The sequence below is a fragment of the Xenopus laevis genome, chromosome 8L (assembly GCF_017654675.1).
Source record: "Xenopus laevis strain J_2021 chromosome 8L, Xenopus_laevis_v10.1, whole genome shotgun sequence".
In the NCBI taxonomy this organism is placed as follows: Eukaryota; Metazoa; Chordata; class Amphibia; order Anura; family Pipidae; genus Xenopus; species Xenopus laevis.
The window spans coordinates 25,620,369-25,761,430 of record NC_054385.1 but is presented as its reverse complement, the minus strand read 5'-3'; the positions used below and the strand labels follow the sequence as shown (position 1 = coordinate 25,761,430).

General features: G+C 41.6%; 5 protein-coding genes and 2 non-coding genes across 10 annotated transcripts; 1 reads left to right on the top strand and 6 right to left on the bottom strand.

Annotated features, from left to right (window-relative positions):
• Nucleotides 1-3,471: 3,471 nt before the first annotated feature.
• Nucleotides 3,472-49,702, bottom strand: arhgap36.L (Rho GTPase activating protein 36 L homeolog; the record flags this gene model as incomplete). The annotated part of the gene is given in 12 exon segments (NM_001127736.1): nt 3,472-3,893; nt 3,986-4,113; nt 10,207-10,304; nt 10,735-10,899; nt 15,050-15,198; nt 16,355-16,505; nt 21,508-21,563; nt 26,207-26,399; nt 40,517-40,743; nt 41,007-41,054; nt 48,028-48,158; nt 49,493-49,702. Coding segments are annotated over 11 exon segments (1,599 nt in total). The 3' UTR covers nt 3,472-3,639.
• Nucleotides 49,703-73,624: 23,922 nt separating this feature from the next.
• On the bottom strand, nt 73,625-89,294 carry brcc3.L (BRCA1/BRCA2-containing complex subunit 3 L homeolog). Its single transcript, NM_001094358.1, is given in 8 exon segments — nt 73,625-73,833; nt 75,049-75,092; nt 75,488-75,619; nt 76,740-76,795; nt 84,148-84,236; nt 84,344-84,431; nt 88,581-88,700; nt 89,156-89,294. Coding segments are annotated over 8 exon segments (786 nt in total). The 5' UTR covers nt 89,261-89,294; the 3' UTR covers nt 73,625-73,681.
• Nucleotides 89,295-89,393: 99 nt separating this feature from the next.
• Nucleotides 89,394-104,981, top strand: rbmx2.L (RNA binding motif protein X-linked 2 L homeolog). Of its 2 annotated transcripts, none has more exon segments than NM_001086444.1 (6): nt 89,394-89,425; nt 90,006-90,121; nt 91,618-91,669; nt 93,988-94,117; nt 103,094-103,268; nt 103,968-104,981. In NM_001086444.1, coding segments are annotated over 6 exon segments (819 nt in total). In that variant the 5' UTR covers nt 89,394-89,420; the 3' UTR covers nt 104,309-104,981.
• A 13,932-nt stretch (nt 104,982-118,913) lies between these two features.
• dkc1.L (dyskeratosis congenita 1, dyskerin L homeolog) lies at nt 118,914-128,326 on the bottom strand. 2 transcript variants are annotated; one of them, XM_018229647.2, is made up of 18 exons: nt 128,198-128,325; nt 128,015-128,073; nt 126,202-126,288; nt 125,808-125,899; nt 125,506-125,690; nt 125,092-125,156; nt 124,830-124,956; nt 123,643-123,773; nt 123,250-123,393; nt 123,043-123,163; nt 122,128-122,246; nt 121,802-121,905; nt 121,564-121,603; nt 120,871-120,933; nt 120,092-120,154; nt 119,408-119,461; nt 119,229-119,333; nt 118,914-119,143 (listed from the first exon to the last, which is right to left on the bottom strand). In XM_018229647.2, the coding sequence occupies exons 1-18, from the start codon at nt 128,211-128,213 to the stop codon at nt 119,090-119,092; spliced, it is 1,629 nt and encodes a 542-aa protein (XP_018085136.1). In that variant the 5' UTR covers nt 128,214-128,325; the 3' UTR covers nt 118,914-119,089. The 2 variants fall into 2 exon arrangements, with proteins under 2 accessions (XP_018085136.1, XP_041428482.1); XM_041572548.1 differs by lacking the exon at nt 119,408-119,461 and having other exon boundaries at nt 128,198-128,326.
• Nucleotides 121,989-122,066, bottom strand: LOC121397447. Its single transcript, XR_005963672.1, has one exon. It is a non-coding gene; the product is annotated as a small nucleolar RNA SNORD83 (small nucleolar RNA).
• On the bottom strand, nt 123,469-123,587 carry LOC121397461. Its single transcript, XR_005963686.1, has one exon. It is a non-coding gene; the product is annotated as a small nucleolar RNA SNORA36 family (small nucleolar RNA).
• Nucleotides 128,327-131,683: 3,357 nt separating the features above from the next.
• On the bottom strand, nt 131,684-140,507 carry mtcp1.L (mature T cell proliferation 1 L homeolog). Of its 2 annotated transcripts, XM_018229651.2 has the most exons (3): nt 138,966-139,159; nt 132,297-132,364; nt 131,684-131,906 (listed from the first exon to the last, which is right to left on the bottom strand). In XM_018229651.2, the coding sequence occupies exons 2-3, from the start codon at nt 132,355-132,357 to the stop codon at nt 131,716-131,718; spliced, it is 252 nt and encodes an 83-aa protein (XP_018085140.1). In that variant the 5' UTR covers nt 132,358-132,364; nt 138,966-139,159; the 3' UTR covers nt 131,684-131,715. The 2 variants fall into 2 exon arrangements, with proteins under 2 accessions (XP_018085140.1, XP_018085139.1); XM_018229650.2 differs by lacking the exons at nt 131,684-131,906; nt 132,297-132,364 and adding an exon at nt 132,400-132,545 and having other exon boundaries at nt 138,966-140,507.
• Nucleotides 140,508-141,062: the final 555 nt, after the last annotated feature.

Here is a 141,062-nt window from a genome sequence, read left to right as displayed (position 1 = left end):
ATCAGTGTTTTAATTTGCAGCCACGTCATGTTATATGCAGTAGCATGTGAGCAAATTATAGTCTGTCAGAGACATACGTTCTTTGCCAAGTGAGGCATTTCAATTATTTCACATTACTTGCTGCACCCATAGGTTTGAGCTTCCAACTCAAACACACAACTAATGTGTTACAGACAGTTCCATAATTAACAAAAAAAGTTTCAGCCCTGGGACAGCCAGGTTCCTACCAATGTAAGATGGAGGGCACTAACTAGAGGTGTTGTTTGCAAATGCAAATGCTTTGTGCAAAGTGCCATGTTTTTACCCATAATGCTGTTTCCCTGAAAGGGGTGGTTCACCTTTAAAGGGCAACTAAAGTCTGAAATAGAATAATGTTAGAAATGCTGTATTTTGTATACTAAATATAAACTTGTTGCACCAGAAGCCTAATTAAATTGATTTATGCTTTCAAAGTTGGCACAGGGGGCTGTCATCTTGTAACTTTATTTAAGATCTTTGAAATCCCAAGACTACGCACATGCTCAGTGTGGTCTGGGCTTCAGTTGGGAGGTTAAGTTTAGGGATTATTATAAATGATCAAAACAGCACAAGTCAAATAATATCTGCCATAGAAGCCGATACAGCAGGACTGATTAATAATCAAAATATACAGACTGCACTGGGTTGGAGGATACAAATCTACACAGTTGTTACAAGGAAACAAACAAAGCTGCTCAAGTTCTGGGAAGTAATGTGGGGGTTCCCCCTGTCGTTTGAAAGTATGATCGTTTCCCTGCAGAGCAGTTAGGGACCGTCTGAAGTTTCCTAACTGCAGCTCTCAGAGCAAGTAAAGTTAGGGGGGAATTTCAGGTCAGGTTTAATAAAAAAATGTGTACCGTTTTTATAAGAAAGTATATTGGAGATAGATTTCTTTTTCATTAAAGAACGTAAAATGGGATTTTATTTTTTTGCCTTTGCATCCCCTTTAAGTTAACTTTTAGTTTGTTATAGAATGGCTAATTCTACCAACTTTTCAATTGGCATTCATTTTTTTCTTTAATAGTTTTTTAATTATTTGCCTTCTTCTTCTGACTCTTTTCAGCTTTCAAATTGGGGTCACTGACCCCATCTAAAAACAAGTGCTTTGTAAGGCTACAACTGTATTATTGCTACTTTTTATTACTCATCTTTCCTTTTCAGGCCCTCTCCTATTCATAGTCCAGTCTCTTTTTCAAATCAGTACATGGTTGCTGGGGTAATTTGGACCCTATCAACCAAATAATAAAAACCAACTGCACATTGTTTCAGAATATTACTCAATACAGCATACTAAAAGTTAATTTAAAGGTGATCATCCCCTTTTAATTCCAGCATATATATCTAGCATTTTCAGAGTGGATATTGGGTAACTTATTGAGCACCAAAATGTTGTTTGCATCCGATTCAATGGTTCCCTGTAGCTAGTGAAAGAAGCTGTTGAAACCATGGCATGGTTGCGCATCATTCGTCACAGGCAAGATGGAAATGACGTATTATGACTTTTCTAATGTTGATATTGAGAATGTTATTCAAGAGCCTAGAAAAGTAAAGAAAATTCAAAAGCATAAAAAACCCATTTCAATAGCAGCCCTGCACTAGCATCCTCTAGTAAGATCTACTGGTGAGCTTCCCCTTGTAAGTACATTTACAGTGTAATTGTATAACTTATTATGTGCAAAATTTCCAGTGTAAATGTACAAAACATGCCCAACTTAATGGGGATTGTTCACTTTTGAGTTAACTTTTAGGGGCCGATTCACTAAGGGTCGAATTTTGAAGTAAAAAATACTTCGAAATTCGACCCTCGAATTGAAATCCTTCGACTTCGAATATCGAAGTCGAAGGATTTAGCGCTAAACGTTCGTTCGATCGATCGAAGGATTATCCTTCGAATCGAACAATTCGAAGGATTTTAATCCAACGATCGAAGGAAAATCCTTCGATCAAAAAATGTTTAGCAAGCCTATGGGGACCTTCCCCATAGGCTAACATTGACTTCGGTAGGTTTTATCTGCCGAAGTAGGGGGTCGAAGTTTTTTTTAAAGGGAAAGTACTTCGACTATCGAATGGTCGAATAGTCGAACGATTTTTACTTCGAATCGTTCGATTTCGATCGAATCTAACCAATTCGATGGTCGAAGTACCCAAAAAATACTTATAGTCGAACGATTTTTACTTCGAATCGTTCGATTTCGATCGAATTTAACCAATTCGATGGTCGAAGTACCCAAAAAATACTTTGAAATTCGAAGTGTTTTTCATTCGAATCCTTCACTCGAGCTTAGTGAATCGGCCCCTTAGTATGAGATAGAGAGTGATATTCTGAGCCAATGTGCAAATGGTTTTAATTTTTTATTATTTGTGTAATTTAGTTTTTTATTCAGCAGCTCTCCAGTTTGCAATTTCAGCAATCTTGTTGCTAGGGTCCAAATTACCCTAGCAACCGTGCATTGATTTGAATAAGAGACTGGAGAGTAATAAAAAGTAGCAATAACAATAAAGGCATATTTGTTTTTTTAAATTGGTTCAGTGGCCCCTATTATATATATATATAGATATATAGATATATATATATATATATACATATATATGAAAGCAAAGTGTACAGAACTACCTGTTTAATATGTAAATAGTGTTTAATGTGTTTTGCTTTACCATGGTGAAAAGCTGAATAATATAAACAAATTAGAACAGGATTTTATTCAACAACAGAAATATTCTTATCAAAAGCAATTGCTTACTGCCCTGTAATGCCAAAATAAACTGAAAGCGATATTGACACCTCTGCTTGAAAATTCTTACTGCTGCATTAGACTGTTGCAAAAACCACTGCATTTTTGGAAATAGTGCAACAATTCACTGAATACATGAAGTCATAATTCTCTTTGGGAGCTGAGTAAAAAGAGTAAGGTCTGATTTTTCAGGCTGCTCTAACTTTGGTGCCATCCTTAAGAAATTAGGTTCTGATGACGGCTCATGGGAGCTTAGTGAAGAGTAAGGTCTGATTTTTCAGGCTGCTCTAACTTTGGTGCCATCCTTAAGAAATTAGGTTCTGATGACGGCTCATGGGAGCTTAGTGAAGAGTCAGGTCTGAATTTTCAGGCTGCGCTAACTCTGGTGGTGGAACTACCGGGGGAGCAGGGGGTGCACCCCCTCAGGGCCCCCTGGCAGCTCGCGCGCCACTGAAATCCCGGCCAAAAATCACGTATGGGGGGGGGCCCGGCTGAGTGTCCCGCCCCCCTCTAGTTACGTTACTGCTAACTCTGGTGCCGTTCCCTAAGAAATCAGGTTCTGATGACGGCATCTCTGTATTAGTTACAATTTTGTGAGCAAAGGTGTGAGCAAACAGTTTATAATTCCATTGCTGCAGAAGCAAAAAGGGAATGAACCTAATGGGAGAACAATAATGTCACCGTAGGTAACATATTAAGATAACTTAATGGGATGAGGCAGTTGGCAACATAAAGTGATTATATTATAATTTCAGTCAAAGCATAACAGTGAGAAAGTACTCAAGCAGCCAATGTCATAGTCAACCAATGGTCTAGACTGGTTGCTTTGGGGACACAGTGCAGCAGTGATAAAGCTAGTCAGCTAATGTGCAAAGAATAGATATTCAGGTTATACAGCTGTTTTGCCAAATCCTAAAGTCTTTGTGATTTCTTCTGTGACAATCTGCAATTTGGATGGAGACAATACAGGCGAAGATGTGTCCAAACTATGTGGTCGGGGAGATGTTGTTGCTCTGGAGAACAGGGGCAAGAAACGTGGGCGAGAAGGAATGACAGTTCTTGTAGGCGGTTCTGAAGGGCAAACTGTCAGATCCTCCTGAGAACGAGACGGCCGCCGTCTTGATAGACGAGAATCCAGGAAATCTGACAGGATATAAAAACAAAGACATGATCAGAAAAGGCAAATAAACAATAAAGTTACACCTCTTTCTACTGCCTCAAATTCAGTGACTTACCAGACTTGACTCCTATACTCAGCACTTCCATAAGTGTCTGCAGAGGCCTATGAGGCAAAAGCGAAGACCTCATGTCTTTTTTCAGTTGTTGCATATCAAGGGTAGTTTGAGCAGCCCCATCCAATATCCTAGAAGCAAAGATTGGTGTAATTTATTTACAACAAATTAAAACATTACCATTTCAGTGACTGATGGTGGTGGTTATATGGACATTTACTGTATTACTAACATTACGTTGAGCCCACGAGTATGTTGTCTGACGTTAAAGGAGAAGGAAAGTTATAATCACTGGGGTTGCCAAAATGTTAGGCACCCCCCAGTGTTCCTGTTTGATGAAAACTGTCCTTTTGTAAGAGCACCCCATCGCCATCTTCTTTCTCTTCTTTTCTTCTGTCTCAGTACCCAAAGCCAGTGCAATTTTCAGCAAACAGGGGCACTGGTAAGTGATTAAATCACTGGGGGGTACCAAACATTTTGGCACGTCCCAGTATTTATACCTTTACTTTTTTCTTTAAAGTACAGCTACAACTATACACAGGTGTAGGTCAGCTCTCAGATCCAACAAGAGAGGAAGAGGAGGGGGGCTACCCTTAAGGGTAATCAATAAAATCAACATAAAAACTATAGGAAAAACAGGAGCTTCACCATTCCCTTATGTTTTTGTACATCTTAGACTATACCATCTGTGTGTACTGACTTATCTAATAACTCTGCTTGCAGGTGCTCTGTGTGATTGCTACACTCCTATACTGCTGCTCTGTCTAACAGATTTGTAATTGCTTTAAATGCTTTCCATACAATTTATTATTGGATCATATATACATTTTATGTTCATTAATTAGACATTGGCATTTATATGTTGGCCAATAAACAGGTTTACAGCTGCTGCTTTTAACATGGAAATTAGTCTATTAAGCCCCAACTGGGAACTAAGCATGACATCAGCTTCAATGTTTTTCTGCAGTTTATATTTTCTTTGTTGTGTATGCAGGCATAGTCGTCCCACGTAATTATGTTTGGATGGAGAAATAAGTATTTCACTTTAAATTCAATGTGGTATATAGAATTTTGTTCAACTTCCACCCCAGCCTTTCCTTTCATTTACATGTGAGATTATACAAAAGCAACTAGGTCACTGGTTTTTAGCTTTGTCCTCATGCCATCCACAGCAATGCCCAGGATATCCTCAGAGATGCACAGATGGAGAGGTCAGAGGGGTGAGGGATATATGTGCACAACTTCACAAGCTATTTGTAGGAATGTGAATTGCATTTTTCCGCTTTTGTGTAATAACTGATATGCCCGTCATTTTTTAAAGTTTTTTTTGCATATTTAAACTTTAAAAATGGAAAAAAGGAAACTAGAGGATAAGCAGGTTGCCATTGGAGCCAGTTCAGTGCATATCCATTTATGCTACATGTTAGGGTCAGGTGGGGTGGATATGTTCAATTTTTATTTAAATCATTTATTTTCTAATTTAAAAGAACCATAAAATCAAATGTTGAGGCCAAGACTGCAACTGGAGGCCATGGAACGTGTGAAAAAAAGGGGGGGTGGGCAAAATAAGGCTAAGGTACTAACTTTAAATAATGAACATAATGGAACTAAGGTCGTTAGTTATATAAGCAATAATATCATTATTATTTACCTTTATTTAGATAGCAGTGACATATTCCACAGTGCTGTACAGACATTATACAGGTACGGGACCTGTTATCCAGAATGCTCAGGAGTTGAGGTTGCTCAATATCGGTAATTTGGATGTTCAAACCTTAAGTCTACTAGAAAATCATGTAAAAATTAAATAAACCCAATAGTCTGGTTTTGCTTCCAATAAGGATTTATAATATTTTAGTTTGGATCAAGTACAAGCTAATGTTGTATTATTACAGAGAAAAAGGAAATAATTTTTAAAAAATTTGGATTATTTGGATATAATGGAGTCTATAGGAGACAGCATTTCTGTAATTTGGAGCATTCTTGATAACAGGTTTCAGGATAACAGATGTACATTTTTTTTTAAAGCAAGGCAGAGCATGACACACACCGGGAGCATAGAGCAGGCAGAGCATGGCACACACAGGGGAGCATAGGGCAGGCAGAGCATGGCACACACAGGGAGCAGAGGGCAGACATCATGGCACACACAGAGAGCATTGGGCAGGCAGAGCATGGCACACACAGGGAGCATAGGACAGGCAGAGCATAGCACACACAGGGAGCATAGGGCAGGCAGAGCATGGCACACACAGGGAGCATAGGGCAGAACAGAGTATGACACACACAGGGAGCATAGGGCAGAACAGAGCAGGAGACAGGGAAACCCATCAGGACCCTAAAATGTACTGCATACAGTGACACATTGCAGGTGCTCCATTAGCATTTTGAATAAATCTGGGTCTCAGGTGTGAACAGTACAGGGTTTTAGGATGTGAACAATAGAGGTGTCACAAGTGTGAACAATGCGGGGGGGGATTACATGTGAGAACAATACAGGGGATTAGAGTCTGAATTTGAGGTTTAAACAATGCAGGGGCCAGTTAATCTCTGTAGTGATACCTATTAAATCTTACACATGGTAAGCAGACAGAGCAGGCAGACTTTCATGTGGAGGGCCACACAAGGGGGGCTGCCAGTTGGGACAGCCCTGCTCTACACAATTAAAGGACCAGTAGCATCAAAATTTTTTTTTAAAAAAATCGTTAGTATACTACGAAAAAAACCCACCAACACATATTGAACTCTATGGACATGTGTCTTTTTTCAACCTTACTTACTATGGTACTATGTTACTATGTATATTAAACTTTAAAATTTGCAAAGTCTTTATTAAGATATAACTTAACCAAACTCCGCTTGTGCTTTTCTTCAGAAAAGGTGATCGGGTGATCCATCGTGCAGCGCTCAATTTTTCCTCCCTGCCTTCCTTATAGGAGATAGCCAGGGAGGAGAAATCGAGCACCCTACGATGGACCGTCTACTTTAATGAAGTGTAGAGCAAGCAGAGTTTTGGTTAGTTATTTCTTAAATTTAATATGTGTTGGTGTTTTTTTTCTTAGTATACTAACAATTTTTTTTAAAAAAAAAATATTGATGTTACTGGTCCTTTAACAGTGGGGGCCTAGCATTCCCTAACTTATTGAAGTATAGGTATGGGACCTGGATAAGGGATCTTTCCATAATTTGTGACAACATACCTTTAAGTCTACTTTAAAAAAATAATTACAATTTTAATGATACCCAATAGTATTGTTTTGCCTCCAATAAGGATATATTATATCTTAGTTGGGATCAAGTACAATGAATTGTTTTATTACTACAAAGAAAAAGGATATTTTTAAAAATTAGAGTAATTTAATTTGAAAATGGAGTCTATGGGAGATGGGCATCCAGTTCCGGAAATCAGGTTTCCAGATAACGGATTCCATACCTATATTATCAAGCATCATACCTCCCAACATCTTGGAAATAGAAAGAGGGACAAAAAGATTTTGTTCATAGTACAGCAAAATTTTTGACCATGCCCATTTTTTTAGCCACATCCCCTAATTACAATTGTTTCTTTGCTTATCTCAAAAGTATCTAAGTGCACCTTCTGAGTGTTCTGGGCTCCCTGCCAAAAGCCAATTAAGTTGTAGAAACTTTGTATCTTTTCTGGCTGTTCAGTGCAAGAGAAAGTCGGGACATTTCAGTAACAATCCGGGACTGTGGGTTGAGCTGTCAAAATTGGGACTGTCCCCCAAAAAATGGGACAGTTGGAAGGTATGAAGCATCTAAGTAAGCCCCTATTGCCAAATTGTACTTTTCTTCCCTTCCAATTTGGGTTCAAACTGAAAATTTATTAATGTACCTAGTGAATCTGGCTTCTCTTCTCTGGCTTGCAGTTGGTCACGTCCAAAGTCAATGTCTGTGTTTATGTTCATAGCTCCACATAAACCAGCTACCCCACTTTGGGGCAATTCAGAATTTACTCCTGGACTAAACATTACCCCCTTCAAGTGGTGACATGATAAGCATATCAATTATGTTGGTGATCTTTATAGGGCCTTAGGTAGGTCTACCTAGGAAGCCTTTGACCAAAAGTTTCTTCCTCCCATCAATGAAAAATTTCACTTTTGTCAGTTCATTTGGTACAGAACAAGCCTCCGTTCCCATTTGGCAGCCAAGCAACTTATCACCAAATTCTGGCTCACACCTTTTCTCTCAATTCCCCAAAAGCACACGTAACCAATACACTCGTTAACAAAAAATTTACATCTTTGCTGTCTGGTACCTATGCAACCTTATTCGGACTGGCACCGTCTTTCCTTTATGCATAATTTTGATCGTATAGATCTATATCCAATTAATAGTAACATATTTATATTGTTTCGACACTTGGTATGCTTTTTTGTTGCACTTCTTTCTCCAATATTAATGTTACAGAACAAAATAGTAAGGCAGCAAATGAATTGAAACTTCTTTATTCTGTATTTTTTTTCCAAGAAGGTACAAAACTGCTGTCACTTATGGTTTTTATTGGATATTTCCTGTGATGGTTACGGTATTTCTTTTTTTTCCTTTTTTTTCTTTTTAAGTGTACATTGTACTGCTCTATGCTCCATGTGTGTCATGCTCTGCCTGCCATATTGTCTTTTTTTTTATAGGTTTTATTTTGCATTTTACAAACAGAAAACAAAACAACAACAAAAACAATAATGATAGAATAACAATCACTTCTGGCACTTGCAAAGAAGACTGGGTGCAGTTGTTACATATACTCAATGACTTTCATATCATATTAGGAGGCACAAGGCCAGTAATCATTGCATTGTACCTAGATTATACTATACTTTATACTTAGGGTTTAGTCAACTGGTAGCAATACCTGGGGGTTGGCATCCAGCTATGGGTCCCATATTTTCCCAAACTTCTGGGGTGTTACCCGAACATTATAGCTCAGCTTGATCAGAGGCAAGGTAACATTTATTAAATCAATCCACTGTTGGAGTGTATGGGAAATGGGCTCATCAATTTCATAATTGCAACCTTTTTTGCGTAATACATTATGGAGCGTAATTGTGTTCTAGTTATTTGAAGGGGCACCAAGTCATCTATTACTCCCAATAACCATGTTTCAGGAGATCTAACTCCAGGGAGAGACTGACATTCGTTGCTATATTGTATTACTTCAATCCAACACGGTGCTACTCTAGGAACTCCCATATTAGGTGTAAGAACCCCGCCTCCCCTGCACCGCATTTTACACAGTTTGCCCCTTTCTGTTCTTCCCATGGTTTTGAGCCTTCCAGGAGTGATGTACGGTATATTTGGTGGATCATTTTAAATTGAATCGTTTTGTCCCTTAGGAATAATAGGAAGGGGTATAAGTTTTCTGTGGCTTCTTTCCACTGTTCATCATCTAGTGAGGGGAGCATTGTCAACCAATTCTGTTTGGCTTTGTCGAATGGCACAGGCTGAAAGGCCTGGATTATACCATTTAATTGAGATAGCAGCCAAGATGGGTTCAAGAGTCTGGCCTCCCATGTCAGCTGTGTTGGTGTAAGCTGATAGGATTGGAATTGAGCATGAAATGCTTAACTGGAAGTAGCGGAACAGTTGTATGTCCTGGAGGCTGAGTTTGGTTTTAAGCTGTTCTAGGGAAGCGAAACAGCCCTCAACTAGTAGGTCATCCAGGTGCCTGATTCTCAGGAGTGGCCAGTAATGGAAGTCTGCTAGTTGTGCCAGATTGGAGTTTCTCCACAGAGGCATTTTACCTGATATTTTAGGATATGGAGTGCCTACTTAGTTCATAACTTTGCCCATACTTTAATGGGAGTAGTAATTACCTCTGGTAATGGGGGAAGGTCTCTCATCCGCCTATTGGGAGATTACGCATAGCTTCTAGGGAGCCTGCAAGTGTTGCATTTAAATAAATTAGGGAATTACTGTAATCCAGATTAAAACAGTTATGTATGTTGGATAACTGGGATGCAAAGTAGAAATTTTCGGGTGTGCCATACTCTGTCTGTGTGTGCCATACTCTGCCTTCCCTATGCTCCCTGTGTATGCCCTGCTCTGCCTGTGAAACATAAGCCTGGTATTTGTTCTGGGGGTTTGTAAGCATTTGAAAATTACTGTTAGGGGCCCCTAGAGTAGGAGGTATATGGATTTAAGGACATATCTTAATATGACTTAACTTTTTTCACATCTGTATAAAGAAGGAATAATATAACACTTACTGCACAACAGAGAATTTCCTACGTAACAAAAAGTCTATGACTTCTGGATCAGAGTGCAGCAAACTTATCAGAATATCACCATGTATATGAGAAGGAACCTGCAGGAAAGCATACAGTGAAACAATCAGTAGACAGTATTGGTTATGTGATAAAAGTTTGCCTAGGAGCAGTTAAAATTGATTGTACCTGTTTAAAAGCAACATCTTATTGGTTGCTTATAGGAGGATAGCTCTGATATATCTGAGTGTAAAATACTTATCTTAAAAAAAAGATAAATGAAACTAGCATTAAGTGCTACCATATATTACACAGCATTCAACACAAATATTTATGCCATAAATTCATTGTTGCTGAAATTTGTCCTCTTGACTTGGTGTAAGACAATGCCCTAAAATGTTTGCAAGGTACAAACCCTGCCTGATGCTAATTCACAAGTAAGGGCAACAATATTTTACATGTTTTTTTGTCATGAAATATTACATGCTTTTATTTAAATTCTATTTGTGATTAAGATAAAACTGTGCCCACCGTGTATAAGTCTTGATAATGCTGAATGAGGGTTTCCGTCACTCTGATCTGTGCTGAGCTGTCCTGGAAACTCTGCATTTCTGAGTCTGGAGTTTTCACATTTTGTAGCAGGTTTGGTCCAAACACAGTGGCAAGGTTGGTGACTGACATTTTATTACCTAGTACCTGTGGGAAGAGGACGCTGTAATTATTCTCTAAAAAAACACTCTCTCTTTGCAAAATAAACACACAAAGCCAATGCTTTGATTTCACACGCTGCCATAATTCTCTTCTTTGCAAGGTATTCTGAAAGACAGGTTACAAGCAAAGACACCCAAACTGTGTTGTCTGGCATTCTGGGTGGATAATTCCCACATGTGAGATGGGGCCGACCATGAAATCAGTAGGCAAAATACACAAAGAATTAGGTGTTTTGAAGCAGAGATTTCATTGTTACAAAAGTTAGTGGCAGTGTCCCTTCTACACTTTCTGCCTATAGCACATGCTACTGTTGGATTCCTCTCAAAGGAACATTATCACCAAAAAATTAAAGTGTTTTAAATTAATGAAAATATAATGTTCTGTTGTGCTGCAATCATAAAACTTCAAAAACTCTACAACAGTTTATATAAACAAGCTGCTGTGTAGCCATGGGGGTAGCCATTCAATCACAGGATGTATAGATTGTAGTACTTCTCCATACAATCTATACATCACTATACTGTACATTTCCATACCAGTCTTTATATATATATACCCTATGGGGGGCTAATTTCATAAAGAGGGCAACATTTGTACAGCTCTAGTAATCTGTAGCAGTAAAACAGATGTTTGCTTACACACACAGTTGACTAGTAAATGCTATCTGCTTATAGGTTGCTATGACATTCTAGACCTGTATATTTTAGCACATATAGTTCTGTATGGCACCATGATTTTCTATACATTTACACATAAACATCTTTGTATACTTCTGTATTCCCCGCTAATATCAGTACTTCCACATAAATCATTATACATTGTCTATAAAATAATAAATTACCAAATATATACAAAAATTTCTCTGTATTTTCCCATACATGTATGACAATTTAGTTTTTGTCATTTGTTGCTTTTCTGTATGCATTAACCCTTTATTGCAATAGTACTGACGCTGTGGATTCTACAGTTCTTTTTGACCTGGGCCATGTTTACAGGCAACATGTGGTGCCAAAAGTTCAAAGTGAAGTGTCGCTTAAAGGATTAACTAGTTTTATACCCAAGCAACCAAATTATTTACTCAAAATAAAAGCTTATATATTTGTGTCATTGTCCACCTCCCATGTATCAGCATGTGCTATTTGGCTCGGTGTGAGAGATCATCTTCAGGTATCACACAACACATTCTCTGGCTTTTTCTATGTAAGGCTAACTTTAAGAGGGTTATTTACTAAACTTTTTTTTTTTTAATAGTAAATAACCCTCCGTATGTGGCATTTTTTTTATATATATATAGTCATTGCTTTTATAACAAAATTAAACAATAAACAATAAAGAAAGAATAATATAAGGCATTAAAATAAAATTGGTGGGTATTCATACAGTCTCATCATTGTCTGTTAATTGAAAATTTTGTGTCAGTATAGTCCATGTCCTGCCTGGCACATACATCAAGGTGCATACACAGTGTTGTAAACTTACAGACTTCGGTGAGTCCAGCCAGGGATGACATATTAGTTCCAATTTGTCCATATTACCCCTCTGTAAATACACCAAGCGGGCTATAGTGATGTGCTCCCTTAGTAAACTTTTCCATACATCCATTTCAGAGCCACACATTTTCATACCAAAAACATTGCTTCTCTAATCAGTACAAGAATATAGTGTGATTTAGAGATCGGTGTTACCACACCTAACAAACATGCCTTAGGGGAAGCAGTAACCTGCAGCAAAGTGACTCTGGTAAGCACCTAACAAACCTTTGCCCAGAATGTTGCAACTGTAGAATATGACCACATTAAATGAAAGAAGTCTACACAGGACGCTCAACATTTCGGGCAACAGTCATCAGGCTTTAATTTGGCCTTGTGCATTCGGATAGGCGTAATGTAAGCTTGGTGTAGTATAAACATTTGTAAAAATCTGCTCCTGACATTGAAGGACACTGGGCTAGGGGCTTGGAGGGCCTCCTCCCACTCCTCATCTTCCAAGTCTGGACGTTAAGCTCTCACTTACCTCTGACATTTCCAATAACCTGCTTCCTATTTTTAAGCAAAATAGAGATCCATGACAAAGGATGAGCGCTACATATATTTACCAGATAAGCTAGTATATTTTCCACTGGTGATTTGGCATTTGGAACAGAAAGCGTTGGCCATTGCACGTTTGACGCTTTTTTAAGTTGGTAATAGTGCAGCCACGCATTGGCATTTTCCCACAGAGTGGTGTTGGGTGAGGTTCCCCGATACTGGATAAACACTGATGTAGCGTTCCATACCTTCAATAAGGTTTTAATAATAGGAAGCAGTAGCAAATTTCCTATTGCTTCCAAAAATATCAGAGGGGTTATAGTCTCCCTGTCCCAGCAAGTACTGAGTATATTGTAGAAAGCGTCACCCCTAATCCATGGCAGAAGATGTTGCAGTTGTGAAGCCAAATATTATGACCACTCAGGGAGAGCCAGTCCCCCTTGTTATGTTGGGAGCTGCAATACTGAGTATGCCAAGTTGCTGCGTATTCCTGCCCAAATAACGTTTTGGTGTCCGAATCTGGGTGAGTAAATACTTTTTAGGGTATATAAATTGGGGAATTTGTAAATACATACAATATTTGTGGCAAGAAAATCATTTTGCAAATAGTCACTCTACCTGGTGGTGTCAGAGTGATAGTTCTCCATACCTTCATTTGATTGCTTATTTTAGAAAGTATAGGGTCTAAGTCAGCTTTCAAATAATAACAGGGCTTCCTAGTAAAGCATATCCTCAGGTACTGGAAATGGTCTACCCACTGCAAAGGCTGGTTGAGCATTTAGTAATGGGGAGCTGAAATGTCCAGAGGGTATATAAGAGATTTTCCCCAATTTATCAACAGCCCAGAGAATCTACCAAATGCAGTGTCAGACTGTCCCCTACTGTGGCATGCCAAGCGGCTCCTTCATGCTCATTTAAACCGCTCCATGCGCAAATGGCAAGCATGCTCAGATGCGGTGCGCGGCGCAGAAGATTTTTTTTTTTCATCCTGAATATCGGGAGAGGGGGGTCTGGCCCTGCGGGGCCCATGAAGGTCATGGCCCACCAGGTTTTTTCCTGGTGTCCGGGCCAGTCCGACACTCAGCAAATGTGTTTACTGTGTGAAGAATCTGTGTTAGCGAGTCTGCTGGGTCTGCCAAAAATAACATGTCGTCAGCGTATAACACAATTTTTTCTGCCACACCGTCATATTTGCAGTCCACTATCCTCTCATCTGCCCTAATTATAATGGCCAGCACTTCCATGGCTAGAGCAAATAGTCCAGGGAACATCAGGCAGCCCTGCCTAGTGCCTCGTTCAATTAAGAATGGTTTGATTACTAAGGCGTTTGCCCATGTGGCGATTTTATTACGCAGTCTGCAAATATGACAATACCAGGCATGCCTGATGCAGCTGACTAAGATGGCATACACCTGGTTCTTTACAAATGGGGAGGATTTTGACCTGAAAATTTGCACCTGACCATTTTATTGCCCAAATTTTGCTCTGTGTCAGCACCAAATAACTGTGCTTAAATACCAACTCTCAAAACATATTACTAATAATATTGACAATAAAGCAGATCACTTTGATTTCATACAGGACATCCAATAACATCTTTGCTCTTTCTTGTGAGCTGACATTTGGACTGTAATCCTTCATTCAGCCCTTTGGGATATGTGGGCTTTGTGAAAATTACCCCCAAATCCCAACAGGACCTTTACCTATACTACTGGATACAGATTTATGGCTGACATCAAATAATGGTTTGAAAGCAACCATTATGATTCCAGCTTCACTTCTACAACCCCCTATGCCGCTATAAATATAATTGCCTGGCATCAGACAATGCAATTACATCCAAACCCAAACAAAACCCAGGGGACATAGCTACAGGGGATGAAACCCCATTGGTTAAAATCCAACATGAAAGAGGCAAGGCATTTATGTTCACAATGGGAGAAATGTTAAGAAACGGGTGTATTGGTGATGGAGGGAAATACGGAGGAGCTCAGCAGCCCTATTTATAACAAAACACACCACATAGTATATGTGGGTTCTGAACAAACACACTACAGGGCAAATGACATATGTTTCACAATACACCTACACATTCCCCAGTTTCTTACCTGCTCTCCTGTGGAACTGGTTGTGTCCAGCTCGTGTAAAGCCACATTATGTAGAAGCTGCAGAATGCGGAGCAATGTATCTGCATTGCACATGGGCAGAGCAAAAATCAGTAGCTGCAGAGTGTTTAGCCGCTCCCTCTTACCCAGGCCTGTAAATAAAATAGTCACATAAACACTGTGTATATAATACCAAACTGTAAATTCTTTGCACTTTCTAAAAAAGCATGAGGCTTATTTACTAAGCCCTAACTTCAATATATTCTTTGAAGGTGACACCTTTCTGGGAGTCACAGAGTATACGTCAATGACTTTGTATGTATGCATGTAAAACTTTATTCATAAAGTGCTGTAAGGATATGCAGTGCTGTAAATTTTACAATATATAAAAGTACACAAAGGGAGGACAAGTAAAATAATAAACACGATAAATATACAAGTACACAAAGCCATCTGTTAAGAAAGACGGTAGGACGGATGGTCCCTGCTCCGTAGCGCCTAGTCTAAATGCTTATTTGAGTGCTAAAAATATAACTAGGGATTTTCCACCTTGGCTGCTTCCTTCCCCAGTTTAGTTCAGTCACTTCTTTTTGATTCATACTCATGCCCAGAAAGAAACCCTTGAAAGGTGTTTTCAGCCTTTTTCTATAAACCCAGAGTAATATTTTCATCTCTTTCATCTGAAACTCTCTTTAAGGGGACTACCTACGTGGAACCATAGTGCTTAGGGGCATAATTATTAAAAGGTGCAAACAAAATTAACCACAGTTTGCCTGAGGGGAACTCTACAGTTCTCCATTTTCATGGCAAATTAGAGGGTGAAAATAGAGTTCACATTTGGTAAACATGTCCCTAACAATCCTATTGTGAACTCTGCTTTTACCCTTTGAAACATTCTGCTTCCCCATTCTGTTTCTGAAATCTTCCAACATTTACTTGGCCAAGTTTCCATATATCTTTGTAAACACAATAATTTGCAAACACAGGTAGGTAACTGGTCTACAAATTAGGCAGACTTTGTTTATGCATATGGTCCATTCCCTTTAATGGGAAAATTGTTGGCTGTGTGTTCTACATGACTTAAATTTGTACTTATTAGATATTAAAGTAATCTGTACTTATTAGATATTAAAGTCTGCCATTTACATTGGGTTTAGGTGGGTGATTTTATGGGTGATTAACTCCACCAGGCAAGGTTTTAGGGATTGGGCTGCATTTTTATCCCTGTAGTAACAGCTGCCCAGTGTAACGTGTTTGTTTCTGTGCAAAGTATTATAAGCGATGTGTACAATAAGTTTTACCATTTACCTGCAGTATGTATAAATGCAGAGTAGAGTTCTCTTGGCAGGACAGGGTCTGGAAGGTCCCGCAGGAATGCTTTGAGCAGAGCAGACACATCATGCACACATGTGTCCTCCCCTAGGAGCACATCACCAGATACAGCAAATTCTTCCCGCAGCTGGTTAGAAAGACTATGTATTAGAAAACTGGCTTAAATTCAGCAAGCTTCACACTTTTAGTTATCCAACTGAGTTGACAGATAAGAGCTAATAGCCGACTGGTTAGTATAGGGCATAGCACATTTTTACAATTATACCTGTCTCCAGTATTAAGGGTAAGGGCACACCTTGAAAGTCGGGGAGATTTAGTCGCCTGGCGACTAATCGCCTCTTCTTTGGGGCGACTAATCTCCCTGAATTGCTTCCCTGTGTCTTCCGTCTGCTTCAATGAAAAACGCCTGCGCCAATGCACTCGCAGCGCTTAGATTTCTGAAGTCGCCCGAAGTTTACTCGTGAGGAAACAGTTCGGGACGATTAGTCACCCCAAAGAAGAGGCGATTAGTCGCCTCTCCCCGAATCTCCAGGTATGCCCTTACCCTTATAAATGTGCAGATTGGGTAGCTCTACATTACACAGTGAATACAAACAAAATAAATACAGATATGGGATCTGTTATTCCGAATGCTCGGGATGTGGGGTTTTCCGGATAAAGGATCTCTCTGTAATTTAGATCTCTATACCATAAGTCTACTAAGATTTAGTTTAAAGTCCAATTGGCTGGTTTTGCTTCCAATAAGAAATAATTATTAGGGATGCACCGAATCCACTTTTTTGGATTCGGCTGAAGCCCCGAATCCTTTGCGAAAGATTTGGCCCAATACCGAACCGAATTTGCATATGCAAATTAGGGGTGGGAAGTGGCAAAATTTTTTACTTCCTTGTTTTCTGACAAAAAGACACGCAATTTCCCTCCCCACCCCTAACTTGCATATGCAAATTAGGATTCGGTTCGGCCAGGCAGAAGGATTCGGCCGAATCCTACTGAAAAAGGCCGAATCCTGGCCGAATCCCGAACCTTAGTTGGGATCAAGTACAAGTTACTGTTTTATTATCACAGAGAAAAAAAAAAATTTTAAAAAAAAATTATTAACATGTATTCTTTCATACCCCAAGCGCTGTTGAATAAATTGATTTTGTGTACGTAAAGAACATACAAAATTACCTACATAGTGACTAGTAAATTATACAAAAGGCAAAGAGGGTCCTGCCCAAAATACGTAAATATTTATACTGAAAATAGAGCATATGGGAGAAGGCCTTTTTGTAATTCTGAACTTTCTAGAGGAGTTTATGGGATCCATTATCCAGAAATCCGTTATTCAGAAAGTTCCAAATTATGGAAAGGATGTCTCTCATAGATTCCATTTTATCCAAATTTTTAAAAATGATTTCCTTTTTCTCTGTAATAATACTGGTAATGTACTTGAGCCGAACGATAATTCCCTGTTGGGTTTATTTAATGTTCACATGATTCTCTAGTAGACTTAAAATGTGAAGATTCAATTTATGGAAAGATCCATAACTCTGAAAATCCCAGGTGCTGAGCATTCTGGATAACAGATTCCATGCCTGTACCTGTATTTACATTATTGCAAAAAGTAAAATTTACCAAAAACCAGATGCAAATGTAAAAACATTTTCAGCACTAGCAATAAAGGCCCAGAGAGCTTGTTATTTTATTCGCAAAGGTAACCACTAACAAAACATTCTGAAAATAAAATCCAAAGATAATAACTCTATCCAAAGTAATGGAATAAAGTCCTTATGTCTGCATGATAAAATCACAACAACACTCCCAGCGATTTTACTTCTGCTGCAGAGCAGGAAACTGTCATTTCTAGAATGAATCTGTTTATGAAATGGAGCCTTAATGCTTTTAGAAAAGTATTTCACGCTACATTCTTGCACAGTTTGTTCTCTTTAGAGCTCTTGAGGAGACTGCAGCTGAACTCTGTGTAATGCTACACAGAGAAATCAGGCAAGTTATGTTTAGGAGGCATGAAAGAAACTAAAAAGCTCCTGCTATTTAATAAATACAGCAAAAGCATACTTTTACATGACTCACAATATACGCATGAAATTACAAGTAAGAAACAAGAGACATGAAAATCGCTCCTTACAGGCTCCGCTGTTAATATATAATAAAGTATATAATATATGTAATATATACTTAGTGGAACTGGTTATTTAAGCCACACTCATTGCTGATGTCAGTGTATAGTTAGGCACATAGCCATGCATGCCTGTCCTTCCTACTTTGTGGCAATTGTATGGGGAGAACCCTTTCCAGTTTCAGCACAATAATGCCCCCATGCACAAAACCAGGTCTGTACAGGATTGGTTTGCAGAGATAGGAGTGAAAAAACTTGACTGGCCTGCATAAAGCCCTGACCTCAAACTAAATAAACATCTGTGAGCAGGGCTGTATTTATATATAGGCACCCAAGGGCATATGCCTTGGGTGGCAGATTTAGAGGTGCGACCCTGGGGTGCCTATATAGCAAATTCTATTTTTTTTGGAAAAAATAAAAAAAATCTTCCCAGCCACTGGAGACTTGGTTAGGTTAGGAGTGCAATTTTTGTGCGTCACCAGTGGAAATGATGTAATAAATGAGTGTGATGTCACTTCCACAAAAATGGGGGGCACTGACATACAGGGTCTAGAGTGCCACTGAACTAGGGTTGCCTTCTGTCTGGTTTTGACCTGGACAGCACGGTTTTGACCCGGACAGCTGTTTTTTTGAAGGGCTGCCCGGGTCAAAACTGACTGCCTGTTTTTCCAAATTAGGAAAGCCAGGCAGGATTCCCTATGATTGCTGCGGCGATTGGTCCGATCGGCGCGGCAATCATAGGGAATCCTGCCTGTCTTTCCTAATTTGCCCTGACCTCACAACACGCCCCCTGCTGCATCACAGCCTCACCCCCACTGCGTCACGGCCCCATCCCCTGCCAAGATTTAACTGGGTCAAAAGGTGGCAACCCTAAAACTGAACCTAAATATAGCCCTGTCTGTGAGATAAATTGTAGAACACACTGCGAGCCAGACCTGATCCCCAACATTAGTACCTAACCTTAGTAATGCTTTTGTGGCTGAATGGCAGTAAATTCCACCATTTGTTTCAATATATTTTGGAAAGCCTTCCCAGAAGAGTAGAGGCTGTTATAGCAGCAAATAGAGGACCCTTGGTTTAGAGCTTGTTAATTAGTAATAGGATGATTATCATGGTGGTTTATGGCAATAATCAGTTGAAGCAAATGGCTGTCAATGGGTTAAGTGCCTGCAATGATTCTTTCTCCCACAAACCTATATTTCTTAAATCTCTTAAATCTAAGGACCATTTTGCTTATTGTAATTCCTAAAATAATGGACCACCAAAAATCAGTAATCACGTGGCTTGTTTATTTTTCTATGACTCGCTGTTAACATTTAGCAGCTGTAAGGCTTTTCATAGGAACAGTAATCCTGTACTTTCACATTCTTTATGGGTGCACTGCTCACATTTACCCAGGGAAATCTAATGCACCTTTTATGGGATTTGCTAGGCATAGAAGCTAATATGTTACTGGGATTGAATTAGCTCACAAAATTATATTTGTAAGTAATATATACTTTTGATTCTTTAAAGGGGACCTGTCACCTAAAAAAAATATTCCAAATCCTATTTCATCATGTTAGTCAAGCAAAATGAATTTTTTATTTTTCAATTCAGTTAGCTTTTATTGGCAAATTCCAAAGTAGACAATGACACGAATGACATTTTAGACTGCACAACAGCAGAAAAAAGTGTTTTGTATTTAGTATTACATATGTTTACAATCATATAAAACACAAAATGATATTCAATATTAAATATGCTCCTGTTGCACACCTTTGTTGTTAAGAGCAATGCACTGCACACCCAACAGAATACCCACCACTAACATCCTATTCATATAACAATAAAAGACTTAATAAAATAGTGGAATTATTCACTAAGCATTAACAGTTTGGATTTGGGGAAATTTATCAACCCATTTATCCCAGATTTTATGGAACTTATGGAACTTATCTGGGCGAAGAGTTTCCAATGGGTCGTCATTACTAGCCTGCAATAACACTGCATATAAACTGGAAATTAAGCCCCTAGTGGATGATCTATTTAAATAGGTGAGCAGCTTATTCTCATGGACCAGTATAGCCTTTAAATGATGCGTAGCCATAAGGGCTTGGCGCACTCCCAAATATTGAAGCCACAGATTACCTGGCAATCCGGTAGACTGTTGCAAGTCCCTAAATGTAGAGATGCCCCGTTCAGACCATATTTCCCCTATTGTAACAATGCCTTTATCAGACCAGACTTTCATATTACCTATTTGGGCCACTTTGCAAAAGTATAAATTATTCCATAATGGAGTGCGGGGATCTGTATGTTGCTCTTTAGTAATTTGCAGTGCCATTAACCATATCCGAGACATATAACGAAGCATGGGAACAACCAACATATAGGCTGGTCCTCCTTACCAGTTAGTGATGCCCATATATCTTTTAGAGTTTGGTGACAAATAATAATAAAACAGATATCCCGGCATTGGTCTTAGATCTCATTAAAGTTACTAATTTCAATCTACACCTAGAATTAGCCCATAACAGTTGTCTGAATTTGGAGTTAATTTGTGTAAAAATAGCCTTAAATTAAATAAATATCTATAATATGGTACCAGAATTTGGCTAGTGCTGAAGGTTAATGTTTAAAACATAATAAATATCTATAATATGAATATAGGATATTGGAATAATATTAACAGGTTGCAGCACTTAATGCCAGACAGTGGCTGTAAATGCTAACAGAATCATCAAAAGGATGCAAACATAATTTTTTTCTTTGTATGAATAATGTTAGATTGCATCCTCAATATTGATATATCTGTTGTCACACTCACCTACACAGACATAGAATGACAAAATAGTTTACACGTTTTGAAAATGGCTTGACATACCGCAGCTGAAACTTTACTTTAGGTCGTCTTTCTATGGTATTGGCACTTACTTTGCTTCCACGGGGGAATTTATTTCCTGGTACTCACCTAAAAATTTATATATTAGAGGTTTAACCACATCATAAAGACGCATACAACACTCACTTGTTCAACTCTTTTCTTTGAGCTCCCGATTCTGAAAATTCCAACAGTATGCAGACCTATAACATAAAAGTCATTAAAACTATATTCATTTCATATTACTTTGTCATTGTTTGATTTATGTGTCTTGAAATGTTACTTATCTATCAGATTTACTGTCTTTCACCTAACTTAATAGTTATGGGATGCAACAGTGTTTGACTGATTCTAATTCTGGCATTAGGACCCTGGTACAATGCACTGATCAATAGTAATAAGATGGGTCCAAGGCTACAGTGCTCTAAGCATGGGTGTCATTTTAAAAAGCTCAACCAGAAGGATTTTAGCTTCCATTACTGGGCAGTGGTTTGAAAGAGAGACAGGAATCTGAATGGAGGAGGGTCTTAAAGGGGTGGTTCGCCTTCAGGTTAACTTTTTGTATGTTATAGAATGGCCAATTCTAAACAACTTTTCAATTGGTCTTCATTACATTTTTTTTTATAGTTTTTTAAAGTGGACCTGTCACCTACACATAAAAAGCTGTATAACATAAGTTGTTTGCAAATTAAACATGGAACCCAAATAGTTTTTTTCATTAAGGCATCCATACCTGTTATATAGGCGTTTAAATATCTGAGCTGTCAATCAAACATTACCGGCCCCGCAGTCAATTACTTTCACTTTCCATTCAGCCCTTCCTAGATGTCACTGCACTTCTCACATTCCCCCTCCCTCTTTACACTCTATTGTTGTGTAGGGCAATGTGTATGGGCATTAGGTCCCCCAATTGGGCACATACACAAGATTTTGGGGTGATACACAACTTGTCTTAATAGCATTGTCCACAAAATGGCTCCTGCCTGCTTTCTGTGATTGTGTAATTCCATGACTGAAGGAAACAAAATTTAAATAATAAATGAAGTAAGTTTTATTTTGCTCAACTAACATGATAAAAAATTATTTGGAATTATTTCTTAGGGTGACGGGTCCCCTTTAAATTATTTGCCTTCACCTTCTGACTCTTTTCAGCTTTCAAATGGGGGTCACTGACCCCATCTAAAATACAAATGCTCTGTAAGACTATAGACTTATTGTTACTGCTACTTTTTATTGCTTATCTTTCTATTCAGGCCTCACCTATTCATATTCAATAAAAATCCAAATACAGTAGAACCCCCATTTTACAGGGGATCAGAAAAATGGTGTAAAATCCAGAAAATTTGAAATCAGGGAAATGTATTATGCATAATATATAGGTGGGGCCACAAAACAACAATGTAAAATAAGGGAAATGAGATGTAAAATGGGGGTTCTACTGTGACTCAAAAACCGCAAATAAAAAATGAAAACCTAGCGGGAGCATAGGGAGAAATTTGTGTAGGGAGGAGGGTTTTGGGTTTTTGGAGAACTGGGCTGATTTCTCAGTCGGCTACAGGCTCTTTGCTAGGGATGGGCAGCACCTCAATGATGATGGTGCAGCTGTTTTGGGAGAGAAGATGGTTAGACGGTTGGAGGAGATTTTAAACTAGGCGTGGGGGGGAGGGTTCAGTAAAAGATTCAATGGAAAACAGGTTAGATGAGATAGTGGGCAAAGAAAGGGAAGATGGGGGAAGAGATATGGCTGGGGGTACTATTAAGGAAAGGGAGGACCACATGTCATATGTTTAATATTGTACCAGTATTGAATGTATGTTTGCAAATGGAGCAACAGTACTGCCAGATCAGTTAATGGGAACAAGTTTATAAACTTGTTGAATGAAAATTTTATGGCACAGGTTGTTCAGGAGTCAACCAGAAAAAATGATATTCTGGATTTAGTGATCTCAAATGACCCAGAACTTATAGCAAATGTGCAAGTCATTGAACCCCTGGGTAATAGTGACCATAATGTTATATCATTTAATGTCTGGTGCAAAAAACAAATATATACTGGGGCAACAAAAAACATGAATTTTGGAAAAGCTAATGTTAGTGCCTTGAGGGCTGCCTTACAGAGTATTGATTGGGGCAGTACGTTTTCCGCTAAAAACACAGAACAGGAATGGTTGTCAATTAAAATATTAAATTACTGTTCTCAATTTATTCCCTTAAGGAATAAGTGTAGAAGCTCTAAGAATCATCCTATGTGGCTTAAAACAGAAGGAAAGAAGCTAATAGGAAAGAAGAGAAAGGCATTTAAAAACTACAAATCTGCAGAAATCTACAGAAGCTGCATTTAATGAATATAAACACTGTAACAAATGTTGTAAATCAGCAATCCGGAAGGCAAAGAAAGGAAATTAAGAGTTAATTGCGGTGGAGGTGAAAACTAACCCTAAAAAGATGCAGGTTGAGAGTGTTGCTCCATTAAATAATGGTACCAGTATGGTTGTAACAGATCCAGAAAAGGCAAATGTGCTAAATCAGTTCTTTTCTACAGTGTAAACAAAAGAGGAGTCTGAGTTCCCAGGCTCACTTTATAGCTGCACTAATGGCTCAGCTCAAGCTAGTCAGTGGCTGACTCAGGATATAATTCATAAAGCTTTAATAAAAATTAATGTAAACAAGGCTCCAGGGCCTGATGGCATACACCCCCTGGTTCTAAGAGAGCTAAGTTCAGCCCCTATTTCTGATTTTCTCAGATTCACTTTCATCTGGTATGGTGCCTAGGGATTAGAGAAAAGATGATGTTATTCCAATATTTAAAAAGGGATTACGATCTCAGACTGGCAATTACAGGCCAGTAAGTATGCAAATGAAAGTTCAATTAGGGGATTAGGTAGAGGTCCTGGCCTAGCCACTCGCCAGTAATATACAATTTGAAAAAGATTGACGCCAATACCTTGTCTGCTGCAAATGGGGGGTTCCCAATCTTTATTCCATGATGCTCATGACGCTTCACAGTGATCAAACGTTTCTGGACCGCATGGCCCCATCGTAATTGAGGAAGGGCCATGCGGTCCCGAAACGTTTGATCACTGTGAAGTGTCATGAGCACCATGGAATAAAGATTGGGAACCCCCATTTGCAGCAGACAAGGTATTGGCGTCAATCTTTTTCAAAAGGCCAGTAAGTTTGACATCTGTGGTGGGCAAATAATTTGAAGGCTTGTTAAGGAATCACATTCAAAATTTTGTCCTAAGGAATGGCATTATGAGCAGCAATCAGCATGGCTTTATGAAGGATAGGTCATGTCAGACAAATTTGATTGCTTTTTATGATGAGGTAAGTAAGATGCTGGACAGTGGGGGGGCAGTAGATGTGATCTATTTGGATTTTGCCCCACAATCGACTGCTTTCTAAACTAAGGTCTGTTGGGCTTAATGAAATAGTTTGCACGTGAATAGGAAACTGGCTGCAGGATCGGGTACAAAGGGTGGTTGTTAATGGTACATTCTCTACTTAGAGTAAGGTTCTTAGTGGGGTCCCTCAGGGCTCGGTATTGCCGGGTCCACTTTTATTTAACTTGTTCATTAATGACTTAGGGGAGGGTGTTGTAAGTAATGTATCAGTGTTTGCAGATGACACAAAACTATCCAGCCCAACTAATTACATCCAGGATGTGGCATCCTTGCAACATGATCTTGACAAACTGGCAATCTGAGCAGCTAAGTGTCAAATGAGATTCAATGTTGATAAATGTAAACTCATGCACCTGGGATGTGAAAATATCCAAACCACGTATACCCTTAATGGGACTGCACTAGGCAAATCCATTATGGAAAAGGACCTTGGAGTCCTTGTAGATGATAAACTTGGCTGTAGCAAGCAATGCCAGTCAGCAGCATCAAGGGCAAATAAGGTCTTGAGCTGTATTAAAAGGGGCATAGAGTCACGGGAGGAGGGGGTCATTCTTCCACTGTATAGATCACATGTAAGGCCCCATCTAGAAAATGCAGAATAGTTTTGGTCTCCATCACTCAAACAGGACATTATTGTATTAGAGAGGGCACAGAGAAGGGCAACTTAGCTGGTAAAAGGTATGGAAAATCTTAGCTATGAGCAAAGACTGGCCAAATTGGGGATGTTCACGCTTTAGAAGAGGCACTTAAGGGGAGATATGATAACTATGTATAAATATATAAGGGGATCATATAATAATCTCTCTAATGCTTTATTTTCCAGCTGACACAAGGTCACCCATTCCGATTAGAAGAAAAGAGGTTCCGCCTAAATATTCGGAAGGGGTTTCTTGCAGTGAGAGCTGTGAAGATGTGGAATTTTCTCCCTGAATCAGTTGTACAGGCTGATACATTAGATAGCTTTAAGAAGGAGTTGGATTGCTTTTTAGTAAGTGAGGGTATACGGAGATTGCCATTTTGGAGTCAGGAAGGAATGTACAAGTTGATCCAGGGACTAGTCTGATTGCCATTTTGGAGTCAGGAAGGATTTTTTTCCACCTCTGAGGCAAATTGGAGAGGCTTCAGATGGTTTTTTTAAAAAAAAAAACAAAAAAAAAACTAAAAGGTTGAACTTAATGGACGTGTGTCTTTTTTCAACCTTACTTACTATGTAAATTGTCTCAGAATATCACTCTCAACGTCATATTACAATTTAACTCAAAAGTGAACAACCCCTTTAATAAAAAGAGAAGCAATAAAAAATTAACATGCTTGCTGGGAGAGACCTGCAAGGGATTTCAGAGACCTTCTCTTATTATTGGGAAGTAAACAAGTAGATTTTTGGAAAGCGCAGCAGATTTAGGTGCATTATGCATGACCTGTTCTTTCAGTCAAATACTTACCGTAGCTCTCTAAGTGAGAGCAGCACCTCTCCACAATTCTTGGAACTTGCTTATAAACGGGGTTCATGCTTAAGCGCTGGCTGTGTTCCTTTCTTTGGTCCTGGAGTTCATTCGAATGTGACAACTGCAGAGCCTCCAACAGACGAGCATCTCCATTATCCAGTTCTGTAATGGAATCCACTGAAAGAGCCCCCTGGGTAGTTGGAAACAAAGCCATTGATATAATTTACATTTGAAATAGCTGTCACGGTGAAAGATGGAAAAGAGTATTGTATTTTTCTATGTAAGCAATGTGTTTATACTAAATTGAAATGGAATGTAAAATGCATAAAGTAGGGGCAAACCCCATTTTTTGCACAAAATGCAAAACTTTTGACTTCACCTTTTATTGTTTGTGCTAGCAGCTTCAAGGTGCATATCTTTGTGCCCCATTCTGGAAAGTCAAAATATTTGTGGCTGAAAGTGAAGCTGGGCTACACGGGGCTGTTTCTCCGCCTGTGTATAAACGCAGGCTGAAAAACAGCTCGTCCACTTCTGCTCTCTCTTGTTTTTGCACCCCGAGGTACTCTTTCAGCTTGGGTGCAGACACATGGAACAGATTTCAGTGTGAAAATAGACTCTGGGTGTAGCTCTGTGTGACTGCACCCAGAATGACCCATTGCCTCTCAGTGCAGACAAAGAAGAGGGGCAGATGTTGATGTTGATCAGCTGATAAACGAAGGTTCAAAATTAGCCCCGTGTGGAAGTAAGTATAAACTGGAAGTGGGTGTCCCCGTCACGTGTGAGAACAAGGTACTTACCACCTTCTGAAACCAGCCATTAAGCAAAGGGCTCACAATTGCACTAACTCATGGAACTCTTTTGCACAACTGGTACAAGGGTGCACACCTGCACTGCAGCAGGGTATGGCTGAATTGTGATGCTGAGGCACTCCCATCCACTTCTTTCTGTATCTGCAGGGGCATCGGCTTGTATGCAGGCATACGGAATGGATATGGGCATAAAGTGTAAAAGTATGTATTTTCATACCATTATTTACTTTGTGTTTCTGCACACACTGCAGTGCCATCAGTGCAGATACAGGAAGGAGCAGATGGGTCTTTTCTTGGTCTTTGGAGAAATTGCACGCAGAGAAAAGTCAATATACATTCCTGTGTGCCATTAATAGACCAATGACACCAAGAATTTGTTTGCACTGACAGATGAGTTATTTGTCTCCTGTACATGTAAAACTATATTAAGTAAAGCAGAAGTTTAGCATTGCATTTGTTATCAGAACTCTGGTCCTGTTCCCACTGACTATTTTGTCCCATGGAATGTTACTAGATACACGCTCATATATGGTGTCAGAAACCCCTGCAAAGCAAAACCAAAAGTAAAAAAAAATAAAAATGTAATGCTTTTAGATACAGAAAGTGCAGACTCAGTGGTATATTTAAATAGACCTTTAATTTCCTTACTGGCCCTTTAATAATTTTCCTTTCCTCTATCAGTACTTCCTGGTTATCAGCTTTACCCTATGTGTTTTGTCAGTATTTTCCTTACTATCTGTTCTTGTTATCCACAGCTCCCCAGCGGTCACTGCCTTTTATCCCCCTCTGCATCCTCCCTGCTGTTTCTGTCGCTTATTTAATGAGTTCCACCCACTGTGCATATGCCGTAATCAAACCAAATGTAATAGTAACAGGTTTCGCCAACGTAAGACTACTGTTTTTGAAGCTTTAATTTATTAACCTGTATAAAGACAGGAAGTTCCCAACTAATGCAGCTGGTCCACATGACCTAGAACATAGCACTGCTTTTCAAAAACAACCAATCAGTAAGTTTTATCAAGAAGCAGGGGTACAGGGGGGGACAATTAGAAGCCAATGATTAGCTGGCAGTGTATGGGGGTGTAAATATGCTCCAGAATCTAGGACAGTGATCCCCAACCAGTAACTCACGATAGAGTCCTGCAGTGGGTTAGGTACCCGTGGGTTACCTGCAAAACCCTGCGGGTTGTATTTTCGGGAGTGGGTATAGACGCGGCTCGGCGGTTCTTCGGGTTTGCGGGTCGGGTCGCAGGTCTTCTCGATATCAAGTTTTACTCCTTTTTTTCTGATCACACGCGGCGATTCGTTTTCTCAAGTCGCCCGAAGTTGCCTCACGAGGAAACTTCGGGCGACTTGAGAAAACGAATCGCCGCTTGTGATTAGCGCAGGCCATTTTTCATTTTAGCCAGGCGCAGAGCGAGGGGAGGCATTCGGGGAAGATTGGTCGTGGAAAGTAGCGGCGATTAGTCGCCAGGCGACTAAATCTCCCCAAATCGCCCAGTGTGTCCCAGCCCTAAATGTGGCTCACAAATAAAAAAGGTTGGGGACCCTTGATCTAGGAGGTAAAATGGGATTGGACTAGATTTGTGTGCCATTAACCTAAGGGCATACGGAGATAGGCTGCCAAATAAAAAGTACAAATTATTAAATATAGCCATGTTTACATATGAATTAGTTACAGAAAAAAACAGAAAATGTTTCTTTAGACCCCAGTGAACTTACAAGTACATAAGAGGACATTATAGACAAATAGCAGGGGACCTTTTTACCCATAAAGTGGATCACTGTACCAGAGGCCACCCCTTTAGACTAGAAGGAAATAAATTTCATTTGAAGCAACTTAGGTGGTTCTTTACAGTCAGGACAATGAGTTTGTGGAATGCACTGCCGGGTGATGTTGTGATGGCTGATTCTGTTAATGCCTTTAAGAGTGGCTTGGATGATTTTTTGGCGTGGTTTATATAATTTATGTTAAAGTATGGACTTACTATGTTACTATGTAACTAAACTGATGTCAAAGCCAAAAGTTCTCTTATCTTATCAAATTGTAGCAAGCTGTCTAAACACACACACAATTCCACAGCCTTGTGTGCCACTGCTATTCATGCCTCCTTTCCATCTATAAACATACCATTTAAGGCAGCCATACGCTGCCAGATTTACTTGTTTGATAATGTCACCATGTTGGCGAATTTTTGTGAAATTTGGCCACACATGTGCAGGGCTCAATTGGGCTGATCCAATCAGACCATACACTGGGGCCTTTTCAAATCTGTTGATTGATATCTGGACAATTTCCTGGCAGATATCAGTCAGGCAGGACCATTGAAAGACCCATACAAGGTCCAATTAGCTGTTATCTGCCTGGGCATGGCTTCCTCAAAGCGATACTGACACGTTCCTATAAAAATTATAGGATTGTGTGAGTATCAAGTAAATGCTGCACCCGTAATTATTCCCCTCAAAGCCCCCTGCAAAGCTGCCCCCACAAACCTGCATTGCCCGACTCTCCCAAAAGACCTTCTGAGCAGTTTTAGTGACGCTGGGCTGGGGGCAGCACGATCCTTCCATAGGCTGATTATGAATAAAAACAGGAATTCAGCCTATGTAAGAATTCGACCCTTGATAAATATGCCCCAAAGAATGCTACTGTAAAGGTAAAGAAAGTCAAAAGTACAATATATCATATATACATTCACTACACTACCCAAGTAATGCCAAAAAGAATAAATCCAAGCTATAAAAAGAAAAAAAGAATTAAAGGAGTCCACTGCACGTTCTATTGGAAGGATTGTTTGGTTAGCACACACTTAGAACATAAGAGCACTAACAGAGAGAGAGAGAGAGAGAGAGAGACAGAGAGACAGAGAGACAGAGAGAGACACAGAGAGAGATGTTTTGGCGTATTTATGTAGATAGAGAGATTGGGCAGATTTTATGGATGAACCTGGCTGACAATCTATGCACACTGTTCATAGATTGTAAGCTCTTGTGACCTGTGTGCTTCCCCTAACACTATGCAGTAGTTACAGTGTGCTGTGGGAGATGATGGTGCTACATAAATCCTTAATGTCATTTGGCTTCTGTATACAAAGTTCAACAGCAAGCCTATTAGATACACATAGCTCACCTGCTGTTATATCACTACACTCCTCAGCATTCAACAGCTGGGAAAGACGATATTGGATAACATGTAACACGTGAAGAGAAAGAGGTGGGATTAGACAGTCATAATGCCAGTTAATTTTAGACTGCTGTAAAACTCAACAGCCCTTAACAATAATCCTACGGCTTGGCTTAAATGATGACCTTTAATGGATCAGAGAGGAAATTGCCCTGGTTTATATGCACAGCAGTTGAGGGCTCAGAAACACAAAGGATCTACAGTAAATATGGTAGAAATAATATTTAAATTGATTTGGAATAGGAGGAGGAGCTATATCGACATACGTCAGGGGACAACATAGTAATAAACATAACAATAACAAAGGAGTTTAAAGTCTGTATAATGCTTAGCAATGAGAGTAAGGGTAGTTCACCCTAAAATTAACTGTTAGAGGCATATTTATCAAGGGTCGAATTTCGAATTCATGCGAGTTTTTTAAAACTCTGATAAATTCTAAATTTGACCAACCGAAATGTATTAATAAAATCTCATTTTTTTAACTCTGACTAACTGAAATGACACCGAAAATTCTAATCAAATTTGATTTGAACAATAAAAACTCCATTCGAATTTAAAAAACTTGATTCGAGTTCTATTCTCCGAATTAACTCGAATGTCAGGAAGGCTGCAAACATCACCAAATTGATCCCTGGATCTCTCCAACTGACTTATACAGTAATTCGGCAGGTTTTAGGTGGCGAATAGTCAGATTTGAGTTCTTAAAGAGCCAAAGTATGATAAATTCCAAAATTCAAATTCAAATGAAAACTTGAATTGAGTTTGGATAATTCACAATTGAGCGTTTCGACCAAAAAATAAATTAGAAAATTCGAATTCTCACTTCGACCCTTAATAAATATGCCTTTAATGGTGTGACAAGTAAAGGTATGGGACCTTTTATCCAGAATGCTCGGGACCTGGGGTTTTATGGATAACGGATCTTTCCGTAATTTGGATCTTTATACTTTTTATTTTTTTTAGTTTTATAGTTATTTGTATTTTTCTTCTGATTCTTTGCAGCTTTCAAACGGGCGTCGCTGTCCCCTTCTAAAAAAACAAATGCTCTGTAATGCTACAAATGTATTGTTATTGTTACTTTTTATTACTGATCCTTCTATTTAGACTCTCTCATCTTCATATTTGAGTCCCTTATTCAAATCAATGCATGGTTGCTAGGGTAATTTGGGCCCTAGTTACCAGATTGCTTAAAATGCAAATTGAAGAACTGTTGAATAAAAAGCTAAATAACTCAAAAACCTTCAATGATAAAAAATTAAAACCAATTGCAAGTTATCTCAGAATATCATTCTCTACATCATACTAAAAGTTATCTGAAAGGTGAACAACCCCTTTAAAGTCTACTATAAAACCATGTGAACATTAAATAAACTGTTTTTTTTTCCAATAAGGATTAATTATATTTTAATTGGGATCAAGTACAATGTACTGTTTTATTATTACAGAGAAAAAGGAAATCATTTTTAAAAATTTGAATTATTTGATTATAATGGAGTCTATGGGAAAGAGCCTTTCTGTAATTTGGAGCTTTCTGGATATCGGGTTCCCACACCCGTAGAATTTTATACCAGTTTGGTAAAGTTTTAATAGAAAGGCACAAGCACATCAAGCACAACGTTTATGATTAAAAGAAATTTGCATAACTGCGAACTTATTCAGAAGGCAAAACCCCCAATCTGAAGCCTCTCCAATTTGCCTCAGAGGGGAAAAATGACTCAAAATGGCAACTGGACCAATCAACTTTGTATTTTCTCAATTTCTAAAAAGCCATACAACCCTTTCCTGAATCTGTCTAATGTTTCTGCCAGTACGACTTTGGGAACAGAATTACACAACTTCTCAGCTCTGTACTTCTGTAAAGAAAAACATTTTCCTTTTTTTAATATGAAACTTCAGTAGTGTAACTAGATGTTACTGGGCCCTCACAGTAAATCAGTTTTAGCCCCCCCCCAAAAAAGAATCCAGATGTTGTCTTTTTTACAAATATATGTTGAAATTGCTCATTAATTAGGCCTCATGGGGCCCCCTATACCCCTGCCCCCCCCTCTGCAGTAGCAGGGTCTGCTTCCTCTGTAGTTGTGCCCCTGTGGAACCTACTTCCTTCTAATCTGAATGGAATCCCTGCCGTCTGGTGGAAGGATCTACTGTTGAGTAAGGAATCTGTGAGTTTATTGTATGGTTCCCCTGTATGTAAGCAAGTCTATTTATACATAGTTAACGTAACCCCCCCCCTGCCTTTTTTTTTCAGTGTAAACAATTCCAACTTAGCCAGCCTTTTCTCATAACTCTCCTTACATTGTATCAGCTTATTCACTTTTCTTTGGAATTTCTCTTTAATATCCATTTTATTCTATTTGGGGGTTTCCCAGTGATTTGAAATGACCCTCTCATATTAGCCAGTTAGTAGCTAGGGTTGCCAGTTTATCCAGATCTCTCTTTAGCATGGCTTTCCACCTTTTTTTTATACCTGTGACAGATGCTGAAATGTTTGCATGTGTTTTTAGTTATAGGTTAAAAAGAAGCAGAAAAGGAAGGCTAATGAATAAAAAAATATACAAAATGACACATAACAATTAGTTGCAAAAGCTGATTTCATTAGGCCCACCTATAAAATTTTTAAAGTTGATTTACAGATGAACTTCCCCTTTAAATATATAACTGAATTGTATGGTCCCCTTGTATGTAAGCAAGTCTATTTATACATAGTTAACATAACCCCCCCATGCCTTTTTTTCAGTGTAAACAATTCCAACTTAGCCAGCCTTTCCTCATAACACTCCTTACATTATAAATCAAAGGAAAGTAGTGGTGACGAACTGCAATCAGGCACAGAAGACTGTTTATTGAACACGACATGTTTCAAGCATAGCTCTTTATACATTTGATAAAGAGCTATGCTCGAAACATGTTGTGTTAAATAAACAGCATAAATGTTTGCAGCAGTCTTCTGCGCCTGATTGCAGTTCATCACCACTACTTTCCTTTGATTTACCTTGGGTTCGGTGGACGGAAGTGACGGTTGGTGAGCTGATTATTTGAAATCCCTAAACTACTTCTATTTGAACTCCTTACACTATATCAACTTAGTCGATTTTCGATCAAAGGATTTTTATTCGATCAAAAAAACCTTAGAAAAGTGCTGTGGAAGGTCCCCATAGGCTAACATTGCACTTCGGTGGCTTTAATTTGGCGAAGTATGAAGTCGAAGTTTTTTTTAAAGACACAGTACTTCGATTATTGAATGGTCGAATATTGGAACGATTTTTACTTCGAATCAAAGTCATTTCAAAGTTGTAGTATCCTATTCGATGGTCGAAGTATTCAAAAAATTACTTTGAAATTCTAACTTTTTTAACTTCGAAAATTCACTCGAGCTTAGTAAATCTGCCCCTTAATGAATAACTACACAATACATATGTACTACTTACACAAACATCTATGATAAATGTGGAAATTGTTAGAAGAAGCTTGAGGCTGGCATTATAAAATCCATTAAGGGGAGTAATACTATAAAACACAGATGCAGTAAGTGAGAGGAGTGGGCAAGTGATACAGTATAATTTGTAATGGACATATTTGGCACAATTTATTTAGTTTGGGGACAGAAGTGCCTTCTCTGCAACTGAGACTGCAGCATCTGGAACCGATTTCCTGTTATTCTCCCCCATCCCTCTCAAAAGGTTATAAATAAACAACATTCCAAGGAAAGCTGTGGGAACGGGCTAAAGGGACTGGAATGAGTTAGAACAGAAATCAGCAGAAAGATATGGAAAGAAAGGTGTGGTGCCAGACAAGTAATCTGAGAGGATTTATTGTTATTATTTATTCACCACTGCAATTAAACAGAGAAGGGAGAGATATTAACAGAAGGGATGAGAAGAAAGATCAATGGATCAGTGATTAGTTGTGCTTCTAGAGGTGTGAATTGTAGCAGCACAGGGTGCTGACATAAGGTTCAGCTATAGAACACGTGAAAAATGTTCCCACCTGTGTTTGGGTGTTTGGTAGTAAAGTTTCCTTACCATGTGCAAGTGAAAATGACAAATTATAATGGTTTAGTTGTACACTTTTATCTCCATACACAGTCTACATAAATAATAATTGCATAAAAAAGTAATTTATGTGTAGACTCAGCACACACTGCCGGCCACAAACAGACCTTTTTCATTAGAGGCAGCAGTTCTCTTTGGCACTCAGTCCATTGGATGACCAGTCAGACTGCCATGTTCATATTCCAGTCTCTTATTCAAATCAATGCATGGTTGCTAGGGTAAGGTGAACAACCCCTTTAAAGGTGAACTAAACCCTAAAAATGAATGTGGCTAAAAATGCCATATTTTATATACTGAACTTATTGCACCAGCCTAAAGTTTCAGCTTGTCAATAGCAGCAATGATCCAGGACTTCAAACTTGTCACAGGGGGTCACCATCTTGGAAAGTGTCTGCGACACTCACATGCTAAGTGGGCTCTGAGCAGAAAATGAGGTTGCCCTGTAATATAAGCTGATGCTACAGGGCTGATTATTAAATTCTGATACTAGTTGCAGTGGTTTCTGTGCTGCCATGTCGTAATTATCTGTATTAATTACTAATCAGCCTTATATTGTGACATTTCTATTCTATGTATACAGTAAATTGTGAGTGGGTCCCTAAGCTCAGTAAGTGACAGCAGCACAGAGCATGTGTAGTGAATCAGTAAAAAAAAAGATGGGGAGCTACTGGGGCATATTTGGAGATACAGATCTTAACTGCTAAAGGGCTGTGGTTGCCTTGGGCTGGTACAAAAGCCCAAAACATAATGTACACCATTTCTAGTCTACTTCTTTAGTTAAGCTTTAGTTCTCCTTTAAAGGAAAGGTTAAAACTAAGTAAGCTATATCAGAAAGGTCTATATAAATACACTAGTAAACCCTCAAAGTAATGTTGCTCTGTCAAATAAAACCACCACATTTCTTTCCTTCTATTGTGTACACATGGGCTTCTGTATCAGACATCCTTTTTTCAGTTTAAACCTCCAGGGTTTGGGATTGAACATGCTCAGTTTGCTCCTTTCCCCCTCCCTACTGTAATCTGAGCTCAGAGCTATGGGAGAGCAGGGAGAGACTCGGGCAAGAAGTGATGTCACAGCAAGCTTATATGGCAACTGCTATCATAAACAAACAGAGACAAGGGGGCTCATTTATCTACACCGGGCAAATTTGCCCATGGGCAGTTACTTATAGCAACCAATCTGTGATTAGCTTTTTGAAGTCAGCTGCCAGTAGAACAATGAATGCAGCAATTTGATTGGTTGCCATGGGTTACTGCCCAGGGGCAAATTTGTCCAGTGTTGATAAATGACCCCTAGTGTCTACAGTAGGGTTGCCTTTCCTACATTCAGAATCCGGGACAGGGGGGGCGATACCCGTGACATCAGAGGTGGGGCCAGTGACGTGAAGGGGCAGGCCTGTGATGCGAAGGGGCGGGCCTGTGACATGGCAGCCCGTGATTGGCCACAACGCCCGGTAAGCAGGTAACAGTCCTGCAAAAAAACGGGACAGCTGGGAAGTATACCCATTTGTGGTTCTGGTTTCTCATTTTAGTTGATTAACTTTAGTGCAACCTTTGATCAATTGTTAGGGGGACCCAGATAAGCAGAGACGATCTTGGACATTGCTAAAATGGCATTAAAAATTGGTGCACATGGTCAGCTTCCTTGAATCTTTTTATGCTTCTGCTACATACAACTGCAATATTGCTACTTGCATCTTAGACCCCCCAGACAGTTCTTGTTTATGTACACTGATAATGTGCAAGGGAAACATTCAGGACCTTTCCCATGTGCTGCTCTGATCATATCATCATATCATCATAACTAAACATGGTCTGTAGGAACTCACAAGCCTATACATATATATATGTATATATATGTATATATATATATATATATATATATATATATATATATATATATATATATATATTGCAGTGTTCCACTTTTTCCCATGAAATGACACAGTTTATATAGCTAATGTTTGAATAGAAACACTTCCAAATTAATCAACACAACCCTCTCGTTATAATTAACTTCAAAAGAACCTAGAGTTGTGCCAAAAAAATCACGCTGGGTGGAAATCAAAGAAATTGGACATATTTTACAAACTACTATAAATATACAAAATACTAATTTCTGCAGCTGCAGACAGAATGAGACTGTCAGCCCTTGAATATACTGAAGGCAGACAGGATATCTGCTGCTCAGTCTATAACTGGGGCCCCCAACCTTTTTACCCATGAGCCACATTCAATTGTGAGTTGGATTGTAATTGTGAGTTGGAGAGCAACACAAGTATGAAAAAAGTTCCTGAGTGGTTCAAAATAAGGGCTGTGATTGGCTATTTGGTAGACCCTATGTCTACAGGCAATCTGAAGGAGGTTCCTTTTGGCAGTACAGCTGGTCTGCCTCCAATCTAAGAATTCAAAAATAAGAAATTGCTTTGAGGACACTGGGATCAACAGCCAAGGGGTTGGTGAGAAACATGTTGCTCACAAGCCACTGGTTGAGGATAATTGGTCTGGAGGGTGTGTAGAGTAAGGATGAATTGATAGTGGGCGGCTGATACACTATACAGTAGAACCCCCATTTTACATCGCCTGATTTTAAGTTTTCCCTCATTTTACATTGTTCTCTTGTGGTCCAACCTATATATTATGCATAATACATTTCCCTGATTTTACATTTTCCTGGATTTTACATCAACCTTTTCTGGTCCCCTGAAAAATGTAAAATGGGGGTTTTACTGTATATATATATATATATATTTGCAGTGCTCTACTTTTTCCCATGAAATGATATAGATAATGTTTGAATGGAAACACTTCCAAATTAATCAACACAACCCTCTCGTTATAATTAACTTCAAAAGAACCTAAGAGTTGTGCCAAAAAAATCACGCTGGGTGGAAATCAAAGAAATTGGACATATATATATATATTGGACATATATATATAAGTATTCCTAGTAATTTGATCTATTTAAAATTGATCAACTTTTTTCCTGGTAACAAAAACAAATGAAATGTTTTTTGTGAATCTCCAATGATGGTCCAGGGCTCTTCATTTACCAACCCCTTAAATAAACACCATCATGAAATGTATTAAGTGGTATACACCCTGTTGATTAGTAAATGAGACCGCACATTTGTATATTGAGGCACATGGCATTGTGAATGCAGCTGACATCAGTCCTAAACCAGCAATGGTCAAAACAACTGTCTCTGTATGTCACCACTTCCCATTGAGATCTATCATCAGGCACACGTATTAGTGGGTACACATTTTGTTACACCTGCAATTATGTTGGTTAATATGATGTTGAAGAAAAACCTTTGCATTGTGGGTAAAAAAACATGGGGAACTTTGCCAATTTTTTCAGCCTTGCTATTTGTGTACTGTCATAATGAATAGGCAATGTGAGCCCTGTACTTACTGCCACTATTAGAAACATACAGGTATGCCAAGATAACCGGTTAAAGCAGAATTCCATCTGACCAGCTATCACTAATGTTTTCCTTTCTCTTTCTTCTGGGGTGTGGTGCAATTCCAGTTCTTTAATCCATGTGGTAATATTATTAGTAATATATATGCTTCAGTTTCTTAGAACAGATATTTATATTTGAATAATATGAAGCAGAACAACTCATAGATACAGTTTCAAAATGTTCAGCCAATTAGGTTAATTTCCAGATGAGTGATCAATCAAATCAACATCATGCTTTTCAGCATTTCTTATTGAACTTGAGGCCTCATTTATGAAGCTCAAGTGCTAGGTCCATTGAAGGTGCAAGCTTCAGAGTGTAGGGCTTTGGGCACAAAGCAACCCTGAACCTTACAGGCCTCATTTACGAAGGAAAGAGATATAAAACAAAAAATACTTGAAAAGTGCCCCAACCACCTGCCCCTCAAATCCACAGTCAATGTTGTATTCAGTAGAAAAGTGCAATGTTTGGGGTGGTAATTTTGGGGTGAGATACCTACATACTGTCCCCAGTCCAAACAACGCTGCTGAATGCAGGTAACGTTGTATTTAGGGGAGAAGCCCCTGAAAATAGTGTGCTGTCCCCTCTGGGGTACAAAAATGCAAAAGGCACGCTCAGTTAGTTTGTTTTTGAAACTGACCTGCATGCTCACAAACTAACTGAACAGTTCTGTCCCATGTGGCCCCTGTTAAGATTCTAACAGTTTAGAGAGAAGCAATAGAGAAAGTTGGGTTCTGGCAACTTTTCACTCTAGCCTTTATAGATTACATTTTTGTCTAACTATATTGAAAACATATATTTTTCCCAACCTATCTATTTGCCCATTTTCAGTTTTACTGAACCTTTAAGAGTGCCACTGGCACTGGCTGCCACTATGAGAATGGTGTTTTCTCATTATTAAAAGGGACATAGAACCTCAGATTAAATTTAAATTAATTTAATCTAAGAGCAGCATACATTATTAAAGAGGTGGTTCACGTTAAATTGAACTTTTAGTATGTCAAGGAATGGCTAAACAACTGGCCTTTATTTTTTATGTTTTTTTAATTATTTGCCTTCTTTCTCTGACTCTTTCAAGCTTTCAAATGGGGGGGGGGGTCACGATCTAAAAAACTATTTATGTTACATTAATGGCATGGATCTCACTGGTAAACAGTAAACTTCCCATGATAAAACTGACATACATGGCTAGGCACTGCCCTCAGAAATTTGATGCGGTATGGGATCCCTGGCTTAAAGTCTGCCAGGAGGCAATATCAAGTGTGTAGTCCTGCAAGCTGCAACTGGGGCCCACCCAAGCCTGTATAATGGCAATTTCCCCCCCCCCCCTGATGCTGGAGGTCTCTCTACATGTGTTGAACACATTGGTAAAAATGGTATAAGTACATCATTGTGATTTCTGGTATACTGCATTTCAATGTCTGCACAAATTGTAACATCCTTGTCTGTTTGTTTTTTCTATTTGTTTTTGTTTTTTTGTTGTGAAAATACATAAATAAAAACTTTAAAAAAAAAAAACCTATTTATATAAGGCTACACGTATTGTTATTGCTACTTTTTATTACTTATCTTTCTATTCAGACCCTCTTCTATTCATATTCCAGTCTCTTATTTAAATTAATGCATGACTGCTACGGTAACTTGGACCCTAGCAACCAGATTGCAACTGCAAACTGGAAATGTACTCAATAACAAGCTAAAAATTCAAAAACCAGTTGCAAATTGTCTCCGAATTGTCTCCGAACTCTTATCATACTAAATGTAAATTTAAAGAAGAACAACCCCTTTCATTTTTGACAGAATTTTACTTTTGTGCTAAAGGCTCTGAATCTAAGCTATTATTATAAGCCGTTATTATAATTCTTTATTATTGTAGTGCTGACATATTAAGCAGCACTTTAAAGAGGTTACAGATCATGCAAACTAGTCCACGCCCAAAGGAACTTACAGTCTAATGTGCCTATTACATTTGTATAGTGGTTATGTTATTGCAGAGCCAATTAACCTTTGTGTATGTTTTTGGATTATTTCACCAGCTTGTCAACTGGGGTCAGCCATTTATTTATGGATAAAAGGAGAAACAGTTACAGGTTACATAGCAGATAACAGATGAGCACAGTAAATCTGGCCATAGATGTTGAGATTTTTAAAAGATCTGATCGTCACCGCGAGACCACGATTATCTCGGAACGATCGTACGAATTGTCCATCAACTAAAAAGACCAATTTGCCAGCAAAACAAAGGGTAGCTGCCTGCTTGGCCCTGCAAACATAGATAGATTGCACTGGGGCCGATAAAGATTTTTTAACCTGGCCAATCAATTTCCTGACAGATGTCGGCCGAAAAATCGTAAGATGTTCGATCGTTCGAATCCCACTAACCGCACGATAATTTTGAAGGATTGTCGGATTTAGCTAAAATCGGTCGTTCAGTCATGGATTTCAGCAGGCTGATTTTGGCCCTGTGTGACCCTAGCCTAAAACACTATTGTTTCCCACAGAACGTATCTGTTATCTGCTATGTAACCTGTGCCATTTAGCCCTATTTCAATTTGAATGGCTGTGATGGCTACACAACAGCTTATTTATATAAACTATACTAGTGTGTCTGAAGCAGACACACAACTTATACCAGTAAAAGGCAACAGAACATAATATTTTAGTAACTTTGATACACTTTCATTTTTTTTTACTGTTCTTTGAACATGCTGAACACTTAAAAAGTAGGGATTGCTGTTAAACCCTCTGCAATAAAAGACAAAACAAAAGGCTAAAACATTAGGAAACAGCTCTCACCCTTCTTCTTATCCTGGTCACACCATCTCTGAAGGTGGGAGAAAGTGGCAGCTCCAGTGATGTCCCTTGCGGTGGAGCTCTTTGTGTGTGCACTAGAAAACTCAGAACACTGCTCTCTACTTCTGTGCAGGCTCTGCGATCTCGCACAGCAAACACTCGCTGCCGCTCTATACGATCTTGAGCAATAACATCTGAAAGTGGAACCCCAAACAGTCCAGGAGGGGCATCTAAAAAAAAGTGCAGTTAAAATAAAGTGTAAAATGAGAATGTGACAGCGTGTGCTTAGTATATACAGGAGCCTACGGGTTTTAAACAAAGCAATGGGAAGAATATACAGAATGTAAATACTGAATGGAAGCATGAAACAGTGCTGAGTTTATACTAGTGAGTAATGAATATGGGAGAGTCATTGAGAAAGCTCTCTCTCTCTCTATATATATTTTTTTTTAGAGAGAGTATATACATATAGTATAAATATATTTATATATACCTCTTCTCTCAAGCCTGCGCCTTACAGATTTCCTTGCTTTGTTCTGGTCTGCGGAGATAAGAAAAGTGAGTGGGAAACATCATCAGAACAAGCAAATATGCCCCAGTAGCTCCCCATCTTTTTTCTGCTGATTCACTGCTCATGCTTTGTGCTGCTTTCAATTACTGAGCTTAGGGACCCACTCAAAATATACAGTACACACAACATATAAATGTCCCAATATAAGGCTGATTAATGATTAATACAGATAATTACTACATGGCAGCTCAGAAACCAGTGCAAATACTGTAGCATGAGAATTTAATAATGCAATATTCAATTTGCCTTGTAGCATCAGCTTATATTACAGGCCAACTTTATTTTCTGCTTTTCTTCATTGATGCTATTGAGAAGCTGAAACTTAAAGCTGGTGAAATAAGTTCAGTATATAAAATATGGAATTTTTGGCCAAATTCATTTTCAGGGTTTAGTTCTCCTTTAAGGGCAAAAACTAACAAGGAGATTAGTCTCCCGTGATGAATCTCCAATTCTGCAGGTGACTGATCTCTTCTGAATGCTTTCCTACTGGAAATAATGTAAATCGCAGATGGAAAAACATATGCTTTGCCTTTGGCTCTCCAAAGTTGCCCAAAGCTTCCAACTCTCTGAAAGCGGAAGTGACATACAGTATGTTTACCCACCAGTGATTTACATTACTGCTGGTGGGAAAGCAATTGGAGGAGATTAATTGTTGCAGAAGAGAAGATGCTATATGGACATGTACCCCCAGTCCTGGTATCCATGTCCATATGGATGGATATTATGGTCAACATCAGCCAAACCACCCAACCAAATGTTGGCATGTACTGTATGCCCAGATTTAGGGATAGCCAACCAATTGGTTTGTGGAGTGATATGATGGACATTAGTACATTCATGCAGCTTTAGCCACAATTTAGCCACGCACACAACATTTCAGTGATCAAAACAGATAACTTGCTGGTGATCTGCTGTTTAAAGCATATACTTTGGGGTGTCCTCATCCTCTAGAGCAGGGATCCTCAACCTTTTAACCCATGAGCAACATTCTGAAGTAAAAGGAGTTGGGGAGCAACACTAGCATGAAAAATGTTCCTGGGGTGCCAAATAAAGTCTGAGATTGGCTATTTGGTAGCCCCTATGTGGATTGTTAACCTACATTGAGACTCTGTTTGGCAGTGCACCTTGTTTTTTATGCAGCCAAAACTTGCCTCCAAGCCTGGAATTCAATAATAAGCACCTGCTTTGAGGCCACTGGGAGCAACATCCAATGGGTTAGAGAGCAATATGTTGCTCACTGGCAGGGGCCTATTGATTCCCAGCGGGAGAAGTCCGGACCAAGGAGGAAGTTTGGGTAAAAGTCCAAGTTAAGTGGTATCCAACAGGAGTCAGGCGAAAGTGTAGTCAAATTCAGGCAAAGGTTCAAAAGGCAAGCAGCAAGAATCAGAATCAGGGTCAAAGCAGAAGTCAGAAATCCAGGAAACAACAATTAAGAAAACCCAGGGACACAAGCCAGGAATTCATATAATAGGGCATTGAACCTGTGAACTGGAAGTCCTTTTATTTTCAATTTTCACGCCAGGAGCATGACGTCATCACGCTGGCGCCAAAGGGCTCCTGACAGTACCCCCTCTTCCAGGGGGGCCACTGGACCACCACCTCGTGGTTTCCTTGGAAACTGTTTGTAGAACTCACGTACCAGTCGAGGAGCATGGACATCAACCTGTTTAATCCAAGAGCACTCCTAGGGGACGAAACCCTTCCATTGGATCAGGAATTGCAAAGACCCTCTAGAGATTATAGAGTCCAAAATCTTTTCCAATTGTATTCTTGTTGACCATCCACAGAGACAGATGCAGGAGGAGATTGCTCCGAAGAGAAGCGACAATTGCTTACATGGAACACATCTCAGGGTTAATCTGAAATCTGACAGCCACAGGATTAACAAACTCCATAATGGGGAATGGACCAACGCATTTTGCACCCAACTTGGGGGAAGGAACTGAGGTGAATGTTTCTCGTCGAAAGCCACACTTTGTCCCTAACTTTATATAAAGGAGAAGTCTTTTGTCTTCAATCAGCATAATTATTGTGGGACAAGGACCTTTTCTCCAAATTGGCTTCGGTAGCTCGCCAAATGGCTGACATGTGGGCTACAAGATCATTAGCTGCTGGAGGAAGTCTTGAGACAAGAGGAAGTCTTGAGGGAAGGCTTGTGGCTGTTGCCCATACACGGTCAAGAAGGGCAATCTACCAGTGGAGGCATGACAAGCATTGTTATGAGAGAATTCCGCCCAAGGGAGTCGATCGCCCCAATCATCCTGACAGAGTGATACGTGACTTCTCAGGAACTGTTCCAGCGCTTGGTTTACCCTCTCCGCTGCCCCGTTGGATTGAGGGTGATAGGCAGAGGAGAATTGGAGGGAAATACCCAGATCTTTACACAACAATCGCAAAACTTGGACACAAACTAGGAACCTCTGTCACGATACAATCTCCGCTGGAAATCCATGAAGTCAAAAGATATCTTGAATGAACAATTGAGAAGTTCAATGGCAGAAGGAAGTTTATGAAGAGGGATAAAGTGTGCTTTATCTGAAGCGGTCAATAACTACCCAAATTTCAGTGTTCCCCTTGGAAGGTGGTAGTTCGACAATAAAGTCCATAGCTAAATGATTCCAAGGATGGGAAGGATTGGGTAGAGGTTGCAATAGCCCGCTTGGGCGAGAATGACTCGACTTAGAAGAGGCACAAATGGCACAGGCAGCCACAAACTCTTTCACATCCTTCCAAAGGTTTGGCCACCAAATGAGACAATTAACCAGCTCCAAGGTCTTTTGGACACCAGGATGTCCAGCTAGTTTGGAACTGTGGCTTTGCTGAAGGATGGGTATACGGAATTTGGGTGGTATATATACCATACCTATGGGGGTCTCAGCAGGACCAGAGGACTGGACAGATAGGATCTGGCTGGCTAGTTGTGGGAATAGGGAAGCAATGATCTTTGTGGGGGGGAACAATTGGTTCTTGATCTTCACTGATGCGACCCTTATGTACAATGCTTCGGTATAGGGCATCTGCCTTCCGATTCCTGGAGCCAAGGCAGTATGTAAGGACAGAGTTGAATTGTGTGAAGAAGAGTGCCCACCGAGCTTGACGAGGGTTCAGTCTCTGTTGTGATCAGTGTAAATGGTGACACAATTTTTACTGCCAGAAGCTCACAATTCCCAATGTTGTAATTTTGCTCAGCCAGTTTTTTTGAGAAAATAGCACAAGGGTGTAGTTTCCCATCTGCGCTTGTCTATGAGAGGATTGCCCAGCCTTGACATCGGAAGCATCTACTTCAATGAAGAAGGGTTGCAGAAGGTAAGGTTGTTGAAGGACAGGAGCAGAGGCAAACAAGTTTTTCAGGGACTGAAAGGCCTCCAGAGCTTGAGGGTGCCAGGCATTAGGTTTTCCTCCCTTTCAGATGAGAGCCAACACAGGAGTGATACGAGAGGAGAACCCCTTGATAAATTGACGGTAGTAGTTAGCAAAACTGACAAAGCTTTGTATGGCCTTGGTGCTCGTAGGGAGTGGCCAGTCTTGGATTGCTGTGACTTTAGAAGGATCCATCTCGAATACCTCACAAGAGATAATGTAACCCAGTAAGGGAATCTTAGGCACCTCGAAGACACACTTCAACAGCTTGGCAAAAAAGGGAGTTTTATCTCAAGACAGGAGAGAACTTCTTTCACCTGGGATTCGGTGACTTTCCATGTCTTTGGAGAAGATTAAAATGTCGTCCAAGTACACGACTATGGATTGCCCCAGGCGATCTCTGAAGATGTCATTTACAAATTCTTGGAAGATGGCAGGGCGTTGCAACGGCCTAAGGGCCAGGCAATCTCTGAAGGTGTCATTTACAAATTCTTGGAAGATGGCAGGGGCGTTGCAACCTGGTATTCATAATGACCATCTCTGCTGTTGAATGCCGTTTTACATTCATCTCCCTCTCTGATGCGGATAAGGTTGAATGCTCCTCAAAGATCCAACTTAGTGAGTTGATCGAAGATCTCAGAGATGAGAGGCAGAGGGTATCAGTTTTTAACCTGATCTTGTTCAAACCCCTGTAGTCTATACAGGGACACAATCTGCCATCCTTCTCCACAAAGAAGAACCCTGCCCCTGCCGGAGAAGATGAAGGTCTAATGAATCCTCGCTGGAGGTTATCTTGGATATATTTCCTCATTGCGGAAGGCAGGAGATAGGGGAAAGGTACGACCTCTGGGGGGCATGGTACCAGGAAGAAGTTCCATGGGACAATCGTAGGAGCGATGAGGAGGGAGAATCTCTGCAGACTTCTTGCAAAAGACATCTGAAAAGTCCTTGTACACTGCGGGCAAAGACTGAAGATCCGCAGCAGCAAGGTACACCTGATGAACGGACTAGCAGACAGAGAGTTCTTGGAAACTGCCAAAACCCTCAGGGAATATGACAGATGGAATAGGGGAATCTGCTGGTGAGTCCGTATTGGGGAAGTTCCTCAGGAACTTGGCAAAAGCGGCATCCATGAAATTTCCTGCAGCCCCGGAATCAAGAAAAGTGGAAATATCGATAGTCTTATCTGGTAGCCGAATTTGTAATGGCAACAGAAATTTACGAGAGTTCTTTTGGGGCACAGGCACGATGCCACCCTGGTAAAATTCCCCAGTTCTACCTGAGCGTGGAGATCCTCCCAGCTTCAAGGGACAGTTGCTGGCAAAATGGGCTTTACCGCCACAGCACAAGCATAATCCAACCAGTTGTCTCCGGAGTGCATCTGATCAATCTGTATAGGTTCCTCCAGGGAGGTGACAGGAGGAGGAGAAACAGGAGCAGGAAGGAGCGGTCTCTGGAAGTGTGGTGCCAGGACAGGCAGGAATCTCCTATTACGCTCCTTAAGGGATTTGGTGCTCCTGGAGTCGGGTGTCTACCTTTATGGTGAGGTCAATCAGGTCTTCCAATTGCTCATGAAGATCCATGGAAACTAGGTCATCTTTGAGTCTGCTTGAAAACCCTTGATAGAAGACAGCTCCATAAGCCTCAATGTTCCAGCTGGTTCCGGCCATCAAGATTCTAAAGTCAATAGCGTACTCACGGCACTGCGATCTCCCTGTCGGATCTGTAGGAGGTGGGATGAGGCATTAGCGACATGGCCCGGGGCATTAAACACAGTTTGGAAAGCCTGAAGGAAAGCTTTGGCATCGGTCAGAGGAGAATTCTTCTCCCAGAGAGGTTTTACCCTCTAATCTGGAAATCACATACCCCACCTTGGCTTGCTCACATGAGCACTGCGAGGGTTGAAACTCGAACTGGATCAGACACTGAGTAACGAAACCTCTGCAGGCTTGAGGGTCCCCATTATAGCGAGGCGGTGGAGCAATGCAGGACTCACCAGCAGATGAAGCTGCAGAAGGAGGAATAACATCCGCTGGAGGATTTCTGGTGACCGGACACACAGAAGGCATACGGGAGAGTATCAAGTACTTCCCCAATACGGATCTGCTGAGCTTCATAATCTTCCATGGGGGATGCCAATCCCCGGCGAGCTCTTCCAACATTAGGCGTAGCTTCCTCAGTGGGGTCCATGGCCCGATTATACTGTCAGAGGCCTATCGGCTCCAAGCGCGGGGAAGTCCGGACCAAGGAGGAAGCTCACCCAGGAACACAAGCTAGAATTTCCTATAATTTAACATTGAACCAGTGACCTCTGCGTCTTATTTCAAATTTTCGCACCAAGCGCATGACATCATCGCGCTGGTCTTCCCACGTGGGTCCTGAGCGCCGCCATCTTGGACGCGACACTGACATTGATAGGAGTGCCATCGGGCGCTCATGACCCTCACTAGCTACTGGTTATGGATCACTGCTCTCGATAAACAAGTGTCTCAACTCCCCTGTATTCAAACAGTATTCATATTAATATATGAAAATCCAGCTGAGACAGGCAAGTACACACCAGTATGTAGAATCCAGCAACAGAACAGGGATGGATAACATTTATTGTAGGGGGTTTCTGCAATTTTATATTGCAATGGGAAAGGTTAGCAAACCACTTAATAATCTGATTTTTCAAATTGGTCATTTTTGAACGTCCACAATCCACACAAGTGTAAAAATACTGAAATTCAAACAGATGTACACTGATAATGAGACGAGGCCCTGGCTGTACAAGTTTACAGTCTAGAGTGAAAGGGGTGGTTCACCTTTACATTAACTTTTAGTATGTTGCAGAATATCCAACTCTTCAATTGGTCTTCATTATTTTTATTCTATAGTTTTTTCATTATTTGCCTTCTTTTTCTGACTCATTCCAGCTTTCAGATGGGGGTCACTGAAAGAGTCAGAATGAAATATTCCAGTCTCTTATTCAAATCAATGTGTGGTTGTTAGGGTATTTTGGACCCTAGCATAACTCATATCTCTTGCTAGGGTATTTTGGACTTTAGCAACCAGATTGAAATTGCAAACTGGAGAGCTACTGGATAAAAAGCTGAATAACATAACAACCATAAATAATTAAAAAATGAAAACTGGAAATTGTCTCAGAACATCACTCCCACATCAGACTAAAATTAATTCAAAAGGTGAACAACCCCTTTAATAGTAAAATAGTATATGTTATTGGTCAGCTCGCAGCATTATGTGTATGGGATTATTGGCCAGCCTTGGCTAAATTTCTGTCGTGATCCAATCAACAGTATGTATAAATTGAGGTAATAAGCTGGGGTACCACAGACAGCGTGTAATGTGCTGTAATTAACCTCCAGAGGGAATACCAAAATAAACAGCTAATTTCCTTGTATCCTCTCTAAGTAGAAAACTCATCTTTAGTTCCAGGTTCTCACATCCTTTCTGCTCCACACTGCTAATGCAGATTTTCTGAATTCACTCAATGTGATGTCATATACAGTAGCCATAAGCAAAACAGTATTCCACACAGTAGCTTTACAGTAGTCACTTCACCTACCCATACTCTTACCTGGAGTGATGTCAGAGCAGAGACCATGTTCATGCAGCTGATACAGGCTAATCTCCCGCAATCGGAACCTCTCCAGCTCCGACAGGCTCTGCAGATGAACAGCATGGAGCTGCAAAACAGGGCCAAGCATCCTAGCAGAAAAAGGTGGGCTGTGTTAAATGAAATGAGGGGGAAAGCAGGAATAAAATCGTGAGAGAGTTGAGTGGAACGGGGAGGGAGTGAGAGAAAAAAGAAGAAAAGAGGTGAAGGATATACAAAGTGCCTCGATGAGTCATTCTGTGCAGAACAGCGACATTCAATTGTTTACTAGTAAAACCAGCTCACAGAACTCATTTATAAAATATACACTATCTATGCACATACCTTCCCATCTCTTGCTACATCACATGTGCATGTGTACAGGAATAAACTACATAGATTTCCCACTGATACAACCTGTGGCTCTCCACAAGTAACCGAAGAGAACTATAACTCCCTGTATCGCAGGGATCACTTGCATCTGTTGGTGTGAGGCTGGGGGCTGTAGTTCTACACAACATAGTTGTACGGACACTGATCCAGGCTTTGCAGAGGTGGTTCACCTTAGCATGTTATAGAATGGCCAATTCTAAGCAACTTTTCAATTGGCCTTCATTGTTTACTTTTTATAGTTTTTGAATTATTTGCCTTCTTCTTCTTCTGGCCCTTTTCAGTTTTCAAGTGGGTTACTGACCCCATCTACAAAAACAAATTCTCTGTAAGGCTACTCCTATTGTTATTGCTACTTTTTATTACTAATCTTTCTATTCAGGTCCTCTCCTATTCATATTCCAGTCTCTTATTCAAACCAATGTAGGGTTGAAAGGGCCATTTGGAAACAAGCAACCAGATTGCTGAAATTGCAAACTCAAGAGCTGCTGAATAAAAAGCGAAATAACTCAAAAACCACAACTTAATAAAAAATGAAAACCAATTGCAAAATTGCGGTTGCCTCAGGAGGAAACTTAGGGCAACTTTGGAAAATCGTTACGAATGCCATTAGTCGCCCAGCGACAAATCTCCTCTTCTTTGGACGACTAATCTCCCCGCAATGCCTTTCCGCCGGCAAGAATGTGAATCGCTGGCGGGAATTCATTGCGTGTAAATTAGCCGCCCAAAGAAGAGGAGATTTGTCGCTGGAAGACTAATCTCCCCCGAATCTTACCGTGTGCCACCAGCATAAGTGAAAGGATGGCCTAAACAACAATAAAAATGGACTGGTGTCTCCATCTGTGCCAACAGCAAGCACACAATTCTTGAGAAACTCCAAAGTGAAGATGTTTGTTTTCTTTTGCTGTTGGCATGGAAAAGGAGCAGATAGATACAAAGAGGCAGGTAGACAGACAATAAGTTCCAGTAACCAGACTAGAGAAGGGTATATAGGTGATAGACATATACAAGACAGATACAGTCATAATCGCACATAGACTCTCGGTATTGCACATACCTGTTAGATGCCCAAAACTGCGCACTTTATCTCCCCTCTTTCTCTCCCCTGCACCGGGGGTCGGACAATCTCACCCCACTCTGCCTGCGCCTCAGCTAGAGCTCCCCACTCTCCCCTTTGTGTTCGTTTCACACCAGCGACCTCCCATCCACGCTTCTTTATAGTCTATTCATTTTTCTCTCCTCACGCTCCTCTCTCTCCCGCTTCCAGTTCCTCCTCCCCAGCAGCAGCAGGGAGACTGCAGGTATCTGTGAAAGAAAGTTTCCTAGATCTCACAAGGGGGGTGGGGGACGAGGCAGAAATAGAGATAGAAGGAGTGGGGGGAGGAGGGACAGGAGGAGAGGAGGCAGGACACACGCACATGTTGCCATTGGCCTCACACATACATGGGAATAACATCTGTAGCTGAAAAGAAACAGCACTGCGACAGGGACTCGCTTGGTAATGGGAAAAACTAGCACCATCCTCATGTTATCCTATGATACGGGAGCCCCTAGAGAGCAAAAGCCTAAAAGCAGAAATTGCACATTACCCTTGGGGTAGTTGTTCCCATCATTTCATGCGGTAAAGCCACACTATTTGCCATCTTCAGTCGCTTGCAACTATCCGCAGATTTGTAGTATTTAAGGGAACATAATTTTGATTAAAACTGTTTGGAGGAAATATGTGAAGTACAATAAACAAACATGAGTTACAGAACTGTGGTTTAGACCTGGGGCTCAAAATAGGTCGTGGCATTGAAAAAGGTTATTTTAACTTTTAGTATGTTATGTCTTATGATGCCTTCATTTTTTTCCCCTAGTTTTTTTTAGCATTCTTCTTCAGACTCTTTCCAGCTTTCAAATGGGGATCACTGACCCCATCTTAAAAAACAAATACTCTGTAAGGCTACACATGTATTGTCATTGCTACTTTTTATTAATCATTTTTCTATCCAGTGCCTCTCATATTCATATTCCCAGGGCCAGAACTAGGGGTGGGCAGAAGAGGCACATGCCTAGGGTGCAACTCTGGTTGGGTCTCTTATTTAAATCATTGCATGGTTGCTAGGGTAATTTGGACCCTAACAACAAGATAGCTGAACTTGCAAACCAGAGAGCTGCTGAATAAAAGGCTAAATAACTCAAAAACCACAAATAAAAAATTAAAACCATTTGCAAATTGTTTCAGAATGTCACTCTCTCCCTCTACATCAGGGGCGCCCAAACTTTTTGCAACGAGGGCCAGATTTGGTGAGGTGAAAATGTGTGGGGGCCGACCATTCAGCCTGACATTCTGCGAACCACATTAATTTACCAGAATCGAGTAATCATAGCAGTAATATTTGGGCACATTAGTGAAATGATCTGCCACTTGGTCTGTACTGCTGCCTGTGTGCTGAAGGTGTTAGTAATAGACAAGTACTGGAACGTAGTGACGCCATACTTCTTTAGTTTACTGTACTGGCACGTCAGTAGATCTAATGACACCTTCAGCCCTAAACAAGTATGCGAAAACTGTGCGTCTCTATAGACCAGCAGCATAGACCAAGTGGCAGATCATTTCACTAATGTGCTGTAATATTACTGCTATGGGATTCCTGATCGCACTGTGCTGGGGGGCCTCATTATTATTAATTTCATGACGGAGGCTGAGGGCCGGTGTAAATTTAAAGATGGGCCGCAATTGGCCCCCGGGCCACACTTTGGACATGCCTGCTCTACATCATACTAAAAGTTATTTTAAAGATAACCAAGCCCTCTTAAGTACACAGAGGCCCAAACAGCCCCTGCAGGCCCAATGAATTATAGTGAATTTCTCTAGTAGCCCCTCTGGCATTTACCATAACCCACAGACTGCCAGTCCAACGATGTCCCACAGACAAGCCCGCAATGAGTTTATTTTACAGAAGTGCAACGTTTCGGGGTGAACCCCTTTATCAAGCATGCTTGATAAAGGGGTTCACCCCGAAACGTTGCACTTCTGCAAAATAAACTCAGCAAAGGCTAGTACCTGCTTGAAAGAACCTTCGTGTGCCAGTGAAAACCTTCTTTGTTACTACAATTGAGGTTGCCGAGGCCTCCTTCACCGTGCACCGGGTCGTCTTGTCCTGGAGAGCCAGGGTGTGCAAGCGTGGTAATCCTGTACTGTTCCACAGACATGCCCGGACAGGGCATCCGTGGAATTTGGCAACTGCGAGAGGAGCTGCTGTAAGACAAAGTAGTTACTATTTATTGGGCTGGTGGGAGGCAGTTTGGGCCTCTATTTATTTAAATGCCAGGGCTTATTTTGAATCACAGCATGGAGCTGCCCACAGAAAAAAGTGACCTTAAAGGAGAAGGAAAGTTAAATAACAAGTGGGTGCCAAAAGTCAGTCCCAAGTGATTAAAATACCCTTGGCCAGTGTTCCTGTTAGGGAACTATACCAGCGCAGGGGGCTTATTATGGAGCACTGCAGAGCGAACGTCTTCCTTCTTCTTTGCGTCTGGTGTGCATGCACAGTAGAGTAAAAAGCTGAACTTTAAGCAAAAAGCCATCTTTTTCACTATACTGGGCATGCGTCAGCCAGGGTCATTGAAGAGCGAAGAAGAGGAAGAAGATTGCTGAATGGTGCTCACCGAGACGTACCCTGGCCCTATGCAATTTTCTGCAGGACCGGCTCAGATATTGGGTAAGTGATTTAATCTTTCCTTCTCCTTTAAGCCAAATGCACTATGGTCCCCTTATCCTGCAATTTCCTTGGGAGCCCCATGTGTTGGGACAACATGCTGGGCTGTATTTCTATATAGGCAGTCAGAGGTCTGTGCCAAGGGTTGTGACCTGGCTGTTTATAGTATCATAGTAAAGTAACATAGTAAGTTAGGTTGAAAAAAGACAAAGTTCAACCTGTTAACTATTGTAACCTGCCTAACTGCTAGTTCATCTAGAGGAAGACAAAAACCTATGAGCTATCTGTTATTTCACAAGCATAGCCCGGGGCTTTTTGACATCTGCTGCTTTCCGGAAGAAAACAATGCTGGTCAAAACTCTTTCCCTTGTCACTGCTCCTAATGATATTGAACATTTTACCTGCCAATGATGTATGTGCTGTGTGCCCCAGAATAAAAATGTGCCTAATAAAAGAAACCTTAATTCTAAGCAACTCTCGTTTGTTTTGTCTTTGCATGCAGCTACATGCAAATCTCCAGCTATTATGCACACAGCGTGATTTGAGATCGCCTGTAGCTCCAAAACGCACAGAGACCCTTTTTGGAGTGATTTGTCAGAAATAGCATGTACATAGAGAAGTACTGAAACCTCCTACAAGCACATAAACACAGAGATTAGTAGCCACGATAGTATGTAAATTCTTGCATGGCTCTTGCATGGGAGGAGAACATAGTGCAAAGCACTATGGAATATAAATCACTTGGAATCAAAAGTCGCGCGAAATTGAAAGACAATTGCCTTGTCGCAGCGACTTCCTTTTTAAAAATCATGGGCATCTAATCTCCCCGTATGCCCCTAACCTTAAACAATATTGCGAAAGTCTTAAAACCCATGTGTCGCTCCAGTCTCCCAAAATCGCTACAATAGGAAACTTCAAGCGATTTTGGGAGACTGGAGCAACACATGGGTTTTACAACCAGCAATTCACATTATTGCCTATGGGAAAGCTTTTTACTGGAAAGTGCAGAAGATTAGTTGCCCAGAGAAGCAGCGATTTATCGGTAGCGATTAATCTCCTGGTGTGTCACTGCCCTATATTCCCCAGCAAAGACAGGTCTGTTAATCAGCTGCCTTGTCTTACATTGTATCAGCAGCCACCAGAGCTGAGAATAAAAGGGGCAGATAAACACTGCTTTCATTAGCAATACATATACAAAATCTGTAATGAATGCATATAAATTAAATGGAATTATGTTTTTTTATTAGACAAAAAATATTTTTTGGGTTGACATTCCCTTTAAGGTTACAATCTTACTAGCAACACTCAAAGCACTCTTATGGTTAATTCACACAAGGAGATTCAGGGAGATTTTGACGCCTGACGACTAGTCGCCTCTTCTTCTGGGCGACAATCCCCCCGAACTGCATCCTCGTGTCTTCCCATCCACCATAATGAAAAGTCCCATCCACTATAATGAAAATTTGCGGTGCTGGTTTTTCCGAAGTCACCCGAAGTTTCCTTGTGAGGCAACTTCGGGCGACTTCTGAAAACGGATCGCCGCATGTGCTTTAGCGAATTCAAGTTTTCATTATATCAGATGGGAAGACACGAGGAGGCAGTTCGGGGAGATTGTCACCCAGAAGAAGAGGCGACTAGTCGCCAGGCGACAAAATCTCCCCGAATCTCCTCAAATCTCCTTGTGTGAACTAACCTTAACCCAGCAAAACAACGACAAGGGAAATCATAGAAAGCACCCTGGCTGACTGACACAGAGCGGTGACAGATGGATTTCCATGCATACCAGTTCACTTTGTATTATAATCATAAAATATTATGATATAATAATTTAATATAATATTAAAACAGTGACAGTCTGTCTGACTGCTGGTAACCACAGTTTTCTACTGAAAGGCAATGTTAGACAAAGCAGCCCATGCGTCACACAAAGCTGTTCATGAAGTTTCTGCTGGGAATTTCACAGACATTAAAGAGGAAACACTGCCATTTGAATCCAGCTGTGACCAGTGGGAGGCCCCCAGATCTTGACTCAGAAAAGCATTCTTCTCTCTGAGGCCTTCGCTCATCATTGTTCTAAAATAGTCATCAATGGGAATGTTTATCTCATAAGCAATATTGCAGATATTTGTTATGTTTTGGGTAGCTGAGGATGAGGAGAGTATAACAGTGCTTTATTAGCAGAGATTCATGCAGCCATTACACAACAGTAACTTTCACTTTTACGCTGTCAGGAAGTATGCACAGTATAAGTCTGGGCACAGTGACATCTACAGGCCATTTGTATAAACACCACATATTCCCCCTATAGTAGGAAAGCATTTGGACAACTATAATAACAGCAGCAATTAAACAGTATGCAGTATGCATTTTAAAACAATATTATACATTCTTCACATCACAAAGTCCTTGGTCCATGCAGGTAGCTTTCTGATTCTCTCAGTACGCCTTATAGGTTCACTTTATTCAGGCCTATTGTAGTTGACATCAGGAGTAGGAAAATGTCCTTCATCAAATGGAGCTTCTCCAAAGTCATATCTAACAGGAGCAAGACGACTTGCATTCCATATGCGTCCATCAGACAGTTCATATGTGTATGGTCCTAGCTGGCGTCTTACTTCAAGTGGTTTAGTAAATTTAGATTGTCCTTGTTACAGTATTCCTGGTTTCTTTATTATGACTAAAGATGCAGGCTGAAAGTGTTCTTCTCTGGCACCATGTTTTCTGTCAGTATAAGCCTTGCATTTGGCTTGTTAAAGTTATACAATGTCAGCAGTAGATGATTTTGTAGGCACAGTATTTTGTGGAAGTTTGATGTCTGCAAAATGTAGCTTAGTGCGCAGCTGTCTGCTATGTAATAATTCAGCAGGAGATAACTGGGTTGTTGCCTGGCACGTTGCTCTGAAGTTATGTAGGAACTCTATTGTAAATACTTTCCAAGATTTCCCAGTAAGATTTGCTGTCTGTAGTGCTTCTTTCAGACCTGTTGAATTGCTCAATTTCTCCATTTGCTTGTGGGTAATACACTGAAGATTTCCTATGCACAATATTCCTCTCTCTCAGAAAGGATTCAAACTCAGATGAGACAAACTGTGGTCTGTTGTCTTTTGGATTACCTTCTCTGCTGAAGACTGTAGACAGAAATGTTATCACTGTAGCTGATGTTATATGAGAAACAAATGCAATTTCTGTCCATTTACTGTAATGGTCCATCAAGATTATAGCAAATCTGCAGTCTATAGGAGCATCTGCGAAAGGACCCACAATATCAATAGCAAGTTTTACCCATGCTGAATCAGGAAATGGTACTGGTTTAACAGCTGGTCTCACCTTAAAGTGATACTGACACTAAAAAATTTCTTTTCAAAATATTAATCTACACTAAAAGTTACCTATAGGTCATGTTGATCTTTTTTCGCTGATGGTTCTGCTTTTGTAAGTAATTGTCTCTAGAAGTTCCTAAACCTGACTGTTTTGCCAACCTGACTGTCCCTTCTTAACTAGTCAGTTAGAGTTTCTAATGCTAACGGACTCCTGCTGCACAAATATGGCAGCCTCCTTATACAGGAACATGGGGGTAAGAAAAGTAATGTAAATGCATCAGACAAATACTTTTATGGCAAAATTATAAAAAGCATTCAAAGAAAATGTTATGATAGATTCGGTTATTTTCTTGTGTCAGTATCTCTTTAACTTTGTGTACAAAGTTCTTCGCACAACCCAGTGAAGTGTTGCTTTGTGGTGAAATTTTAGACACTGGCTGTGTGGCAGGCACTGGTGCTGTAGTAATCAACTAATTGTAGGTTTAATGCAGCAAAGAGATCCCTTCCAAGTATAGCAGTACCCTTATTCACAATGCAAAAGTCATATTTTGCAGTATTTGATTCAAATTGTACAGTCACTGGCAAGCACCCAAGCACAAGGATTGGATCCTTTAAGTAACTGACCAGTTTCAGGGCAGGTGCAACAAGCATATATTTTGCTAAGTATTCCAATAAAATATCATTTGGTAATATAGAAACAGCTGAACCTGTATCAAGCATCAAGTTAATGGAGTGTCCCTTGTCAGCAGAAGCAGTACTGACACTGACAGTGCATATAAACTTGTCTGGAATAAATGTACCAGCTTTATCCACACTTAATACTGTGACTTCATGAACATATTAAGCAGAACCAGTGGCGGACTGGCCCGGCGAGATACCGGGGAAAAACCCGGTGGGCCCCGACCCTTAACGGGCCCCCGCTGGGCCAGTCCCCAGTCTTGATCGTATGTATGTGCCGCGCAGCGCCATGTGCGCATGCGTGCGGCACCTTTCACTGAGGAGCGCTGAGTGGCGCCTACACGCAGGCGCGCCGTGCAGCGCCTTCGCTCATGCGTGCTCGGTGCGTCATAGGAGGGAGGCAGGGGGGTCGGAGGACAGTAGTCCCGGTGGGCCCCGGGCAGTCCGGCCCTGAGCAGAACTACAGCAGATCTTAGCAAAATGTCCTACTATTGTGCAGTTGCGGCACCATTTAGCTTTTGCAGGACATGTAACATGATTTGCAGTGTGTTGTGTTGAACCACAGCGAAAGCAGTATTTTCTATTTGTATTTGCTGCACGGTTTTGCAGTGTAGGTGAATCCCTTTCCTTAGCACTGTATTTTGCCTGTGACTGTGCATTATTAGGCCACAGTGCTGAATTCACAATCTGTACATTCCCAGCAGTTACCTGACTGAGAGTTTTTTTAGCCTCTGCCACTGTTATTTCAATTTGGCTAGCAACTGTAATAGCTTTTGCAAGGGTTAAATCCTGCTCTAGGAGTTTGTTTTTTCCACTATTTGGTCTCTTAGCATTTCATCTGTTAGAGTCCCAAACTCACAGGTAACAACCAGCTCTTCTCTCAAAGCTGCTACAAATTTTTCTGTGGATTCGCCATTACATTGTCCACGTTGGTGGAATTTATATCTTTCAGCATCCACATTTACTCTTGCCACGAAAAAGTTCTTTATAGCAGTAAGAGCAGTTTCATCAAGTATCATCAGGTAATGGCAATGTCCCTCTGCTCCCAGGCAGTGAATAAGTAAAGTACGCTTTCTAGCAGCAGAAATCTCCCCTTGGTCAGCAGCAATAATGTAATTTTCAAACATACGGATCCAAGCAGTAAAAGGTATGGTAGGCTCACCAGGGTTTGGAAGAAAAGGTGCAGGCTGGTGCAGGCTGCTGCAGAGTTAGAAGACCCATCTCGTTGTCAATTTGTTATGTGTTGGGTAGCCGAGGATGAGTAGCGTATAACAGTGCTTTATTAGCAGAGATTCATGCAGCCATTACACAACAGTAACTTTCACTTTTTACTTTTAAGCTGTCAGGAAGTATGCACAGTATAAGTCTGGGCACAGTGACATCTACAGGCCATTTGTATAAACAACACAATATTCTTAGAAGCTTTGCAATTTGTGTTTATGTTATGTTTGCCATCATATCTGAATGATGTTATGTTGTGTTCTGCAGTTCTCCAAGTTTGTGAACAGTTAAATAAATTACTGATCAACCAGCTAAAATGTATATGGTTTCTCTGGTCCTTACTGACCCTAACAACAAGCCAATTGCCTGAATGACAGATATGAAAATAAATAGGAGAAAGCCTGTGGAAGTTAAAGGGGTTTTACACACATGGTTGATAATTTATGCATCAGATAGCCTATTTAAATGGGAAATCAAGTGATTCACTTTGAACTCTGATGAAGTGCCGACATTAAGGGCCACAAAACACGTTAGTTTGTACCACTTACCCACTGCCGATGTAACCACATATTGTGTTGAATAAAAGCCACGTTCTAAAGAAAACTGAAGCGACTCCGTTGGGTGATTCGGCCAGTGCTGAGTATTGCAAGTTGCAAGGAGCTGCCGGACTATCGCGGGAGCTGCGGCCGAAGCGCTACACAGCAAGATTGGTGAGCTCCACTTATTTTCACTACCCTCATTACCGTGGGAAGTTAAATGGTTTGTTCACCTTTGAGTTAACTTTAAGTTTGACTTAGGGCTCTTACTCACATGTGTTTTTACCTGCGCTCCCCTGCGTTCCGTTTTTCGGCGTTCAGCCGCAGGGGAGCGCAGGAATAGACGCATTTCATTTTTTCAAATGGGGCTGTACTCACACAGGCGCGTGTAGGTGCCGAACGCAGGTTGAGACGCAACATGCTGCATTTTTCCTGCGTTCGACACCTACATGCGTCTGTGTGAGTACAGCCCCATTTGAAAAAATTAAATGCGTCTATTCCTGCGCTCTCCTGCGGCTGAACGCCAAAAAACGGAACGCAGGGGAGCGCAGGTAAAAACGCGCGTGAGTAAGAGCCCATAGAGAGTAATTTTCTGAGACAATTTGCAATTGGTTTTCATGTATTATTATTTGTGGTTTTTGTGTTATTTAGCTTTTTATTCAGCAGCTCTCTAGTTTGCAATTTAAGCATTCTAGTTGGTAGGGTCCAAATTTCCCTAGCAACCATGCATTAATTTGTATAACAGAGACTGTAATATGAATAGGAGAGGGTCTGAATAGAAAGAATAATAAAATAAGTAGCAATAACTATATAATTGTAGGTTTACAGAGCTTAAGTTTTTCAGATGGGGTCAGTGGTCCCCATTTCAAAGCTGGAAAGAGGCAAACGAAAAAGGCAAATAATTAAAAAGCTATAAAAAATAAAAAATGAAGACCAATTGAAAAGTTGCTTAGAATTGGCCATCTTATAACATACTAAACGTTAATCTAAAGGTGAACTAGTAAGGGGTGCCAAAACGTAAGGCACTCTCCCAGGGAAATAAATTGCTATTTTGTTTTTGTTTTCTTCTAGTGAAAAAAAAGAGATTCCCAATGGTTGAGAGAAGATTATGGCAATGTGAAAGGGTATTTTGTCTCCCCATGGTCATCAAGAGACTAAATTACATTTGTATAGCGTAACATTAGAATTATGGTACAGGTATTGCACCCATTATCCAGAAAGATCCAAATTACAGAAAGGCTGTTTCTCATAAACTCATAAATAATCCAAATTTTAAAAAATATTTTTTTTTTCTGTAATAATAAAACAATAGATTGTACTTGATCCCACCTAATATATAATTAATGCTCATTGGCAGCAGAGCCAGACTATTGGGTTATTTAATGTTTACATGATTTTCTAGTAGACTTAAAGAATGAAGATCTAAATTACGAAAAAGATCTGTTATCCAGAAAATCCCAGGTCCCAAGCATTCTGAATAACCGGTCCCATACCTGTAACCGTTTGAATCACGTAAAAATGTTACGTAAGTGATTCCTTTTATTGCTTAGAGCAGGGCTGTCCAACTGGCAACCCCCCCTCCTGTGGCCCCCCACATGCTGTGTCTGTTTACCATGTGTAAACTTTAAAAGGTATCACTACACAGATTAACTGGGCCCTGCATTGTTTAAACCTCAAATTCAGACTAATCCCCTGTATTGTTCACACCTGTGATCCCCCTATATTGTTCACACTTGTGACACCTCTATTGTTTATATCCCAAAGGCCTGTACTGTTCGCACCTGAGACCCAGACTGAAACTGCCCACATAGTTCACCTGTTCACACCTTATTCAAAATGCTAATGGAGCACCAGCACTGTGTCACTGTATGTAGTACATATTAGAGTGGTCTTGATTCCTGTCTCCTGCTCTGTTCTGCCTTCCCTCCATGTGTGTGCCATTCTCTGCTTGCCCAGTGCTGCTTGTGTGTGCCATTCTCTGCTTGCCCAGTGCTGCTTGGGTGTGCCATTCTCTTCTTGCCCAGTGCTACTTGTGTGTGCCATTCTCTGCTTGCCCAGTGCTGTTTGGCTGTGCCATTCTCTGCTTGCCCAGTGCTGCTTGTGTGTGCCATTTTCTGCTTGCCCAGTACTGTTTGTGTGTGCCATTCTCTGCTTGGGTGCTTGTGTGTGCCATTCTCTACTTGCCCAGTGCTGCTTGTGTGTGCCATTTTCTGCTTAGGTGCTTGTCTGTGCCATTTTCTGCTTGCACAGTGCTGCTTGTGTGTGCCATTCTCTGCTTGAACAATTGGTCTGCACTCACCCAACCGTATTTAGATAAAGAGGTGCACGTGCAGAGTTGTCCACTCCAACTGGCTGAATATATCGATAGCAAAATCACAGCACCATAATCTTGTTGAATAATATGACGTTTCAGGCCTGCATGGCCTTTTTTCAGTGGAAAACTTGAAAAAAGGCCATGCAGACCTGAAATGTCGTGTTTGTTCGAGATTTGAGCCAGGAATCCAATAAAGGCTTTTATTATGCAACAAGATTATGGTGCTGTGATTTTGCTATCGCCATTCTCTGCTTGCCCAGTGCTGCTTGTGTGTGCCATTCTCTGCTTGCCCAGTGCTGCTTGTGTGTGCCATTCTCTGCTACCTGTGGGATGTAAACCTGTTAGGGGTTTGTTCTTGGGGTTTTTTAGCATTTGGAAATTGTTGTTAAGGGCCCCGAAAGTGTTTGATCATGTGTTGGGGGATTGTTGTATTATCCACAGGGGAGGATGAGGCATATGGATTTAAAGGTAGGTTTTAACATGACTTTAATTTTTCACATATGAGTGATGAGGAATTTCTCTGCAGTGAGCACCAACCATTTGGTTTTTTGGTGTGCTACCACCGTTAATGTGGCTATGATCTTAAAAGTTCTTGTGATAACATGGGTGTGGTTTACAGTGGGTGTGGTTTAAAAGGGGGAGTGGCCAACACTAACTTCTATTATCGGCCCTCCACCACATAGGCCAGTAAAATGTTGGCCCTCTGTACCACAGAAGTTGGACAGCACTGTCTTAGAGTACTGTGATTGCAATGTTACTGTAAGCAAAATATTTTGGCAGGTTTCCAAAACACATTGTATACCATTGCCTTAATTCTAAATAATAATATTTATAGCTTTGTTATTTAAAGATTTGAAATAAATACATTGAAATGGTATTAACTGGTTAAATAGATTTTTTTTTCATGCTCAAGTTTAAAGGAATGTCCCTTCCACCCTGCCCCTCAAGTTAACTGGTATTGTATAAGATTGGATTCATGCATATTACAGTGAATTTAGATTGCACTTGGGGATAAGGCCAGTATAAAACTAATGACCCACAGAGCATATTTCCGCCCCAAGCAACAAAATGCTGGAAAATAATTTTGGTTTCATAATAATGGCAGTCTAACTTACTATGTACAAACTCCTAAAGTTATATATAGTTTAAGCCTAGACAACTGAATGCCACAAGTGCTTGTTCTTAGGTAATACAAGTTTTTGGATTTCTTTTGTTAAAGTTTCGGAATTTGGCCAAACTCCAAAATATTGCATTTGCTGGACCCCAAGCTCCACGACATGTGAATATTCATATCACATTATGCAGCATCTTCTTTTCTTTTATTCTATTCTGCAGTAAATTTGTTATTCTTGTTTAAAGGGGTGGTTCACCTTTAAGTTAACTTTTAGTATATTATAAAATAGCCCATTCTAATAAATTTTTCCATTGGTCTTCTTAATTATTTTTTTATAGTTTTTTGAATCATTTGTCTTTTTCTTCTGACTTTTTTCCAGCTTTCAAAAAGGGTTCACTGACCCCATGTAAAAAACAAATGCCCTGTAAGGTTTCAAATGTATTGTTATTGCTACATTGTATTGTTCATCTTTCTATTCAGACGCTCTCCTATTCATATTCCAGTCTCTTTTTCAAATCAATGCATGGTTGCTAGGGTAGTTTAGGCCCTAGCCACCAGATTGCTGAAATTGCAAACTGGAGAGCTGTTGAATAAAAAGCTAAATAACTAAAAAACCACAAATAATAAAACATTTAAACTAATCTCAAATTGTCTCAGAATATCCTTCCGTACATCATACTAAAAGTTATGTCAAAGCTGAATGACCCCTTTAAGAACCACTTGGCACCCGAGATTTCCTTTAAATGCATGAGACTAAAGAGACTGAAGTTTAACCCTGCACTGGCACAGTGTAAGCTCCCATGTAAGCCATTATCTGTCTGGCTTCAGCCTGGCGTCTTAGTGCAGATCAAGTGCCTTTAAGTAGGTGCCTATATATGGAACATCTTGTTTCAGTTATCTGGGAAAATATAAAGGCAAACTGCTCCAGATTTATGCAGTCGAATCTCTAAAGTTATGACAGCACTTCTGCTATTCAGAGAATGTTTCTTGGAGATTTTAGTACTTATGAAGCAAGGAAAAGATTGGCTCTAAACGTTCTAAAAGGGAATTTTTTTGGGATGAAATGTTCCACGTCTAATCTGATGGAGATTTCCTCACATTATTAAGACTATTTGTGGGAGATTTGTTTAATTGTTTGAGAATTTTGAAAGAGTGGCCCTTGGTTGCCCAAGTTTTCAGTATCTGGAAAGTTAATACTGCCACCTGGTGGCTATGATCATACATTACAGAGGTAAAGAGGGTCAGGTTACAGATTATTGGCAACACTATAATATAAGGATGGTCCCACTCTTTGCTATTTTAATAATTTTCTCTTTTTTTTGCTTTTTTTTTAAACACTTTTGGGGGATGCAATGGGACTGTCCTGAGACAAAGGATTTATACATTATAAACTCTTTGCAGCAGAGCCCTCTTTACCTCTTGTATTTATTATTCGTTTTTCTTGTATGCATCTGCACGTTCAATGTATACACCCATGTATTGTACAGCGTGTTGGCATTTTAATAATATGTGATCATATGTGATAATAATAAAGATATGCAAGGTATGTTGTTGTGCTTGGAGCTTGGGCCCTGGCTCTCTTAGAAACAGAATGAAAATTGTGAAGAGCCATCTATGAAGTGTCTGCAGTGGTTACTGGCTTAACTAGATGTTACTGGGCCCCACAGCAAAATCAATTTAGGGCCCCAAAGCATTGGTAAATTAACCTGATCTACGAATATATTTTGAAACGGATCATTAATTACGGTTTTAGTGGGCCTCCTGCAACCGCAGGGTCTGCTTTGTCTGTAGTTACGCTTCACCTGGTGTAACTATAGGGGCAATAGACCCATCGTTGCTCGGGTCTACGTGTATCCACACTTGAGTGCAACAAATCTGTAACAATTCTGTAACCACTGTTTAAGTGAGACAGATCCAGTAAATGACTGTGAGATACTGCAGCCTATCTCTGCTGACCACAGTTGCAAAGGGGCAGTAACATCACTCGTATGGGGTAAATGAAAGGTTGGTGAGAAATCCATGGATATGATGCAGACAGTAAGAGGGCAATGTGAACATAGTGTTATGTTTACAGGCAGCTATCCTCAGAGGTGTTCCTTGTTCTTTCCTGTCTTCTTCTACAATTCTCCACTAAGTAATGCAAATTTCAAAAGTAAAAGTAGTAACCTCCGCTGTATGCTGGCAAATGCACAGAATATGTCAGGTAAAATGGGAGACCTAGAATTAATTGCATGCTCTAAAAATTATGATATAATTGGTATCACTGAGACCTGGTGGGATGAAAAATGTGACTGGACTGTGCATTTAAATGTTACACCATTTTTAGGAGGGACAGAGGGATTAAAAATGGTGGAGGAGTGTGTTTGTATGTAAAGCCTGAATTAAAGGCATGCACTAAAGAAATAACCATTGCTGGCACTGGTGAGGGACTGGAATCCCTCTGGGTAAAGATTTTGACTGGGCAAAAGAGAATTATTGTTGTATGCTACAAACCACATTGTATAAGTGTCGAGTATGAAGCCCAGCTACTCTTGCAGATAGAAGCTGCTTCACAGCGGGGTCAAGTTGTTGCTATGGGTGACTTCAATTATCCAGACATTGACTGGGGTAATGGGGTTGCCAAGACAGAAAAAGTTAGTAGGTTTGTAAATATGCTGAATGAACTTTTATTCCAGCTCATTCAAGAACCTACTAGGAATAACTCTCTTTTTTATCTTGTAATAACTAATGATACTGAACTCATCACTAGCATTTGTGTGGGTGAGCATTTAGGGAATAGTGCTGATTCTGTTAATGCCTTTAAGAGTGGCTTGGATGATTTCTTGGATAGACATATCATCAATGGCTATTGTGATAATAAATTATATAGTTAGCATAGACATGGGTATATATAATTCATGTAAAATTAGGAAGGTGTGTGTATGGATGTTGGGTTTCATTTGGAGGGGATGAACTTGATGGATTTTTTCAACCCGATTTTACTACTGTTTGTAACTACAGTGGTGTGAAAAACTATTTGCCCCCTTCCTGATTTCTTATTCTTTTGCATGTTTGTCACACAAAATGTTTCTGATCATCAAACACATTTAACTATTAATCAAAGATTAGTCAAAGATAACACAAGTAAACACAAAATGCAGTTTTTAAATGAGGGTTTTTATTATTTAGGGAGAAAAGAAATCCAAACCTGTGTGAAAAAGTAATTGCCCCCTGAACCTAATAACTGGTTGGGCCACCCTTAGCAGCAATAACTGCAATCAAGCATTTGCGATAACTTGCAACGAGTCTTTTACAGCGCTCTGGAGGAATTTTGGCCCACTCATCTTGGCAGAATTGTTGTAATTCAGCTTTATTTGAGGGTTTTCTAGCATGAACCGCCTTTTTAAGGTCATGCCACAACATCTCAGTAGGATTCAGGTCAGAACTTTGACTAGGCCACTCCAAAGTCTTCATTTTGTTTTTCTTCAGCCATTCAGAGGTGGATTTGCTGGTGTGTTTTGGGTCATTGTCCTGCTGCAGCACCCAAGATCGCTTCAGCTTGAGTTGACGAACAGAGGGCCGGACATTCTCCTTCAGGATTTTTTGGTAGACAGTAGAATTCATGGTTCCATCTATCACAGCAAGTCTTCCAGGTCCTGAAGCAGCAAAACAACCCCAGACCATCACACTACCACCACCATATTTTACTGTTGGTATGATGTTCTTTTTCTGAAATGCTGTGTTACTTTTACGCCAGATGTAACGGGACGCTTCCAAAAAGCTCAACTTTTGTCTCGTCGGTCCACAAGGTATTTTCCCAAAAGTCTTGGCAATCATTGAGATGTTTTTTAGCAAAATTGAGATGAGCCTTAATGTTCTTTTTGCTTAAAAGTGGTTTGCGCCTTGGAAATCTGCCATGCAGGCCGTTTTTGCCCAGTCTCTTTCTTATGGTGGAGTCGTGAACACTGACCTTAATTGAGGCAAGTGAGGCCTGCAGTTCTTTAGATGTTGTCCTTGGGTCTTTTGTGGCCTCTCGGATGAGTTGTCTCTGCGCTCTTGGGGTAATTTTGGTCGGCCGGCCACTCCTGGGAAGGTTCACCACTGTTCCATGTTTTTGCCATTTGTGGATAATGGCTCTCACTGTGGTTCGCTGGAGTCCCAAAGCTTTAGAAATGGCTTTATAACCTTTGAAATTGAACTCAGGTGTGATAAACCACAGTTAAGTTATTTTTTAACAAGGGGGGCAATCACTTTTTCACACAGGCCCATGTAGATTTGGCGTTTTTTTTCTCACTTAATAACGTAAACCTTCATTTAAAAACTGCATTTTGTGTTCAATTATGTTATCTTTGACTAATAGTTAACGGTTTTTGATGAGCATAAACATTTAAGTGTGACAAACATGCAAAAGAATAAGAAATCAGGAAGGGGGGCAAATAGTTTTTCACACCACTGTATGTACTGTAACAAGCACATAAAATAGGCATTGTGTTTTTGAATTAGTTTAAATTAAATTACTAAGTACAATGTATATTTTGGGATCTCCACACATCATGTAGTTCAATACACCTTTGGGGTGAACACACACACTTTGATGCCCACTCTGCATGGGTTTACCTAACTGTTTAGTGAACCCCCATGTTTACTTTTCTAAAAGCTTAAGTTATGTTTTTGTAGAGTTCCCCTTTAACAGTACATGTATTCTTTAATATCTTTAAAAATAATGAATGTACATTGCAAAAGTTCTTAGAATATCACACATCAATTTTACATTCACTTAATGAGTAAATACTCATTAAAATGTATGAGGGTGCTATTCTAAGAATTTTTGCAATCTACATTCATTATTTATTTGTTTCAATTCCAAGATGATGATAAATGGATACATGTACTGTTAACATGAATTAATTTTGTTACAACAGTGCCACCTGCTGGTCATTTTGCTACAATTCTGACCACAAGTAGTCAAGGAAGTTGTCAGGAGAAAGCTCTGATCCTAACCAGAACATCAGAGCAGCCCTCTTTCTTTCTCCTGAAAGCTGTAATGCTGTGAGGGCTGCTCTGAGGTTCTGGTTAGGATCAGAGCTTTCTCCTGACAACTTCATTGACTACTTGTGGTCAGAATTGTAGCAAAATGGCCAGCAGGGGGCACTGTTGTAACAAAATTAATTCATGTTAACAGTATGGGGCCCATTCACTAAGTTCGAGTGAAGGAATAGAAGAAAAATAGTTCGAATTTCGAATGTTTTTTTTTGGCTACTTCGACCATCGAATTGGCTACTTCGACTACGACCTTCGAATCGAACGATTCAAAGTAAAAATCAAATCGAATATTCGACCATTCGATAATCGAAATACTGTCTCTTTAAAAATTTCTTCGACCCCCTAGTTCGCCACCTAAAACCTACTGAGTCCAATGTTAGCCAATGGGGAAGGTCCCCATAGGCTTGCTAACAATTTTCTGATCGAATGATAATTCTTCGATCGATGGATTAAAATCATTCGAATCATTCGATTCGAAGGATTTAATCGTTCGATCGAACGATTATTCCTTCAATCGAACGATTATTCCTTCAATCGAACGATTATTCCTTCAATCGAACGAATTGTGCAAAACCCTTCGACTTCGATATTCGAAGTCGAAGGATTTTAATTCTGCAGTCGAATATCGAGGGTTAATTAACCCTCGATATTCGACCCTTGATACATCTGCCCCTACATGTATCCATTTATATCTTGGAATTGAAACAAATAAATAATGAATGCACATTGCAAAAATTCTTAGAATAGCCCCCTTATTTTACATTCACTTATTTTAAAGGTTTTTTTTTTTTTTTTTAAAGTGTTTTTATTGGTTTTCTCACACACAAAAAACAAGACAGACAGTGTCCCATAAAGGAAACAAAAAGTATACAGAGTCAGTAAAAAAAAAGAAAAAAAAAACCAACAGAGGAAATAAGAAAGAGGGGAGAAGAAAGAAAGAGAGAAAGAGAGTTAAAGAGGGTGTGGAGTGTGGAGGGGGTGGACAGTAGACACGACTAAAATCAGATGGAGCTAGCAAAGATCATCCTTTCAGAACACATGAGGGCTATTAGTGTCAGAGTTCAATACCCATAGCATCCAGACAGCTATAAATTTGTCCGTGCATCCTCTAGACATATATACTGCTTTATAGTAAGGGAGGGCTTTATTGACAAGGTCCTTCCAGTCCTCGAGTTTGGGTGCTTCACACTTATTCCACCGAAGAACAATCATTTTCCCAGCATAGAACATCAGCAGCTGGAGCAAAGTCCGACAACCAATTGACCCCACATCTCCATCCATGCATCCTAGCAGCGCTAGGCTGGGCTGAGGCAATATAGGGAAAACCAGAATTTTAGAAGTAAAGGAGAAAACATCAGTCCAGTAGCGAGTCAGTTTGGGGCACGTCCACAGCACGTGGAACCAAGTCCCCGGGTGCCCACAGCCTCTGGTGCAGTTCTGATCCCTGGTAGGATCCATATGATGAAGTCGCACCGGCGTGAGGTAAGAACGGTGCATAAACTTCAGTTGTATCAACTTGTCTCTAGCCGAAATTGTGGTGGCTAACATGTGGCGCATAATCAGCTCCCAGGACTCCTCGTCCAAATTCTCAATGTCCCTGATCCATTTCTGGAAACATTTAAGCGGGCGTTTTTCCTCAGGTGCCAACAGGATATGATAGATGGCTGAAAGAGGTTTGACGACTGTCTGAAGTTGCAGAGTGTTTTCCAAAGAGGTGGCTACAATAGTAGACTGCGGATCCGGGAATTGCGCCTGAGCCGCATGGCGAAGTTGACCATATCGAAACTGTGTAACATGCAGTGTTGGACAGGAGGCCTGAAGTTCCAGAAAGCTTTTTAGCTCTCCCTCACTATACAAATCTTTCACATATCTGAGTCCATTGCCTGCCCAAAATTTGTAATCCAGGTTAGTGAGAAAATGTGGGAGCAGCTTATTACACCACAGCGGAGCATGGGGAGAGTAGTAGGTCAAACCTGTGGGAGTCACCAACTTTTGAGCCAGCTGCCAGGCTCTGACTGTTGTGTTCATAGAGTGGGTAGCTTGTGGGTGTGCCTCCTGCCCTCTATAAGGCAAAAGCCTCAAGGCTTCCCTCGAGCCCAGTATCCCTGCTTCTAAAGTACAGGATGCATTAGTGCAATCAGATTCAAACCACCATCGCACCGTTACCAATAAAGCAGCCAAGTAGTATAAGTACAAATTTGGGACGGCAAGACCCCCGGCCTGAGTGGACCTGTGCAATGTTGCCATACTTATTCTGGGAACCCGTTTGGCCCAAATAAAGGAGGATATAACTGAGTTCACTTGTTGAAAAAAGGATTTGGTAAGCCATATAGGAGAATTTCTAAACATATAGAGAAATTTAGGAACATACTTCATTTTCAATAAGTTGATCCTACCGTATAGTGACAATGGCAAAAATTCCCATTGGGCAAATTTGGCAACCATATCTGCAGTAATAGGATCAACATTGACCGCCTTATAGCGGGTTATCTCTTGAGTAATCCAAATTCCCAGGTACAAAAAGGTGTCAACCCATTGCAGCGGAGAATCCGGAGATAACTGTCTTTTGGCCGCCTGATCCAAGGCAAACAATGTGGATTTATGCCAGTTTACACGAAGCCCAGAGTATTTCCCATTCTCAGTTATAATCCCCAGAAGGACATCAAGGGCCGGGCCAGGGTTCTCAAGGTATATCAACATATCGTCAGCGTACAACGATATCTTTTCGGTCAGAGTACCAATTCTCAATCCCGTAATCCCAGCAGAATTGCGAATTAGTTCTGCAAGCGGCTCAATTGCCAAACAAAATAAAAAAGGAGAGAGGGGGCAGCCCTGCCTGGTACCCCTCCCCAAATTGAAACTGACCGAGAGCATAGAATTTACCCTAATCTGAGCCACCGGTGAGTGGTACAGTGCCTGAATCCACCCCACATATCTAGGGCCAAAACCATATCGCTTCAAAGTTTGCCACAAAAAGGCCCATTCGACTGAATCGAAGGCTTTCTCCGCATCTAATTCCACATTCGGGAGCCAGCATTGTCGTGCCTTACCTGTAGATGAGTGAGAAGCCTCCGAATGTTGATATCAGTCGCCCTAGAGGGAATGAAGCCAGTTTGATCCGAGTGGACTAAATCTTGCATAAATGGCTTAAGCCTGTTCGCCAACACTTTAGCTAAAATCTTGGCGTCGCAGTTAATAAGCGATATAGGCCTATAAGAAGCACATTTCCGCGGATCTTTGCCTTTTTTAGGGATAATGGAAATATATGCACGGGACATGGACTCAGGCACTGCACCCCTCAGAGCAACATCGTTAAATATCTCCGTAAGTGGCCCCACCACCAGAGAGAGATGGTGTTTGTAAAACTCACCCGGGAGGCCGTCAGGGCCAGGGGCCTTGCCTGTAGGTAGCGATTTAATTACCTGCTCTACTTCCGACTGCGTTATGAGCGCATCTAACCGTTCCTGTGTAGCATCAGAAAGGTATGGCAGTGGGACGGCCCCCAGATAGTCAAGCAACTGTACGTCAGAACATGTCACCTTTGAGGAATAAAGTTCTTGATAAAACTGCCGAAATACATCCACAATGCATCGAGGTTGGGTTATCAACTCACCAGCATCATTTTCAATACATGGAATGGAAGCCGTACTATACTCGTCTCGCACCAGCATGGCCAAAAGCTTACCAGCTTTGTCCCCCATTTCAAAAAGCCTATGCGATTGCTTCTGAATGTACGGCCGTGCCTGTTCGACATTGGCCAGTGCAAGAAAGCGAGAGGACTGCAACCAATCATTCCTATTCGCATCAGAGGGATCAGCTAAATATACCTGTTCTTTGGCAGCAGTGTCTGACTCCAAAGAGCCAATCGTGTTACCCAGTTTCCTTTTTGCCTGGCTGATGCCCGACACGTACACCCCCCTTGCTGTTGCTTTAAACACCTCCCAGACCACAAACGTATCGGCAGTGCCCGGGTTAAGCTGCCAATATTGCACTAAAGCGGGTTGAACTACGGGTTCAGTGGCAGTGGTACCAATCCAGTGGGAGGGGAGCCTCCAAATCTTATCAATAGGTTCGGCCCGTAAGACCAATGTGAGCGTCAAGGGGGAATGATCCGATATGCCCCTGGGCAAGTATTCCACTGAGGACAATTTTGCTAATATATCTGGGGATACAAAGGCCAGATCTATACGGGAATGCGACTTATATGTGGCCGAGTAACAGGAGAATTCCCTCGAATTTGGGTGTTTCCACCTCCACGCCTCAGTAAAGGCACTGCTATCCGCCCAGCTCTTTAGAGGCAGCTTGCTGTAGTGCGAGCCAGAAGTCGTATCAATCGCTGGGTTCAAAACCGCATTGTAATCCCCCAACAGTACAATAGGAGACGGGACCATGTCTGCCAGAAGCGTTACAAGATGGGGTAGGAAGTGGGGTTCAACAGCAGGGGGGGCATAGATAGAGGCCAGTAGAAGCCTAACCCCATTAAATCGGGCCTGGACAAATATGTATCTCCCATGGTGATCCTGTTTGACCTTCTCTACTTGGCAATCAATATTCCTGTGCACCAGGATCGCCACTCCCCGAGAATAGGTGGAGTAAGTGGCATGAAAGGCTCTCCCTACCCATGCCCGCTTAAGTGCTAAAATTTTTTGCCCCGAGAGGTGGGTTTCCTGGAGCACAAGAACATCTGGTTTATGCCTTTTCACAAACTGGAACACTAATGCTCTTTTTTCTTTCGTACCCAAACCCCGTACATTCCAAGTGAGTAGTTTCAGAGACGCCATAAGTGTACAGTGCAAATAGGAACCGTCCGACTGCCAACCCATCTAGATCCCCTCCAACACTCCAAGACAGAAAAGAGACGAGAGGAAGAAAGAGAAGGAGAAAGAGAGTAGAGACAGAAAAAGCATAGAAAAAGTAAACCAAACAAAAAATATACAAGAGGAAGCATTGTTAAACATGACATCACATCATACAGGGGAATCCCCCTAGGCAAATCAAGCATAGGCCTATAAATCAGCCCGTAAGGCAGACCTAACTGCAAATACCCACTAACTCCCCCCCCCGCCCTGACCTACCGAACCAAAGACGGAGGCCCTAATCCCAAAACCTGTCTAACTAACTAAGGAGGCACACCGTAACTATCTAAGGTGTAACCAAAACTTCCTCATGGTGGCTGGGGCTCCAATGTGTCTTACCCCGTATGTTGTCACAGTCCTGCAAACAGCCTTACTGCGTAAAGTGCACTAGACAAGGAGGCCATCCGGCCTTAACGATGGTGATTGTCGATCCATTGGCTGACTTCAGTCGGATCTGTAAAGTAGCGGGTAACTGCACCATCAATAATTCGCAATCTGCTGGGGTAAAGCATGCTGTACTTAATTTCTTTCTCACGTAGTCTCCGTTTAACATCCTGGAAAGTGCGGCGTTGCCTTTGAATCTCCGCAGTAAAATCAGGATAGAATTGCAGCGTAGCGTTGAGAAAACGAACTTCGCCTTTTTGCCGAGCTGCAGACAGAATGGCGTCTCTATCTCTGTAATTCAGGAGACGTAGGATAAAGGGCCGCGGCGTCTCACCTGGTATGTGCCGCGTGGGGATCCTGTGGGCTCTTTCCACGGTATACGCAGCGGACAAAGCAACAGGCGCCAACACATCTTTAAGCAGAGCTTCAATAAAATCAGTAGGAGAATGCCCCTCAGCTCCCTCCGGCAAACCCATAATGCGTACATTGTTTCTCCGCGAGCGGTTTTCAGCGTCTTCCGCCCTTTGGTGTAGCAACTTTACTTGTCGCTGCAACTCCGCCACCAGTGGCTGTTGTCTTGCAAGAGTATCCTCCGCATCCCCCACGCGGCGCTCAGCTTCCGACACCCTCTCTCTCACCTTCTCGAGATCCGCCCTAAATATGGAGACCTCAGCCTGGATCTCCATGCGAAGGTCGTCCATTTTGGAGGAGAGGGCCGTCTGGGATTCCCGGATAGCGTTGAGCAGCATAGTGGACTCCGGCGAGAGTTCTTTGAGCTGTACTGAGTCGGCATCTGAAGCCCCAGCCGCTGACGGTGGAGACGCCGCTCCCGGAGGTGTCTCCGTCATACCCAAGATGGCGTCCGGCCCGCTGTTGCGTAGTTGTTTTTTAGAGAGTCGCGGTGCCCTTTGGGATCGCCTCGAGCGCTTACCGCTCATATGGACGAGATAAGTAGAGTATCCGGTGCAGTGCCCACTCACTTTCGCAGTAAAAAATCGGCGTTGGGTATACTTCAGGATGGGTTAAGTGCGGAGCTCCAGCCAGACACGTCTGCTCCGTTCCCTCACATAGCCACGCCCTTATTTTAAAGGTTTACTTATTATATAAGCACACTGAAGGTATGCTTAAAGGGCTCCCTTTTCATCTCCCACTGCTTCATCTTATAACCTAATGGTTCAACTATATTTCAAGTACTACGTAAAGTTAACAGTTGTTGTGTGTTCTATAGATTTGTATATATCCATATTGTTTGTGAAATATAGATTCCGTAATTTACCACATTATTATTATAGTAGTTACTGGAATAACACTCAAAAGGGTAAGGTTTAGGTGTTGAATAAGCACCTGAGAAAGTAGTTCTATTGTACGGGAAAACTAACAACTAACAACAGGAGGTACAAGAGGTTGATTTATAAGTAATGTCTCTGCCTATACCTCATTCATCCTAGTGGGCAGATCAGGTGCAGGTTTTTACGTGTTTCAACTACATGGAATTCAGCAGTAAATTTTTATACCGAAGACTGGAATTCTCCAGATAAGCAGTGGTTTTTCCCTAGGATTTGATTTATCCTTTTGTTTCTCTCATCCCTTCTCTTTGTTCTCTATGTATTTCCTTTATTATTAAAAGATGGAGTGATAGTAAGCACTGGGAAATCCTTGAAATTAAGAGTACTAATCCAATCAATCTATCCAACAATGTTTTTATTTATTGTATAAACACGGGTACTCAAACATTCAATGCTACTACTTTTTGACTATTGCTGATTGATGCTGTGGGAAATTTGCTTTTGTAGCATTTCAAGCTGGAGGTGCATTGTACTGTAGGCAACAAATAACTTGTTCCTGGCAAAACTGATAAAGAGGTGGTACTGGCAATGTTTTCTATACTGTTATTTCAACTGGCTAACTAAAGTGTAAAGCCACATAGCAGTTGCCGAAGGCCACCCCCCCCCCATGTTCAATTACTCAAAAAATCCTTGCTGTACAATAAAAGAAAATAGTCCACAATAGACTCAAAAGAAAGAAGAGTATGAAACCCTCCCTAATCATCTTTCTTTAATGCATATGCCTGTGTCCCATCATACAGTCTTTATGACCTCAGCCAAGAGTCTTCAGTTCCTGCAGCAGCTGCTCCTTCTCACTCTGCAACTCCTGAGCCCTCTGGCGGTTCTGTTCTAGACGGTCTTCCAACCACTGAAGGAGTGGTCCACTAATTGCGGACATCTGCCCACACAGGTTCTTGGTGAAAACTTCAAAAGGAAAAAAATACAGTTGTTACACATGTATATGCTACTCTCACTGTGCACCTAGTACAATTTTATAAAAGGCAGATGCATAGAATAATAAATTTAAATGAAAAGTAAGCCATAAAGGCCTAAATAAATATGGACAATCTTTACAGCTGTGTTCCCCCCGTCAGTAGCCTTGTATCACTGCAGTTATTGTCCCTGTGCAACTCTTAGGGTCTGGCGACATGGGCAGATTCGGGGAAATTAGTCGCCAGGCGACAAATCTCCTCTTCTTTGAGGCAACTAATCTCCCCGATCTGCATTCTGCCAGCTAAAATGAAAATCGCCTGGGGCAGGCACACGGAGCACTTCGTTTTCCGAAGTTGTCCGTAATTGCCTCACAAGGAAAATTAAGGTGACATTCAGAAAATGAAGCTCTCCGTGTGCCTGCCCAAAGGCGATTTACATTTTAGCCAGCAGAAGGCAGGTTGGGGAGATTAGTTGCCACGAAGAAGAGAAGATTTGACGCCTGTCGATTAATCTCTCCGAATCTGCCCGTGTGGCCAAACCCTATGGGTGTTATTTACTTAACTCCGAATATAAATCAATGGGAGAAGTCTCAATGATTTTTTTATGTGCGCTGGGTTTCATGCAAGTTTTCAGGCAAAAATCGGGTGAAAAATTTACATTTTGAAAATTGGATGAAAAATCTAAGAAAATCTGATTTTGTTTCCCCACAAACCAAATTTTCAGGAAAATGTAATAATAAAGAGCACAAAACACGAGCAGATTTGGTCGGAGTTTGTAGCAGAATATATTTAGATAAATTTGGACTTGATAAATAACCCAACAGTCCTATGTTGGAACCTTTGCTCCATGGCCAAACACAGCCCTGCATTTTGAGTTGGTATAATTGCACATGTTGGAAAACAATGGAAACACAATCATGCTGTATATCATAATTTTTTTTTCTTACAGCAATCATATTGCGCTTCTGCCATATTTATATACTATTCATTTTATGTATGGGCCCCTTGGGGGGGCCGACAAGCACCAATGCACGTTCTTTCAGACGACTGCTGGTTAACTCTATAGGAGTAGTTTAGAGGACAATTGCAGGTATTCTATAACTTGTTAAATTGGGCTAATATCCATCACATGTGAAACAGGCATTAAAAACAATGTCTGAGCCTCCTTCAGAACACATCCATGCACTTTATAGTAGGTTTAACTCACCAGAGCCATTGTGAATCTTAGTGATAGAGTCCAAATGACCAAGACTAGAAGAGAAGATAAAAGGTTTTTAAGGAAGACAATTAATAGGACAGTAACACCAAAAAATTAAAGTGCTTTAAATTAATGAAAATAGCATGTACTGTTTCCCTGCACTGGTAAAACTGATCTGTTTGCTTCAGAAACACTACTATAGTTCATATAAACAAGCTGCTGTGTAACAATGGCAGAAATTAAAAAAAGGTTACGGATAATGTTCTACAAGACTTATCTGCTATAGCTGTGTAACCCGAGCCTTTTCTCCTTTGAATGTCTGCTCCTATTGCTACACAGCAGCTTATTCATATAGATACTAGTAGTGTTGTCTCTGCACTTCATTTGGTATCACAAAGTGCCATCCCACAATAATTATGCCATATATATTTTTACCAATTGTCAATACCTGTGTATCCTGCGATAAGCATCTTGCTCCTCCTGACAAAGGATTCTTGGGAGCTCCACAGCTGACTCAAGGCAAACTTTCCTAATCGTATTGTGTGGGACCACATGTAATGGCACCTCAATACGTTCATACCTAGAATAAGTCGGAAACAAAATTTGTTGCAGGAGTACAGAAAATTAAACAAAGGTACATAGTGACAAAAAAGAGAAACTGATTTCAAACAATATTTCATGAAACAGAAGAAAAATATGTATGAGTAATACATTATGTGTTAAAGCACCCAGAGCTACAATATAGACGCAGAATAAATACAGAGCTGGACAGGATATAAATAATAATACAAGGAATTACACTGTAAAGAGCAGACATAGAGACATTAACCCTTTAAGTGCCACAGATCGTAGAATCTACATTCTGTGGATAAAAGTACCACAGAACGTGATTTCTATGATTCTATGAATCATAGATTCTATGATTTGCTGCACTTCCGGTTTTGGAGCGGAGGAGCGACTTTTTGAGCCATTCTATCCGTTTCTCCTAGATCCCCCCCACCCCTAGACAACGAGCAGAGCGGGCGATTGAGTGGCCGTGTCCTGCTGCTGCACACAACACTGCATCGCCCCCAGCTCTGCCCCCACCACAGGATCACAAGGAGGATTGAAGATCTCTTCGTGGGGCCCCTCCAGATCGTCTGCAACAATTTTCAGCCACTTCCCCAGGTTAATGCAACAATTACACATACAAACACACACTTATTACAGTAATATACACTTACACATACATTTTTGTGGATCGGGGGAGGGGGGTCACTCACAGCACTCGCACACACTTGCACACATAACATGCAATTTACTAGTTGTACACACGTGCATACATGGCTTTGTGGCATTTTTTTTTCCTTATCGCATCGTGGTGTACACTTGTTTCTGTCGATATAACCTATTTTCTGGTATTTTGCACTATAAAACTTATTGCAGAGATGGAAATACATGAAAACTCAGATTTAGCAGATTTAGAAAGCTCAGGTTCTCCCGGAAAAAAAACAATGTATAGTTTTCCTAGGTAAACTAAAGGTTTCCCCTCAGAAAATGCCCCTAAAGTGAGAGAGCACAAAATGTTTCAAAAAAGTCTGGTATTTCGTGCAACTGAAATACGAAATTCTGCTAGCACTTAAAGGGTTAAAACATAGTCTCTTTGATACATTGAATCAAGTTTACATGTAAGTTTAGATATTAGGCTTTCACATACTTACTCTGAACTTTTCTGAGCTTGAACTGACTGGAAACAGGTGTACAGGATACGGCCAGTCTGCAAAAAAAGATGGATTTTTGTTTTACCTGTAAAATCCTTTTCTCTCTTCATCGAAAGGGGGACACAGGCACTGGAGGGTTAACTTCACCTTCCGGGAGGAAAGGACACTAAAAACAAGAACTTTGACAGCCCTCCCTGGGGCCAGCCCGCCTATCCCAGCAGGCCACACCCCCACCAGGAGGCTGTCACACCCCAGAACGTTAAAAGTGTAAAAGATAACTGAGGAATTAACTAGAACTGACCAAGGAAGAACCTTGGGCTAACTTGACTGATGTCCACGCAAAAAGGACAAAAAAGGAGCTAAAAACACAAGGGCTTGGGAGCCCCACCAAGGAGGTGATGCTGGATCTAGACAGAACTGTCTGAAGGAACCTTCCGCGGCTAAGCTTGAGATCATAAGGGATGGGCGTGCCTGTGTCCCCCTTTCGATGAAGAGAGAAAAGGATTTTACAGGTAAAACAAAAATCCATCTTACTCTCTCATCTCAGGGGGACACAGGCACTGGAGGGACGTTCAAGAGCAGTCCCAAGAAGGGTGGGTAGATCAAGCTGAAGATTGCACGACAGCGTGCAGTACCTTCCTACCGAAAACAGCCTCAGAGGAGGAGGCAACATGAACCTGGTAGAAGCGGGTGAAGGTATGGATGGAAGACCAGGTGGCAGCCTTGCAGATCTGCTCCACAGAAGCCATGTTCCGCGCTGCCCAGGAAGCCGCCAGTGATCTGGTCGAGTGGGCCGTGACCCTCAGAGGAGAAGGTTTACCGGCGATCTGGTAGGTCCGGTGAATCGTGGATCGTATCCATCTGGCAAGGGAGGTCTTGGAAGCTTTCAGACCCTTCCGTGGACCAGTAGGGATGACGAGGAGAGCATCACACCTGCGAAAGGATGCGGATCTGTGAACATAATATCTGAGAGCGCGGACCACATCCAGGGAATGTAGTGCAGTCTCCTTAGAACACTTAGGGTGTGGACAGAAGGATGGAACCACAATGTCCTGATTGAGGTGGAAGGCCGATACTACCTTTGGCAGGAAGGTGGGTATGGGCCGGAGCACAGCCTTGTCCTGGTGGAAAATTAAGAAAGGCGAACGGCAGGAAAGTGCTGCTAGCTCGGACACCCGTCTGGCCGACGTGATAGCGAGGAGGAACACGGTCTTCCAGGTGAGAAGGACATCCGAGGCCTGAGCGAGGGGCTCGAAGGGAGCACCCTGCAGAGCCGTCAGGACTAGGTTGAGGTCCCAACCAGGTACAGGTGCCCGAATGGGAGGGGCGAGATGCGCGACTCCCTGCAGGAAGGTCCGAACAGGAGATTTCAGTGCAATGTTGAGCTGGAAAAGTACGGACAAGGCAGAGATCTGAGACTTGAGGGAGGCAAGGCGAAGGCCTGAATCAAGGCCCTGCTGCAGAAATCCGAGTAAGCGGGCCGTGCTGTAACGATGCGGGGGAAAAGAGTGAGCGGTACACCAAGTGATGTAGGTCCTCCATGTTCTGTAATAGATACGAGAGGAGGAAGGTTTTCTGGCAGCAATCATGGTCGCTATCACTCGGTCATCAAACCCCCGCCGTTTGAGGACTAAGGTCTCAAGAGCCAGGCCGTCAAATGGAACAGATGAATATTCGGGTGGAATACTGGGCCCTGGCTTAGAAGATCCTGGCGATTTGGAAGATGGATGGGCTCCGTCTCTGCGAGATTGACGAGATCTGCAAACCAGGCCCTTCTGGGCCAGTATGGAGCCACTAGCATGGTCCTGACCCCCTCCCGCTTGATCCTCTTCAGTATCCTGGGGAGGAGAGGTAGGGGGGGGAAGACGTAAACGAAGTGGAACGGCCATGGAGCCGTGAGCGCGTCTACTCCGACGGCCCTTGGATCCCGTGACCGAGACATGAAAAGCGGAGTCTTTGCATTGGTCCTGGAGGCCATCAAGTCGACCTCTGGCATGCCCCATTGGTCGGTCAGAATTGCGAACACTTCTGGGTGCAGGGCCCATTCTCCTTGATCGAGAGTTTCCCTGCTGAGGAAGTCCGCCGTCCAATTTTCCACTCCCGGAATGTGGACTGCGGAAATGGCCGGTACGTACTTCTCCGCCCAGGTGAGAATGCGCGAGGCCTCCTGCATGGCTCCCCTGCTGCGAGTCCCTCCCTGATGGTTGATGTATGCCACCGCCGTGGCATTGTCCATCTGGACCTTGACGGTCTTGCCCCTGAGGAAGTCTGTCCAGTGAAGGAGAGCCAGGCGAATGGCTCGGAGTTCCAGGACATTGATTGGAAGAGATGTCTCTGAGGGGAGCCATCTGCCCTGTGCCGTCTGGCCCTGACACACCGCACCCCAACCCCGGAGACTGGCATCCGTGGTGAGGATGGTCCAGTGAAGGATTGCAAACGGCTTGCCCTGGCTGAGATTGGCTGGTTGAAGCCACCACCTTAGGGAAGTCCTCGTCGGAGAGGGGAGAGTGATGGGAGAGTCCAGACACGTTCTCTCTGGGTCCCAGTGTGTCAGGATGACTCGCTGAAGGGGACGAGTGTGAAGCTGAGCAAAAGGAATGGTATCTATCGCCGAGACCATCAACCCCAGTACCTGCATGCAAGATCTGAGGGGGAGTGCATGGCGAGGTCGCCAGAGAGAGAATGCGACTGCGTAGAGTTAGAGCCTTGTCCGCTGGAAGAAAGGTGCGGCAGAGCTGGGTATCGAAGAGAGTCCCCAAGAATGTCATTCTCTGTGCGGGAACCAGGAACGACTTCTTGAAGTTGATGATCCATCCATGTTGTTGTAGGGTCTGGATCACGAGGGACAGATCGGACCGATTTCTCTGGGCTGATGGAGCCTTGATGAGGAGATCGTCCAGGTAGGGGGTCACTGATACCCCCTGAGACCGAAGGAGGGCTAAAACTGGGGCCAGGATCTTGGTGAAGACCCGAGGAGCCGTGGCCAGGCCGAAAGGGAGAGCCACAAATTGGAAGTGCTTCCCCAGGGAGGCAAATCGCAGGTAGCGATGATGCGCCCGGTGGATAGGGATATGGAGGTAAGCGTCCTTGATGTCGACGGAGGAAAGAAACTCCCCTGGTTCCATTGCTGAAATGACGGAACGGATGGATTCCATCCGGAAAGAGAAACGTCTGAGGCAACGATTGAGTTTCTTGAGATCCAGAATGGGACGTATTCCTCCGTCCTTCTTGGGAACGCAGAAGAGGATGGAATAGAATCCCTGCCGTTCCTCCTCCTTGGGTACCGGTACCACTACCCCCGCCTGTTGGAGGGCGGAAATGGCCCTTAAGAAGGCTTCTCTGCGTACGGGATTGGACGGTGGGGGAGAAGAGAGAAATCTCTCTGGAGGAGGATGTCGAAACTCTATGGAATAACCTTGGTGGAGCACTTCGTGGACCCAGGCATCTACGAAGGAGTGAGACCAGACCTGCCGAAAAGAGAGGAGACGCCCTCCCACCCTCTCGATTCGGGAGGTGGTCAAACCTTCAGGAAGAGGATGCTTTGTCGGCAGAAGGTTTCTGAGTCTGTCTGCCAGCGGACCAGGCAGGTCTCTTCCACTTTCCCCTAAAGGAAGGGGCGCTCCTTTCTGTGGTTGGAGTCTTAGCTTGTTTGGAGCGAAAGGAACGAAATCGAGAGAAACGGCGATTTGCCGACTGCTGCTTAGGCTTGTTCTGTGGAAGGAGGGTACTTTTGCCCCCTGTAGCCTGGCTGATGATTTTATCTAGCTCAGTGCCAAATAGAACCTTGCCTGCGAAGGGAATAGAGACAAGTGACTTCTTGGATGTCAAGTCCGCCGACCAATGTTTGAGCCAGAGGAAACGTCTGGCCGCTATGGAAGTGGCGGAAGCCCTGGCAATCATCTTCGCCGAGTCCAAGGATGCCTGGCAGAGGAACTGGGAAGCCTCCTTGAGTTGTTCCGCCAGCTGTAAAATAGAAGCTTGGTCAGAACCATCTATAACAGCCTGACAGAGCTGATCGGCCCAGACCTCTGAAGCGCGACTGACCCAAGCGGTAGCGAAGGTCGGTCTGAGGGCTGCACCTGAGGCGAAAAATATGGATTTGCAGAATCCCTCCAGCCTCTTGTCAATAGGATCCTTGAATCCAGCCGCGTCGGGAACTGGAATGGTGGTGGACTTGGCTAGACGGGAGATAGGTGGATCGACTGTAGGAGAGAGGCACCAAAGATCAGTGTCGTCCTTGGGAAAAGGATAGAGAAGGGCGAAGCGACGGGAAAGATTGATTTTGCGTTCTGGAGAGGCCCACTCATCCTTGACTACAGAAAAAAGTTGGTCATGTGAAGGGAACAACTTAGCCGTCTTTTTCTGTCTCTTAAAGAGATCAGTGGAAGGATCGGCTGAGACAGGTGGAGACACGTTAAGAGTCTCGAGAACAGACTCAATCAAGCTGTCTATGTCTGAGATGGCTGGAGGAATCTCAGGTTCCCGATGGGAATCCTCGTCAGAGTCCCTGTCAGAAATTTGGCCATCCTCTGCCAGTTCCGACTCCTCGTCGGAGTTCGGAAGTAAGACTGTGTCAGAGACCTTACGTTTCCCGGATATCCCAGAGGGAGGTTGGGAAGCCAGCTGGGCAAGGAACTTGTCTAAAGACTCGGGGAGCCGTGCAAGTCCCTGAAGGGAAGAAATAGAATCCGCTAAATTTTTAGCCCACGGAGGTTCAGGTACTGCAGCCGATGCGCCGTGGCTGTCCGTGGAAGCCGGGGCATGGGAAGGCTGCGAACATGCTGTACATGTAGGCTCAGGGTGACCCAGAGGAAGTCTGGAGCGACAATTGGAACATGCTAGAAAGGAGACCTTAGGCACGGAAGGAACCTTGGCAGTAGATTGCGTAGAACGCAGCTTAGGACCCTCCCTGGTGGGATCTGCCATAGTCCCTAAGTATGTGTATGGAATACAAAAATATATATATATATATATATATATATAATATATATATATATATATATATATATATATATATATATATATATATATATATATATAATATATATATATATACCTAACTAGAAAAGGTAGCCCAAGGGTCTAATTAGGTAAGGTATGATACAGGCCTGAAAGAGGGTGTCAGCCGTCCTTGTGAGATGCAGCCTGAACGCTGAAAATCTGTGCCTGTAAGGACTCTGCCTCTGGAAGAGGAAGTTAGCCTGCCAATGCCTGTGTAGGAGGATGGAGCCCTGTGCGGTCTGGAGAGCCTGTGGCAGACTGGTGATCCAGGAGAGGCGCTGCAAGACTGCGCCCAGCAAAAGGAAAAACGGCGCGAAGAGAAGGAAGTGCGCGCGCGTGCGCGCGCATGCGCGATGACGTCACCTGTGAGCGGCGCGAAGCCGCAAAAAATGCCTCTGGAAGGAAATCTGCCGCTCCGCTCCCTGGGTAAGGGAGTAGCGTGGTCGGAGCCAAAAGTGGAGAACCACTACTGGGTTGGGGGTGCGGAAGAGCGGAGCCAGCCGCTGGCACCCCAACCAGGAGAACTGAGCCGCAGCTCCTGTCTCACGGTGCACAAGGGCTCAGGGGACAGAGCAGTAGCTCCTGCCCCATCAACAAAATGCCCTGAATCAACCGGGGCTGAACCGGAATTCCTGCCCGGGAATTACCTAAAAGGAAATAAATAAATAATAATAATAAAAAATTAAATAATAAATAAAAAATCAAAAGAAAAAAAATCTCCCCTGAGGGGAGAGTGTCCTCCTCCCATGAGGACACTAAAAAAACTGGGGTGTGACAGCCTCCTGGTGGGGGTGTGGCCTGCTGGGATAGGCGGGCTGGCCCCAGGGAGGGCTGTCAAAGTTCTTGTTTTTAGTGTCCTTTCCTCCCGGAAGGTGAAGTTAACCCTCCAGTGCCTGTGTCCCCCTGAGATGAGAGAGTAAAAGTTATTTATAACAAAGAAAATCAGGAAAAAGATTTCATATTTGTACTAAAACCCATAAAATCCACCCAACTAAAAAATGAAAACATCACCAAGTATCATGGAGCATTTTTAGTCAACAATTCTCAAATGCTCAAACAGGACCTTATTGAATTAGAGAGGGTACAGAGAAGGACAACTAATCTGGATATGATAACAATGCAAAATATATAAGGGGATCGTACAATAGATGCTTTATTTACCAGGAGGCTCTGCCTTAATATTAGGAAGGGGTTCTTTACAATGAGAGCTGTGAAGATGTGGAATTCTCTTCCTGAATCAGTTGTACAGGCTGATACATTAGATAGCTTTAAAGGAAAACTATACCCCCAAAATTAATACTTACGCAACAGATAGTTTATATCAAATTGAATGACATATAAAAGAATCTTACCAAACTGGAATATATATTTACATAAATATTGCCCTTTTACATCTCTTGCCTTGAACCACCATTTCGTGACTCTATCTGTGCTGCCTCAGAGATCACCTGACCAGAAATACTACAACTCTAACTGTAACAGGAAGAAGTGTTGAAGCAAAAGGCAGAACTCTGTCTGTTAATTGGCTCATGTGACCTAACATGTGGTTTGTATGTGTACACAGTGAATCTTACGATCTCAGGGGGCGGCCCTTATTTTTTAAAATGGCAATTTTCTATTTATGATTACCCAATGGCACATACTACTAAAAAAGTATATTATTATGATAATGGTTCATTTACATGAAGCAGGGTTTTACACATGAGCTGTTTTACTCAGTATCTTTTAATAGAGACCTACATTGTTTGGGGGGTATAGTTTTCCTTTAAGGGGTTGGATGGCTTTTTAAAAAGTGAGGGAATACAGGGTTATGGAAGATAGCTCATAGTGTCAGTTGATCCAGGGACCGGTCCGATTGCCATTTTGGAGTAAGAAGGAATTTTTCTCCCTCTGAAGCAAATTGGAGAGGCTTCAAATGTGTTTTTTTTTTGCCTTCCTCTGGATCAACTAGCAGTTAGGCAGGTTTTATATATAGACTTAAAAGGTTGAACTTGATGGGTCTTTTTTCAACCTAACTTCCTATGTTACTCAGTGCTGCACAATTGAAATATGATTTCTGCCATTTGATAAGAGTAAATATGTAAAAAAGACTGCCAATATTATTTGTACTTTTAAATGGATTTTCCTTTCATGTGCTACATGTATATGGTAAAATACCTGAAATGCTGATATGTTACTTTGACTAAAAACATGCAAAATTTGAATTGAAAAGACTCGAAGTCAGTGCGGTGCACCTGCACAATTGGCACATGTTCAAGTAACAACCATTCTGTGTTGTTTTCACCTGCCTATAAGTGAAAATGCACTTACTTTCACAGGAAAATGTTATGCTTCATAATATTAAGAAAACATCTTAGTGTGACAAGTGTGGGTAACATTTTGCCACTTTCTGTTCCCTCTTACTTACCTTGGTGTTTTTGTCCTCAATGAAGCATGAGAAGATTAGACCCACAAATCCAACATCCATCATCTGGTACATAGCCTGAGTGCGCACATCTACAGATAACAAACATAACAACATTGTCCTTTCCACTTCTTATCTACTGCTCACATTCTCTCTCATTCTAGCTATCAACCCCTGAAACATTTCCCAGATGACTTACCCACATGGGAAGGCCATACAGTGATGTGAGGGTGGGAGTGATACCACCCAACTACTCTCATAGGACGCCCAGTAATGTCAGCAAGTCTGTGTGTTTTCTGTTAAGGTTATAGTTGGATGGTTTAAATTGTATCCTTTCATTTTATCAATGTTAATACTTTCCTAGGAAAGGATTCTTGGCAATTATTTAAAATAGGGTATAATATATAAACAATGAAAAACAAAGGCATGGTTATACATTATAGGGTAAAATCAAGAAAAGGAGGGACAAACTATTATTTACCCCCGGTCATTAGCTTCCCTCTAGTTACAGTTCAACAGCGCTATATACATTCTTTCGTATAGGTAATAACTTCTAAATTGGGACAATTTTACTGATAAAAAAATATCAGCTTTGCCAAATGTCTCTTTAATGGCGATGAGTCCAACATTTTTACAAATGTGGTCCTAAGTAAAAGAAATTCTGTTTGGATTGCCTGGAGCTGCCAGAATTAGCATTTTAATGACCAGAGAAAGAATAAAAAAACAAAACTGATAAAACGTGTAGAATATATATATATATAGATTTTGGACCTGTTAGCCAGCATGCTGGGGACTTGCAGATTTTGAGTTAAGGGGTATTTGCGTAATTTGGATCTCCATACCTTGCCTACTTAAAAGTGATTTAATTTAATGTAATTTAAATAAACCCAATAAGATTATTTTGCCTCCAATGAGGATCAATTATAAGAGCACATTCCTTCCTAAAAACAAAAGCAGGAAAGTTTTTTTTGTTTTCAAGACGACACAACTCTCCCCCGCATTCTCACTTTCTCTCAAAGACAAGGGTGGACCGTCGTAAAAAAGCAACAAATCTCCAGGCGAAAAAACAGCCTCTGGCTTACGGGGCATCCCCTCCAGGATCTCAGCAACAGATAGGGGGCAGACTGCTGCAATTCGGGGAGGTGTGGAAACTATACTCCTCAGACGCTTGGGTCAACAAAATCATCTACGAAGGTTACCATCTAGACTTCTCTTGCCCTCTCCCAGAAAATTTATCATGTCCAGAGTTCTGTCTAATCCCAAAAAGACCCAGCCTTTCCACGACTGCATTGCCAACATAGAACAGAACGGAGTGATTCTGCCAGTTCCCCCCTCGGAGACATTCTCTGGGTTTTACTCCAATCTGTTCCTAGTCCCAAAGAGGGACGGTTCAGTCAGACCAGTGCTGGATCTCAAATTTCTCAACAAGCACAGTCGGTCAGATTCAAAAAGGAAACACTACAATCAGTGATCCGAGGGATGGAACAAGGGCTACTAATGATGTCTCTGGACAACAAGGATGCTTAGCTCCACATACCATTATGACCCCCCCATTATTGCTTTCTGAGGTTCGCCTTCAAGAATATATATTACCAATTTGTAACACTGCTGTTCGGACTCTCCTCAGCCCCCAGAGTCTTCACCAAACTCATGGCAGTGACTACAGCAACATTAAGACTTTGAGGAATTTTGGTGACACCTTACCTGGACGATCTCTTACTGAAAGCCAGGACAGAAGAGAAGAGCAAACAGGAAGGCTATAGCCTTGCTTCAGCGTTTCGGCAATTGGTACAAGTCCAGCTTGCTACCCAGTCACCAGATGATATTTCTGGGCCTCGAGTTCAACACTCTATCACAGCAAGTAAGCTTGCCCCAGGACAAGTAGATAAGGATAAGAGACCAGTTCAGTCTCCTACTCTACAACACACTGTCCACCTAGTAATGAGGGTTCTCTGACTGACGGTGTCGGCCATCGTGACGGTACCGTTCGCACAGATACACCTCCGACCACTACAAGCCAACATCCTTTCAGGGTAGAAAAGAGGTCTCTCTCACAAACATTCACCCTTCTAAACACGAGAGTCACTCTACTGGTGGCAAAGACAAGAAAACCTAGCTGTGGGCCAATATTGGGCAATGCCAGACTGGACCGTTATAACGACAGACGCAATTCTGCTAGGTTGGGGAGCAACGTGGAACAACCTATCTGTACAGGGTCCATGGTCCCTCCAGGAGACCCAAGTTATCCATCAGCATCCTAGAGCTTTGAGCGGTAAGGCTAGCACTCAATCACTGGTCTCACCATCTTAAAACCAAGTCGGTCAGAGTACAAACCGACAACTCCACCACAGTCGCCTACTTAAACAGGCAAGGAGGCACCGGCGGCAAAGTAGCTCTGGTGGAGGTACAGCAGATCCTAAGTTGGGCGGAGCTCAGTTCAGTAAGACTATCCGCCATCCACATTCCAGGATCATCCAACACAAAAGCGAATTTCGTCAGCCGAAACCAGCTGGACCCGGGAGAATGGGAACTTCATCCAGAAGCATTTGCGGAGTTGGTGAAAATATGGAGCCAAGCCCAATTCGATCTGGTGGCATCCAGAACCAACCGCAAGGTGACTTCTTTGCTCGTTATCGCGATCCGATGGCAATGGGAGTGGACGCCATGACACAGCCTTGGCGATTCAATCTAGCCTATGTCTTCCCTCCTCTTCCCATGCTACCTCGGGTGTTAAAGACAATGAGACAGTCACAGATCACAGTAATCGTGATAGCTCCATATTGGCCCAGGAGGCTCTTGGATCTTCAGGAAATGGCAATCTGCCAACCAATTCGCCTCACAGCCAGGAATGACCTGCTACAACAAGGTCCTGTAGTTCACCACAACCCGGGACTCTTTGCTTTGACGGGATGGTTGTTGAAGCAGCCATTTGGAGACGACAAGGCATAGCTGAAGAGGTCATCAACACAATGCTTAAATCGCGCAAACCTACATCATCCAAGACTTACCACAAAGTCTGGCGGAGCTATTGGAAATGGTGCAGGGACGCGAGTCTACCGTTTCTGGACTTTAACATACCAGTTCAGTTGGGACTGAAACTAAGTTCCTTGAAGGTTCTTCAAGGTATTATTCCAATCACACCTCGCAATGAACAACTCCATCACTACCTTCTTACAGGGAGTAGCATGCATCATCCCACCTTTGCAACCACCGATTCCAGGGTGGGATCTCAACCTGGTCCTAGAGTCTCTACTGGATTCTCCCTTCGAACCCCTGGGGGTAGTTTCTGAGAAGTGGCTCATCTGGAAGGTTGTATTCCTCGTAACAATTTCATCAGCCAGAAGAGTATCAGAGCTCAGTGCCCTATCTTGTGACCCATCACTTCTGGTATTTCACAAGTACAAGGCAGTTCTATGCACTGTGCCATCCTTCCTCCCAAAGGTCGTTTCCTCATTCCATAAGAGATTGTGGTACTATCCCTTTGTCTGGATCCCAAGAATGAGAAGGAACGGCGATTGCACAGCTTGGATGTATTTAGGGCGCTTCGCTGGTACCTGGAACAATCCAAGTCATTCTTTCGGCTTCTTTGGATCAGATCTGCAGAGCAGCCACCAGGTCCACTGTACCTACATTCACAAAATTCTACAGCCTAGACATGTTTTCCTTAGCTGAGGCCTATTTTGGCTGAAAGGTACGGCACTCAATGGTGCAGTAACGTGTCCGATTCTAATTCGCTCCCGCCCTGCTGTTGAAACTGAAACTGCTTTGTTAATTTCCCAAGAGTCTGTGTCCCTGAGACGACAGAGAAAACAGGATATTTTGATACTCACGGTTAAATCCGTTACTCTGTAGTTGATAGGGGGAAAGAGGGCTTCCCAACCCTGAGCGAAAGTTGACTTTTTGGTCCAAGGAAATGTTTTTCCTGAATTACCAGTTCTGCAAACTGTTAAATTATATTAATCCCTTTTTTTCAGCAGTGTCTTTGGTAAAAATTGAGGGACTATGGCAGTGTGGAGTTAAGCCGGAGTCCCAGACATGCCCCCTCTAAATTAGTTCTAAGTGTCCTGCCTCCTAGAGGGTGAAGCTTAACCCCAAGAGTCCCTGTGTCCCCCTATCAACTACAGAGAAACTGATCTAACTGTGAGTATCAAAAAATCCTGTTATTTTATTATTACAGAGGGAAGGGAAATCATTTTTAAATGATTTGATTTTAATGGAGTCTGTGGGACATAGCCATCCCATAATTTGGAGCTTTCTGGATAATGGGTTTCCGGATAATAGATACCAGCCCTGTAAATAAACAATCATCCTCAAATTTTACCTAATTGGCCTTGCAAGAATGACTATTGCTGATATTCATGAGCAGTCTTGTTGAACTGAAGTAAATGTGTTAATCCAAATAAAGAAGCTAGTAAATATTATACGCAAAAGGATATATCAGCCTCTATAGTTGCTGCAGAAAGTTGCTCAGGGGAAATCTCCACTCGATCCTTCCTTTTATCTGAACGCCGCAGGATAATAACAGAGTGAATGTGCACAAGTTTCTGAGTGTCCACCTGTCAATGAGACATTACAGTTAGGAGTAAGAGTATTTTTAGTAGCATCACTGAATAAAAATACTAAATGATTACATTATCGTATATTTTACAGAGCATCGAAAATACAGATAGGTTCAGATTTATAAGATTCTTTATTCTTGCAACTTTGAATGGAAGCAGAACAGATTAGAAGTCTAACGAAGTAAAAAAAGTTGCTTAGAACTGGTCATTCTACAACATACTGGGTGAACCAACCCCCTTTAACACAGGGCAATGGCTAAAAAAAAGGCAGCAGTAGAAGTCTTGTGCTACAGGAGGCGGTCAGAGATTGGGATACATTAGAGAGGGACAACGGAGTGGGAAATGGGGGTAATTCCTCTGTTAGGATAGTAACTGGCTGGGTTGAGGACTGTGGGATGGAACTGATTGGGAAAGATATGGTAGATGTTATTGATGGGTTTATTAACATTTACCTCTCCAATGCACAAGCCCATGACCTCTTCTCTTTCCGTACTTAGCGAATGGGTGACACACACCAAAAACGCATCCCCCTGAATATGAACTGCTTGCACCGCCATGTCTGCGAAACGTCAATACCTGCGCGACTTTTGCTCTGCGCCCACTCTGACTGCCGATGACGTAATGTCACTCGCGCTTGCCCGCAGCTAATGTGAGCGAGCCTAGAAAGCGACGGAAGTGGGGGGGCACGTCACTTCCTGACTGACACAAGAGGGAGCGATGAAGTGAGTTAACTATAATGGGTTTCTTATTTTCTATAGTTTTAACATACTGCGTGTAAGTATAAAAAGAATACAATGCAGTTCTGAATGTTAGAGTGGTGAGATTACTGACGTGGCAGGTGTGTTCTTTTTTTTACAACTATACTGACCCTGTTATTTACAGCGGGGCGGTAGGTGTAGTATTATTATTATTATTATTCTGTTTAGTTATGTTTTTAAGGACTACGTTTACCAGTGTTTCTCTGCTCGAGGTTCCTCCTATCGTAAACTAAAGCGTGCTGCTTATAGAGTTATAATCTTCCTAAATTATTGGCCTGCTTCGTTCCCAGCTGCCAACAAATACAGTTCCATCCTTACTTTAATGACTTCTTTCCTTGTCCTTTAATAGAGGCCAATGAAAACGTGACCTAAAAAATATTTATGGCATAGCCACCCTTTAAGTATTCATTTTCAGCATTTCCTATAATGCTGATGCTTATTGTGGTGACAGTACAAATTATTTTCTATGTGGTACAAGTACTTGTGTTTACAATGTTCTGTAATAATTGTGCATATGTGAATGTATCCCGTTCTCTTTTTACAGTCCTCTAACTAAGGTGAAGCTGATTAATGAACTAAATGCCCGTGAAGCAAGTCTGGGTGTGAAAGATTCTGTATCCTGGCATCAAGACTACAAAGACAGTGCATGGATATTTATAGGTAATTGGACCATTGATTTAAAGGCTATTTCATGGGCAGGTGTGGACAATTCCTTCATTATTTCATTATCAATGAAGCAGATAATGTATGTGAATGATTTTGCTGTGAACAGACAACATGCGGTCAAAGGAGCTCTCCATGCAGGTGAAACAATCCTTAAGCTGCAAAAAAACAGTCTGAGAAATTGCCACAATATTAGGAGTGACAAAATCTACAGTTTGGTACATCCTGAGAAAGAAAGCACTGGTGAACTCTGCAATGCAAAAAGACCTGGATGTCCACGGAAGACAACAGTGGTGGATGATTTCAGAATTATTTCCATGGTGAAGAGTAACCCCTTCACAACAGCCAAACAAGTGAACAATACTCTGCAGGAGGTAGGCGTATTGATATGCAAGACTACCATTAAGAGAAGACTGCATGAAAGAAAATACAGAGGGTGCACTGCAAGGTGCAAGCCACTCATAAGCATCAAGAAAAGAAAGGCTAGATTGGACTTTGAAAAAAAAAAAATCTAAAAAAAGCCAGCACAGTTCTGGAAAAACATTCTTTGGACAGATTAAACCAAGATCAACCTCTACCAGAATGATGGCAAGAAAAAAGTATGGCAAATGTGTGGAACAGCTCATGATCCAAAGTATACCACATAATCTGTAAACATGGCGGAGGCAGTGTGATGGCTTGGGCGTGTATGGCTGCCAGTGGCACTGGGACACTAGTGTTTATCCATGATGTGTCACAGTACAGAAGCAGCCGAATGAATTCTGAGGTGTTCAGAGACATACTGTCTGTTCAAATCCAGCTTAATTTCATAATACAGATGGACAATGACCCAAAACATACAGCCAAAGCAACCCAGGAGTTTATTAAAGCAAAGAAGTGGAATATTCTTGAATGGCCAAGTCAGTCATCTGATCTGAACCCAATTGAGCATGCATTTCACTTGTTGAAGACTTCGGACAGAAAGGCCCACAAACAAACAGCAACTGAAAGCCGCTGCAGCAAAGGCCTCGCAGAGCATTAAAAAGGAGGAAACCCAGAATCTGGTGATGTTCAAGACTTCAGTCTGTCATTGCCAGCAAAGGGTTTTCAACCAAGTATTAGAAATTAACATTTTATTTTCAGTTTTTTAATTTGTCTAATTACTTTTGAGCCCCTGAAATGAAGTGATTGTGTTAAAAAAAAAAAGCTTTAGTTCCTCACATTTTTAGGCATCTTTTTGTTTAACCAACTGAATTAAAACTGAAAGTCTGCAGTTCAACTGCATCTGAGTTGTTTCATTTAAAATTCATTGTGGTAATGTACAGAACTAAAATTATAAAAAAGTAGTCTGTGTCCAAAGATTTATGGACCGAACTGTATTTGTGCCTATATAATGTACAATGTTGAGTTATACACTTGTGCCTATATAATGTACAATGTTGAGCAAAACACTTCAAGGAACTTAGCTTCTATGTAGTTCTACTCAATTCTGTTTCCATATCTTCTTCCCATAGGAGGTCTTCCCTTTGAGTTAACAGAAGGAGATGTGATCTGTGTCTTCTCACAGTGAGTGTTCTTTTTTTTTCCAGATGAGTTTTTTTTAATATATGAGTGGGGATATAGAACTTTAAATAGATTCCTAAATATAGATCTTTTGCACACTAGTGCTTAGTTTTAGCCTCAGTAAATGCCTCTCTCCTGTGTCTTTGCAGGTGGCATTTCTCACAGTGGGCTGTAGATGTCACTGCACACATCTTGGTTTAAATAGATCACCACAGGCACAGTGTTTGGACAGGAACCATATGAGATCATATACCTCCACAACTGTAAAGAGGGCATGGTATAAGACACACACAAAGACAGGCACTAGATCTTTACACTTGCAGACCGATTAACAAAGAGCAAATGCCTATTTTAACTCTTCATTAATGTACAAGCATGTCTTCCTGGAAAACGAGAACTATAAAGTGAATAAAGTATAATAAACTACAGTGTAATAGCCATTGTCCTTTCTCCTGGGAATAGGACAACCTATTATCTGACTTGTAGCGGGTAGGTTTTCATATTATATTCTACAAGGTTGAGCCTAAAGAGTTTAGTTGCTTGTCCTGCTTCAAGTGGTGACTCATTTAAACTCAGATGTTTGCACTGGCATCATGGCTGGTAAGACAATCAATTTTCTCGTGTCTACATTGGAATCCCAGGCACCATAAAGCAATAAAGATTCTGCAGCTGGATAACACTATTAACTCCTTTTTCTGCTCTAGGCTTTCTCTTCTGCACTCTTCCCTCAGATCTTTAGTTTCTTTTTAATAGGGGTGCATCAAATCTATAAATTAGGAATTCATTCAAATACCAAATTCTCCACAAAATATTTGGCTGAAAACCAAACTGAATCCAACCCATACTTTGCATATGCAAATTTGTGAAATATCAAAATGCATCATCTGTGAACAAAAATTTGTCATGTTTAGATCTTCATAGCTATAACGGTCTTTAAGGAGATGGAATTGTTTCAGCTGAACACTCAGCTACTTGGCTATATCCTTGAAAAAGTTATGAGATTTGACCAAATTTTTAACCAAATCAGGTTTTGGAACACTGGCCATCCTTCTGTTTTTTTGTTCAGCTGTTTTTACTTGCCTTAGTACTTCAGTTGAATTGAAGAAGCCACTCGGATAAGTGGTGAAGTGTTTGCAAGAATAACTCGAAATGTCCAGTTGCCTTTGACATAATCCTACTAGATCAGGGGTAGGCAACCCGTGGCTCTTCATCCTGCTTGCTGTGGCTCGGTCTTGCGGCTTTGCCTGTCATGTCATCTACACAGCCCTCGCACTTGCTGGCGGCTTCTTGAGTGTGAGACCGCGGTTAGCTTACTGTGGCCGCTCACTCAGGAAGCTGCCAGCAGGTGCGAGGGCTATATAGTAGGGATGCACCGAATCCACTATTTTGGATTCGGCCTAACCCCCGAATCCTTTGCGAAAGATTCGGCCGAATACCGTACCGACTCCAAACCCTAATTTGCATATGCAAATTTGGGGTGGGAAAGGGAAAACATTTTTTACTTCCTTGTTTTGTGACAAAAGGTCACCTGATTTCCCTTCTTGTCCCTAATTTGCATATGCAAATTGGGATTCGGATTCGGTTCAGTCGAGCAGAAGAATTCGGCCGAATCCTGCTGAAAAAGGCGGAATCCTGGATTCGGTGCATCGCTACTGTATAGACGTCCCAGGAGTGACAGGCAAGACCGAGCCGCAGCAAGATGATTCATTATGGTCCTTACTGCAGTCACACACTCAAGACAAGAGAGGGAAGAACAGCATGGAGCTTCAGAAACAGAAGTCACATTAAATAGATGAGAACACTAGCATTTAATAGGGCTATTCAGTGTTTCAAAGTAGGCCTACACATACACACTGCACTTCTGTTTGTTGTATTCTGTTGTTGTAACAGTTAAAATTAAAAAAAGCTGTGTTATGTTTTGCGGCTCCAGACTATTTTTCTTTAGTGGATGTGGGGGGCAAAATGGCTCTTTTGAATGAGAATCTTCATTCATTCAGTCTGGCAGAAATGTAGTTGATACATTTCTCAGCAGCATCTGTGGAATATTAGCAACTATTGTATCAATTCTAACAGCTGCCTTTAACGGGGTTACAACAAAGAAATGTATTAACTAATATATCAATTTGCTGCTTCAGAAAGACAAGGTGAAAAATTAAAACGTTAAACTTCAATATTAGAAAAATGGCCACAAATAAAAAGTCAATGAAAAAAGTATTTATTTCTGGTGAACTGAAACCAACCACTTAATAAAGTGTTAGCAGGTGAACAACCCCTTTAATTATGTTTTCCTGCACTTTGCTTAATTGCTGAATATTCTGCAGGTATGGGGAGGTTGTAAATATTAATCTGGCCCGTGATAAATCTTCAGGCCGTTCTCGTGGATTTTGCTTTGTGTGTTTTGAGGATCAGAGAAGCACTGTATTGGCCGTGGATAATCTCAATGGCATAAAGGTAATAAATAACACGTTGCTTAATTAATATGATTTAGACAAGCACAATTCCCATTTATGTTTTTATGCATGTGAATGCCTTCTTTTGTTTTGATTAGAATGCAATATCATTGATTGCCATGAATTAGACATACTGGATACCATTAACATTTACACGTGTTGTATTTACTTACCTTTTTGTGGGCAACTAGAAATCGAGAAACACTTGGTCCCTTTGGTTTACCCTCTAGTGATACTTTATTTAACTCTTTCCCTGCCAGCCGTTTTGTCTGAGATGCGAACATCTACTGCCTAGCAGTTTTTAGACATTTTGTACTCTTTCACTTTAAGGGCCTTTCCTGGGGCGGTCTTTTAGTTTACCCAGTAAAACAATATATTGTTTTTTTCAGGACAACCTGAACTTTCAAAATATGCATGAACATAAAAAATATAGGCTAAGTGTCTAATAAAATGAAAAAAATCATGTTTCACAAAGAACAATCACATATATCAGAAACATCATTTATTTTATGTACGAGAACACAGACGATTTGGAAAGGTCTATGTCTCCTGAATGTGGCAATACCAAATATATATAGTTTTATGGAGATTTCACACTTGTATAGATCAAAATCTCTAAGCAGTACACTACCAAATTTCCAAAGCACCACTCCCCAAACGGCATACTTCTGATTTCAAGGCCAAACATTCCACTAACAATAGGTTTACCCTAGAAAACTACCCATTATTTAGAACAGATTCTGGTGAATCAAAAATGGGTAAAAGTTGGGGCAAAGTTTGAAAAAAGTACGTTCACTCCAGAAAACCATATATTTTTGGAAAGTACACATTCCCCGAATCCAAATTGGGTATGCATGTCTTTCTACTCCAAAGCACCAAGCTGCAAATCTTTCCTAAGTTTGGCAATTTTAGGGACATTTTCAAAAATCACCTCAAATGTCCACCATGCAGCATCGTATGTCACACATACTATTGAGTATCAAGATAAATCAACCTAAATATGATACCCAAAATGTATAGGTGTACCTAAGCACGTAGCATATAAGGGCCCCAAAATGAAGACCCAATATGGTCTGTCATTTCAGGTGCTGCAAAATCAACACATTTACCGTATATACTCGAGTATAAGCCGAGTTTTTCAGCATCCAAAATGTGCTGAAAAAGTCTACCTCGGCTTTTACTCGAGTCAGTGGGCAGTAGCTGAGATTGCAGTCACTTTTAATCATTCCTATACCAACAGTTCGCTTGGGGAAAGACTGCAATATTACACAGCGCCCTCTATTGGTTATATGAAAGAATAACAGTGACTGCAATATCACACAGCACCCTCTGTTGGTTATATGAAAGAATAACAGTGCGCCCTCTGTTGGTTATATGAAAGAATAACAGTGACTGCAATATCACACAGCGCCCTCTGTTGGTTATATGAAAGAATAACAGTGCGCCCTCTGTTGGTTATATGAAAGAATAACAGTGACTGCAATATCACACAGCACCCTCTGCACATGGTAGTGGGACAGTGGGACAATGCACACCGTAATCCATTTGGCAATTCTCTGTCACCATCAACTTTGCAAAGAAGTCTGGTTGGTCGCTTTGGTGGAATGTGCGCTGCTGGGAGACAGGGCTGTAGTTGTGTCTAGGCTTATACTCGTCAATACGTTTTCCCAGTTTTTGTAGGTAAAATTAGGTACCTCAGCTTATACTCGGGTCACTTATACTCGAGTATATACGGTACATCATTTTGGGGGGGCGACAAAGGTAGAAAAAAGCAAGTTCACCACAGAAACCCATATATTTTCGGAAAGTACATATTACCCCGAATCCAAATTGGGTATACATGTCTTTGTACTCCAAAGCACCAAGCCGCAAACTATTCCTAAATTTGGTGATTTTGGTGACATTTCCAAAAACCACCTCAAAATTTCCACCCTGCATGTCCCACATACTTTTAGGTATGAAGAGAAATCACCCCAAATAAAAAAGCCTAGGGTCTTCTGAACAGTTTGATGCCCAATATGTATTGGTGTACCCAAGCACGTGGCATATAGGGGCCCCAAAACGAAGACCCCCCATATGGTCTGTCATTTCAAGTACTGCAAAATCAACACATCGTTTTGGGGGGCAAAGGTAGAAAAAAGTAAGTTCACCCCATAAAACCATATATTTTCGGAAAGTACACATTCCTGTGAATCCAATGGGTATGCATGTCTTTCTACTTCAAAGTACTAAGTCGCAAGCCTTTCCTAAATTTGGCGATAAAAGCAATGGTTTTTACATTTATGAAAATTGCCTAAAAATATTGCAATTGGCCGCATTTATCTCACCCAATTTCTTAAATACAATTGTAAAACACCGTAAATATTGATGCCAAGGGTCTACTGAACAGTTTGATGCCCAATATGCATAGATATACCAAGGCAGCTGGCATGTGCAGACTCCAAATAAAAATAGTGAATGAGTTTTCTCCGCTGCTGATTCGCCTTCTGTGAACAAAGACCCTTGACTTAATATTATGTGCCTCAAGACCCTCCTAACAGCAAAGACCCCTCAAAACCATATATTTTTGGAAAGTATACATTCTGACGATTCCAACAAAGATAAAGACGTATTTCTACACCAAACTACCAAACTGCAAAGCTTTTCTAAACGTAGAGGTTTTTACAACATTTCTGAAAATCGCCTAAAAATGTTGCAGTTTGCCCCATTTATTGCACACAATGTTTAAATACAAAGAAAAATCACTCTAAATATGGACGTCAGAGGTCTAATGAATAGTTTGATGCCCAATATGCATAGATTTACCAAAGTATGTGGTGTTTACAGACTCCAAATGAAAAACGTGCATATGAATTTTCACAGTAGCCAATTAAGCTGCAGAAAGGAGAGCCCTAACTGTGCGTTATGTGCCGTAAGACCCCCAAACTGTAAAAAGACCCATAGAAAACCATATATTTTTGGAAAGCACATATTCTGGTGGATCAAACTAAGTAAAATCAATCTTTCTATACCAAAGCACCAAACAGCAAAACTATACTAAAGATACATAAGGAACAAAAATTGCAATAAAACCAAAAAAATCAAGTCAATCAAGTCAATGCAGTAAAAAAAAATAATTCTTCCAACAGCGTAATTAGTGGCAAAATCAATTATCCAATAGTCAGGCTGACAAAAAAACACCCAAAAGATAACAGTACAATGAATACGTAAAAAGAAAAAAAAACTATGAGTTTTTGTGTATAAATGTTTGTGCACTAATAAAAGTTGTCTGAGTGTGCAAATACATGTATCTAAGTGTAAATAAGTACACAAAAGGGACCAAGTGTGCTAAAATAAAAAAAATATACCAATCTTTACTAAAATGTGTGTATAAATGTACTGTAAGTACAGGTAAGTGTGTAAAAAAAAAAATGTGCACTTACCGTTTTTGGAGCAGGAGGATCGCTGGAGGAGTCCTGGCAGTGTGTCTGCAGAGTTGTTGTGCAGTAGGAAGTGCGTGGGTGGCTCTGCAGGCAGGAAGCAGGTAAGTAGTAGCAGACGCTCCATGTGATGCGTCTGCTACTTTGAAGTCGGATCTGCGACAATCGAGTCGCAGATCCGACTTGACAGCCCCCCAGCCTTGTTGCCTAGGGGGCTGTCTTCTCTTCCCACTCTCTGCAGCAAAAGCCGCCGAAGCAGAGCGAAAGCTGAGCTGCTCAAGAACGTACCATGCACATTCTTGGCAGCCTGAGCATTTGCCTGCCAGTGCCGTATGTGCTTAGCAGGCAAAGGGTTAAAGCCACAGATAGGATTCCCAGGCTTGAACCTTTCAGTCAACCCAGCACCCCTTGAGTATTTAGTCTTGTTTTTTTGTCTCTGGCCCTAATTATAGCTCTCTGGGGGGGGGGATTGACTGCAGTGTGTGTGGGTTAGGAAGGGAGAGCAGAAAGGAGAGGATGTTTTTGATTGGCTATGTGACTGAGAGGCGTTGGACTATGTTTTGGTGTTAAATATTTATAGTGTGTGTTTGTAATTGAGTATTATTTGTGTGTAGGGGGTGGGGGTTAGTGCCACAGCAATATTTCCCAAATCACCCATGGAAGACAATTCACCAACATGGGTTAATCCCGCCTATCAGGTCACTGGACAGGAAAGTGTTAACTATAGGTTTAAATACTCTGGTCCTCCCAGCAATCCTCGTCTAGTAACAAGCTCCAGGAGAAGGGAGGGAAGTTGGTAAATGCTGCCATGGAAGTGACTTGGAAATAGAAATTACGGTGAGTATGAAAAACTTTCTATATTTCCCAAGTCACCCATGGCAGACAATTCACCAATATGGGATTTCCCCAAGCTTAAGAAGGGAGGAACCATAGTCGATCAATCAGTTGACAGGCAATGAAATTCCTAAGGATCTGAGGGCTCATTCTACAAGAGCTCATCTGCAAGGCTGCTAGATGGGCATCTCCCTGTACCTTCGTGATTTTTGTCTCAAGATGCAAGATTTGGAAGAAAGATTTTGCAATCTGTTGTTTATTCTAAATAAAAAGTTTTAAGGGTTACATTTAGGTCACAGAAGCTAGATACCCGCAATGCAATCTCCACGTACATGAATTTTCCTGACACCTGCAGGGGACAGTTATCTAGATCCTCACTAGCATTGGCGGGGTCAACTAAAAACAGCGTCGATTTCAAGGGATTTACTCTTAGCCCTGAAACCTTCCCGAAACTTTCCGTCAGGCTAATAAGTTCTCTTAGGGACTGTCCTCTATCCCCAAGATATACCAGAGTGTCATCCGCATATAACAGAATTTTGTCTTCACTTGCACTCGTCACCCAACCTTTCATACATGTGTTTTGTCTGACCGCTGCAGCAAAGGGTTCTATGGCAATTGCAAAGACCTTGGCAACATCTAATGCCGCCACTGCTCGGCCCCCTTTAATTAATCAAGCAACGGGAATTGCTAAAGTTGACCCATCCACCCCATTGTGGCACAACACTAAATTGGGAGGAGTGGCTGAGCTAACACACCCACAATGCTGGATTGACAAGGGGTATGTACCATAGCAGATGTATGGGGCCACAACAATCCTCTTACCTTCCCAGAAATGAGAACCAGGTGAGACATACTAACTTCCCAATGGCTATTCTACATGAGGCTCAGGAATAAGCTAGTGGAATGGCATAGAGGGAAATCATCAGAACTAACCACACACCCGGTCATTTCTTTGTTTAACAAGGATAAGTCCCAGGGCATAATATGCAAGGTGTACAAAATTATGACTGAATATAGATCTGAGGGGAATCCGTTAAAATGCAGAGACTATTGGGAGAGGGACCTTACCTTGAAGCTCTTACAGATATACAGTGGGAATCTGCCCTTAAAGGAGAAGGAAAGCTACAGAGGCATTTTATTGCCAATAGATTAGCTGCAATAGTGCAAGCTAGAATGCTATATTTATTCTGTAGAGTGTTTTACCATACCTGAGTAAAAAGCTCTCAAAACTCTGTTTGTTTAGGATAGGAGCTGTAGTAGTAATGTGGTGTGACATCACTTCCTGCCTGAGTCTCTCCCTGCTCTGGGCTCAGATTACAGTAGAGAAGGTAGGGGGAGGGGGAAGAGGAGCAAACTGAGCATGCTCTTGCCCAGGGCAATGAGGTTTAAGATGAAGGCAGGAAGTCTGATACAGAAGCCCATGTGTACACAATAGAAGGAAAGAAATGCTGTGTTTCTTTTGACAGGGGACTCAGAGCAGCACTACTTTGGGGGTTTACTGGTATATTTAGATGGACCTTTCTGATAAGACTTACTTAGTTTTAACCTTTCCTTCTCCTTTAAGGCCCCCAGAAAAGTTTCATTTATCCCTAGGCACAAAATGCTGCTGCTATACCTGCTCCATAGGGCCTACTATACGAGGAGCATGTTAAAATGTATCCAAATATACCACCTCAATGCCTCAGGTGTAACCAGGCAGAAGGAGACTTACTGCACACCGTCTGGAGTTGCCCAGCACTGCGGGTGTACTGGGACAAGGCCCTGGAGATACTAGTTGAAATAACAGGGTGTGACAGTCTAAATGATCCTAAACTCTGTTTATTGAATGTACAGACAGGTTTGGGTGTAGAATCCCACATATCCGTATTCCTAAGTAAAGCTCTATTTCAAATACGCAGATTGATTACCCTAAACTGGAAAGAGGCAACACCTCCAGGAGTTGACCAATGGGTTACAGAAATGGCTAACCTTGCCAATACAGAGTACCTGTTGGCAAGTCGGAAGGGCTGCCGGGATAAGTTTCATAAGGTCTGAACCTCTGGCTACGGAAATTTCCCCCACAACAGTACTGGTGGTCTTAAAATTTTAGACAGGCTTAATTGGAAAATAATAAAGATAAATAGAGGCATGTTGAAGTGGGTTAAAGTAGTCCTTTTATAGATTCTTGAATTGCAAACATGATGTACAAAGCATATGTATAACCTGATGAGTGTCAATGTGTTGTATAATTCTGTCAAAGTTCAATAAACTTACCTGAACAAAAAAAAAAAAAGTTTTGGTTGATCAGCAATGGTCCCTCCCTTCTTAAGCTTGGGGAAATTCCATGTTGGTGAATTGTCTGCCATGGGTGACTTGGGAAATATAGAAAGTTTTTCATACTCACCGTAATTTCTATTTCCAAGTCACTTCCATGGCAGCATTCAACGACTTCCCTCCCTTCTCCTGGAGCTTGTTACAAGACGATGATTGCTGGGAGGAGCAGAGTATTTAAACCTATAGTTAACACTTTCCTGTCCAGTGACCTGATAGGCGGGATTAACCCATGTTGGTGAATAGAAATTACGGTCTGAAAAAATTTCTATATTTTTCCACTTAAAGGGGTTGTTCACCTTTAGATTCAATTTTAGTATTATGTAGAGAGTGATATTCGGAGACATTTTGCAATTGTTTTTTTATTATTCAAGGTTCTTAATCAACAGCTCTCCAGTTTGAAATTTATGGTTGCTTGGGTCCAAATTACCTTAGCAATCATGCATTGATTTTAATAAGAGACTGGAATATGAACAGGAGAGGGCCTGAATAGAAAGATGAGTAATACAAAGTAGTAATAAAAATTTCTAGATTTTACAGAGCATTTGTTTTTAAGATGGGATCAGTGACCCCATTTGAAAGCTGAATCAGAAGGCAAATAATAATAAAAATAAATAAATAAATAATGAAGACCAATTGAAGCGTTGCTTTGAATTGGCAATTCTATAACATACTAAAAGTTACCTTAAAGGTGAACCACCCCTTTAATTAGTCCGTTCTGGGGATTTAATATCTTGATTATAATGCCTCCTGTCATTTTTGTCACTGTTTTCATACCTGCATAAGAAGATATTTTTTCTTTAAACTTTTTGATTTTTTTTAGGATTTCAATTGTTTTAGTTACAGTAAAATCTTCCTTATGGGAACTGATATGAATATCTATATCTAATATAAGTAATTCAAAAAACAATTGGACTTGCTGAGTAGTTATTGAAGTTTTACTACTCATCCAAGCAGCTTCTTCAATTCAACTGACTGGTGTGGAAAGTTCTCGTCTTATAGACTCTTCCACTAATCCAATCAAAATGGCACATTGTAAATCTTCAGAGAGGTGACATCTGATATTCACAGAGGTGTTGATTCTGTGTAGTTACTGTGATAGGATTACCAATGTGTCATGGAACTCCTAGAAACAGGTGTTACTTGTGAGAGTTGCATGAATGGATGGATGTGTGAAGTGTTCTCAATCTGCTAGGGTACAGATGTTAGAACAGCATTGTATGTAACAGACCGTTGCTTTCGATTGTACATACTTCAAGTACAAGGACCTTTTTATAGACAGAAACATGGCTGTGCAATGGGTTCTACAGTCTCTCCCATTTGTAGCTAACTTGTACATGGAGGAAGTGGAAAGAAGGGCCTTACTTACATTCCAGGGAATTACACCGAGTCACTGGTTCAGATGTGTGGATGACACTTGGGTTAAAATCAGATCCAATGAAGTGGTGGCCTTTACAGAACACATTAACTCAGTGGACAATAACATCAAGTTAACAAGGGAAGATGTCCACGGGAACAAACGTGCCTTTTTTGGACTTTTAAACGAAACATAGTCATCCCATATGTAGCTGGAGTGTCGGAGAAACTCGGCAGGATTTTCAACAAACACCACGTCCCTGTGTTTTTCAAACCTAGCAACACACTGAAACATAAACTGGTACACCCAAAGGATCCAGTGCCTGAAGAAAAACAAAGCAATGTGGTATATGCAGTCCAGTGTAGTGAGCAGTGCACAGATTTATACATTGGGGAGACAAAACAACTGCTCACCAAGCCAATGGCTCTACAGGGCAAGACTCGACTGACTTTCTACACTTAAAAGATAATGGACACTCCTTTGAAGATAGCAATGTCCAAATATTGGATAAAGAAGACCACTGGTTTGAAAGAGGCGATTCATGCCTTCAACACCACCTGTCTGCTACATACAATGCTGTTCTAACATCTGTACCCCAGCGGTTTCAGAACACTTCACACATACATTCATGCAATTCTCACAAGTGACAACTGTTTCTAGGAGTTGCCTGACACATTGGTAATCCTATCACAGTAACTACACAGAATCAACACCTCTGTGAATTTCAGAATCCTCTCTTAAGAGTTACAATGTGCTGTTGTGATTGGATTAGTGGAAGAGTCTGTATGCCGAGAACTTCCCACACCAGTCAGTTGAACTGAAGGAGCTGCTCGGATGAGTAGTGAAACGTCTTCAATAATTACTCAGCAAGTCCAGTTGTTTTTTGAATTACTTATATTAGTAACTGATATAACCACTCCAACACCACCACCAATGATTAGTGATATAAAATGGTTTTCCCTAAACATTCTTTTCCTGTTACCAGGAGACTGTATTTTAGTCATCCTTATTGTGGGACAAAGGGAAAATACAATTAAATATCATTCTGATTGACCAGTTAAAGGGGCGCACAATCCGTGTAGATCATGTTGCTAATTACCGTCCTCCGAAGGATGCAGAAGACATTGATGAAATTACACAAACTCTTAGAGAAAAAGGATGTGCGGCACGGACTCCATCCCCAACGTCATCCTCACAGGATGAAGAGGAAGAGCCACCAAGGAAAAAGAAAGGTGATTTCTAATAGAGTCAGCTTGCATTCTAAGCAGAAAGTTATATATAGTTTATTATAGGTATGGGATCCGTTATCCGGAAACCCGTTATCCAGAAAGCTCCGAATTTACGGAAAGGCCATAGACTAAATAAATCCAAATAATCCAAATTTTTAAAAATTATTTCCCTTTTCCCTGTAATAATAAAACGGTAGCATGTACTTGATCCCAACTAAGATATAATTGAAGAAAACCCAGCCTTTTGGGTTCATATAATGTTTACAAGATTTTCTAGTAGACTTAAGGTATGGATCCAAATTACGAAAAGATCCATTATCCGGAAAGCCTCAGGTCCCAACCATTCTGGCTAAACGGTCCCAAAGCTGTACATGTAATTGAATTGCTTATCCCATCCCACCCTAAAAGAAAAATCATGATTATGTTTCAATGAAACAAGGGCAGGATCCTAAAGTATAATATCTTAATCTACAGAACTAAATATAACCTTCCTTCTATTTTGTTTCACCTATCATGCCATTGTCTTATCCCCAGCACCAACCAGTGATGTTTGTAGGAGCCATGGTGCTGTGGTGTCCGTATTTTTATTGCATTTTCCAATGTTTTTATTATTCTATGCTTAATGAGTTGGTCTGTTTACAGCAGCCCTGTTACATTATATTTAATGCTACTACTAAACTAGTTTTGTTTTTTAATAAACAGATAAAAAAAAAAAAAAAGATAAAAGCAGGAGGAAAGAGGGAGAGAGCAGCAACAGCACTACCAAATATATTAAACAGGAACCTGTGGATTCTGCCTATGACAGAGCCAGGACAACGGAGAAGGTTTCCAAGGTGGCACCAGAAAACTCTAGAGCCTTGGAGGAAGATAGAGGCTCTCGCAAAAGGAGTAACAGCAAAGGTGCTTCTCAGGATAAGCATAAAGAACAGCACAGGCAAAAAGAGAAATACAAAGAGTGTGAGCAGCAAATGCCACGAGATAGGTACAGAGAGCAGCAAGAGCAAAGATCAAAGGGAAGGACCGAAAGAGGCAGAAGGGTGTGATTAAAGGAACAGTAACACCAAAAAATTTAAGTTTTTTTTTAAAGTAAATACAATATAATGTACTGTTGCCTTGCACTGTTAAAACTGGTGTATTTGATTCAGAAACACTACTATAGTTCATATAAACAAGCTGCTGTGTAGCAATGGTGGAAATTGAAAAAAGTCTATATGGCACAGGTTAAATAGTGGATAACGGATAACACCATTATGTTCTACAGAGCTTATCTGCTATGTAACCTGAGCTTTTTCTCTTTTGTATGGCTGCTCCCAATGGCTACCCTGCAGCTTATTTATATAAACAATAATAGTGTTTCTGAAGCAAACACAGCAGTTTTGCTAGTGCAGGGCAACACTGCATTATATTTTTGTTACTTAAAAACACTTTCATTTTTTGATGTTGCTGTTCCTTTAAGAGGTAGAGATTCTGTGGTTAAGGACAAGTTGTTATTTTTTTTTTAAATCTCTTTTTTATTTAAATTTCAATAAAACCGATACAGTCACCATCTGCACACTCTTAATGTAGGAGAAAAAAAAAAGGAAAAGAGCTTGTACTTCTCTTTCATACTGATGCCTTACGTCTATTACAGTTTGGATTTGGAATAAGTCTGCCATGTGGACCACATTTCTGTATGCTTATCTATTTGGTCTGTTAATAAAGCATTTAAGTACAACAGATTTTGTGTAGTGTTTATTCGTCCTTCTTATTCGTGAGATTCATGATAGAGTTTTGCAGCCATTGTTTTGCTAAATTGATCCTCACAGCTGCTAGAATCTGAGATGAGAGTTTATTTAACTCATTGGTAGGGAGTGTTAGGCTAATCGAATATCTTTTTGTAATGGCTTCTGAAATACTGTATGTATTAATTTAAAAACTTCTTCCCAGTATGAATTTGCAGTTGGGCATGTCCACCAGGTATGTATAAAATTACCAATTGCACCACATCCTCGAAAGCACATTGGAGACGAGGAAGGATTTATTTTGTGCTTCATTTCAGGAGTGATGTACCATCGTGCCAGTACTTTATAGGCCGATTCTTTTATGGCAGTATTGGGGGAGATCTTAGAGATGGAATTCCATATTAAGGTCCATTCTTTTCGTGAAATTTCTTAGTAACATAGACACACGTCCATCAAGTTGAACCTTTTAACTTTTTTTTTTAACCTGCCTAACGGCCAGTTGATCCAGAGGAAGACAATAAACCACATCTGAAGCCTCTCCAATTTGCCTCAGAGGGGGAAAAAATTCCTTCCTGACTCCACATCTTCACAGCTCTCACTGTAAAAAAAACCCCTTCCGAATATTTAGGCGGAACCTCTTTTCTTCTAATAGGAATGGGTGACCTTGTGTCAGCTGGAAAGACTTACTGGTAAATAAAGCATTAGAGGGATGATTATACGATCCCCTTATATATTTATATATAGTTATCATATCACCCCTTACGCCTCTTCTCCAGCGTGAACATCCCCAATTTGGCCAGTCTTTCTTCATAGCTAAGATTTTGCATACCTTTTTACCAGCTTAGTTGCCCTTCTCTAATACAATAATGTCCTGTTTGATAGATGGAGACCAAAACTGTACGGCATATTCTAGATGGGGCCTTACCAGTGCTCTATAAAGTGGAATAATGACCGCTTCCTGCCGTGAATCAATGCCCCTTTTAATACAGCTCAAGACCTTATTTGCCCTTGATGCTGTTGACTGGCATTGCTTGTTACAGCCAAGTTTATCATCTACAAGGACTCCAAGGTCCTTTTCCATAATGGATTTACCTATTGCAGTCCCATTAAGGGTATAAGTGGCTTGGGTATTTTTACATCCAAGGTGCATGACATCCCAGGTACATTTATCAACATTAGGGGGCAGATTTATCAAGGGTCGAGGTGAAAATTTGAATTAGAATTTTCACGTTTTTTTAAGTGGAATTTGACTAGGGAATAGTTAAAATTCGATTTGAGTTTTTAAAAAAAGATTTAATTTGATTTTCTATATGCATCATGTACTGGCCATTTAAGAATCCAAATTCTACTATTTGCCACCTTAAACCTGCCGAATTGCTATTTTAGCATATGGGGGACGTCCTGGGATCAATTTGGAGTTGTTTGTAGCCTTCCTGAAAATTGGGGGGTTTTTTTGGAGGAAAAACTCTAATCGAATTCAATTCGAGTTTGCGGGCCAATCCCATTCACCAGAGTTTGAAAAATTAGATTTTTTTTGATTGTTCCTTTTTTTATTAATTAACTCCCATGAACTTGAAATTTCACCCTTGATAAATCTGCCCCTAAATCTCAACTGGTGCTTAGATTGCCACTCAAGATCCTGCTTCAAGGATGCAACAACCTGGATGGAATTGATTGGACTGAATATGCTTGTGTCATTGCTTACAATACCCACCTCTTATTAATGAACAAGTGAAAAATTGATCCAATACAGAACCCTGTGGGACCCCACTAAGAGTCTTCTCCAAGTAGAGAATGTACCATCTAGAATATTATATCTAGTATTAATACATGCTGAAACATACTGAGTACAGCTCACAAGCTTATTTTACCAAGACAATTTATGGGTACTTTTTCATAAAATTGTGAAACAAGGGAGGGGTTGGATTGGGTAAGATTTCAGGTCCATTGAATGTAAAACCTCTACAAATCCAACAGACACTATTAAAAAAGAAATAGAGCTAATGGTTAGTCAAGCTTATACAAATGGAGTAGTACCTAACAACGTTAAAGAATTTTTGTGTACTGAACATCCCCGTATCCCAGTACTATACATACTGCCAAAAATTCATAAATCCTTACATAATCCTCCTGGCAGACCCATAGTATCAGGGATAGGTTCTGTACTTGAACCGTTATCCAAATTCGTGGACGGTTTTTTACAACCTATTGCAAATAATATCACAACATGCTTAAAGGATACTACAGACCTGTTATGCAAACTCAACAAATTGGGTAACATAAGTACTAATGTACAATTGTGCAGCATTGACATACAAAGCTTGTACACATCAATCCCACAGGAGGAAGGAATAAGATATGTAGAGGAAGCCCTTCTAGAAACAGACATACCACACCATCTCCTGTTTTTCATAGTAGACTGTCTGACAATGGTACTAAAGAAAAATTACTTAAAATATTACCGATATTCGGGTTCATACTATTGGCAAAAACAGGGCACATCAATGGGAGCTGCCTCATTTGCCAATATATTCGTCCATCAACTGGAGAAAAAATTGTTTCTCCAAAGCCCCTTTAAAAAGCATATCATTTGCTATCACAGGTTTGTGGACGACATACTTGTACTATGGGACGGTGAAGTGTCAACATTTGAGAAAATGATTTCTGTAGCCAATGAAGCCCACCCGACAATAAAATTTACAACAGAAGTAGGAGGAAATACCATAAATTTTTTAGATGTAGCCATTAATATCAACAATGGGAAAATAAGCACCAGCTTATTTAGGAAGGAAACAGACAGAAATAATACCCTTTTGGCATCAAGTTTCCATCCCCGAAGTGTAATCCGAGCAATCCCCAAAGGTCAATTTATAAGAGCCCGGAGAATATCATCAACTGAAGAGAACTATACAAAAGCCGCAAATACCCTAAAAGAAAGATTCCAAATCAGGGGCTATAATAAGTTGGAGATTGAAAACAGTGAGAAAATAACCAAAGGGTGCAAGAGGGATGATTTGTTGAAATACAAACCAAAAGGGGAAAACAAAAAAACAAATCTACCATTTGTAAGCCAATATTGTAGCCACAGCAAACAAATTGAAAGAGTTGTATCTAAGTACTGGCCCCTACTATTGCAAGACAGAACACTAAAACAAGAAATTTCCACATCCCCATTGTTTAGTTACACTAAGGGCAAAACCATAAGAGACACATTATGTCCAGCAGAAGTATACCCCCCGAAACATCCAGGTACCCAAAGATTTCTAGGAGTACCTAAAAAGGGCACTTTTGCTTGTATGGGGTGTATTTGCTGCTCCTCGAATATTAAAGGGGAAACTGTGCGACACCCGACACAAGGCACCCCAATAAAAATTAAACATTATGCTACTTGCAATACAGAAAATGTAATATACCTACTAAAATGCCCATGTGGCAAGGGGTATATAGGCCAGACAAGCAGGAGCATAAAAACTAGGATTAAAGAACATAGGGGAAACATCCGAAATTTTAAACAAGGAACTCCTACAGATACTACTGTGTCAAGACACTTCAATACTGCAAACCATAACCAAACACAGTTGAAGTGGATGGTATTAGAAGTAGTCCAACCCACACAAAGGGGAGGTGATATGAGACAATATTTATTACAAAAAGAGGGATTCTGGAAAAAAAGATTAAATACCTTACACCCACAAGGCCTGAATGACAGCTGGAATGTAAAATGTTATCTTTGAGATTTTGTAACAAAATGAACCACTGCAACAAGGTTTTCTTTTGATTTGCAACATAACTTCCTGCGTAACAATATGCATTCGTTACAATTGCCTGCTTGCAATAATGTATTACCCTGTAACACAATTGATACATATTTCTGTTTCCTTTACAGATAACTAGTTTGCCCAGTATGAAACAATAGAATACTTCATAATGAGTGCTATAATACTACGTAATGGTAAGATGGGCAACTACATAATATAGAATATATTTGTGGTATAATGTGAATTGATTTCTTTCAACCAAGCTAAGTATTGCAACATAGAAAACACTAATCAGTGATATAAAACAACGTTTATTTTCAGGTGTGACTATTCCAAGTTAGGCCATTGAAATGTCAGTACCATGAACTTCTAGTTGTTTAATTGTTTGACACACCCACTTGAACTCCCACACACCTGCACGGGGTGCATCACACTAAGTGGAACAATGGACTGATTGGACACTGATGGACTTTGCACAACTCCCTAAGGGGAGGTCTTTTACACTATTTCTGTATAAATGTTTTTTCTTCATGTGTAAAGTATAACACTTGATAAAGGGCCTTGAGCCCGAAACATGTCGTGGCAATAAAGCACAATTAGCAGCAAGCACTGCCTTCTTGGCTGTTTCTCTCAGTAACTCCAATTTAAATCCATTGAATGTAGATCTATCTCCTTTGCTTTTTTCGGAGAAGGAGTGTTGGAATGGTTATCTCCTGATTAATATGAAAGGCCGAAACAACTTTTGGTAGAAAAGAAGGCACTGTGCGAAGGACTGCCCTGTCGGAATGGAAGGTGAGAAAGGGTTGTCTGCATAACAGGGCACTGATCTCTGACACGCGTCTCGCTGAGGCAAATGCAATGAGAAAAACTGTCCATGTTACCCATTGAAGCGGTACAGATGACATTGGTTCAAATGGTGCCCGCTGAAGTGCTTTTATGACTAGTATGAGATACCATGTAGCCACTGGTGTTTGGAAGGGAGGAGGGACGTGGGCCACTCCCTGTAAACGTGTCTTGACATCCGGTATCAGGGCTTGTGTGAAATTTGATATTTTAGGGATCCGATGGAAAGTGAGAACTTCCTGGAGGAATTCTAGAAGAGTGGGTATCGAAAAGACTTCAAAATTAATTTTGCGTCTGAGACACCAATTCTTATAGATGCTCGATGATACGTTTTAGCCGATGTGGGCTTTCATGCTGCCCGCATGGTCTGAATCACTGCATCCAAGAAGCCCTTCTTCTTAAGATGCGAGTCTCAAGAGCCACATCGTCAAGCTGAGGCTGAGAGGGTTTGGGTGCCAAATCGGACCCTGGTGAAGTAGGTTCAGGAGAGGTGGCAGAGTCCATGGGTCCTCTACGGACAGGTTTAGGAGATCCAAGGACCAGGAGTGCCTGGGCCAGTTCGGTGCTATTAGGATGAGGGTGGTCTGTTCCCTCTGTACCTTTTTGATTGTTCTGGGTATCAGAGGGAATGTGTAGGCCAGAAGGAAGTTCCATGGGGCCGTGAGGGAGTCTGCAGCTAATGCCAGAGAAGAAGGTTGGCACTTTTCGGTTGTCGCACGTCGCCACGAGATCCACCTCAGACAACCCCCACCGTGCTATTTCTTGAAAAATCTCCTCCTTTAGAGACCAATAGCCTGGATCCTGCGTTTGCCGGCTGAGGAAGGCTGCTTCCCAGTTTAGTAGGCCGGGAATGAAGATGGCTGACAGTCGGGTGCTGTGTAGTTCTGCCTATTGAAATATGCCCTTGACCTCTAGGAGTGCTGCTCTGCTTCTTGTGCCACCCTGGTGGTTTATGTATGCCACCGCTGTGGCATTGTCTGACTGGATCTTCACTGACTGTCCCAACAAGACTTGCTGCACAGGCGGATTGGCAGTATCTCCAGGATGTTTATGGGTAAAAGACTTTCCACCACGCTTGTCCCTGTGCCAAGCGTCCTTCGAGCACTGCTCCCCATCCTGACAGGCTTGCATCTGTCATTAGTCTCTAATGAGGTTCTCCTAGAGGCTTGCCCCCGGAAAGATGTGGGGTTCTAATCCTCCAGGTTAGGGATACTCCGATTCCATGACTTCAGAATGTTCAATTGAAGTTACCACAGGTGAATTTGAGTGAATGGGACAGATTCTATAGTAGAGACCATAACTCCCAGGACCTTCATGCAGAATCTGGTTGAGTGACTTGGTTTTGCCAGTAAGTTAGGTACTAGGGCATTGAAGTTGTGAATAGGGACACTCTCTGGGTTTGAGTCTTAAGCAGTAGCCTTAGGAACACCATGGATTGACTGGGTGTTAGGGAGGACTTCTCCAAATTGATGGCCCATCCAAGCTCATGTAGTTTTGATATGTCAAAGTGGAGTGCTCTGTCTGCTTCCACAAGCGAGGGTGCCTTGATCAGTATGTCGTTGAGGGTTATGGAAATTCGCGCTTGTCGGATCTCTGCTGTGGCGATGATCTTGGTAAAAACACTTGGGGCTGATGTCAGATCAAAGGGGAGAGTATTTTCGATGGGGAGGGAAGATGGGTATGTGTAAGTACGTGTCCTTGTTGTCAACAGAGGCTAGGAATTGGCCCTGGTCCATTGCTGCTATTGTGACAGCAGCAGGGAACGCGAAGGAACAACGGCTAAACTGGGAAGCAATATCCCTTCCGCAAGTGGAGCCTGCCTAAGCTACCACAGCGTAGCAGGGGGACAGTAAACAGCCTGTAGGCTAATTACTGCACATACTCATTTTTGGTTGACGTTACAGCCTAAAGTTAGGACTGCCATATAAATGCCTACAGGGCTCAGTAAGGCTGTCTCCAGCCCTAATAAAGGCTATCAGTGGCCTACAGGTTACTTAAGTGGCGGTCTCTTTTAGCACCCGGGCCCCCATTACATATATACATGCCTGCTAGAGACTTACGGGTATGTAAATTAACAGGTAAACCATTAAGGGTACAGCTCACAGATTACTAAAATGCCATAGTAACATGGATACAGAACTGGGACTGGATGAGCTCAGGCGGGACATAACCAGCTCTGGCACTACTTCCAAGACAAGAAAGGCAGCAGCCAAAAAATCTGAAAAACAAGGAAAAAAAAATGCAAGATCTGCAAACATACATTGTGCAAAGCAGAAAAAGGAGTGTGCTTGGATTGCGTAGAACCATCAGATTCTGCACCTACATTATCACCACATCCAATTCCTTTACAACAATTGGAGATTGTCCCCAAAATATGGACACACAAGACCCTTCCACCTCAACAAAACCTCCTCAAATGGAGGAATTATTCGATTGGATTAAATCTACAATTCAATCCTCCATCAGACAACCCCATGCTCAAGGTGGCCATAGACTCCAAGATCCGCTCGTTTGGCGACATCGCCAAACGAGCGGATCTTTCCCCGATATGCCACTAAACTGCATGGCTATATCGGGGGTAATTCGAACGTTCGGCCGTATGGCCGAACGATCGAATTACGATGCGCCAAGCGGCTCCGACAGGTTGGTCGGGTAAAAATCCAACCTTCCCGATCGATATCGTGGCCAGATATCGATCAGGAAGACCCGTCGGAAGCCCCCATACACGGGCAGATAAGCTGTCAAATCGGTCCAAACGACCGATATCGGCAGCTTTATCTGCCCGTGTATGGCCACCTTCAGAAATGAGAAGTTCACTTGAGCTTAGATACAGATTCTTCTGACTCTAACGAGGTTAGTGATCAAGATAGTAATCTGGAACCGGGGGAGTTATCAGCCAGTGAGAGATCTTCTGATGACTCAGACAGAGAACAGCAGTATTGCTCAATTGCGGGGCCAGACACGGCTAAACGCCTACGAAATGCTAGCTACTCTAGAGATCAAGGACGAAACAGCGGCCACTTCAAAGGCCGACAAGGTCTTAGGAGTCCAACCCAGGAAGTCTCGGGTTTTTCCTATATTCAAATCAGTTTCCCAGATAATAGATTCCGGTCTAAACCAGATCATCATATTACACTAACTCAGCGTTTTCTCAGTACATATCCTATTCCAGAGGAACAGCAGAAAATTTTGGACAAAGCTCCTAAAGTGGATTCGGCAATAGCTCGCCTCTCCAAAAACACCACACTACCTACAGTGGAGGTGGTGTTCAGGGGCTATACACATGCCACCGCTATTCTCAGACCGGCAGTGGCATCTGCAGGGCTAGCACGTACACCCAGATTCTGGTGCCAAGAACTACTAAAAAAAATCCTCTTCCCCTGAGGAATTGCATGAGGAGCTACAACGGCTTAGCTCTGCCTTAGCTTTCCTATCGGACTCGGCCATAGACACTGTAAGATTGGCCGCCAAAACTAGTATTGACACAGTAGTGGCAAGGAGAGCATTATGGCTACGTCATTGGTCGGGGGCACAGCTTCCAAGACCAAATTACTTAATCGAAGATTTACTGGGGACTCACGTTTTGGCCCTGACCTAAAGCAAATTATTACAGAGGTCACAGGGGGCAAGAGCACGTTCCTGCCATCAGCTAAGAAACCCTGGTCGGAACAACCAAACTAACCGTACAACAGGTCATGAGGTTCCCAGGGGCTCTCCTCATTTGGGAAATTCTCAACCAGGTGGAGAAGCCAAAAAGAGCAGACCGGCCTGGTCCAATCAGACCCGACAATTTGAGGATCAACACTGGTCTGAATGATCCCTCTTTCTTTGTGACCAGGAAAAGGTTGGAATAGAACCCTTTGAATCGTGTTTCGATGTTGGACGGGCAGCCTCCTAATTTGGGTGATGGTTGTTGTTGGGGGCAGTCAGGCTGAGGTGGGATTTATGGGGGTAGGCTTCTTTTTTTACCCTGCTGTTGCCACTGTTGTCTATTTTGTCTCGCACCCTGTTCCGTGTTATTGTTATAAAAGGTGGGGGGGCAAAAGGAATGAAAATTCCGGTTGAGAGTGGACCATGTTCGTCTCCCCATAGTTCTGTTGGCACCCGGGTTCCATTGGTCTAGATGCCCTCTTTTACCTGGTGGGAGGAAGGTACTCTTCCCTCCCGTAACCTCAGTTATAATTTGCTTGACATCTGGTCCAAACAAGGATTCTCCTGTATAGCGTAATCCCAATAGCTTGTTTTAGAGGCTCTGTCCCCTGACCAATGGCATAGCCAAAGGGCCCTTCTAGCAATTACAGAATTGGCTGACGATTTTGCCGCCAGACGGATGATTTCAAGTGCTGAATCCGCCAGGAAAGACAGGGTAGTGTTAAGTCTACCGATGTCTCCGGCTAAGTCCTAAGCTAAAGTGTCCAGGTTCTGGGCTATTTCTTGCGCCCATTGTTTAGCCGTGTGGGCAAGGCTTGCTGCTGCAGGTCTGAGGATTGCTGCTGTTTGAGTTAAGCTTTTTTTTAAGGAAGATTCTAATTTCCTGTCCATAGGATCTCTAAAGGCCGCCTCTTTGGTCGGCAAGGTAGTTTGTTTGGAAAGTCTAGAAACTGCTGAATCCACTTCAGGCAGTTTACCCCATACTTTGCGCTGTTCCTCTGGAACGGAGTAGGTATCGTAAAACCTTATATTTAAGGTAAATCGCCGGTCCGGCTGTGACGATTCTGTCTCAGTATCGGCTTTTGGGACAATTGCAGTTTCATCTTTTATCTCTAATGTCTCCATCATTTCCCTAAGGAGTGTGACATATCGGAGACTGGCACAAAACAGGGACACACCACACTCTGTGAATAGAGTTTACATAGGGGCTTTATTACAGATTAAAAAAAACAGAGATCAGGGACACAACAGTAGCATGTGAGATTCCCACACTCCCCAGCCAGAAATACAGAGCTTCCGCCTTCCCCTGATGACAGTCCACAGGTTTCTGACCCAAAAGTCTCCTTACACAGTCTCCAACATACAGACACAAGAAACACAAAGGCAGGGAGTTCTTTCAGGCAAATCCAATGGCACAGTTCCTGTGGGTAAGTCCATACAATAACAATATTTCCTGTATGCAGAATAAAGGGATAAACAGCTCTCTGGGAAGTAGGGAGATCCAAACTGATGGAGGGAATCTTCCTGCCGCAGCTAGGGTAAATTCCAGGGAGGTGCCACGGTGGGATGCCCTGCCACAGCCAGGGTGCTCCTCAAAGTCTCTGAAGAAGATGCCCCAAGCCAGGAGCTACACATGTAGCTTATTCAGCCCTTGCCCCAACCACAACAACCCCACTTCACAGACCAATACAACTGTTTTTGTTGAGGGAGGGATTTTGCCAGACCCCCTAGTATGTTAACTATGTAGCTCTAGTGGGGTGGGGGCTGGGTACTGTTCTGTGCCTTTCCCTGTCCTTTCTATACTGAAAATGGGGGAAATATGGGAAAAAGGTGCAAGCACAGTCTAATAGCCAAACCATATGTCCTTTTCTATCTCAGCATTTATCAGTCTGGTTTGGCAAATGTAGGTTGCTCTGAATCTGAGTCACTGTGTGAGAATCTGAGTCACTGTGTGAGTCTGAAGTCACTTCCCCTGATTTTTGCATCATTGAATCATGAAAAGAAATGGCATCAATATTAGAGGAGGGACTTCGAAAATAAATATGCACGCACAAGATGGAAGCCTGATCAGATCCATCTATAAAGCTGATCCGCCCAAACATCAGAAGCGTGGCTGACCCAAGCAGTAGCGAAGGTCGATCTGAGGGCCGCACCCGCAAAAAATATAGACTTGCAGAATACCTCCAGCCTTTTGTCAATGGGGTCTTTGAAGCCAGCTGCGTCTGGGATCGTGGTTGACTTGGCTAGGTGAGAAATTGGGGGATCAACTGTAGGAGAAAGGCACCAGAGATCAGTGTCATCCTTGGAAAACTGGTAAAGAAGGGCAAATCGACGGGAAAGATTATTCCCGATGGGAATCCTCATCAGAATCCCTGTCTGAAATCCACCCGTCCGCTGCAACTTCCGACTCCTCGTCGGAGTCCGGAAAATAGGCGGTCTCTGATACCTTGCATTTCCTTGCTACCCCCGAGGGGGGTTGGGAAGTAAGCTGGGCAAGGAACTTGTCTAAGGATTCAGGGAGCTGTGCAAGCCCCTGAAGGGAAGAAATGGAGTTTGCTAGTTCCCTTGCCCTAGGAGGTTCAGGTACTGAAGCTGATGCACCCTAGCTGTCAGTAGAAGCAGGGGCCTGGGAAGGGTGCGAGCATGCATTACATGTAGGCTCAGGGTGACCCGGGGGAAGCCTGGTGCGACAACTGGCGTATGCCAAGAAGAAAACCTTGGAGGCGGAAGGAACCTTGGTAGTTGACTGCGTAGAACGCAGCTTGGGAAGTTACCCCTGAAGGTAAGGGTTTCCCTGCCCGGGAAACCTGTGGAGGAAATAAATAATAAAAAATTAAATAAAGAATAAAAATCTCCCCTGAGGGGAGAGTGTCCTCCTCCCATGAGGACACTAAAAGAACTGGGGGTGTAGCCTGCTGGGATAGGTGGGCTGGCCCCTGGGAGGGCTGTCAAAGTTCTTGTTTTTAGTGTCCTTTCCTCCTGAAAGGTAAAGTTAACCCTCCAGTGCCTGTGTCCCCTGAGATGAGAGTAATTTGTATAATTACCAGTTATAGTCTCTGATTATGATGCTGCACTCCCAGTATCAGTGCTGTAAAGCTGGCCCATGTTTAAAAGCCTTGTGCAGTAACAGAAGGGCTTTCTGTGTGGCTCACTACAGGCAGCGTGCACCTCCATGGCGCTCTGTACAGGCAATGGGTTCATGCGATATGGAGCAGAACTGGCGATGTGCCATGACATCTTGTTGCACAAAATTGCGTTCGGTTTTTAGTGTCAGAAATCCAGGGATCGCACTCACCGCTCGCATTGCCCCTAATCAAAATTCTGCTACTCAGCTTGCACTGAAGCAATCGTTTCAAAGACACCCTCTCTCTGCCATTGCCGTATGGAATGTGTTCCAAGCACTTGGATGTGTGAAATAACACAGCTTTTGTATACAGCATCTCCTAGCCCACTTACTTACATTATGTGCTGTGGGAGTGCTTGATCTTAGGGGCTGTAGTCAGCTCTACCTATGAAATACATTGTACCATACCTGAGTAGCATATAGGAGCCATTCACACATTGGGCATTTTGGTAGCTCTGCATACCTAGCCCCTTTGCAGCAAGTGGAGTAGCTTACAGTAGTCTTCTACTCTGACTGCCAGCAAGGAGGGAGAAAGCTCAGCGTGCCTCCATAACATCTGTATCATGATGTCCACTTGCTGCAACATGCCAGCAAGGAGGCCACAGCCTGGATCAGTGGGAAACAGCTCTGCATGTCTCCATCGGTTTGATTGACTCCTGGAAAGAAAAAAAAAAATCGTCCATCTCCATGGACAAAAAAAACTGGGGAACTGAGGTGGAGCAAATCTATATATCCTGAGGGAGGGGCCAAGAGACTAATTCTTCTGTCCTGCCTCTAGGTGAACCTGGACATAACCCACAAGTCTGCACTGACTGAAGGGCCGACTATAGAAAAATAAGATATCTGCTGTTATGCACCACTCAGCAATTTTAAACCATTATGTGGGGGTGCAATGCATACAACGTACGGAGGACCCCTCTACTCACCCATTATCATCAATATATTAAAGACATCAAGACATTGTGCATGAAGCTACTAAAAAATACCCTCTCTTTTAAAACTGATTGTCCATATATTGCAATATATTCAACTGGCCATCTACATCAGTCATCCCTGGTCTGGCCAGTCCTACACATCATTGTATTCACAATGAGAATTCTACTGCTTCAATATACATTTACATTTTAACCGCAACTTACTTGCTGCTTTAAAGAAGGAAAGGTTAAAACCAAGTAAGCCTTATCAGAAAGGTCCATCTAAATATACCAGTAAACCCCCCAAAGTAGTGCTGCTCTGAGTCCCCTGTCAAAAGAAACACTGCATTTCTTTTCTTCCTGCCTTCATCTTAAAACTCATTGCCCTGGGCAAGAGCATGCTCAGTTTGCTCCACTTCCCTGCTGTAATCTGAGCTCAGAGCAGGGAGAGACTCAGGCAGGAACTGATGTCACACCATGTTAATACTGCAGCTCCTATCCTAAACAAACAAGTTACTAGAGCTTTTTACTCAGGTATGGTAAAACATTCTACAGAATAAATATAGCATTCTAGCTTGCACTATTGCAGCTAATCTATTGGCAATAAAATGCCTCCATAGCTTTCCTTCTCCTTTAAAGGTTAAAACAGTTGGTCACCATTGGGATCATTTGACTGGCTAGAAACGATGGGAGCTACAACAAAATGGTTACTTTTACAGTACTAGTATACCACCAGTTACAGAGATATTCATCCTAGGTTAATTGTGTTCATACAAATTTCCATAAAAATTAAAACCGTAAACTGTTTCAGGTGTTGCAGTTCTTGCAACAATGCTTGCTCTGGTCACTAGCATCTTTGATAGCACATTTAAGTCTGAGGTCCCTAACCATTATCCACATTCATAAATTAAATTCTAGGCGGTGCAACATAAGGGCTTTGAGTTGCCATTTGGTAGCCCCTATGTATATTAGCAGCCTACTTTGTTTGGCAAGGTTATGTTTAAGCAACCGAAACTTCCCTCCAAACCAGGAAATAAAGAACCCAGAGGCAGACCAGGCTGGCCCCCCTAGGCAACCCAACCATCCAGCTTCCCCCATTTGGGTCAAGAAGCATTCAAGACAAGTCTCAAGCGAGTCACGTCTACATGCCCCCCCCCCCCATGTGCCTTAGATAGCTGCCACTTCTGCCTACCCCTGGTTCTGACCCTGAAAGCACTCGCTTTGTGGCCACTGGGAGAAACATACAAGGGGTTGGCAAGCAACATGTTGCTCAGGAACTACTGGTTGGGGGGGGAGGATCTACAATGCTACATTGACATTTCGCTGGGGATGCGCCATAGGTTTACAGTAAATTCTTAAGACCAGCACTTTAGTTCCCCCTTCAGGTACAGGCCCAGATTTGTGGCAAGGCCGTGAAGGCTTGAGGCAGCATAAATTAAGGGATGGCATGCTGCCCAGCAGCAGGGGTAGTTTGCTTGATTCTGGAGCATGAAGCCCTAGGGATTCTAGGTTTCCAGGTCACCACCCAAGGTACCCTGCACAAAAGCAACAAAGCACAAACAGATCCAAAAGGTTTTGGCACCCACTAAAAGTATATAGAGCATGTGTGGAGCAGGCTACTGAATACACAATACCAATTTAAAAGAAACTTGTTTATTCAAAAGGAAAACAAAGGTTGGCTTTTCAAATGGCCATCATTTATATACACAGGAACTGAAAGCTTTTACATTGCCCTTAAAACAGGGCAGACTGCCATATATTAAAGCTTAGTTATCAGTCACTGAACAAAAACATGGAGAATGTCGTTTCCTTGCTAGTCAGCACTTTCCTTTTTCTTCTTTTTCTTTTTCTTGACACTGTCAGTTGCCTAAAGGGAAGAAAAAAAGTTATACCAAAGATTTGACAATTGTTAGCAAGAGTCAAGCTAAAACCACTGCAAATGAAGGCTGCACCTGCTCAGTCTCTTCTGCAGGAGATTCCCTTTCTTCTTGTGTTTTGTCTTTTTTCTTCTTTTTCTTTGTTTTAAGGGCTGTGCCTCCATCATCAGAACCAGTCTCCTGCATTCACAAAACAAACATTAGGACTACAGAAGTTCAAGCATTTAACCAGATCTTAAATGCATTTCCCTTACCACCATTTCTTTACTCTGTGCAGCCGTTTCATCCAGTGCATCACCTTTGTCCTTCTGTTAATGGCAGACAAAATTTTAACATTATAGGCCATTAAAAAGCTACAAATTTAGTGGAGTGCTAACGCTTATAGCTAAAGCTGCATATTTATACAAAGTTAAAGGCAAAAATCTTACGAGGGCAATCCTGCCACTATATTAGCTTGTACAGGATTTTTAGAAAAAGTGAAATGGTTTATTCTTTGTAAAATATTAAATTCTGGGAGCATACAGCAACAGTATCAGACAGACAACCAATCTTCACCTATAAAATAAGTTAGTACCAAAGTGTCTCACACCAACAGTACACTTGCTCTTTTAAGTCCCAACAGCAGTAAGATCAGTCAACACACCTTCATTCCATAAACCTTTCCAATGGTTAAAATTTTAATTCAGTTAGTTAAGCCATCTTAAACGACATCAAAGTATGTTAAAACACGATCAAAAAAGCCAAGCCCATACTTGCAAGCTTCAACTGAATAACCAGAGGGCCGTGTTGATTTGTCTTCATATGCAATTTACAAATTTCTTATATTTGTGGTTCATTATTGCAGTCTGCCATATTTATCCAAGGTTTATTATTGTGAAATGGACTGCTAAAGAAAATCCCAGCTGCAGCAGTTTTAAATGATTTAAAGAGGCACTCACTTTTCTCTTCTTCTTGCTGGATTTCACAGGAGTTGCATCACTCTCTGCATCACCCACTTGTTCCTGAAAAATGGTTTCAACACAACTTTTATATCCACAGTACAGCACAACGTTTGCAATGCCATTAAATCTACTTTCATACACAAGGACAGCACATTTACTTCAGATCACAATTTGCTGTGTCAGTGTCATGAGACATGAAGCAAGTCACTGGAAGAGTGCATTTGTCACCACATTGCTGGGGGTTATAGTTTGAGATGCTGTCACTGATTTTTAATTACTTGCCTTGGTTTTTTCAGCAAAAATTTTTTTTTTTTTTAAAAAAAGTGTTAAGAATAAGAAGGAACCTATTTGCAACCCAGAGCTATGACCAAAGTATATACTATAAACAAACCTTAAGCAGGGATGCTTCTTTGGAAGTTCACTTAAAAATTGCATTTTAACAGCCAGTTTTAGGGCAAGCGATTTCTTTAAAAAAAAATAAAAAAATAAAAGTATAGAGACCTGATAATGAATGCAGTATCAAAAAGTTTAAAGTGTAAAATTAGGACATGTATAGTAGTATTTTTGCTACTGCTTTCATGGTTAGCAGGTCTATACTTGACCAGTCATTTTCCCCCAGTTTTGGATGAACCTTGAACTGGGGTTTATTATATTCTGTATTCTATCTTCGAGCAGATGTACACACCATTTGTTTAGATGTAAAGGACATTTTTTTTTATTTAGACGTTTTGTAAAGCCATCCCTTATTCATATTGGAACAATTTCTAAACGCTCACCTTTTTCTTTTTAATTGTTGAAGGATCTGCAGAATCACTTTCTGTGTCACTTGTATGCTTTCTCTGCAAAGGAACAGACTGGTTATAGAAAGACCTCAATACATAAAGCAAAACATTTAACAGCTTGATCACCCAAAATTCTCTGAAGCTCTAAACGCCCTTTGATGCATAGTTATACCCCCTCCAATAAACAGCTAAATAACTGCCCATTCAAGAGCAGTGTGCCAAAATTGGGACAACCAGCAACCTGTGGATCTCTTGAGATAAAAACGTATATACTAAATATATTAAAGACTTTTCTTCTGCTGGTTTACAGTCTTTCCTGCTTCCCAAAGCCATTTCAACGACAGAAGCCCTTCAACTTTCGGTTGAGGGTCCGTTAGCTGTACTAACAATAGATTTAGTAAGACCAGGTACAATGCTATACCTTTGTTTGGATGCTTGAACAGCACATTTACAGATTTCCCCCCCAACTCAAGTTCTTTCCAGGTAAAAGGTGTAAGCACTGCTTTACAAATAAGGCACACTAGCAATTTTATCAGTCATGTATGAGTCAAAGATGTTAAGAATCACCACCACAGATGTTTCCAGTATCCATGACCATATTATGTAGCAGGATGACTCCCTCTAGGTGCCATCGACAGACAAGTGAGGGATAACTTCCTGCAATAAAGAAAATTTGTAAAATATTACCTTAACAGCATCTGTTGCTTGTTTAGATTTCAGAGTAGCACTGTAGGGGGAAAACAAGTCTGTTACTGCTGGAACACAGTTGCTGTCTTTACAAGTAAGCAGATTGACATTTCAGTACAGGCATTAGACAAAGCTTTAAAGAGGATAGATCATTTGAATTGATAGCTATGCTCTAATGGAATGTTGGTTACTTCTGGTTACAAAGTTGCAAACTCAGAAAAGCAAAGTAAAGACACACCTGTAATCAACATATCCTTGTTTCCAGTCTGAAGGAGTGTTCTCATTAGTTTTACCATGCTTGTCTAATAAGCCCTTCTGAATCATCATCTTCTTCTGACTAGCCTGTGAGGGATATGAAAAAAAAGGGGAAAAAAATCAGCATTCTGAAAGACAGCAAACAAAAGCCATCTACAAAGTGGAGCAAAAGCCATCAGTTATTGGGTGATAGATAAAAGTCACCATCACACAAAGTGCTACTGACTTATCAAAATACATCATGTGGCTTGCAAAAGGTATCACCTCAATAGCATCCCGCATTTCCCTGGCAATTAACCATTAATTTACCTTAGGACCAAGTCCCCACTTCCGTGGATAAATGTCTCTCTCCATGATGACACGCTTAATCTTTGCCACAATTCCATGATCACACGTAGATATTACTGCTGTTGTCATAAGGGCTATAGCTGAAAGAAGAAAGAAGTCAGTTTCTGGTTTCCTACTAGTAATATGGGAGATATTTGAGGCAGTAATGATCAGTAAGTTTTTCACTCATCTTGCCCATTAGCCAAGTCTCTTGCTCTCACACACCTCTGCAGGAAGGTCACACTGTAAGACACAGCATCACAAACACTAACAGAGGGGAGAGACCCACAGACAACATTAGAGCCGTCTGTGAGCTGCAATGACTAGCCGCAGGCTCAGAGAATGGATAAACTGTGTCATCATTTCACTACAGGTTAGGCCTCATTAACATAACTGCCTAATCAGATAAAGTCTTAGCCATAATGCATTGCCATGTGCAAAGTTAGAAAGGGGGGGGAGGATTATAGTCCCAGTGACATCAGGTATGCTACACCAGAGAAGATGTAGCAAGTCTATGTAAACCCCCAAAAATTGGCCCTGGTGGTATTACACTTATTGCTACACTCCCCTGATACTTCTCAGCTAGCCTACTTAGATCCCTTCTCCCACTGATAACACTCAACTACACCGCATGAGGGTGCCCCCAAAAATGTGACAAGGTATAGGAGTTGAAACTATAGACCAACACTGTATGGGTACCCCTTCTGAGGCCGAACCCCTGCACTTGGAACCCCAAAAGTCCTTTCCTAGCAGGAACTGGACAGTCCATGTTACTGACAGATACAAGGAAAACTTAGTGCAACATTGGTTCTACAAAACATGATTGTGTGTCGTCTTAATGAAGACTCATTTGTGGCTGTACACGGTGCAAGCCCACCACAAAATCTGGAGACTTACCAATACAGATTGCTTCTCCTTTTGTAGTTATGACCACAATCTCTTGATTCAGTTCTATCCCATCCTCGTATCTGAGCAACCCTGGCAGCATGATTTTTGCCCCATAACATATAGCATTAACCTTTGAGAGAAAGCAGATAAGGCTCATTTAGACCTCCCATCTTTTAAGCAGCAACAGCAATTCCATTTGCACAAATGGGATCTTACCGCACTATCCTTCATGACAAGTCTTTTGTGAGACACTAGAAGCTTCTCTAGTGGAAAGATGACTCTGCGCAAGTAACTTTCATCCTTATTGTTATCAAATTGCCATTGTGCATCCAGAACATCATGCATTGTGACAAGGTTATCCTGTAGAAGGAGAGGATTTAATATAGCATGGCATTTTGGGAAGAATCAGACTATTTGGCTAGAATATTCCAAACAAAATGTTGGCAACAGGATAGAGAGTCCTGTTACTCTTCATTTCCTGTAAGCTCATTAATGTCCCAAAGCTTATTACCAGTATGAGATCGACAACTCATACTGAACTCAACGCTTTTGGGTGCAGAAGGCGAATACGCCTATAAAAATTATGAAGTGAAATGACAAGGTGCTTACCTTCTCTCCTAGGACACCAGAGCGAACACGACGCAACTCTTGCATTTGACCGCCAACCCCCAGCAGTAAGCCAATGTGAACGCAAAGTGTGCGGATGTAAGTACCAGCCTCACAGCTCACCCAAAATATACCTAAGGAACAAAAGGGAAAAAAAAAAGTTTCTGTATTGGAACTGCAATACGGATACAATTTTGAAGCAGTAAAACTATACAATGAACATTTGCCCACTCATTTGATAAAGTGGCTTTTGCCTTTTAAAGGGATTGTTCCAGTTTAGTTTGAGATTGTTAACCAGAAATGGACTTAACTGTCCCCATTTATGGTTTTTCTAAAATTGAAGTTTAAAAGTTTGATGTTCTTGTCTCTAGTATCTGTCTGGATGCTGTGTTCCAGGAGCATTCTCAATGGTTTCAATTGGATACATTAGCTCAACAGTATCTTTGGAATATTAGCAACAATTGTAACAGCTGCCTTAAATTAAACTCATGGATTCTGCTCAGTAGGGACAAAGAAATGTATCAATTTAGAACAGTATGTGACCACCCTGCCAGAGCTACTTCAGAACGTGAAAAATGAAACTTTCTACTTCAGTATTAGAAAAAACATCAAATAGAAAATAGTTGCAAAAAATAAATAAAAATATTGTGAACAATCCCTTTAAGTAGGATATGGCTTGTTTAATGCAAGTTTGAAGATTTAAGAACAGGGAGTGGCAAACACTGGCTCCCATTATGGGCCCTCCCACCAAATAGGCAAGGAAACTTCTGGCCTTCCCAAGCACATGAATTTGACAGCACTAGCTTAGATATTGAGAATTGATACTGGAAGGAATGTCTTAGCCGGAGGTGAAGACTGGAAGTTGGGGTGTTTGGTAATATCAATGCAGTAGAGATAGTTACAGTACATTTCTATTAGGTGATTACTGTTGTGACAGGTCAGTAAATTAAGTCATGTAACTGCCTAAAATGCCAACATTAAACTTTATTTGGTCCACTGCTTTTAAATAGACACCCAGGGAGCACTCCACCACATTTCATGTTTAAAACACACGTCTTGCCAAGGGTCACTTCCGGATAACAAACCCAACCCAACTTTTTTTTATTATTTTAATTACTCTACAATATATATGAAGTGTGCTACTTGAACGGCAGTAGACATTAGCAGGGAGAACCACTCAGATTACTCACCTAGCCGCCTCTCCGGGTCATATTCTATTAGTTTGCTCTCATAGATCGTTCTTACACGCAATTGCCTCTTTACAGCTGCTATTAAAGGTGGCCGTTGGAATAATGCACCAGTGAGCGTCTCCAGAGCCTGAGAACAATGAAAATATAAAGTTTATGCTCATATGAACGTTATGCTCATGCTGCAGCTTTAACATGGAATTGACAAATTAGAGCTTGAGATGGGGAAGCCAGCTAGGACATTTTAGTCGGACAGTTTTCTTACCCGTGAAAGTTGTAGTTCGTTCTCCAACGCATTGTGCAACCGTACAATTCCCACATACTCTTTCCCTAGAGGGGACAGAGCAAAATGGGTGGCAGCCAGTTAATATGAACAGCACAGGCGAATGACACATGATAGGCATCAACGCAAAGTAAATTGAAGCAGTCAAGATCCATCAGTCTCTCTGAAGTCTTAATTTTTTCTGAAAATGCAGATCACAGCAGTTCTGCATTTTACTTCTGATGGTACAGTAAATGTTAGGTTTATGTAAAGTGTGGAAAAAAGGGGGCGTGACTAAATCATTTGGACTGTCACAAGGCCACTGGATAAACAACTGCTTTGTAATAACTTCTGCAATGGATATTATGCCTAAACACACATGTTCTGCTTTACATCTTATTTCAAGATGGGACTCACCTGCACTCTGCTGTGATTTCACAAGTCGCGTTGCACGATCAATGCAGACAATCAAACAACCAGTTACTTTTGGATCCAGGGTCCCACTGTGACCAGTCTTCTCTGACCTTAAAATTCGCCGTATCCATGCTACCACCTCATGTGATGAAGGGTTAGCAGGTTTATCCAAATTAATAAACCCTGTTCTGAAGAGAACAAACATGACTCTTAACATCTACACTCAGTAGATAAAAATGACAGTATACTACTAGGACAGTAAGCAAACCTGACTACCTTGCACTGACCATACACCCAGCACTTACTTAATATATTCAGAAATCTCTCTTTTCAGTGGGTTGGAACCAGATGGAATAGGAGTATAATGAGCCGTTCGGATGTTCAACTTATCAAAGTTCTATGGGAAAGAACAGATAAAGGCACACACCACTAGCAAAGTACATTTTTACATGCATGGGCAGTTTTATGGCTGGAGCAAATATTTCCTTCCAGTAGTGCAAATATATTACTAGAGGAAAGGCTACATATTAACCCTTTATAAAGTGCCACAGGTCTGTACAAATCAAAAGATAGAGAGCCATGTCCCCCCCCCCTGTTAATTTCCAAGACACAATTTAAAGGGTGGCAAATTGCTTATACAATTGACATAACATGCTATATAAGTCTACTCCCCAGAAACATGTATAGGATTATACAAACCTTGAGAAGTAAAGGCCATTGCGAGGTATCTAACTGAGCCACTTTAGATTCAGGTTTGATAAGAAAATCTTCCTCATGTTGAATAGCCTGCCAGAGGAGAAAAACCAAACAAAAAACTAACATGTGGACCCAAGATACATTTCTGCACTCTTCTTCCTTATTCAACAGTCTCCTTATAAGAGATAATCTTCCAAACTTAGGACACCACATTGCTGCTGCATTATTAGACCCTTATTAGATTGCACCAGCATTCAAAAGCACTTTACCTAGCAATAGTTTCACATGTATTTCCTGTCCTGACTGAGTCTTGACAATATGTACTTTACATAGACTGCTCTGTATTAAAGGGCAAATATCACAAAAATGGAAATTTAATATTAGCTTCAGCATAAGTTCATCTTCACTATTCCTCTCTCAACATCTATTTCTCTTCATGCAGCAGTTGGGTGTCAAAATATTCATTGATTGTTAGATCCAATATATCTTATAGGGGGGCTCCTTTTGCCTAGAAGATGTATTAGAGCTCACCATTAAAACCACCAGAAAAACCTAGCATGCAAAATTTTGTGCAAAAGGCGGTTCTTTTGGTAGATTTTGTTTGTACTGGAATCAGTTATTTGAGTGAGCTCTAATAGGGAAAGGAAAGCTAGGAAAGGAAGCCACCCACCCCTACAAGATATACTGCATCTAACCGCCAATGAATACATGAAACCCAACTGCTGCATGAAGACCGAAAGAAGAGAAACCAATGCTTGGAGATGGACAGTGAACAAACTTAAATTTCAGAAATGATGCAGAATATTTGATTGTTAAAGTTCTTATTTTAGTATGCTGAATCTTATATAAAATCATTTGAGATGGTTCCCGTTTAAAGTACTACTATCAAGCAAATTCTACGAGTTGCTGATACTTGTTTCTACATTGCCTTAAATATTTGCGTGAGGCAGCTGCCTTAAAGAGGACAGGGAAGCCACACCTACACTTTAACCATGTGCTCCACTCACCCCCCCCCCCCCCCAAGTGCTCTGAATGCTCCCTTGCCCCCACACCCAGCCTGAAGAAAACAGAATGGGCAGTCTGCATGTCTGGTTACACGTGGGGACCTGGAGCATGTGCACTGAAAACCAGTAACAGATTAGCTCCCCAGTGATTAACATCGGGAGCCTGTACAATGGATATAACATGACCACACCTTCTGCACTACTCTACTTGTATCAATTGCATCCTATCTTGCATGAGGAGGGGGGAGGAATGAGAATTTATAAAAAATAAAAAACAAGTTTTTTTTCTCTTTTCTTTAAGAGTGAACACTTTAGTTAGATCACATTTTGCCTTCAATTCCTTATCACATGGGTTAAAATGAGAGGCTACTTCCTGAAATACTTATAAGTGGGAATACAGAATCCAAGATTTGGCCAAAACCAGACAGTCAAACCAAATATGAAGCCTTAAAACATCTGCAAAGCTCCAGACAACGGAATGCGACCGTGTTTATTAGTAATCCATTGGACTGTAATTATAGCCAAGTTACAGATAGCCAAGTCTATCAATGTGCAGGTTACACGCAGACTCTGAATAGCCATAATATTCCCCGGCTTATACCCAGTGTGCTACGGCTGTGCATGGCAAGTTTTACCATTGAATTCAGCCCAATATTAAGTGGTGGCCATGTTCTGCAAGCCTTCAGCACGTGGCTGAACTTATTCCACTGACCCACACAAAGCACACGAATGTCGGTTCCTACGCAGAACCGCATTAATAACTGGGACACAGTATTAGAATTGAATGTGTTACTGGGAGGGGGGGTACTCACTGCCACGTCCTCTGCTCCGAGAATCTGACTGCGACGCTTTTTCGCCTTTTTTTTGGAACCTGAAACAGAAAAACGGCAAAACTAAATACAAGGCGCCTCAATGAAAAGCGCAGCTATGACACAAGCCACCTCTAAGCTGCAAGAACCCACGCACATAAAAATCAATCGGAGCAAATTCCTCACCCTCTACGTCCGCCATATCCTTTCTCCCTTACTCCACGCGGTGACTGAGGCCAAATACTCAGCGTAGCTACCGGATATAGCATATGGGAGGAGCAGCCCCGCCCTACGCGCCTCCCTTTCCGGCTAGTAGAAGAACGCATGGCACAGTCCGAACGCGCCTTACATTTTTGATCTGGTGCTACGGCTCCGCCTCCGATGTGGGCGAGGCCACGTATTAAATGCGCCTTGTGTAAAGAGCTTGCGTGGTTCTTAGCAATGGCGACATGTGCTTCGAATGTAAAACCTGCCAAAGCAGAAATTAATTGTGCAATTCTTTCTAGAACTGGTGGGTGGACGAGGCCAATTTTGGGGTTTGCTTGGGGGTATATTTGCGTTACAAGAGGCCCTCGTTGACTAAACAACGTACAAGGAGAAAGGAATAGCAACAAATGCCTGTATTGCAAAACACTTAATTAGATATTCCAGCTGGAAGAAGGCAACAATCACAAATCATGAAAGAAAAATACTGGCCTCCTATCTATTTATGGGGTTTTCCCTATTAATGACATTAGCGTCAAGCAATATTTGTACCAGTGGCCAGGTGGTAAACCAACAACCTACCCAAAAAGTAGTATGGGACATGGAAAATAAGTCCCACTTTACATGGATAGCAGCCCTGGCTTAGAGGTTGTTTGCAGGTTGGCGCTTCTAAATACTGAAGCAGAGAAAGATGGGTGTTCTGCAGTGGCGTAACTTCGGATGCCAGGGCCCCCCTGCAAAAAATTTCCAGGGCCCCCTCTGTACCAAATAATGGGAGAATTTCATGTATAATAGCCCCAGGATTCATAGAAGGATGGCACGGTAGCGATTCCATGTATAAATACCCCAGAACTATATAAGGATGGCACAGTAGCAATTTCACATATAAATACCCTCAAATTATAGAAGGCCTGTAAAAATGGTGGTTGATCCCAATGTTATTAATAGGGAAAGGTAAATATATAACAGATATATAACAGCATAAAGAAATACAGGAGAGAACATGGAAGGGGCCCCTGCACAGATTGCTCTATAGGGGCCCCAGTTTAAATCATTTGATCATACCAGCTACAGTCTAGTTCAGTCTTGTTAGAATAAAGCCAAACTTATACCCACCTAAGGGCTCCTCCCACTGACTCCCCCAGCATGCACTGCCACCCTAGCCTGCCTCTCCCAGCATGCATGGCCAGTCTATCCTACCAGTTCCCAGCATGCACTGCCACCCTATCCTACCTCCTCCCAGCATGCATTGCATGTCACACCGTGCGCCTCACAGATCCTGTGGAAACGCTGGTTGAAGTTGCACAGATGGCGCAGGCAGTATGACAAGCATCTCAATGAACATGAGTGGCCCACACGGAAAGGGCACGGCAGTCCTAGCGCGGAAGGCACAGAGCCCCCACTAGAATACTCGCCTGTTGCTCGAAGTGCACCACACCCTTCACATCGCCGCTTCCCGCCAGCACACACACCGCCTTCACCATGGCTGCAGCACAACTAACGACAACTGGCACCAGTGAGCTTAAAGCGAGACGAGTGACAAAACTGCCCCATGTGATTCCTCCACTCCTCCAGCCAATAAAAGCAGCGCTTTTAAGACCCACCGCCCTCGCAGCTGTCAAATTAGCGAGCTTACTGAGCCACGTGACCCGAGGGCTGGCCGCCTGCTCTGCTTGGGGCTGTGTGTAAATTAAAAGGACGCGCCAACCAAAACGTATTTAATGATTGGCCAAAGGCGGCAGTCTGCCTCTGTGCGTTTAGGCAAGTTTGTCTGGCTGGTATTGCTGCGCCTGCGAAAACTACTGAGGAAGCAGGCCCCACTGGGCCCCTGTACCCCCGGCCCCCCGACCCAACTGCGGGGTCTGCTTCCTCGGTAGTTACGCCACTGGTGTTCTGACAGCTACTGTTCTTCACCCGACTACAGCAGTGGTAGTCAACAATGGGTTGAAAAATGTAAATAAAAAAAAGTCACTTTGCGGAATGAAAGAAAATGTGATTATAAACAAGTTTGCAATATGCATTATTTACAAGTGTATGTTTTAAGTTATTCCGCTATATGTAGATTTACTACTGTAAAATGTATCTGTTTCTATATATTCTCTGCACTAATAGTTTTGAATTTTAAAACAATGTAGCAAAAAGTCAGTTGGATGGAGAAAATCATGACTCCTACATTGATTCAAGAGTCAGACCCAACAAATCAGAAGGATGGAAAGTGCTTTCAGTAGCATTACATTAAAGGAGACATATAGCATAAGTATAAAACCCCTAATCTTGTAGGTAATAATGAATAATACATATGCCAGCTTTCACTCATTATCATTTCCTTTAAAAATGGCTCTTTTTATGGAGCTCCCCATAGAACTTTCCCTGTCAAACGAGGGATGGGTGTGTTCTAAATGTCCCTGCCAGACTAACAGTAGGAGGGTGATAGCCAGTCACAGCCCTGCATTCACACATGCAAAGACAGGCTTCAGTTCCCTATCAGGTCCACCTAAGCTGCTGGTGGCTATTCTGTATGACCTGGAAAAGAAGGGAGCAGGTATGGAACAAGGGGAAAAGATGGATGGGCCTATTAGGACTTCTGGAGAAAATTTCAATAAAGGAACAGAACTTTTTTTTCATTCTATATTTAGAAGAGTATAATGCATTGGCACATTTTTTTGACACAATATGTCTTCTTAAAAGGAGAAGGAAAGTCCTTTTTACTTGGGGGTGCCTTCTGGCACAAAGTGATTGTATTTACTTATATTTACTTACCCGACACCCGGGTTGGTGCTCTTATCAGGAGAAAACTGCACCGGGCCGGGATTAATCCATCGAGCACCACAGAGCATTTGTTTCCTACTTCTTTCTTCAAATTTCCAGGGGCAGACGCAGGCCTGGACTGAGAATTAAAATAGGCCCTGGCATTTCAGGTACACAGAGGCCCACTCAGAGGCCGAAACAGCCACCACCAGCCCACTAAAACCTGAATTTCTATGGCACCTTATAGCAGCCCCTCAGGCATTTGCCAGAACCCACAGATTGCCAGTCTGGGCCTGGGCAGACACATGCACAGTAGAATAAAATAGCTGATGTGTTCGCTGGAAGAATCCCGGGTCGGTGCTGTTTTCTTTTGCTAGGAGCCTGAGGTGTCAGGTAAGTAAATGTGATCACTAGGGGGTGCCTAACTTTTGGGACTTTTCTTCTCGTTTAATAGAAAAGACTACTCAGCAGCTTTCCGATTAGGTGAGAAAAAGCATTTTGTGGAACAAATAAACCTTGTTTTTCACCTGTTCAGAGTGTTGCTGGAGTAGACATTTCTATCATTATATACCTTTTGCAGTGGTTTTTATAGCTTGCAACATGGTGTTTTAAAAGCTGCAACAAATGTGTAGTGCACTATTTACCATATGCAAATTCATTGACACTTTTCCCATTTGTGTAAAGACTTTCTTATGAAGAGATTATTCTTGACACTTGAACTTGTTGGTAAATTGCAATTAGCTTTTTATTTGTCAGTGCTTTGCTTGGAATCCATTACTGCAGTCTGCTTCCTGGGCAGACTTCTGGACTGACTGGCCTGCAGATGTTGAAGCTTCATGCTGGAATCCAGAACAACATAACGAGCGTTGTGCCGTGTACTTTGAACAGCAATTACGCATGGCAGTGAATTCAGCCTCACACATTTTCTCCAAGTATCTGTTTGCTGTGAATATAAGAAGATGATCTATCTGTTTATGGAAGCTTATTCAATGTATCTTGATTTAATCAGAATTTCATTAAAATATAACAACCAGGAGTTAGGCAAAAATTATGCTTACATTAGAAGTTGTTTTTACAAATAACTTTAAAAGCACTGAAATACATGTATATTGGAAAGTTGCTTTTTTTTTTATTAGGCACATTTTTATTTTGGGATTGACTTGCCCTTTGAATGCAAGATGACATTCGAATATTTTGTGCTGCTTCACTTTTGAGGCATTTCCACCATTTTCTTGAAACAACCATGTTTCTGTTTTTATGGTATTTAGGCATTATTGTCTTTTTATAGTTAATTATAGTATATTCCCTTTTCTTTTGTTTATGGGTTGGTTACCTTGCAGGCATTTCTGGATGGCACAGGCTGCTTTCTTACATGGATCCTTTGGCTGAGACATCAGACTCCTGAAAGACAATAGCAATAAGGAGATTTTCTTACCTGATAAATCTTTTTTGCATAGGCCCGTACTGTCAGTGCAGGACATATGGGGTTAAGTTCTCCTCTCTGAAGGCAGGACAAACAATAATTAAATCTTTAGGCTCCTCCTCTCCCTGTGTATCCTCTATCCCCAGTTTCTTGTAAAGTCTGTGAATGGAGACACACAAACAGAGAGACTCACTAATTAACTTAGGCACGGCAGCAACCGGCACCCCACCAAAAAATGGCGGGATGCTGCACTGACAGTAATGGCCTATGCAAAAGAGATTTATCAGGTAAGAAAATCTCCTTTTATGCATAAAGCCCTACCTGTCAGTGCAGGACGTATGGGGATGTCCCAAAGTCGTCCTAAAAAAGGGTAGGGCAAATGGAAATTAACTGGTAACAGTATGAAAGTATTATAACTATAAGGAAGCTAACTATGTGCTACTGCTGCATGTAACACCTTCCTGCCAAAATATGAATGGCTTGATTGAAAAACATCGAACTTGTAGAACTTAGAAAATGTATGTGGGGATGACCAGGCAGCTAGCTGCCTTACAAATTGCTTCCAAGGATGCATCCTGTTGAAAAGCCCAGGTAGTACTGACTTTCCTAGTAGAATGGGCTGTAATCTGTATCGGAGGACTTAGACCAGCTTTGGTGTAAGCCTCCGAAATTGTAGTGACAAGCCATCTGGCAATGGAACATTTGGAAGCGGGAAAACCCACTCTATTACCCCCAGGAAGGACAATCAGGGCCTCTGTCGGTCTAAGGTTTTTGGTCCTAGTAAAATAAGTCTTTAAGGCTCTAACAGGGTCTAGAGAAGAAATGTCACCAGTCAACTGTTCTGTTTCTTGAGAATGTAAAACAGGAATTACAATGTCTTGATTGACATGAAATGCCAAAACCATTTTTGGGAGAAATGCTGGATTGGTACGAAGTACCGCTTTTCTGGGTGAAATTTCAACCACGAAGCTTTGCATGAGAGTGATGCTAACTCTGAAAACCTCCTAGCTGAAACTATGGCGAGAAGGAAGACCACCTTGAGTGTGAGAAATTTTAATTCAACAGTCTCTCTAGGCTCAAAGGGAGGTCCCTGTAGGGAATCTAGTACTACGTTGAGGTCCCATTGTGGGATTGGCCTTTTGGAAAGTGGTCTGATTCTGTAGAGGCCTTGGAAAAATAACTTTACCTCTGTAAAGCCCACTGGACGTGAAAAAGAGCTGCCAGAGCCGAAGCTTGAACTTTAAGGGATTTAATGCTGAGTTGCATGTCAAAACCCGTTTGTAAAAATTGGAGAATTTGTGGAGAATGGCAATCGTCCAAAACAATGTTTTGAGACTCGCACCAGGAAAGAAAAACTCGCCAAACTCTGTGGTAGGCCTTAATCGTGGATGATCACCTTGCTGCTAGTAATGTAAATATTACTGAGGTTGAAAATCCCTTGTGTTTCCAGATACTGGATTCAAGAGAAAGGCCATCAAATGTAGCTTGTGGACATCTGGGTACCAGGAAGGACCTTTTGTTAAAAGATCTGGCAGATTGAGTAATTTAAAGGGGTGATCTGCTAGCATGGAGATTATGTCCGCAAACCATGCCCTGCTGGTGCTACTAGAATCATCAGTGTTCTCTCGACATATTTTTGTAAGAATCCTCTGTAGGGATAGGCGGAAACACATAGGCCATGTTGAATGTCCAGGGTGTAGCTAGTGTGTCTACAGCCTCCGCCATTGGGTCCCTTATCTTGGAGAAGAACCTTCTGAGTTGGTTGTTGTGTCTGGACGCCATAACGTCCACACACAGCATTCCCCATTTGTCTGTCAGCAATTGGAAAATGGTGTCTTTCAGTTTCCATTCTCCGGGGTCCAGTGTGTTGCGACTCAGATAGTACGCCTGCCAATTTAGAAGACCCGGAATGTAAATGGCCGTGAGATGTACTGAATGCTCCTCGGCCCATTGAATTATCTTGGAAATTTCTGCCATCGCAGCTGCACTCCTTGTGCCCCCCTGTTTGTTGAGGTAGGCAACTGCTGTGCTGTTGTCCGACTGAATCCGGACATGAGCTGACTGACAGGCTGGAGCCCAATGGTGTAGGGCATTGTGGATGGCCCTTATCTCTTGTATGTTGATACAAAGCTTTTGCTCTTGTGGGCTCCACAGACCCTGGCAACTTTGATGGTGCCAGGATGCTCCCCACCCTTTTAGACTGGCGTCTGTGGAAATGACGAGTGGTGGAGGTAACTGCCAGGGTTTGCCTTTGGACAGGTTGTGTTGTAGAGACCACCAGTGTAGGCTGTTGCATAGTGGAAAGGATAATTGGTTGAGAGAGATCCTGATGATCTTTGTTCCATTGTTTTAGGAACTCTCTCTGCAGAGGCCTCATGTGAAATTTGGGGAAAGGAACTGCAATTATTGTGGATGCCCTCAATCCCAACAGCTGAAGGGCGTCCAGAGCTGTAGTTGTCCTTGCTAGCAGAGCAGGGATTAGAGTCTGAATTTTTTTTCCAATGGAAGAAACAGGTGTTGTATTCTGGAGTCCACTATCATGCCCAAAAAGGGGATATTTTGACTGGGAATTAGAATACTCTTTTGGTAGTTGATGATCCAACCATGCCTCTTCAGGTGGTGAATGCAAAGTTGAGTAGCTCGGATGACCTTTTCTGCTGTTTCAGCAAAAAACAGAATGTCGTCCAAGTACGGAAAAATATGAATGGCTATCAGGACCCCTAGGACTTTTGTGAAAACCTGAGGTGCTGAGGTTAGCCCAAATGGCATGGCCTGGAACTGGCAATTTTGTTGGTTGATGCATAAACTTTGGTATATGTGATGATCCTTGGGATGTGTAGAAAGGCATCCTTCAGATCTACTTTGGTCATGAATGCTGCTGGTGGTATAGAGTTCGCTATTGTATGGACTGTTTCCATTTTGAAGCGTTGGTACCGTATGAACTTGTTAAGAGAGTGCAAGTTGAGGATGGGACGAAAGCCTCCGCCTTTCTTTGGTACTAGGAAAAGGTTAGAATAAAAACCTTGAAATTGTTCTTTGTTTTGAACTAAGGTAATTACCTCCTTGTCTTGGAGGTCCTGAAGTATTTTTGACATTGCTACTGCTTTGACTGGGTCCGAGGGAGGTTTTGAAGGAAAAAAACTGCAATGTGGAGGGAACTTGTGGAAAAAATGTTGTGACCTAATGAGACAGTTCTGAGTACCCAAGAATCTGGTATAGATTCTTGCCAAATGTTGGAAAAAAGTTTTAGTCTCCCTCCCAGTAGCAGCGACTGATGTAATTGCGGAGAGCCAGGAATCCTGAGTCTTAGATGGGCCACTCTTCCTGGTGACCTTGGTCTGGGATTGCCAGGATTTGAATCTCTTGTTAGGAGGTTGATGTGAAGTAGATCTGTAGTTCTATTAAAGGAGCCCCAAGAGCGGTGATGATAGTTTCGCTTATGGGATTCTCTCTGAGTTCTCTTACCCTGAGGAAGAAAAGCTCCTTTACCTCCTGTAACTTCTGAAATAATAAAGTTCAGGCCCGAAAAGCTGTTGCCCTTCAAATTTCAGAGAGACTAGCCTAGTCTTGGAAGCTGCGTCACCTGACCACTGTCTCAGCCACAAGGCTCTTCTAGATGCGATAGCTGCTGCTGAGGATCTAGCTGCCATTTTAGTTATCTCTAGAGAGGCTTCACTGAGGAAGGAAAGGGTTAGGTTACGCTTCACTAAAATGGCTGTACAGTCTGTGTGTTTTTTTGCAGTTTGAGCTACGCTAAAAGATGCGGAGGCTGGCTGAATAATAGCTGCTGAATGGAGAAAATCTCTTTATAGGGCTGACTCCATTTTTTATCCATGGGATCCAGAAATGAGCTGGCATCTTCCGATGGAAGAGTAGTATTTCTGGGTCAGACCATTCATTCGTTGGAAAAAAATCAGGCTTTTTTTGGAGTATTACCCAGCACTTTATCTATCTTGGAAACCCGAGGTAGAGTTTCTGTGATTTCTAAAGTGTCATGTAAGTGTTTTAAGAGCACCTTAATCTCATCAGGCTGTCTGTGAGACATAGATTCTCCAGTCATCAGAGTCCAAAGATAAAGTATCCTGTGAATCTGTATCTGACTTAATTAGATGAACTAGACAGTAATTTGGTTTTAAGCTTAGCCTTTGTTTTCGGCTTAGTTGTGACTTGTGCAGTAGACATTGCTTGTTGCACAGATGAATTAATATGGGACTGCAACCAAACCATAAAATTTGAAAACTGCTGGTTAGATTGTGTAGGATCAGCAGCAGTAAGCAAACCAGGTAGTTTCACCTCTGGTTGTTGTAATTGAGGTGAATCAGCTGCAGGACTAGCAGGGCCTGGTGAAAAATGTGGAGGGCTGATTAAGTCATTATCTGATGTGTCTTGAATAGCATGAACCAAGCCTGTAATGATGGAAGACTTGTGCTGCTGTAAATCTAGATCTGAGTCAGAGAGATGGTGTAGAATAACCATTTTGGGTAAGTTAGGAGGAGATGGTGTAGAAATGGTCTCCTTGTTTTTAAACCTTCTCTTTTTGGAACAACTGGTTGCTGAGAAAGATCTTCAATAAGATCTGCTAGCTCTCTAGATTGTGCCATATTAACAATATGTACCCCACTGTAGCGAATGCAGGCTTAGAAGGCAATACTTAGCTCAGAATGCGACTTCTCTGTTTCAGAAGCGAGTGCGCAGGAACTGTGGTGACATCACTAGTAAGTGCCTCCGAATAAGAAAAGGCACGTAGAGGCTGAGGTACTGGACCACCTTCAGACGTGACGTGTACGCTCTGCGCCGGATGTCTTGGTGCTCACCGCTGCTGTAATGCGTCTTACCTTTGCACAGTACAAGGACGCCGGGGGGTAACCGGGATCCTATAGTAAGGGGGATGCCAGGGGAATAAACAAACTCCGGTCATCCTGATTTTCCCCCATAGTAGAAAATATGGCCAAACAGGGGAGCATGCTCAGTCCGCCTAAGGAAGGAGCCAGGGGGGAATAACGCTGTGGAACACAGTGGAGCAGCAACAGTCCAAGATTTGGAAAGGGCTCAAATCCAATGATAAAAGGGCTCATAAATTACTACGGGAGCACACTACCAAGGAAGGAGGACTCACCTTAGAAATACTGTAGAGCTTGCCAGGTGTAGAAAAAATCTAATAATGTGAGGGGAAATGTTGGAAGTGTCCACCTCCGAGCAGGACAAACAAAAAACTGGGGATAGAGGAGACACAGGAACAGGAGGAACCTAAAGATTCAATTATTGTTTGTCCTGCCTCCAGAGAGAAGAACTTAACCCCATACGTCCTGAACCGACAGGTAGGGATGTATGGAGTAACATTGTTTTATTTTACATGTTAATATAGCTGTATAGGTACTATGTAAATCGTGTTATAATCAATGAATGTAAAAAAAAAACAACCCTGTCATCATGTGACTTGGCAAAGGAGTCAAGTGATTATAGTTTCTTAAGTGTTACCCTGGGCTGGTGCTCCTTTTCTTCAAAGGATGTGCTAACCTGGGGAATTGTTTGCAGAGTACCTTGCTACCATTTTCTTTCTTCTGCCTGATGTCCTGTTCTAGTAAAGTAGTAAAGTGCATGCACAGTACAGTACAGCCAGGTGGCAACCCTAGAAGTCTAATTACATTGCAGCATTTTATATTATTGTCAAACTACTTAATGGGATACGGTCATGGAAAAACATGTTTTTTTCAAAACGCATCAGTTAATAGTGCTACTCCAGCAGAATTCTGCACTGAAATCCATTTCTCAATAGAGCAGTTTTTTTTTTGTATTCAATTTTGAAATCTGACATGGGGCTAGACATTTTGTCAATTTCCCAGCTGCCCCTGGTCATGTGACTTGTGCCTGCACTTTAGGAGAGAAATGCTTTCTGGCAGGCTGCTGTTTTTCCTTCTCAATGTAACTGAATGTGTCTCAGTGAGACATGGGTTTTTACTATTGAATGTTGTTCTTAGATCTACCAGGCAGCTGTTATCTTGTGTTAGGGAGCTGTTATCTGGTTACATTCCCATTATTCTTTTGTTTGGCTGCTGGGGGAGAAAAGGGAGAGGGTGATATCACTCCAACTGGCAGTACAGCAGTAAAGAGTGATTGAAGTTTATCTGAGCACAAGTCACATGACTTGGGGCAGCTGGGAAATTTTTTCCCATGACAGTATCCCATTAAATAGCGTTAATGCTTTGCAAATGCAGAAGACTGTGTTTATATGTATGTATTGTTGTGAAGTCAGACATGTCAGCTTGCTGTTGTTTTACAAGCAAGTAAAAAAAAAATGATGCTTCGTGTAAATGTTATTAATAGGACAGAAAGATACTAGGCCCAGAGGAATACTGGAACATGCTGGGATATACTGGATAACTGACCTGTATTCTATCACTGCACCGGGATAATTATATTACAATGCACTGCGCCATCTGTTGGTCTCTAAAATGTCCACAGACATTACTAGTTGTTTACAGCGCTTCCTAGGGCTTAAATGTGGTTTTCGTGCGGAGGGATATGCCCTCTATAGGAAAGCAGCACTTGTTCAGTCAATCGCATTTGGCAAGGACTTACAGCTGTCTTGGACACTGAATCCATTAGCCGTGTGCAGTTGGCCTTCCGGACTCGAGGAGGCGTGACCCGAACGCCATCGATGCGTTGCTCAAGAATTGCACAAGTGCGTGCGTGGCCATCGAGGACGGAGACCGGAAGTCGTTCAGGGTTTTGGCGCTGCACGTAAATGGCTGCGCCGCTGTTCGTGTTCAGAGGACAGGCAATGTTTCCTGCCCTGTCACAAAATCCTTCAATAGGGATTGTCTTTAACAGTTGTGTCATTACGCATGTCTTAAGTGGAAATAACCGAGTGTATAGATTGCTGTAAAATAATATAGCGAATCGCGTGTTTTAAAAAGATGCCGGAAATGAGCACCGTCTACGGGCGCGACAATGTCTGCAAACGACTACTTTTACTCATAAGATATGAAACAGTGGAAATGCAGTTTAAATCCATTTCCATCCTAGTTCCAGAGATGCAGCTTAATGATCATGATAATGAATTCATGTAATGTACCCTGTAGTCGCACTGTCGCAGTATTATACCCATTATATACTCAGTATATACTCAGCCCATTGGCCCCTGATATGGTTGTCTTGTCACCTTGCTGGTGTTTAACAAGCGCGTGAAAAAATGATGCTTCAGGCAAATGTTATTAATAGAGAAGAAAGATAAAGGTATAGGAAGGCAGATATTTTTTTTTTCTAGAAGTAGTGACAACCCTAATGCCCCCCAGCACAGAATTTAACCCCAATCACTTTCTGTTGTAATGGTAATAATCCCTGTCTTTAGGAGAATGAAACCTAACGCATGACTTGTTTTTGTTTGCTCGCCTATTATACGGTGTATTTTTCCATTAACACAGCTGGCTGTTATCATGTAATGATCAATATACGTTTAATTTCATGGAAATAAGTAGCTGAGCAAATTCAATTGGTTAAAACTTAAATTTACTAATCACTATCTGTCTACATGCAGTTTTGTGTGTGAGTTATTATGGTGATACTAATATGTTGTCTAGGTAAAGGGAGTACACATTAATATGTGACTGTCACTCACAATCTAAATCAACTTCTACACGTGACTGAAGAGTAACATGACTGTTTTGAGAAACCGTACAGAATTTTTTAAGTCTCTTTATTTCCACAAGATGATGGTCACATTAAACCATTTTGCAGTTACGGAAATACAGCGGTCTCATAAATAACTCACCAGCACACCCTGGCCTCTTATTCAGCGATGGTCCAGTGCACAGTAAGAGGGAACGGCACCCACCAATATACTAGAAAAACAAAATTACCGGAACACAGGACACAATGCAAACAAGGAAACCCCTGAGTATTTATTAAAGTAATGTTTTGGAGGCATGCTCCTTAGTCCATCTGACGAAGGGGCGTGCCCCCAAAACAGCAGCGTCACAGCACATGCCACCATCATTTAATTTAGGTATGTACACACAGAAGTAACATCACACACCACGCTCCTTTCACATAGGAGCGCACGCATGCGCACACATGCGCACACAGAGCAGGATTGAAGACCGGACGGGGTAGGCAGCAGTTTAGGGTATGTTTCAGACACCCCCCAAGCTTTGCACCCTAGGCATGTGCCTACTCTGCCTACCCCAAGTTCTGGCCCTGTGCGTAGCCATGTAAAGAAAGAGGAAAACGGAAGAGGATTGCTCCGTGGTGCTCACTGGTATAACCCCGGGCCGGTGCAGTTTTATGCTGATAGGAGCACCGGCCCTGGGTTTCAGGTAAGTCAATACAATCGCTTGGGGGTGCCTAACATTTGGCACCCCCAAGTGCACAAAGACTTTCCTTCTTTAAATTCTTGACACATGCATTCAAATAGTACTTCATTATGGCAGAGTAACTTACTATAATATTCAGTTGCTGATTATCAGACTGGGATAGGTATTTTTTTGGTTTTAGATGTGCATTTTGAAAGGAGAATGCGATTCTCATCTTTTGGTTAAGTGGGCAAGTCTGGAATGTACCATTCAAGAAGAAGAAAGAAAAAAAAATATATGGGGCACTAGAACACAGCTTTAAAATGTCAACACCACCAGGCTCTGCAACACTTTGTAACATTGTATAACAGGGTTAAAGGAGAAC

Bases quoted from the DNA above. Each gene is read 5' to 3' on its own strand.
- mtcp1.L (XM_018229650.2), bottom strand. From the start codon at position 139,226: ATGACACAACTGTTAAAGACAATCCCTATTGAAGGATTTTGTGACAGG. The intron at 132,546-138,965 runs GTAAGTCCTTGC...CTCCATTCACAG, and splicing joins ATTCAGTGTCCAAGACAGCT to ACTTTACAAGAAACTGGGGA.
- rbmx2.L (XM_041571898.1), top strand. From the start codon at position 89,440: ATGGGTTTCTTATTTTCTATAGTTTTAACATACTGCGT. The intron at 89,478-90,005 runs GTAAGTATAAAA...CTCTTTTTACAG, and splicing joins ATAGTTTTAACATACTGCGT to TCCTCTAACTAAGGTGAAGC. The intron at 91,670-93,987 runs GTGAGTGTTCTT...AATATTCTGCAG, and splicing joins GTGATCTGTGTCTTCTCACA to GTATGGGGAGGTTGTAAATA.
- dkc1.L (XM_018229647.2), bottom strand. The intron at 123,774-124,829 runs GTGAGTAATCTG...TTTGTTCCTTAG, and splicing joins TGACCCGGAGAGGCGGCTAG to GTATATTTTGGGTGAGCTGT. The intron at 121,906-122,127 runs GTAAATTAATGG...TATCCCTCACAG, and splicing joins AGTGGGGACTTGGTCCTAAG to GCTAGTCAGAAGAAGATGAT.